The sequence below is a fragment of the Rhinatrema bivittatum genome, chromosome 2, assembly GCF_901001135.1.
Source record: "Rhinatrema bivittatum chromosome 2, aRhiBiv1.1, whole genome shotgun sequence".
Taxonomy (NCBI): domain Eukaryota; kingdom Metazoa; phylum Chordata; class Amphibia; order Gymnophiona; family Rhinatrematidae; genus Rhinatrema; species Rhinatrema bivittatum.
The window spans coordinates 462,168,095-462,312,273 of NC_042616.1; positions in this window are offsets into that span (position 1 = coordinate 462,168,095).

The window sequence follows — 144,179 nt, forward strand, 5'->3', positions numbered from 1 at the left end:
TGAAAAGTCCTAACCTCTTTAGTCTTTCCTCATAGGGAAGCTGTTCCATTCCCCTTATCATTTTGGTCGCCCTTCTCTGCATATAAATGTCCCCCATCCCCCCCCAACCTAATTCCCTGTCCAGTTTTCCCCATGACTTAAAGAATACATACTCTTCACAGTGAGCATGCCTTTACCTGCAAAGGGTTTGGGGACAATAATCAGAGTACATTTCTACTGAACAAGCACGTTTACCCACAGAAAATGTTTGATTATTGCCACCATACACTTATTTCTCACAATTATCAGCAGCCTTTAGAAATGGAGAGGAAAGATGGCAGTGATTTCCTTTTCATTGGCCTAAGATAGCTTTGTATTTCAACTACACTTCTTCATCTCTCAGAGAGCATCTGTTCTTTTGTGCAAGTAGCATCTGCTCTCACTCCCCCTCAGGTAATACAGTATAACTGGCACTGTGAGAGGGTAGACTGACACACAAGAAGCTCACAGGGCCCAACTTTAAATTAGACCCAGTGTTTGTAGGTCCGAGATCAACTGGAGCTGGACACGCTCTACCAACCTGGGGAAGCTTTTTGTTGGCCCTCGCCCAACCCATGTATTTTCCCAGGCCCCACACCGGAGTCTGAAAACCTACACACACTCTCTCTCTCTCCCTTCCTATGGTCACTTGTGGAAGCATGTTATTAAAATATGCATGTAAAGGCTGAACACATTCCATGGCAGGAATATTTTAAATAAGAAATGTGTGCTTGCATGCATGATATAAAATTAAGCATATTTTTGCTTGCATACTCAATACATATGTTTATGGGTGCACCTTAGCTCCTTTGAAAATTTACCCATATGTGAATATGTGTGTGTAAGCCTGAGAGAGTGAGTGCCTATGTGTCTGTATATAAGAAAATAAGAATTGCCATACTGGATCCAACCAAGGGTCCATCAAGCCCAGTACCCTGTATCTAACAGTGGCCAATCTAGGTAACATGTAATTGGCAAGATCCCAAACTGTAAATAGATCCCATGCTGCTATTGCATAGTGATAAGTAGTGCCTATTCCCTAAGTCTACTTGGTTACTACAATGCAGAGATCCCTTGGATTTATTTAATAAAACTTAAATACCTACTAGGAACAGGTGTAGGAGAAAGCCACTTTTGTTTTGGGAGGAAACTATTGTGTCCGTTGGTTCCCGATGCCCTCTCTCCGCCCTCCTTACCTCTTTGGCGCCTCCCTCTTCGCCCGCGGGAAGATTGGCTGCCGCGCTGTTCTTCTGCCGAAGACCTCCAGCGTCCCTGGACTGGCTAGACACTGCAAACCGCCATGTTTCCTGGAGGTCTAGGGGCGCGAACCTCCGGGGCGTCCCCTGAAGATGACGTCACCCGCGGTGGATATATAAGGTCTTAGAATTTGCTAACAGATGGAGTTAGCAAGGGTTACTCTACCTAAGCTACTCCGCCTCCTCGGACTTACTAGGGGTACCCGCTCCTCGGGGGCCTCGCTCTCTCCTTTGTTTTTAGGTGACAGTCTGGAACCGGTACTCGCTCCTCGAGGGCCCTCATTCCCAGACTTACTCGGTACTCTCTTCTGCCTGGAAGTCATCACTGCCAACTATATCAGTGAGTTACCATCGCTCTCTCAGAGCTTCCCTGGAACCAGGTACTCGCTCCTCGAGGGCCTATACATTCCAGCTCCTGGGCTTCTATGAGACATTGTGTAAGTGTTACCATCTGGTTCAGTACATGAACTCTGCATACCCTGCCTACTCACTATATTTCAGTTTCTCTACAGCTCAGCCTCCAGTGATCGCTGTTCCAGTATCTGAGGGACTACAGCCCAGCCAGGCATTCCAGCTCACTACTGCCACCTCTGGTGGTTCAGTATACTGTCTAATAAAAGAACTAATGTGTGTCTGTCTCCATACTCTGAGCCTGACCGGTGGTCCCGCTCGGGATCTTCCCCCGGGGGTGTGGTCATCTGCCACCGGTCCAAGGATCCACCCACAACTCTCCTAAATAACAACAGATTGCTAATCCCAAACAGACTGTTAACTCTGAACTGAACAGATTGCTAACTCCCAAGCAGACTGTTAATTCTGAACTGAACAGATTGCTAACTCCATGGATCCGGCACAACTAAATGCCTTGCAGGCCATACCGGGCCTGGCCCAGCGCATTGTGGAGCAGCAAGACTCCTTAGAGAAACTTACTGCAGCATTTCATTAGCTACACACACAGAAGGATCAAGGCACAGCCTCCAACCAAGAAGGTCAGTCACCGGAGGTAACTTTGAAGACTGCTGTACCACTGGCGGCTCCAATCCACTTTTCCGGAGAAATCCAGAAGACCCGGGGCTTTTTGAACCAGTGCTGCATGCACTTTGCCTTACAGCCGTCTCTATTTTCTACAGCTCTTTCCAAGACTACCTACACCCTTTCATAACTGGATGGTAGGGCCTTTTTTTGGGCATCTACCTTGTGGGAATGCAAGGACTCCATTTTGCAGGACATAGAAGGATTTATGGACTTGTTTAAATCCGTTTTTGATGACCCTGCTCGAATGTCTGTAGCCAGTTCTGCTTTAGTGGATTTGAAGCAAGGCAACAGATCATTGGCTGAATTTACCATAGAGTTCAAAACTCTTGCGGCAGAACTCCGCTGGGATCCCAGATGTCTCAAGACTCTCTTTTGCAGAGGCCTGGATAACCATTTGAAGGACGAGCTAGCCACTCGCCAGACACTCGACTCGCTGGACGAATTAATAGCCTTGGCTACTCGGATTGATCACCGGCTCCAGGACAAGATGAAGGAACTCCAGCCTAGGGTGTTACCTGGGTTGAAACAGTCCAGTGCTGTCTCTACACCTCAGATGGTTCCAGTAGTCCCTGCTGCTGATACAGATGAACCTATGCAACTTGGTCATGGTTGCTTGACCTCCAAAGAGAGAAGATTTTGGAAGAAGCACGGCCTTTGCATATACTGTGGACAGCCCAGCCATAATGTCTCCACATGCTCCATTCGTCCGGAAAATGGACGGGCCTAAGTCCTGCAGGAGGACTGTTCTTAGGCCATACTGTAACATCTCCTCCACTCTCTCTCCCCGTCTCTTTGACCTACGGACCGATCATGGTTCAGACTCCTGCCCTGGTGGACTCAGGGGCAGGAGGCAACTTCATTCTCAGACATCTAGTGGAAGACCTGAGGAGTCCCCTCATCAAATTCAAAGATCCGCTATTGTGTTACAACTTGAAGTGGGCTTTGGACGTTCCCCAACTTTGCTACTTCCACTGAAGATCTCAGTGACGTCCCCAGCAGCTCATCCATCACTGCTGATATCTACAACAACATAATCAGTGAATGTTCTTCCAAGATTCAAGATCTACCTGTCATCAATGCAGTAGACGACTTAGAATACAAAGTTGAAGAAGTTCTGGATGTTCGTAAAGAGGCAAGACTTTTGAATACCTTCTAAAATGGGAAGGTTTCGGCCCTGAAGTGATCTCTTGGGAGCCTCAGACCAATATCCTGGACAAAGAGAATCTTCATCAGTTCCACCTCACGCATCCTTCAAAACCTAAGCCTGGTACCCGAAGAGGAAATTGCCCTTTGAAGGGGGTACTGTTGTGTCCGTCGGTTCTCGACACCCTCTCTCCGCCCTCCTTACCTCTTTGGCGCCTCCCTCTTCACCCACAGGAAGATTGGCTGCTGCGGCTTTCTTCTGCCAAAGTCCTCCGGCATCTCCGGACCGGCTAGACGCTGCAAACCGCCATGTTTCCTGGAGGCCTAGGGATGCACATGCGGCACGGCTCCAACTGAAGTACCGGCGATAGCTCGAACCTCAGGGGCGTCCCCCGAAGATGACATCACCCGCGACGGATATATAAGGTCTTAGAATTTGCTAACAGATGGAGTTAGCAAGGGTTACTCTACCTAAGCTACTCTGCCTCCTCGGATTTACTAGGGGTAGCCGCTCCTTGGGGGCCTCGCTCTCTCCTTTGTTTTTCAGGTGACAGTCTGGAACTGGTATTCTCTCCTCGAGGGCCCTCATTCCCAGACTTACTCGGTACTCTCTTCTGCCTGGAAGTCATCACTGCCAACTACATCAGTGAGTTACCATCGCTCTCTCAGAGCTTCCCTGGAACCAGGTATTCGCTCCTCGAAGGCCCAAACATTCCAGCTCCTGGGCTTCTATAAGACATTGTGTGAGTGTTACCATCTGGTTCAGTACATGAACTCTGCATACCCTGCCTACTTACTATATTTCAGTTTCTCTACAGCTCAGCCTCCAGGGATCACTGTTCTAGTATCTGAGGGACTACAGCCCAGCCGGGCATTCCAGCTCACTCCTGACACCTCTGGTGGTTCAGTATACTGTCTAATAATAGAACTAGTGTGTGTCTATCTCCATACTCTGAGTCTGACCGGTGGTCCCTCTCGGGATCTTCCCCAGAGGGTGTGGTCATCTGCCACCAGTCCAAGGATCCACCCTCAACTCTCCTGACCCCCACAAGACTTGCCAAAAGTCCAGCGGGGGTCCGGAAGCGACCTCCTGCACTCGCGCCGTACTGCCAATATTCAAAATGGCGCCGGCGCTACTTTTGCCCTCACTATGTCATAGGGTCGTATGACATAGTGACGTATGTCATAGGGTCGTATGACATAGTGAGGGCAAAGGTAGCGCCGGCACTATTTTGAATATTGCTCCCGGACCCCTGCTGGACTTTTGGCAAGTCTTGTGGGGGTCAGGAGGCCCCCCCAAGGTGGCCAAAAGTCCCTGGGGGTCCAGCGGGGGTCCGGGAACGATCTCCTGCACTCGTGACGTCGGGTGTCAGGAACCAAAATGGCACCGGCGCTACCTTTGCCCTGTCATATGGTAAGGGCAAAAGGCCACCGGCGCCATTTCTATTAACGCAGCTGTGGCCCGAGAGCGGGAGATCGCGCCGGGACCCCCCCCCACTGGACCCCAGGTAATTTAAAATATTTTGGGGGGGTTCGGGAGGGTGGGGGATTTGTTTTAAAGGGTCGGGGTGGGTTTTAGGGTTGTTTTGGTGTGCCGGTTTTCCCGCCCTCCCCCGATTTACGATTTAAAAAAACAAACAAACATGACGATCAGATTTCCCTCCCCCCCAGCCAAAATCGTTTGTTAAGACGATCGATCACATGATTCACATCCCTACTGCATTGGTCCTTTATCTCATTTTTGTTATCCTGAGATATATTTTGATTTTTTCTTTGGTTTTTTATTTTCTCCATTTGATCTGGACACTTCATTTTCTTCCTCTTTCACACTCTGGACTTTATTTATTACTCCTTATTGATGCAATACTTGTTGATGGAGGACAAGCCTAACCAGGATGGAATTATACTATTTTCCTTTCCCTTATGGTGTCCAACATTACTTCATTTAAGATTGCTTCCTTAAATGTTAATGGCTTCTCAAACCCTATTAAACGCAAAAAGATTCTAACTTATCTGCATTCTTTACAAGCGGACATTGTGCTCATTCAGGAGACCCACCTTTCTTCTTCTGAAGCACTTAAGCTCCAACAGCATTGGGTAGGGCAAGTTTTTTTTAGCCCAGCTGTACACAAAAAAGAGGCACGGCCATTTTGATTCACAAGAGACTAGACGCAACGATTTCGCATCACTCTGCCAATATTGAAGGCAGATGGAACCTCATTCAACTCTCAATACATAATGAGCTCTTCACTATCCTTAACCTCTATGCACCCAATATGGATAATCCAGACTTCTTTCAGACAGTATTTACACAGTTGTTAGCAATAGACTCTTCTCAATGTATTGTCGGTGGAGACTTTAACCAACCTCTAGATCTTGTACTAGACAAGAAAACAGAAGCACCATCCTGACTATATCAAAATCCACTTGCACTTTACAACATCTTACTACTACATTTGGTCTCTCAGACCCCTGGCGCTTATTGAATCCCACAGGAAAAGAGTACACTTTTTATTCATCTCTGCACTCTTCCTATTCACGTATTGACTTCTTTTTAGCCTCAAATTCGCTAATATCTAAGATTATCTCTGCAACCTTGATATTGGATCATGCAGCTATTACTCTTATATGCGGTCTGACCAACCCGGTTAGCCTAGACAGACAATGGTGGTTCAACTCTACGCTCCTTGCTGAATCTGATTTCTCCACAATGGTTGAACAAAAGATCTCGGAGTATTTTCACTTCAACGCTACTGCAGACATCTCAGCTAATTCTTTATGGGATGTTTTTAAAGCTACAATATGCGGAGACATAATCAGCTACTCAATTCATCAGCACAAAATTCAAAAAGCAGAACTGGGTGCTCTCCAACAAACAGTTGCTTCTCTTGAACAGGACCATATCAAATCTTCCTCGCATTCCTCCTTGTCTGCACTGGTTAATGCCCGATACCAATAAAATCAGCTCCTCGGCTCTCAAGTTAATCTTTATAACTTTCATTCTAAAGCACAATACTATGCTGGTAATAAATGTGGACATTTACTATCTTCATACCTTAAAAAGAGAAGTGAGAAAAAATGCATTGTCAAGATCATATCTTCTTCTAATGAGATGCTGACTAAAGATGCGGACATCCTGCAAGAATTTCGAGATTTCTATGATACTTTATATCAATCAGAAATCCCCTTTTCTCAAGCGTCGCTAAAGGACTTTTCTTAACTATATCCCATCCTTCTTTGACAATTGACCAGAAGGCTGCCTTGGATGAACCGATCTCTTCTGAGGAAGTTGCAAATGCCATCTCTTCTCTTGCTACTAAGAAAGTGCCTGGACCAGACGGATTTATATCGGACTTTTACCAGGCATTCAAGAAGGCTCTTACTCCTCATTTACATGATTATTTTTCTTCCTTTCTTTCTCAAGGTGCCTCTCCCTCCTCTTTCACAGAAGCTTGTATAGTAGTGCTTCCAAAGCCAGGTAGAGAAGAGACACATCTAGCTAATTTTAAATCAATTTCCCTATTGAATACTGATTATAAGATTTTTTACCAAAATTCTGGCCACCAGACTCTCTCAAGTCTTGGGCCTGTTAATTAATCCTGATCAATCTGGATTTATCAAACATCGTCTTATAGCCAATAATACCCACCTCTTTTTGCATATTCAAGAGACTGTCTTTTCTGCACCGACTCCAGTGGTTGCCATTTCCTTGGATGCAGAAAAGGCTTTCAACTGGGTTGAATGGCCCTTTCTGTTTGCTACCCTCCAATGGTATGGTCTCGGTCCTAAATTTCTAACCTGGCTACAATTTTTATATACCTCTCCCACAGTCTTTCTTTATAACAATCATCAGGCATCTCAATCCTTCTCACTACATGGGGGTATTTGTCAAGGCTGCCCTCTTTCCCACTTTTATTTAATCTGGCTTTGGAACCATTGCTTTCTGCTATAAGGCAAACTGCTTCAATTGAAGGTGTAAAAATTGGCTCTGAAATTTTTAAACTCTCCGCATATGCTGATGATGTCCTTTTGTTTTTACTGAACCCTTCAGTAAAACTCCCACATTTATTTGACCTAATCATGGCCTATTCTTCTATTTCTGGTTACAAAATTAACTGGCATAAAACTGAACTCCTCCCCTTAAACTACTTAGCTTCTACAATTGATCTCACACAATACCCTATACAGAAAGTGGCGCATGGTTTGAAATATCTTGGGATTAAATTTTTCATGGAGCCCGCAGTAATGATAACCTATGGGGAATCCAGCATCTTGCAAAACTTGAGGGATATAATTTTAAAAAGGTCACCCTTACATCTTACCTGTGGGGTAGATTGAATACCATCAAAATGGTTCTTGCGCCTAAAATCACATACACTCTCTCCATGTTACCTATTTTATTTTCTACTGATTTCTATAAACAAGTAGATAGATTACTAGTTAAGTTTCTTTGGCAGAATAAAGCACCTTCTTTATAACTTCTGCTTCCCCATCGGAAATTGTTAGATTTTTTTCTTGACAATCGCCCTACATAATATAATGTCCAACTGGAAGCACAGCGAGTTGTTATCTGAACATTTATGGTGGAATACTGTTTATTTATATTCTAAATATGAGAAGGCGATGGCGATTAAATTTGCCAGGCTTGCCAAATGGTCACAGGTGTGGAAGCCACTAGACGCATACATAGCTTCATTATAATTATCCTGCTGTTACTGGCTATGCTTGATCTCTCCGATATTGCATTGCCCATATGTGCGTATCTTTCTCTTTCTTCCTTTCCTTCTTTTTTTTTTTCTTTCGCCCTTTTTCTAATTCTCCCCTCAGTCTTTCCTCTGCTCATTTCTCCTCTCCCTACTATATTTCATCGTCTCATGTTCGCATGCATTGTAATGACAAACTGTATGTTATATATCACATGTTGGTTGATTGCTTACTTTGACCTGTTATTTCTTTCTGTAAGTTGTATAAAATCTTAATAAAAACATTTAAACTAAAAAAAAAAAATCTGCATTTTTTATTTGCCTTGCTTGGAAGCCTTTCACTGTCCTTACAGCTTTTCTTACATTACAGGTTTCTTTCTGATGTCCCTCCCGAGGCAGCCCTCCGGCAAAACATGGACGATGTCAGGGAACCTACTTTTTGTGATGTAGCATTATGTATGCAGCTTTCAATAATCGGCATTGACAGACGGCACTGCAGAACTTTGACTGATGATATTTCTGAATATTGGACAGTTTATGAATTGTTTACCCACATTTGCTGGCATTTTCAACATTTTGGATTCTACATATTAAAGTACATTAGAATAGCAAGTAACACGCATTACCTACCGATTTTAATGCTCGTATTAAACTGCTAATTAGATGCAGAATATTGTTGTGTCACAATGAAGGCAGACTTTTTATTGCAGCAGTGCCTCTGTATGCTCTCCTGAAGGCCACATTAACAGACTAGAGAAGTGAGCCCGGATAGCACAGGCTGCAGGTCACGCAGAGTGGGGAATGAGGGGAGGAAAATGAATTCAGGGGGCCGTCTGCTTCCCACCAAAGTGTCCTCCTCCCTTCAAAACCCATCCAGCCCTGTATCCCTCGCCCCAGGTGTCTGATCTCCCCCTTGTCAAAACCCACCCGCATCAAGCACCTGATTGGATACACACACAGTTCAAGGTGTGAGGTGTCAAAAATCACCATTCTGGTGAGGACTGGCAAAGCGGCAGGAGCAAGGCTGCTCTTCTCTCCCTGCTGTTTCTCCAGTCCCGGCAGGGGATGGGTATTAGTGTGTATGTATGTGTGTGTGTGTGTGAGGGGGGGGGGGAAGCAGACATTTGGGAGTGGGATTTTCTTGACCGGGGAACAATCAGACACTTTGGAGGATAGGAGTTGAATGGGTTTTAATGGAGGGAGATCAAGGACTTCGGTGGATGTGGGTGGGTTATGTCTTCAGGGCAAGAAAGTTGGTTGAGAGTGAGGGGCCAGTGGACACTTCAGGGGGAGGGGTTCAGAGTGGGAGGTTGGTGTCTGCACTACCCAAGATTCTGTCTCCCCTGACTTACATAAGAACATAAGAAGCTGCCATACTGGGTCAGACCAAGGGTCCATCAAGCCCAGCATCCTGTTTCCAACAGTGGCCAATCCAGGCCATAAGAACCTATTATTAGCATGTCAACCCTTCTGGCACACTAGCATTTAAGTAAACTTCTGAAGGTATAGTGAAATTTACTTCTGCAATGCAATGAAGGTAAACTGAATGCACCTTTGCAAAGCACATCACCGTCATATCTGCGTATTTAAATAGATGGGGGACATTAAAAATTAATATGAGCACGTTCCTTTTAAAGTGGCCACTTTTGGGGATACTATCACAGTGGCAGCATTAGTAGTATCTGCACATTATGCAATGCACTTGTTTTAGCCGTAACCTGCTTAAGTACATAGAGCCGCTTGTGCAACAAAGAGGCAGGGGAGGACAGAGCTGGCAGACTCAATGGGGAGTTTCTTTTCAAATCTGTGTTTGTAGGCCAGGCCTTCAGGCGCAATGTACACGCAGACCTTCCAGATTCAAAATTGTTCCCTATGAGCATACTTTTGAGTCTTGCTGTTCATAAGACAATTTTATTCTGTGCAATCATATAAAATAGATAGAAAACAATGGGGAAAATAGAGGCTCAATGTACCCTAGCACCAGTAAGGGCTGAGTCTGACTGGACTGGAAGCACAAAAGAAAGCTCAAAAAACTTCTGGGAACCCCATTTCAGGGGTGTGCATATGATCTAGCCTTCAGTTTTAGGGCGTATTTGAATGTGGTCTCATTCCATACAAATAACCACATATAATCAAACAAAAGGAATCATCTGTTTTTTCCTTTAGGAAGATTTGTTGTCTCAGTCTGAAAAGTACATTAAGGAAGAGAATAAGAAAGTGCTTCTGTAATCCTGAAATATGCTATTCTCTAGACCACCTACTAATTATAAAGGGTTGCTCTAGGAGGCTCGGCACGGGTTTGCTGCATCAAGACCATGATCATTTTAGTCAGATGCACAGTTAAACTGACAGTAAATGTAGCACGGGAAGAGAAAGATTTAGAGGCAGAAAAGCAAAGTTGCCAGAAGAAATCATCATAAACTACACCGAGGTGCATTAGAAAACATTTTCAGATTTTGTTTATTGCTTCTTTTCCCCACAAACCTGCACACGGATGCTCATTTACTCACACTTTCAAATTTATGGAGGCAATCTCACATTCTGAAATTATTACTAGTTCTTAGACCGTATAAGACATTGTCAGTCTATGCACAGAAAGAGATGAACTGTGCCAAGCGTCAGGTTCTGTGGTCTAGGATTTCGGATCTAGGAATCTTGTGGCATGTGATTTTTTTTCTTTCTTTTTTTTTTGACCTGGCTATCTTTTTCAAGATTTACAGTCATTCATCAAACCGCGTTAGGGTCTTATGGCGCAATCTTTATCATGTTGTGCATTTGCATGCAAATATGATAATGACTATGCAAAAGGTAGAAAATTGTGCAAATGAGGGACTCCTGCTGCACTTCATGGAAAAATACGCACACTGACGTGGGATTTAACATTGAATTTGACTACACCTTTTTTTATGTGGTGGAGGGGAAAAATAGTTTATATCGCGCCATAATGGCCGTTATCACAGCTATTATCACGAGCGAAAAAACAAGGGCTTTTCTGACATCTTACCTGCCCTGTCTTCCAAAATCTTCAACTTTAGAGGGAAGTGCACTAGCAGTAGAATTCTGGTTGCTCCACTTGCCCATTTACACAATGGATGCGGGTTTTGTGCACCCATGTGCACGTCCATTTCAAATAGGGCGCACATGTACACGCTTTCAGCCTATGTTATACCATGTGTGAATACATGCGCCTATGGTTGTGGCCATTGTACTACCCATGTGAGTATATGCGCAGGCTGGAAGTCCATACAGGTGCGCCCTATTTGAAATGGACATGCGCATGGGCATGCAAATCCCGCTTTCGCCACGTAAGTTGGGGCATTTTAAGGATGGGATAAGGGTTCATGTGGTTGATTTGTGGGCTGCAAGAGGGGGAGGTTTGAGAGGAAATGGGAAGGTGATAATTGAACAGGTCTGATTTTTTTCTGAATAGTCTTTGTAGTGCATAAGAGAACCCAGTCTAAAGGTTTGTGTTTGTAGTTACTTTAAAAATGGCGCGGGCCATCCAGTGCTCCTACCATGTGACAGGGGCCGGCCAATGGCACGGATACCCTGTCAGATAGTAAGGGGAAAGGGCCATCGGCGCCATTTTGATTAGTTGCAGCCGATGGCCCGAGAGCAGGAGATGGCTCCCAGGACCCCCACTGGACCACCAGGTACTTGTAAAAAGTTTTTGGGGGGGTCGGGAGGGTGGGGGAAGCTAAGGGAACAGTTTTAAAGGGTCAGGGTGGGTTTAGGGGTTATTTTTGTGTGCCGTTTTTCCCGCCCTCCCCCAAAACGATAAGAGAACCCCAGGAACAAAATCATGGGGTTCTCTTATCGGGAGCCCCCGATTTCTGACGATTTTGAAAATATCGTCTGATATTTTCAATCGTCCAAAGCCCGATTCACATCCCTAGTGGGAAATATATATGTTCTTGCTTGGATTTTAAAACCCGCTCAGTGCATGCCGGCCAGAGTTTTGCATGTATCTCCTGGTTCGGACGTGCAACCTGCTAATGAGTTGCACACTGTGATACTTTGTCCCGCGATGCAAGATTTTATCAAGGGTTATGAAATTTACCTACGTGATGTGGTATTTAAGAAATTTGCCTAACCACGCCCCTTTTTATTGTAGCTGCTAACATGCCATATTTACACAGAATTTATAGCAATTCGAAGAATCTAGACCTTAGACTGAGGATCACTGATTTGCAATTTGTACTGGGTAATATGAATCTTTTAGCTCTTAAGCAAGAAAATATAATTAGGTATAGTCTGTTTGACATAATGAATAGATTAACATAAGCTTACGGAGCTCCCCAGCTTTTCCCCCAGCTTTTCCCCCACACTCCCCCCTTTCCAGTAATACATAACAGATTTAAAGAAGGACACAGTTTATTATCCACATAGACATTAGCACAACCCAAGCCCAATATACAGCATCAAACACAGCTTCAACAAAACCTCCTCCCCTTTCACTTTGGGGTGACCTACTGCCTCGACCCAGCAGTATGATGCTGACAACTCATCATGGTTTCTGAGTCTTCTCCAGTGGACCTCTGTCATGCAATGAGTCCTCCCTGCCACATCCCGGTATGAAAGGTCACATAGCCAGGTCGGTGGATGTAACATCATTCCACCGCCTTGTATAAAGGCAACACCCCTTCAAGTATATGAACATCAGTTCCAGTGGCTTCTCTACTTAACTAACCAGTGCTATACACTGGAGCCAACCCGGAATTGGGTCACCTGCCACTGTGATAATACCACATTTTTTCCATAAACAGAATGGGAGGGAAGGTGGGAGACAGGCCAAAATAAAAGCGGGCAACACTCACACCGCCAGATTAAGAATGGTGAACAAATACCCTAACCCGCACCCTAGCCTTCACATGGACCAAGCAACAAGGGGCCATTTAGAAACCTTCACAGGGCCAGCGTGACCATTAGGTGAGACTAGGCAGTCACCTAGGGCGGCATCAGTGGGTGGGGCACCACTGGGGTACCCAAGGGTGCTTTTTCCAAAATGTGAAATGAGGGGAGACAACAGTGCTGAGGAGAGAGAGAGAGAGAGAGAGAGACCAGACTTTATATATCTACCACAGTCAGAGGGGCACATTCACCTCAGGGTGGGCTTGGGAGAGGTGAGTGTCGTGTTACGTTGGTCTGCCTAGGGTGCTACAGGCGCTTGCACCAACCCTGCCCCTGCATAATTCAAAATCTTCAAAAGGACAAGGGAGGAGAGGGTGAGACAAGGGAAAGGACCATGAGGAACATCAATCTCCATCTCTCTCCAATCCACTATACAGATGTGAGGGCACAGCCCTCGAGCAAAACAGAACCATATGGCAGGGAAGTCTGGCCTGTCAGCATGGTAAAGATGGCAAGCCCTTCCAGCTTTTTTCATACATGGAAGAAGTAAAAAATAAATTGTGATCCTACCAGATGAGTATCTAGAAAAAAAATCAGAAAATGGCTACAAAAGTTACAGCTGTACTTGAAGAAGCAAATATTTTTTCACCAGCACTTGGTTTTCCTCACCCACTATCTCCCACATTTACTTCTTCTACAAGCTTGATTTATCAAGATTTCCTTTGTTCTATCTCTTTAATAAAAAAGATCCCATAAAATAGAAGACATAAAGCACCATGAACCTGATTCTTCAAAATTCATGAATTAGAAAAATGTGCAGTAAAAAAAACCTCATCAAAATATCACAAGAACATAAGAACATGCCATGCTGGGTCAGACCAAGGGTCCATCAAGCCCAGGATCCTGTCTCCAACAGTGGCAAATCCAGGCCATAAGAACCTGGCAAATACCCAAAATCTAAGGGGATCATTTTTCAAAGCGATCGCATGCAAAAAGTCCCTTTTTGCATGCGATCACTAAAAAGGTGCGGCGTCAAGACCAGAACAGGAGGAGTTGGGGCGGACACTGCGAAGACAGCGTGGACGGCGAAAAGGTAAGGAGCCTTTTCGCTGCCTATTTTGTGCCCAATAGCACCACCTTTTATGATGGCGCTATTGAGTGCGAAAGCCGGCAGCGATCGCACTCAGAGGTGCAATCACTGCCAGCTATCGCAGGCCCACCTCCCGCTTCACCCCCCTGCCCCCATGCACTGCGCAATTCACGGCGCTGTGGTAGGTTAGAAAATCTAGGCCTAAGTCTATCCCATGTTACTGTTACACTTGCTAGTAATAGCAGTGACTATTTTCTAAGTCAACTTAATTAAAAGCAGGTAATGGACTTCTCCTCCAAGAACTTATCCAATCCTTTTTTAAACCCAGCTACACTAACTGCACTAACCACATCCCCTGGCAACAAATTCCAGAGCTTTATTGTGCGTAGAGAGAAAAAGAACTTTCTCCAATTAGTTTTGAATGTGCCACATGCTAACTTCATGGAGTGCCCCCTAGCCCTTCTATTACCCGAAAGAGTACATAACCGATTCTCATTATTTTAAACACCTCTATCCTATCCCCCCTCAGCCATCCCTTCTACAAGATGAACGGCCCTAACTTCTTTAGTCTTTCCTCATAGGGGAGCTGTTCCATCTCCTTTATCATTTTGGTTGCCCTTCTCTGTACCTTCTCCGTTGCAACTATATCTTTTTTGAGATACGGCAACCAAAATTGTACACAGTATTCAAGGTGCAGACTCACCATGGAGCGATACAGAGGCATTATGACATTTTCCGTTTTATTCACTATTCCCTTTCTAATAATTCCCAACATTCTGTTTGCTTTTTTGACTGCTGCAGCACACTGAGCCGACGATTTTAAAGTATTATCCACTATGACGCCTAGATATCTTTCTTGGATGGTAGCTCCTAATAGCATGGGTTATTTTTCCCTATATGCAACACCTTGCACTTATCTACATTAAATTTCATCTGCCCTTTGGATGGCCAATTTTCCAGTCTCACAAGGTCTTCCTGCAATTTATCACAATCCGCTTGTGATTTAACTACTCTGAATAATTTTGTATCATCTGCAAATATGATTACGTCACTCATCGTATTCCTTTCCAGATCATTTATAAATATATTGAAAAGCACAGGTCCCAATACAGATCCCTGAGGCACTCCACTGCCCACTCCCCTCCATTGAGAAAATTGCCCATTTAATCCTACTCATTGTTTCCTGTCTTTTAGCCAGTTTGTAATCCACGAATGGACATCACCACCTATCCCATGACTTTTTACTTTTCCTAGAAGCCTCTCATGAGGAACGTTGTCAAATGCCTTCTGAAAATCCAAATACACTACATTTACCGGTTCACCTTTATCCACATGTTTATTAACCCCTTCAAAAAAGTGAAGCAGTTTTGTGAAGCAAGACTTGCCCTGGGTAAAGCCATGCTGACTTTGTTCCATTAAACCATGTCTTTCTATATGTTCTGTGATTTTGATGTTTAGAACACTTTCCACTAGTTTTCCCGGCACTGAAGTCAGGCTAACCGGTCTGTAGTTTCCCAGATCACCCCTGGAGCCCTTTTTAAATATTTTAAATACATTTGAAATAAAAGATGGGAAAAGAGTGGGAAAAACTAGGGACTAAACTATTTACACCCCCCCCCCCCCCCAAAAAAAACAAACAAAAAAAAAAATCAAAAGCCCCAGAAAGACAGAAGGATCAGTCCTGAGAGGCCCTAGGAGATTGGTGTCTGTTGTGTAGCCCTCTTGAGTGTTGATGAGTCACTCCAGGCGCCCCGCTATCCACCAAAAGTCTGCACGCAGGCCATGGACTTCTTCCCCCATCCTCTCCACTGCTAACCAAATGCCATTGGATTCCTGCCCTCTGGGACAGGAGTGGGTACTCCTGCACCAGATTTAGACTTTGCTGCCAAGGGGGCTCTGCTGTGAATCAGGGTGAAGGTCTCCACGAACCTGTCCACCGACCTCATCCAGCAATGGCTGGGCATCCTCAGGACCTTAGTCCTGAGGTCCCAAGGCTAAAGGAGGAGGAGAGCCTACAGGGAAATGGAGAGGGATAGGTGACAGTGTTGGCTCAGGGCCTCCCATGGGTTGGGGTGGCGGGAGTAGCTGCCGTGTCGTTGCTGGGTCCACCACTGGTTGTAGTGGTGGGTGAAGATCCCCAGCAGGTGGTACAAATACTGCTGCAGCAGGAGAAGCTCGGTGCTCTTCTTCTTCTTCTCCTCCTCCTCCTCCTCAGAGCTGGTAGTATCTGAGAACACAGCAAAAAGTGCGCTTAAAGCCTGGCGTGCTCCAGGGTGTGATATGAAGCATTATACAAACTGTTGGAGGGTGCTGTATTCCAGAGATAGGCAGAGGCTATGGAAAGTGCTCCTAGCTGTCAGATATCCATGTCATACAGTACTCCTGGGGTAATTCTGTGCAAACAAAAAATTAAAATTCTGTGCACAAAAACCTAAAATTCTGCAAACTTTATATTGGTCAAAATAACACAATTTACATGACAGTCTTTAAGTAATTACATTTTAAATTAATACAGAAAAATATTATTACTTACAGATTCAGAATTTTAAATATTATGAGCAGAATTTCCCTAGAAATTTACTGTAAGAGTGTCCCTTCCACTCACTCTCCCTACTCCCCTGGTCACTTTGCCCTCTCAGGCCCCAACTCCTCCACCTGCCAGTATCTCTCCCCCCTCCACCTCTAGACTCAACTCCTTCCACTCTATCTTCATTCCCAGAGTTTGACCCCATTCTCAGTACTGCACCTCACACAGGTTCCCTCTGTTCCTCCCTCTCTCACACACATGCTCCCTCTCTCTAGTACACATACACACACCCTCAAACAGGCTCCCTCACTCACTCACTCGCACACACACATCCCCTCATACAGGGTCCATTCTCTCTTGCATACACACCCACACAAGCTCCCTTTCTCTCTCACACATACATCCTCACACAGGCTGCCTATGTCTCTCTCTCACGCACCCTTTCACACAGGCTCTCCCTCGCACATATACAATCATTTCACATAGGCTAGCACTCTCACATACATATGATCTCTTTTTCATATACAACAGCTCCCAATCTCTAACATACATACACATGCCTTCCCAATCTCCTCATATGGGCTCCCACTCTCTGGTACCCACACTCAAGCACCCCTCTGCTGTCTTTCACACCCCCCTGTTCTCTCTCACATTCCCCTGCTTACCCTCCCTGGTCTCTCTCACACCCCTCTGCTCTCTCACTTCTCCCACTCTTTCTCACACCCTTCTGCTCACCCCCCCCCCCTTGCTCTCTCTCACCCTGCTGTCTCTCTCTCACCCCCTCCTCTCACCCTCCCCTCCCCCTCACACCATCCTCCCCATTCCCTTTCTCACACCCCTCCCCTCTTCTCACACACACACACCCCTCTACGCACATTCACTCTCATTGGGGCCATCATCTTCACTGTGAATGGCACGCGCTCCATTCATGGCATGCTGGGGCCTTCATCTTTAGCATGCAGGGGCCTTTATCTTTGCCACAAACAGTGTGCACTCTTTTTGCGGCTTGTTGGGGTCTCCTCTGCCATTTTCTGCTCAGAATTTCACAATTCTGCACAGGGGGGGGGGGGAGTCTGTGGAAATTCTGCATTCCTCATTGGCACAGAATTCCCCCAAGACTAATATGGGTAGTAACGTTGCAATAGAGAGGTTCCATGAGGTATGGAAACTTCTATACAGCTGTATTTTACAACATAGTTCCTAGCTAGTTATAGGGGCTTGGAGGTAGGCTTAGTGCACATGGTTCCTGATGCGTGCACATGGATGCATGTTATAAAATCTGGTGGCCGAAGATTTCCCACGGTTCTAGTATGAACACGATTCCGGAAATGATTCCGGAACCAATTCATATCTCTAGAGAATACAGCAACTCAAAGTTAAGTGACTGTTGATTCTTATATATATAAAAATGAAAAATTAACAAAAAAGTAACAAATATAGATGAAATTACATCTTTAAGGAGTGACTGATTTATTTATTTATTTATTTAATATTTTTTATATACCGAGGTTCTGGTAACAATGTTACCAATCACTTCGGTTTACATAGAACATGGAATGACATAACACAGGTGTCTTACATAGAACAAGGAAATGAAGAACTGGGTGAATAATCCGTTGAATTCATATCAGGGTTGTTACAATCAGATAAGATGAACATCCTGCAATATATGATGGTCACTCTTAGATAATATGAGAGGTCTGGAATGGGTAGATGTGAATCGGTTATTTACTAAAGATGTGCATCATTTTTTGTGTTCGTGTCGTTCTTTGTTTTTCGGCCGCCATGGAAAATGCTGGGTTTTTTTCGGTTTGGGTCTTTTTTTTCGCGAAAAATCGATTTTTAGTTAGTGCGCGCTAACTCCCCGTTAGTGCGCGCTAACAAAAACCATTAGATTTTGTTACTTTTTGTTAGTTTTTGTTAGCGCGCACTAACGGGGAGTTCGCGTGCACTGACTCCCGTTAGTGCACACTAATCGGAAAAATGAATTTTTGCGAAAAAACAGGAAAATCCTGATTTTTTTCGGGCTCCCTGAAACATGCCAAATTGGACAATTTCGTTGCAATTTTCCAATTCGGCAAAAACGAATGCACATCTCTATTGTTTACTCTTTCGGATAGTAGAAAGACTAGGGGGCACTCCATGAAGTTAGCATGGGGCACATTTAAAACTAATCGGAGAAAGTTCTTTTTTACTCAACGCACAATTAAACTCTGGAATTTGTTGCCAGAGGATGTGGTTAGTGCAGTTAGTATAGCGGCGTTTAAAAAAGGATTGGATAAGTTCTTGGAGAAGTCCATTACCTGCTATTAAGTTCACTTAGAGAATAGCCACTGCCATTAGCAATGGTTACATGGAATAGACTTAGTTTTTGGGTACTTGCCAGGTTCTTATGGCCTGGATTGGCCACTGTTGGAAACAGGATGCTGGGCTTGATGGACCCTTGGTCTGATCCAGTATGGTATTTTCTTATGTTCTTAATATAAAAATAATCGCAGAGTTTATATTGATTACAAGATGTCATGAGCCAGGATTCTTTGGGTCCTTATTGGATGTGAGGAATCTATATTTCCTGATAAAGTTTTAGGAGTAGGTTCTAACACACTCTCTAGTACTATACCAGGTCTGTGAGTGCATTTCAAATAATGTTTCATAACAGTTATGGCTGTAATCCAGGGGTTAAGCAATGATAAGTTACAATGCATAAGGGTTTCTGGAAGATAGGGTCATGTAGAGTAGGAAGGGAATTGTGAGGACAGTAATGGAACCAGGAAATAGACATACTTTGTTGGCATCTCCTAGATGGTAATTTAATGATCTTATCTCTGTGCTCTTCCTACTAAACATGTAACTGGTCAAGCTACTACCCTTCTTTTCTTGTCAGCTCCAGAGCCTTTTTCTTTAGGTCTTCAATCTATAAATAGAAATAGGAACAGGAAACTGTAAGTACAATACATCTGCTTATGAGACCTAGAGAATGGCACATTTGCATTATTTCTACTGAAGATGTGAGTCTGTTTTCTGGCTGTTTGTTCTCCCTTAATGCAACTATATGTGGTGTCCAGGCCAGATTATTGACCAGTCTAGGAGCAACCTCAAAACAGCTATGTTACATAGTATATACCCAGGGACCACAGAATATCTTAAGAATAGGGCCTAGCTATCTGGCCCCAGTTTACCTTAAGACAGGGAATGCTGGTTACAGACTGTCTCTTCTGGTCCAGGGATAATATTTGGGCTGAGATGAGGGTGAAGGAAAGCCCCACACTCTAGGACAGCGATTGTCAACCAGTGTGTCATGACACACCAGTGTGTCGCCAAGCACTGGCAGGTGTGTCATGGCTCCCGGTGCCCCACTGCCCCAGTTGTGCTTCCCCGTTCCCTGTCCCTGTGGGCCAATGGGAAGCCTCCTTTATTGTTTCTGCCCCTGTGCAGGCCAATCTGAAGCCTCCTCCCTTCTACCTGCCAGTGGGAGTAGGAAGAAGGGAGGAAGCCTCTGATTGCCTGGTGAGGCAGGAAGAAGGGACATAGCATAGGCCAGGGGTGGGGGGTTGGGAGTAGCAGTGTCGAAGTGAGGCCACCATGGGAGCTCATCCCCATGGCAGTGAAGAAGCCCAACCCGATGAAGCAAGGCTGCCTTGGGATCCCATCCCTGTGGTGGCGAAGAGGAAGCCCAACCCCGGCCAAGCAAGGCAGCCATGGGAGCCCATCTCCATGGTGGTGAAAAAGAAATCCCGCTGGAGTAAAGCCGCAGAGGAACTGGGGCCCATCCCTGCAGTGAAGGAAGAAGAGGTTTGGCGGTGAGGCCTGGTGCATGCATGTGAGAATGAGATCTGGGTGTGGGTGTGAATGGGTGCCTGGATGAGGGCTGGTGTGAATGGGTATGTGCTGGTGTGTGTGAGTGTGAATTGGTGAAAGAGCATTTGTGTGTGATTCTGAGCTTGTATCTAAGAGAGAACATGTGTGTGACTGAGGGAGAGTCTGGTCAGGGAGGTGATCTGTTTCTGGGTGAAAGAGAGAGATTGGTCAGGAAGATGACTGGTGTGTGCGTGAGACCAAGACTGGTTATGGGGTCTAATTTGGGGTATGTAATGTATGTGTGAGTGAGCAACTGGTTGTGGGCCCTAAGAAGAGGATCGTGAGGACAGAGCTTCATCAGCCACTGCTACTTGTGCTTTTAGCCTGCAAGAGAAAGGAGTAGGGGAGTTGCTGGAGGGGGTAAGTAAAGGTATCTTTTTAAGTTTATTTTTCTTGACTGCCATTTTAATTATTGGGCATTATGAAATTTGTCTGTTTTGAAATATTAAATTGGTATTTGGACAATTTTTTAATAATTATTATGAGTTTTTAATTGCTGGATGTTATTCTGTTCATCAGCTGCTTTGAAACATTTATTAGTATAGTTTTACAATTATTTCTGCATGGGCTTCTATAGCAGCTTGGTTTATTCTGTTTTCCTACTAAGAAGTATATTGGTGTTTAGGGCCTGGTTTAATATTTGTAGTGTTATCTTTTCATAGATAGGTTTGTTACTGTTGGAGTGCTTGCCATAATACAGGTGTAACTTTGTGTGGGTTAGTTTGTATGCATTATTGCAGATCCCAGGACTATGTTAGGTGCTATATTTGTTTCCAATTCTCCAAGTTTGCACTGCATGTAGAGTGGCTTTTTTGGTTTTCCATTCCAGTTTCTGTCTCCATATTTATAATTTGTGGTCTTTGTGTATTAATCTTATTTATTGTGTTTTCTCAACAGAATATGCATTAGTGGTAAATTACTGTCTTTTCGTAAGGAAGGCTATTGTGCCTGGTAGTAAAGGGAGTTTGTTTTGCTTTTACTGAGATGTCATCAGAACCGGAATATCTTTTTTGTATGGTGAGTTGTATGGGTAATGACCTAGTTCTGTTCTGACCCATTGTTGGGGGTTGAGGGGGTTCCTGTGGATGCAGAGTGCATGTTTACATATAGTCCCTTGACAGTCACATGTTCAATGTGTCACGCATGTGAGAACCATCTGTCACGTGTGTCCTGGCTGAAAAAAAGTTGAGAACTACTGCTCTAGGAGATAATAGCTCATGGATTAACTGTGACTAAAATGGAAAGGCAGATTAATCTAGATAGTTGACCTGTTTGAGTTTGAATTACTGAGTTGGAATTATGAATGTGGAAATCTGTTCGCTTATTTGCACTGAAAATAACGCATGCAAAGAGAAAAATCCTTGGCCACATATGTTTCAAAAGTGGGATTTTCTCTGGTAAGCATTTCACAACTAAAAATCCATGCCTTAAGAGGGATATTTTGAAGTATACAGCAGATGGTAAATTATCACTGTCTGATTTTTTAACTTTACCAACTCAGTTAAAAGGACACATGCACCAGACAACCAACACACATACAGGACCCCCGACCCTCAATTTTCAAATACAACAAACATGTCACCTGGTCTTGGTGGAAACTTCTCAACTGGTTTTCAATTTGACTTCTCGGCCTTTGTCTGCAGCAGAAACCTCTTTACTCCAGAAAGGAATTTCATTCGTTCCCACCTCTAAGCACAATGGCTTTAAAGCATGCACTCATATTCATAATTTCATTAGGAAATTAAAAATGTCTCTTCATTTTGCTGAAAACCTCAAATATCTAGGGTTGGGTTGGTTTTATTAATGTTATCTCATTGTGAACAGCTTCTTCCCACCTATCTTTATTTGGTCTTCAGTCTGATTCGCTGCTTACGGGCAGCAGCTGTTCTGACTGGTTTGGTTTCACTTTTCTCAGAAGGTTTTTTCAGAAGGTTCCTTCAACCCTAAATAATACCCTGATGCAGTCCTCTTCGAGTCTGCCTCAAAGCACTCTCTGCTCCTGGTCAGTTAGCAGAGGGAAGGTCAGTGTTGCCTCAGGTATAGTTCATTTTTCTCCCTTGCTTCCTCATGTGACAGTGGTTGGCCAGCCATTTTTACCTTCCTGTTATAATGTGTTTCTCTCTTCAGCAGTTTCTCCCTTTAATCGCAGCTATCTATGCCTTGTCTTTAAATGTAAGCCATTTGAATGTCTGCCACACATGGCAGTTCTGGTAAAGGTTGTGTCGACGCCGTTTCTGTTGGGGCATTGGAAGTATTCTGCCCCCATCTTCCGCAGGTACGCCCATCTGTCATTGCCCTGATTTGTTGGCGGCACGGCGTTTTTTCTTTTCAAATCAGTTTGTCTTAATCCATGTTCCTTCCAAATAAATTCCTTGGTTTAGTAATGTACCCAGCATATTTCCATTCTGGGTATATCATTTTCATCTTTCTGTTATTTTTCAATTGCAGAAATATCTGTTTTGTTTTCATATGAATGCCAGTTTCACTTCTGCAAACATACGGCACCTCCTGCTCAATGTTTTACTGATGCCATTTTCCTTGAAACATCAGAATTAGGGATGTGAATCGTTTTTTGACGATTTAAAATATCGTCCGATATATTTTAAATCGTCAAAAATCGTTAGGGCCACGATACAATACCAATTCCCCTGATTTATCGTTAAAAAATTGTAAATCGGGGGAAGGGGGAAGGCAGGAAAACCGGCACACTAAAACCCCCTAAAACCCACCCCCGACCCTTTAAATTAAATCCCCCACCCTCCCGAACCCCCCCCCCCAAATGCTTTAAATTACCTGGGGATCCAGCGGTGGTCCAGAATGGCGGCGGTCCGGAACGGCCCCCTCAATTGAATCCTGTTGTCTTCAGCCGGCGCCATTTTGCAAAATGGCCGCCGCAAAATGGCGGCGGCCATAGACAAAAACGATTCGATGCAGGAGGTCATTCCGGACCCCGCTGGACTTTTGGCAAGTCTTGTGGGGGTCAGGAGGCCCCCCCAAGCTGGCCAAAAGTTCCTGGGAGTCCAGCGGGGTTCAGGAAGCGATTTCTTGCCGCGAATCGTTTTCCGTACGGAAAATGGTGCCGGCAGGAGATCGACTGCAGGAGGTCGTTCAGCGGGGGTTCCGGACCGCCGCTGAACGACCTCCTGCAGTCGATCTCCTGCCGGCACCATTTTCCGTACGGAAAACGATTCGCGGCAAGAAATCGCTTCCTGAACCCCGCTGGACTCCCAGGAACTTTTGGCCAGCTTGGGGGGGCCTCCTGACCCCCACAAGACTTGCCAAAAGTCCAGCGGGGGTCCGGAACGACCTCCTGCGTCGAATCATTTTTGTCTATGGCCGCCGCCATTTTGCGGTGGCCATTTTGCAAAATGGCGCCGGCTGAAGACAACAGGATTCAATTGAGGGGGCTATTCCGGACCGCCACCGTTCTGGACCACCGCTGGATCCCCAGGTTATTTAAAGCATTGGGGGGGGGGGGGGGGGGGGGGGGGGATTTAATTTAAAGGGTCGGGGTGGGTTTTAGGGGGTTTTAGTGTGTCGGCTCACGATTTTAATGATTTTCACGATAGTTTACACACCCAAACGGCAACAATATGATTCCCTCCCCCTCCCAGCCGAAATCGATCGTTAAGACGATCGAGGACACGATTCACATCTCTAATCAGAATATTTGCTCCTGACTGTGGCAGGTTTGCTTGTTCAAATCCTTTTCATAAATTTTCTTTCCCATGTGTTCAGTTATTGTGCCTGGGTTACTTCAAGACACAGAGACTTCCCTTTTTTTTACATTTTCAAATTGTCTCAAGCTTTCCTTTTTATTTCTGTAACGATTAGCCCTTTGGTACAGCTTGTGAGACGGTGGCTTCAGTTCACTTTCAGACCCCACCTCTTCTCTCAAGCAAGCATATGTGCTAAGTGATAACTCACTCCTGTGTTTCCCCATTCTCCATTTGTTGCATCAGGTTCCATTAGTGGGCTCTCTAAAGTTGGATGTTATCTTGTGTTGAGATCCTTCAGTTTCTATTTCTTTTTCAGTTAAAGTTTTTCATGAATGTATCAAAGGAACCCAATAAAATGCATTGCACACTTTTGTACAAGCCAACAGTGAATTTGCAAGCACTTGCTAACTCTGGTCGGTTTTCCTCCATTCTATTCTGTTATTCATTATTCTTTTACTCATTTATTGCATCTATCCTTAGAAGACAATTTTATGGAGTATTACTATTACTAATGCAAGTCTGATTCTGATTAGTTCAAATTTATGTTCTCTCTGTATTGATTTACTGTATAAGATTCTCTATATAAGCTTCCAATCTTAAATCACAGGGCATCTTCCTGCTCTCAGCAGTGGCAAGCAGTTTTATCCTATTGCTAATGCTCACTTGTTGTGAAATGGTTTTTCCAATCCTATTTCATTTAGTTGATATATTGAAGCTGGTCCGGCTCTTTCATTCCGATAGTGTCGGGAATAGCCTTGCCACAACAGGTTAGTAATTCCTATGCTTCCTTTTTGGTCAGTTTTGTAATTCTAATTATGCTTTTCACTTTTTTAATATAAAAAAACCCCACTGATATTCAAAATACTTTTTTGTAACTATTAATTTTTAATCCTTTGATATTATAATTCTTAGCACAGATTCAGCCACTTTTTTTTTTTTTTTTTTACATCACGGGTCTCCCTTGAGGAAGTCTTTCCAATGAAATAAGCTCTTTGTTGAGATTTTTCGATCTGACCTGGGATTTGAAATACTACATAGTGGTGGATTTGCCTATGTGAATTGTTCTGGCAGATCTAAGAACCGTAGCTTTTCTTCTAACCTGTTCCAGGATTTGATATACTATTGTTCGGAACAGATACAATGTGGATTGTTCTGCTAGTTGATTGAACCATCATGTTTTGACAACATTTGGAATGTTTAAAGCATTACGGCTCAGGGCAACATATGCTGTTGTCAAGTAGAGGTTCTAACACAAAATCTCAAGGTTATAACCTCTTTATGTGAGAGCTGCACCATGTGTACATAAACACACTCACTGCAGTGAGTGAATGATCAGGACACTGGAATGAATGTGTAAGAAGTGTTATGGTTTGTTTGTTAGGTCTGTCCTAGTATAGCTCCATTGTATATTCACATCTTGTTTACTTGCACTGTTTTTTGGCAGGGATATATTATTGTCAGACAGAATTACCTGTGTTACTCTATTATTAGCAACACTGTACTCTTTTGCTTTGTTCATCTTAGCTACTTTCAAAACCAATACATTGTATTCATTTAACAGAGCTACTGCTGACTCAAACATGAAGTGTATATTAGTGATTAGCAAGCTATATTTTTTTTATACAGTGGTTTCTATTTGTTTGTATTAGTTGTACCTAGCATATATATATACATACACAAAATTACTGTATTTTGTACAATTCATTTTTTTTACTGTTTTTAATTGATAAGTTCATGCATTTTTTTAAAATAATTTTCATACACGTCATTGGTGCTCTTTTCCCATAGTTGTGTTTCTCAAACACTTTATATTGTATATGTAAAGCCCATGTTTGTTCATTATATATAAATATATATACAGCCTGAAGTCCAGGTCTCAAGGCAGAAAATAAGTGTTTAGTATTTGGTAAAGGGTGTGTTCCAGAGAATGCTGGGGAGTATAGCAGCCCAGATCAGTGCTCAAGTAAAAATTAAAAAAAAACAACTTTTTTTTTTTTTTTTTTACACATTTGGGGCCTCTCTACAGTGGTTTAGAAGTTTTGTACAGCAGACTAAAAGGTTTTCCCTGCCCAGCATAGTTAGGTGACCAGTGAGTGTGTGTGCCAGACAGAAAGAGGGTTTTTATTTTTCTTTCCCCTTCCTATGTTGGAGAAATGAAGTGGAAAATTTGAAGAATGGAGCAGGTGATTTAGACCCTTGCTGAGAGGCATTTACAGTTGTAAACCATTATACAAGCCGAGGGGGCAGAACAACAATGTCTCCTAGAAGATGTGAAAATCCAATGTGCAACCTTGATTGCACTGCAGGAAGGTGTGTTTAAGCAACATACAACATTTGCAGAAGCTTTTAAAGTTATTACTGAATGGCGTACCATTACAGTCAACATAATGTGAAAGTTAGGACTGGAAGAAAATCCAGAAGCTTTGTTAGTGAAGTTTGAGTGGACCACTTATCTTGCCAGATGATCTGAAGCTGACTGGACCATATATCTGGGAAACTTGTTGATCGTGCCCAGCCAAGTGGTGTATCAGACTGTAAATTCAGATAGGTGGGCTAGCTATTCAGATGTCAAAGCGACTATACTCGAAAGGGCTGGGGGTAACCCAGAGACATATCACCTGTGGTTTTGAAAAGATACCATTTGCTTTGAAGAAAGAAAAGATTTCTGGGGCTATCATCTCAAGGACCATGAGTGGAAATGGCTACAGCCTAATGTGAAGTCAGGTCGAGAAGTGGTCAACATATTCTTGCTTGAACAATTCATAGAAAGTTTACATCTTCCCATGTGGCAATGGGTACACCAACATTCCAAGCTTACCCTAGACCAGGGGTGGGCAAGTCTGGTCCTCAAGGGCTGCAAACCAGTCGGGTTTTCAGGATACCCCTAATGAATATGCATGAAATAGATTTGCATACAACTGAGGCAATGTGTGTGCAGGTCTCTCTCATGCATATTCATTAAGGATATCCTGAAAACCTGACTGGTTTGCAGCCCTCGAGGACTGGAATTGCCCACCCCTGCCCTAGACCCAGCCATAGAATTAGCTGACAACTCCAATCAAGCTTAGCTTGCAATAGGATATCCTGGGGTATGATCGAGGGTAATGGAATAGCTAGTCCAGGTGCCTGAACCTGACAAGGAAAATAAGCAGACCCAGCATCCTTCTTACAGTAGTGATATCCCAGCCTTGACATTCAGAAATCAGCCAGTAATCTCAAATTGTCTCACTTGTGGAAGGCGAGGCCTTTTGACTAAAGACTGTTGGTTTCAAGAAGATAAATCATGGATGTTGGCCTGGTATTCCAGCCTAACCAAGAGGCTGAAGAACATGTTAACCAGAGAAAATCTTTAAGGAAGCAATGACTCAAGAAAAGAGAAATGAAAGGAGTCAGGGAGGTACCTCTCTACCTAGGTGGTGATTGTTCAGATCTTTTTTGCTTTTGTATCCTCTGTGTGGGAAATGGACATGAACAAGTCTATTGTCCCTATGATAAGGAGGAAAGCCATGAGGGTAAGTTAAGGGAAGCCCCACGATAGTGCTCCTATTGCAAAACTACAGATCAGACAGATGAAGATTGGCCATGGCTAGAAAATGTAGAGCAGATCAAAAAGGATTGAGATAAACCACGTAGACAAGATGAGCCCTTGATGGTTGAGCAGGTTGACAAGGACAGCTTTCACCTTGAAGATTAAGAATGGGAACAGGAGTACGCCAATACTTTGGAAAGCTGGCAGCCGACGTCCCGAGTGCAGGAGATCGCTCCCGGACCCCCGCTGGACTTTTGGCAAGTCTTGTAGGGGTCAGGAGGGTCCCCCAAGACTTGCCAAAAGTCCCTGGTGGTCCAGCAGGGGTCCGAGAGTGATCTCCTGCACTCGGGCCATCGGCTGCCAGTAATCAAAATGGTGCTGATAGCCTTTGCCCTTACTTTGTCACAGGGGCTACCGGTGCCATTGGTCAGCCCCTATCACATGGTAGGAGCACAAGATGGTGCTGGCCACCCATTGCTCCTACCATGTGACAGGGGTTGACCAATGGCACTGGTAGCCCCTGTGACATAGCAGGTTAAAGGCTATTGGTGCCATTTTAAATACTGGCAGCCAAGGTTGTGAGTGCAGGAGATGGCTCCCAGACCCCCTGCTGGTTCACCAGGGAGTTTTGATAAGTCTTGGGGAGGGGGAGGTCAGGAGGGTTGTCATTAATTTAACTTTAGCCGGGAAACAAATAAGAATTCATGTATAAATGTATCGGGGGGGGGGGGGGGGCCCTTGCCGAATGCAACATATCTACCCCCCAACAAATACGAATCCCGAATGCAACATATGGCGTCCCTCTCTTTGTTTCCTGTCTTTTAGCCAGTTTGCAATCCACAATAGGACAGTGTCTCCTGTCCCATAGCTTTTTAATTTTCTCTGGATTCTCTCATAAATGACTTTGTCAAACATCTTCTGAATATCCAAATACACTATTGTTATGGGGAACACTGGAGGCAGTCCCATTTCTGGAGATTGTGTACCTTTGGGCCACAACACGACCGCAGAGGAGCTCCAGGAAAGTGCCGAGGCAGGTGAGGAGTGTCCAAGCATGGGCTGGAGATGAGAAGCCCTGGTCTCTGCCAAACCTGAACACATCAAAAGACCCATCAATGCAATGTTGGTCTCTGGAGTAGCTCTCCATCCACTCGATAGCTCTTTTGAACCTGTCGTACGGGAATGGCAGATGCGACAAGACGGACAGAGGCTGAGGGCTATAACAAACAGGTTCAGACGAAGACTCAGGATACTTGAAGAGGTGAGACAAGACTCAGGATACTTGGAGAGGTAAGACGAAACTCAGGATACTTGGAGGACTCAGACGGAGTCACAGGTTACTTGGAAGGGTGAGACAAAACTCAGGATACATGGAGGACTCATACGGAGTCACAGGTTACTTGGAGATTCAGGTTGCTTGAAGATTAAAATGAAGATTCAAGATACTTGAAGGACTCAGACGCAGTCACAAGTTGCTTGGAGAGGTGATACAAAAATCAGGATACTTGGAGGACTCAGAATGAGTCACAGGTTACTTGAAGATTCAGGATTACAGAGAGTACTGAGTAGATACTACTACACCGCGCGCCCTACACAGCCAATCAAGGCAGTTTTTGGACCACGCAGACGATGAAGCAAGTTCCAGGTTCACAAGAAGGCAAAGACTCCGGCGAGGCCTGTACCAAGCATGCCCTCCACAGCCAATCAAGGCAAGGCACAGGTCATGCAGGAATGGAACAGGTTTAGGCAGAGTTCATAAGCATGGATGAAGGCAGATGCAAGGGACTCCCAAGACCTGGACAGGATACGGAGAAGGATTTGGAGAAGGACCTCAGGATCCAAGACTCAGAGCAAGGGATTCTGAGATGGGACTCGGAGCAAGGAACACAGAGATGGGACTCGGTACAATGAACTCAGAGTTTGGAACCTGAAGTTTGGAGCATTAAAAGCCGGGATCTTCTGGAGGCTTGCGCTGCTGAGGAGAAGGACATCTGGATAAAAGAAGTCATCTAGGACATCAGGAGGTTTCGAAGATTAGAAGAGAAGGACCAGAAGAACATAGGGACAACTGGAACTTCAGGGGATATGGAAGATGAGACATCTAAGACATCCAGAGGTTTGAAGAGAAGGATGACAAGAACATCAGGACATCTGTGACCAACAAGAAAGAGACACAGGATCAGACGAGAGACCATGACAAAGACATGGAATTCCAACAAAGAACAGAGTGCCTAGAAGAAGCTGGAATGAAGAGAAGTCCTAAGGAGGACTGGCTTCTTGCGAAAGCAATGAAGCAATGAAGACAGGCCCTTCTTATAGGGCTGAAGAAGAAACACCCACGAAGACATCATCAGGTGGGGCCATGGGATCACTCCCACGCTAGCCCTTTAAGGATAGAAGAGAGGCGTGGCCTCGCGCCTAGGGTAGAACCCTGGAGAGCGGTGTCCCTGCCGTGACAGAGAGCAGGAGCAGGACTAGATGGCAGAACAGACCCTGATGCAAGCGATGGCATCCAGGCCACAAAGAAGAGACTGAGGGTGGCTTCATGCCACAGGTAGAGTTGAGGATGGAGGGGAGAAGGTAAAGTCAGTGGCCTCCAGGCCATGTGGGAACGCCTTCAGTGGCCTCCTGGCCGCAAGGGCAGCACCTGAGCAGCTCTAGCGTCATGGAAGGCATGGCGGTGATTCCCTCCTGCCGCACAGCAGAACGTCAGCGGCCTCCGAGCCGCAGGGACAGGCAGCGGCCCCGGCCACGTATGAGGAATATCGGCAGCCTCCGGGCTGCAGAAGAAGCTGAAAAAGGAGGTGAGAGGCTACCTGTGGCTCTGGCCATAGGTAGAATTGTAACAACTATATCCATCAGCTCACCATTATCCACATGTTTTTTGAAACTTTCAATAAATATTAGGGATGTGCAGCTTGGGGGGGGGGCCTCCTGACCCCCCCAAGCTGGCCAAAAGTTCCTTTTGGGTCCAACGAGGGTCCCGGAGCGAACCTGCGGGGAATCACGTGACGCCGCGTCACGTGCTCCTCGCAAAGGAGTTCAGAAATGGCGTCCTGACTCCCCGCTGGACTACCAGGGAGTTGTGGTAAGTCTTGGGGGGGGGGATTAAGGAGGGTGAGGGGTTTAAATTTTTATTTAGGATCAACAATCGCGATTTCCAATGTATTCAACATAGCTATGTTGAATAAGTTGGAAATCCGATCGTTTTCGCCTCATCACTTTTTTAAGTTAAAAAAAAAAAAAGTTGTGTTTTACATTTAAGTTAAGTTACATTTAAGTTCAAAACGAATGCACACCCCTAATAAATATAGCAGATTGGTGAGGCAAGACTTCCTTTGGATAAATCCCTGTCTTTTCTACAGATAATCTGAATAGAATTCTGTTTGCTATTGTGCATGGTACAAGGGGTTTTACTAAGCTTACTGTGATTTGATGTGGATGCAAAATTTGTAAATCTCTACTTTTATGAATGAACACACATTTGGAACTATTATTCTAATTCTGAATTGATTGCCTAGGGCATAATGGCTTGTTCAGTGGTTTATACTTCAGTATTTTTAAGCACTATGTTTAAGCCTTTATATTGAAAGGAGAAGATTCCATTTCAGAAGAAACTCGTCAACCTTACACAGTGAAAGTTTCATTTTGGATGGTCTACTACACCATCTGTTCATCCATGCTAAAGAAGAACCCAGTAACCTAAGCAGGGATTGGATCCAGCCTACCTTCTTGCCATGACATGGAATCTGTAGTATCATTATCAGTAAAATGACTGAAAAAAGTAACCTAGGAAACAGAAGCCTGCTATTTATTCATTATCAACAGAGCTATGAGTAGCAAACTTAGAAACATCTTCATTACAGTGCTACTGTATTGTCATAAATGACAAGCTCACATTAGCAGTGGAAAGATTTTCCAAGTAATTTACACTATCCAATGGAGATGGCATAGTTGATGAACACAAGCTTTTCTATATTTTGAGAAAGCAGATGGCTTTGATAGGCACTGACAAATACTGCTGATGGTACTAAATATTCTCTCAAAACAGACATGGTTGATGTGAAGAAATTAAGTAGTATATATATAGTCACATTGTATAAAGTTGGCCAGATGGTGTTCTTTTGCTGCCAACACAGTGAATAAAAGAGCTGTCTCTCTGATCATATGTTGATTTTCAATCTTGTCTGAAGCAACATTTTATTTGCTTTAGTGGTAGACAAAAGGACAACCATTTGTGAATTATTTTTGGGGATGTAAACCTTGTCAAAAATGTCTTTATGTGAACTAGAGCAAAATTACCATGGAATGTGCATTTTGCTTTTATATGACTTCCATTAGACCATGACAACCAGAACGACATTGTATTGGGATGTGAAACTTTGCTGCAGAATGAGCAACAGACTAAGGTCTCAAGCGTATTGCAGCAGTTCTATGAGAAGAATATTGCAGCAGTTCTAAGAGGTGACTTCAGATGGACTTGTATTTAAATCTCCAGGAGGAGTCAGAGTTTACAACCGTGAGCAGAGTCAAGTCTCTTTTCTACAACTTTAATGGGATAAATGGCTGTATCAAGAGCTAATCTTGGAATGGTGGTCTGAGAGCTTTAGTACTGAGAAAATACTTAGCCAAGAGAACTAGATTTGCAGGGAGCCAAGCAGGCTCTCACTTGTTGCTGCAAGCTAGATTTTTGCTAGCACTCTCTGGCAGCACACACAGAAATGCCAGTCTCAGAGCTGGATCAGATGATTGTTGTGGATACAAAAGTGTGTACTAGGGATCTATCTTTCTGTTTAGAATTATGAGGCTACATTTATATGGGTGTTTATGATTTGGAGCGATCAGAAAGTTTGAAGCTTGATTGAGGTTGTGCCTAAAAGATTCTGCTTTTGATGCTGGAACTGATATACCCAATAGAGTACTTTGCACATGATTTGGAAATTTTCACCAAGGTGGTTAACACCAGAGTAGAAAGGGCTCAGCATGTTTACAATTTCTGATGCAGATAATTTTGGGGTATTCAAACATATCTGGTTAAGTAAGTTAGCCGGGTAAGACTTAACCGGCTAACTTATACAAGATATTCAGCAACATGGCTATGCTGCTCAATATCCCCCCAAAAGTCACTAGTTAGCTGGATAAGTCTTATCTTGCTAACTTTAAACCTGCTATTGAACAGGTTGAACTTATCCAGTTAACCCAATAAATTTAAATATTAGCTGGATAAGTAGCTCCTCCCCAGAATGCCCATATCCTGCTCACAACTTATCCAGCTAAGTGGAAGCCCCTGAACAGGACTGGATATTCAGCTGCTGTCACTTAGCCAGATAAGTCCATACTTAGGCTAAGTAGCACTGAATATCATCCTCACTCTGTTTAAAACCTGAAGTAAAATACTACTACTGACAGGTCAGGGGATTATCTCAAGAATTTAGAAACAGAGAAACATGAAAGCAGAAAAAAGATTATAGGGCCTATCTGGTCTGCCAATCTATACATTTTCAATCACTCTCTGATTGAAAATGCTTCTTCTATGCTTTCTTCAATTCAGATACTATCTTTGACTTTACTACCTCCACTGGGAGGCTGTTTCATGCATCCACTATCCTCTCTGTAAAGAAATTTTCATTAGGTTTCTCCTGAATCTGCTTCCTTTCACCCTCTTTTCATGACTCCTCAATCATTCCAGAGTCTACTTTCTGGTGAAAGAGGACAATCTCCTTTGCATTGATACCTTGCAGGTATTTAAATATCTCTATCAAATCTCCCCTATTCAGTCTTTCCTCTAAGGTAAACATGTTTAGATATTTAAGTCTGTCCCCATGTACTTTATAACAAACATCACTGACCAATCTCTGGCTCAATCTGGTTTATATTTTTTTGAAAGTGTGAGTTCTAGAATGAGGTCTCACTAGGAATTTATACAGGGGCACTATCACCTTCTCCAGCAAAGCAGTCCTTTCCATCCTAAAATTCTCTCTTAAGATTAACAGTACTAACCCAGTTCTAAACAGAAAAGCAATGTAAAAAAATCCCCTTTTCAAAAATAACAATTAAAACATAAGGAAGAAAAAATATCCCTTTCTCAAAATAAGGTCACATCAATTGAATCAAAAGCCAGAAAAATACTTCTGTTTGTAATTCAGCTCCTCTAAAGAGGAAAGCCAACTGGTTGTGGCACTGTTTTATACTTTAAGAATATTTTAGGTTTAAGAGGATTCCATAAGTTTCAGGCTGTGGAGCCAGTCTACAGTGGTGGATAAAACTATGGATTTTGCTGACTTGGTGTTAGGTTTTAAATAAATGTTTCCTTGACTTGATGTCACTTAGTAACTTAGTAGTAGAGTAGATGATGGTAAAAAAGGACATGTGCCCATTCTAATCTGCAAAGTTATTGGCCCAACCGGTGGTGTTGGTGACACAGCAGCAATCAGCATTGCATGTATTCCATTCCTCGATCTGGCATCTTGAGCCTCAGCAGCAGCAGTGTGGTTGTTGAAGTGTGGCCCAACTGGTGATTTTGAGACACAGCAGGCAGATGCAGTCAATCAGTCACTGGATGTTGCTGGATGCTGGATTTAGGCCCCATTGCTAATATTTGAGGCACAAAGACAGACAGGCAGATTAGCTACAGAACTTTCAAATTCCTTTCATTCGTCTTACCATTCGTATAGAAATCTGGAAACCCAAGAACAAGCAGATTAATTTGCAGGAACCCTAGCTTCTCCATCAAGGGTGGTGACAGCCTGGAGTGATGAGAGCTTATGATGTCCCCTGTCATGGAAAACACTCTTTCACTGGGAACACTTGCTGGTGGGTAAGAGAGATATCACTGAGCAACTCTTGCTAGGTCTAGCCAGGTGCTGGACTTGCGGGACCAGTATGCTAGCACATCTGTGTCCATACCCTTGATGGTCTCTGCGAGACTGCGTATCACTGAGATTTGATCTGCCATCTCCTTTGCTACTGTCAGACATGTGTCTTTCTTCTTAGCTCCTTTTGTGATCACCTGGGACAGTGTTAGTGTTCGTGGAAGTTGTGGGTGGATCCTTGGGCCGGTGGCAGATGACCACACCCCCGGGGGAAGATCCCGAGAGGGACCATCGTTCAGGCTCTGAGTACGGAGACAGACACATACTAGTTCTTTTATTAAACAGTATATCAAACCACCAGAGGTGGCAGAAGTGAGCTGGAAGTGCCCGGCTGGGCTGTAGTCCCTCAGATACTAGAATAGCGATCCTGGATAACTGAGCTGTAGAGAAACTGAATATAGTGAGTAGGCAGGGTATGCAGAGTTCAGGAACAGAACCTTGATGGTAACACTCACACATAATCTCTTAGAAGCAGCCCAGGAGCTGGAATGAAGTAGGCCCTCGAGGAGCGAGTACCTGGTTCCAGGGAATGCTCTGAGAGAGAGATGGTAACTCACTGGTGTTGTAGGCAGTGATGACTTCCTGGCAGAAGTGGTATTCAGTAGCAAGTCCGGGAACATGGGCCCTCGAGGAGCGAGTACCAGTTCCAGACTGCAATCTGAAAAGCAAAAGAGAAAGCAAGGCCCCCGAGGAATGGGGACCCCTGGTAAAGTCCGAGGAGGCAGAGTAGCAAGGTATGTGGAGAGCGAATTGCAGCGATACCTGGAGGAAGCTAGGTAAACCTTTCATTTGCTAACTCGATAGTTAGTGAATTCAGAGACCTTAAATATCCGGTGAGGATGACGTCACCTCAGGGGGATGCCCCTGAGGTTTGCGCCATTGCTGGTACTTGAGTCGGGGCCATGCCGTGAACGCGCCCTTAGGCTGCTGGGAAACATGGGGGACTGCAGCGTCTAGCCGGTCCGGGACGCCGGAAGGGAATGGCAAGATGACGCCGTGGCAGCCAAACTTCCAACAGGCAAAGAGGGAGTCGCCAAAGAGGTAAGGCAGGCGTAGTGGAAATGTCGGCAGTAGGGATGTGAATTGTTCTTTGACGATTTAAAACAATCGTCAGATATATTTTAAATCATCAAAAATCGTTAGAGCCGTGATACAATAGCAATTCCCCCGATTTATCATCAAAAAATCGTAAATCTGGGGAGGGGGAGGGCGGGAAAACTGGCACACCAAAACAACCCTAAAACCCATCGCCATCCGATGCCAATACTCAAAATGAGACGCGAAGGGCAAAGGCGATTGCGTCTCAAAATGGCGCCGATCGCCTTTGCCCTCACTATTGAGGGCAAAGGCGATCGGCGCCATTTTGAGTATTGGCATCGGATGGCCGGCGTGCATGAGGTCACTCCCGGACCCCCGCTGGACTTTTGGCAAGTCTTGTGGGGGTCAGGAGGCCCCCCCAAGCTGGCCAAAAGTCCCTGTGGGTCCAACGGGGGTCCCGGAGTGACCTGCCGTCCGATGCCAGGACTCAAAATGGCGCCGATAGCCTTTGCCCATACTATTTCACAGGGGCTACCGGTGCCATTGGTCAGCCCCTGTCACATAGTAAGAGCACAAGATGGCGCCGGTGACCATGTGACAGGGACTGACCAATGACACCGGTAGCCCCTGTGACACAGGCTATCGGCGTCATGATGAAACCGGCAAACGTGGGTGTGAGAATGCAGGGATGGCTTCTGGACTCGCCGCTGGACCACCAGGGAGTTTTGGTAAGTCTTTGGGGGGGTTCAGGAGAGTGGGGGGTTTACATTTTTATTTAGGAGGCCGAATAAAACAGAAATCTGTTTAATACGTGGGGAGTCGCGATGCGTTTCGCCTCCCCACGTATTTAACAGATAGGACAAAATAAGTTGTGGATTACAAATACGTGGAAAACAGATGCCCACCTCTAACGTCCCCTGCCTTCAAACTTCAGTGGAAGTGTCCAGCTATTTTTATACACCTGTCTAGTAACCCATGCAAGAATACATTCTGTGAATCCATGGACCCCAGCCCCAGGGACTCTTTCACTGCTTGGTGAGCGAAGCATCATACACACTGATAGCCCTGTCAGATACTGCCTTTACCTTATTAGAGCTGTCAGTGACAAAGAAACCTGCATTAAGACTTCTAGCTCTCTCATCCAGCTGCCAGTCCTCCAGTATTTATCTAATAGCTGCTAAAATACCACTGGGGCATGTTTCCACTGCCTTCCTCTGCCTGCTTTGGCAAAATCACTAGAGATGTGCATTTGTTTATCCCTTCACATTTACTGTATTACAACCCCCCCCCCCCCCCCCGCACCATCCCGATCCCTCCCCAAGACTTACTAAAAGCCCTGGTGGTCCAGTAGGGTCCCGCGAGTGATCTCTCCCTCCGGGCCGTCAGGCTGTTGGGCCTGCTATGAATCAAAATGATGCCGATGGCCCTTTGCCCTTACAATGTCACAGGGGCTACCGGTGCCATTGGTCAGCCCCTGTCACATAGTAGGAGCAATGGACGGCTGACGCCATCTTGTGCTCCTACCATGTGATAGGGGTCGACCAATGGCACCGGTAGCCCCTGTGACATCGTAAGGGCAAAGGCTATCGGTGCCATTTTGAATACTGGCAGCCGATGGCCCGAGTGCAGGAGATCGCTCCAGGACCCCACTGAACCACCAGGGACTTTTGGCAAGTCTTAGGGGGGTCAGGAATCCCCGCAAAAACCTGGGGGGGTCAGGAGTCCCCCCAAGACTTGCCAAAAGTCCCTGGTGGTCCTGGAGCGATCTCCTGTACTCGGGCCGTCGGCTGCCAGTATTCAAAATGGCACCAATAGCCTTTGCCCTTACTATGTCACAGGGGCTACCTGTGCCATTGGTCGGCCCCTGTCACATGGTAGGAGCACAAGATGGTGCCGGCAGTCCATTGCTCCTACCATGTGCAGGGGCTGACCAATGGCACCGTTAGCCCCTGTGACATCGTAAGGGCAAAGGGCCATTGGCGCCATTTTGATTCATAGCAGGCCCAACAGCCCGACGGCCCAGAGGGAGAGATCGCTCGTGGGACCCCGCTGGAGCACCAGGGCTTTTAGTAAGTCTTGGGGAGGGACCGGGATGGTGGGGTGGGGGTTTTAATACAGTAATTGTGAAGGGTTGGAGTGGTATTTTTGACGAATTGGTTTTTTTTTTTAATTCGTTTTTCCAGTTTTGGGTTCGGGTTCCAGCTTTGTTTTTGCCGAAAAACGATCCGTGGAAGCGCCCGAACTGAAACCCGACGCGAGCCAGAAAAATGAAGCTCATCTCTAAAAATCACCATCACTGGGCAGGACTCCACTAAGATCCTCTGCCTCTGTTGCTCCAAACACCACCACTGAGGACTGACATATCCTGCATAAACCTGTCTTGATCAAGCATGAGCACCATAGCCTGACACTTCCAGCTGCAGCATCCCATGCTCCACCATTTCCACTCAGGCCTGACATAGCCTGCATAAGGATGTTTTGCTCCAACCATAACCCCTGGGAACCAAACATTTTCAGCTTCAGCATGCTATGCTCCAACTAATCATATCAAAACAATCATAGCAAGACTCAGGATCCTTAATATTTTCCTAAAACTTTACAAACACTAAGAATGCTACATTTTCTGCATGCAAAGATATTTTTCAAATGCTATATGTACCTGACACTGACAGCACCACAGCTTTGGGGGTATTACAGATAAACTTTTTGCTGAATTACACTGTTCTACCATTCCAGTTTTTTTTAAATTATTAACTAACAACACTTCTACTGCCACTGCTCCAAGCCATTCTTCCCACATTATGGTGCTTGCTTGCTTTGCTGCTCTGTGCATGTACAAGAACTAGCAAATGACTTTGTGGGTATTAAAGATACCCTTCTCACTGCATTGCTCTGCTCCTACCATTCAAGTTCTTAAGACATACCAGCACAACTGCTGCCACTGCCATTCCAAGCCAGTCTTGGTAGTGGTACCTGAGGTGCTTCCTACTATTCTAGCTGTGCTCAAGATTCTTGCCAAATCCCCTTCCCATCAGTACCAGCCTGGTTTCATCATGCCCTAGCCATACATTGTGTTGCAAACTTACGGAAACGCTCCTTAGGATTTTAATGCCATTTTTCATCTGTGCTAGTCACCTTCTAGCCATCTCTTGCTCGTGCCATGGCTATCCATTCTTTTGCACACTTGCTGCACCTCTCTGTGAACCATAACTGATATCATGGCCCACTCACAGTTCCACTATACTGTGCACTTGGGTACCTACCTATTATTTATTTATTATATTTATTTAACATTTTTCTGTACCGTCGTTCAGTGGATACCGTCACAACGGTTTACATTAAGGCACATAAAAATTATGCTATAGTATCCTATTCCAGTAAACATTTGATAATCCAAGTTTTAATCAGTGAAGAAATAATAATTTTAATGTATAGGTGAAAGATATATTTTTTGATTGACTTTATACCTACTAGGGATGTGCAGAGCAAAATTTTATGTTCATATTTTTTATGTCCGAAAGGGGGTCCCACTTGCGGCCAATATGGACATAAAAAAAATCCAATGAGTTGGGTATATGTACATATGTGCCAATAAAAAATTTAAACCCCCTCACCCTCCTTAATCCCCCCCCCCAGACTTACCACAACTCCCTGGTGATCGAGCGAGGAGTGAGGACGTCATTTCTGCAATCCCTGGTGAGAAGCATGTGACGTCGGTGGCACGTCGAGTGACGCGGCGTCACGTGATTCCCGGCTCGTTCGCGCCGGATGGCTCGTTCGGCCCAAAAAGAACTTTTGGCCAGCTTGGGGGGGCCTCCTGACCCCCCCAAGCTGGCCAAAAGTTCTTTTTGGGCCGAACGAGCCGTCCGGCGCGAACGAGCCGGGAATCACGTGGCGCCGCGTCACTCAGACGCGACGTCACGTGATTCCCGGCAAGTTCGCGCCGGACGGCTCGTTCGGCCCAAAAAGAACTTTTGGCCAGCTTGGGGGGGTCAGGAGGCCCCCCCAAGCTGGCCAAAAGTTCTTTTTGGGCCGAACGAGCCGTCTGGCGCGAACGAGCCGGGAATCACGTGACGCCGGCGTCACTCGACGTGCCGCCGACGTCACATGCTTCTCGCCAAGGATTGCAGAAATGGCGTCCTCACTCCTCGCTCCATCACCAGGGAGTTGTGGTAAGTCGGGGGGGGGGGATTAAGGAGGGTGAGGGGGTTTATATTTTTATTTTGGCTCAACAATCGCGATTTCCCACATATCGAACATATCTATGTTCGATATGTGGGAAATCCGATCGTTTATGTCGAATCAATTTTTTAAGTAAAAAAAAAATATGAGTTGCGTTTTACTAATGCGGTCAATCCGAATGCACACCCCTAATACCTACCTATCTATGAGCTACATGGCTTACTCTGTGACACAAACATAGCCTACTGGACTGGTGGATCAGCCAGGTGCAGCCATACTTTGACAGGGAGAAGCATCCCCCTTTATGTTTGTTTGTATGCTCCAATGGAGTGATTGGTATCTCCCATGCCACTCTGCTTTAATACTGTGCCCCTCATCTTGTACGTTCAGTCTTGATGCCAAGAGCAGATTTTACACCTTGGGGTTCTAACTTCTTTCTGCCACTGTACCTTTCTGGCACATTTTGAGGTCTTCTTTCCAATCTGGGGTGCTGCTATGTGCCTCGCCTATGCTTTTGAAATCTTGATACCACTCTTACTAATTCTCGGTCCCTTTCTCTGTACCTTGGGATGTTTCCTGCCATGTTTTTGGTTTCATTCCCCCTTCATGGTGCCTTGGGAAGTTGATGCCACTTTTGGTGCCACTTTGTCCCTCGTGATGCCATCAAGTGTTCATGACACTATTGCTGGGCTGGCTGGCATTCTCTTTTTGCACTTTGGGCTGTTCTTTCGCCTCTTGCTGATTCTTTGCTCCACTCATGTTGCTTTAGAGAACTCTTGTCAATCCTGTAAGCCTGGTACCCTTTTGCCTATTTGTGGTACCAAAAGTAGCTACTATTTATGCTACTTTTGATGCCACTTTGCCACACTCTGAATACCTTGCAGTTCTTTCCCCCTTCTGATGATTTCTTCTCACAAGTTTCACTAGAATTATATAAAAAAAATCATTATTCTGGATCCTAGAATAGACTGTCATACTTCCCCCCATAGGTTTTACTAGAAAATGAATAAAACTAATGAAACAATTTTTTTTGTATTGAAACTAATGAAATGAATATGGGTACCAATGAATAGAATGAATGAACTGAAACATTTTTCCTTCTGCACTTCCCTACCTCTTGTAAAGAAATACTCCTTGGATTACTCCTAAGCCTACCTTCCTTTCACCTTCATCTCTTGACCCTAAATTCCATAGCCTCCTTTCTATTGAAAGAGGTCCACCTTCTGTCCATTGATACCTTGGAGGTATTTAAATATTTCTATCATATTTCCCTTTTCTCTAGAGTATACATGTTTAAAGCTGTAAGTTCATTTCCATATGCTTTATAGTGAAGACCATGCACCATTTTAGTTGCCATCCTCTGGACCGACTCCATTTTGTTTATATCCTTTTGAAGGTGCAATCTCCAGAATTGTACACAGTATTCCAATTAAAGTCTCACTAGGACGTTATACAGGGGCAATACCACCTCCTTTTCTTAAATGCTCACCATTCCTCTCTGTATACTAGGGATGTGAATCGTTTTTTGACGATTTAAAAAAATCGTCGATATTTTTTAAATTGTCAAAAATCGTTAGAGTGCGCGATACAATACAAATTCCCCCGATTTATCGTCAAAAATCATTAAATCGGGCACGGGAATTATTTGGGGGGAGGGCGGGAAAACCGGCACACCAAAACAACCCCTAAACCCACCCTGACCCTTTAAAACCAATCCCTTACCCTCCCCCACCCTCCCGAACCCCCCCAAAATGTTAAATTACCTGGTGGTCCAGTTGGGGGGGGGGGGTGTCCCGGCGCGATCTCCCACTCTCGGGCCATCGGCGCCATTTTGGCTGCCACTAATATAAATGGCGCCGATGGCCCGATAAAAAAACAACCCACCTGACCCTTTAAATCGACCCCCTTAGCCTCCCCCACCCTCCTGACCCCCCCCCCAAAAGCTTTTAAAATTACCTGGTGGTCCGGGGGGGGGGGCGCGGGGAGCGATCTCCCGTTCTCGGGCCATCGGCTGCCACTCATAAAGATGGCGCTGATGGCCCTTTGCCCTTACCATGTGACAGGGTATCTGTGCCATTGGCCGGCCCCTGTCACATGGTAGGAGCACTGGATGGCCGGCGCCATCTTTAAAGATGGCGCCGGCCATGTGACAGGGACCGGCCAATGGCACGGATACCCTGTCACATCGTAAGGGCAAAGGGCCATCGGCGCCATTATTTTTTAGCGCAGCTGATGGCCTGGGAACGGGAGATCGCTCCCCGTGGCCCCCCTGGACCACCAGGTGCTTTTGGCAAGTCTTGGGGGACCCTCCTGATTCTCACAAGACTTGCCAAAAGTCCAGCGGGGGTCCGGGAGCGACCTCCTGCACTCGGACCGTCGGATGTCAGTATTCAAAATGGCATCGATAGCCTTTGCCCTTACTATGTCACAGGGGCTACTGGTGCCATTGGTCAGCCCCTGTCACATGGTAGGAGCACAAGATGGCGCCGGCCATCCAGTGCTCCTACCATGTGACAGGGTCCGGCCAATGGCACGGGTACCCTGTCACATGGTAAGGGCAAAGGGCCATCAGCGCCATTTTTATTAGGGGCAGCCAACGGCCCGGGAGCAGGAGATCGCTCCAGGGACCCCCACTGGACCACCATGTACCTGTAAAAAGTTTTGGGGGGGTCGGGAGGGTGGGGGAAGCTAAGGGATTAGTTTTAAAGGGTCGGGGTGGGTTTAGGGGTTATTTTTGTGTGCCGTTTTTCACGCCCTCCCCCAAAACGATAAGAGAACCCCCACGATCAATATTGTGGGGATTTCCTATTGTTTTGGGGGAGCCCGCGATTTCTAACAATTTTGAAAATATCGTCCGAAGCCCGATTCACATCCCTAGAATTGATCACTCCTAGATCCAACTCTTGTTTTATGTTTTTACCCCAACTTGCTATACTTTTAGACTACTTTCAGATTTTGGGACTTGGTGGTCAGGTTCTTAGATGGCTGACCTCATTCATGCATGATCAAAGAGTTTTGGTCTCTATAATGAATGGGATTCCTCAGGGATTCTCTGTGTCTCTGATGATATTTAACCTTTACATGCAATTCCTGGGGAGACCCGACTCGCCACTTGGGGTTGCATGCATATATTTATGCCGATGACATTCAGTTTATGTCTTAGGGCAGAGAGGGTTCATGACATTGGCTCATTTACACCAAGCCATGTGTAACATTTCTAATTGGTTACTTCAGAACAAGTTGGCTGTAAGGTTAATTTTAAAAGGAGTGTGTTTGGTTGTCCATGAGGCTATGCCATGGACATCCGTTCTTGCCTCCAGTCCCGAGCCCGGAATTCTTGCTGACATCAGGAATGTCCTCCATGTGCATGCATGGCAGACCGCTGCACTCAATCTGCCTTCTCTGCGGCTCTCTCTGATGCCGGGTTGAATCCTTGCATGAAGATGCAGCAGGACGCTGTGCCTGGCTTGCCTCTGACACTGTGTCTGCCTTTGGGCCCTCCCTAAGGGCACACATGCCAACTATGTCCCTCTTAAAAGGCCTGTGGTAGGAAAATACCTGAGGCACCCGATGATGTCACCTGCAGGGGTCTATAAGAAGCCACCTCAGGAGCTCTTCCCTGCCTTGGCAATAGGTGGATTACCTGGTCTGGTAGAGTGAGTTGCCTCTGCACGTTCTTGTGTTCCTGTTTGGCTCGTTGCTCCTATGTTCCTGGTCTTTGTCCTGTCAGTGCTGCTCTGTGTTCCTGAGTTCCTTGCCTTCAATGCCACTTTGTCCTCTTGTGGTCAGTCTTAAGTTCCTTGTTTTCAGTTGTCAGCTTTCAGTATCATCCCTGCCCTTCTGTGTTTCTCCTTGCCTCCCTGCCTGTCTCACCATCCTGCATTAACTGGTTTTGACATCGGCTTGCTTCATGACTCTGATTGAACTCTGCCTACCATTGACTACCACCTGGACTCCGACTCTGATTGTACACTGTCTGTCACTGACCACTGCCTGGATCCTGACCTTGATTGTATGCCACTTGCCCTGACCACTGCCATACTCTGACTCTACCTACTCCAAAATAATTTGTGGTTTTAGATGGGATAAAAAAAATTAAAAAATATTTCCATTAATTGTGTAGGCATTGAGAACAAAGGTGAAATGCACAAAATATTAGGGCAATAAGCTCGGTTAAAAACAGTTTTTATAATGTACAGTGATTGAACAATAAACACTGTTCTTTAGATGTTCATTTAATTAGATCACTGATTTTGTGGTGTTGATTTCTACCTGTATTAAGCCTGCCACGGATCCTGGCCTGTGACTCTTCTACCTCAATGGATATTCACCTCTACAACAGAGGTCCACACCTAAATCCTGCCAGCCCTGGCACCGAAGGGCTCAACCTAAGGGGAATGAGGGCTGGTATAGGAGAAGCTCCCATTGGGCCTCTGCAACAGCCAGCTCGGCCAGCCAATGGTGGGGACCTGTAGAGCCCACCCCTGCAGGTTGTGCCAACTCCACCTCAGCTCAAGGGTCCATGTCCACAACAACTTACGTGCTGGAATTTTATATCATGCACACCATTGAAAGCGTACTATTTAAAATATGTCTACCATGCACAAGTATTCTCCTAATTTTAAGTGCTTACTCGAGTAAAGCTACTTTGCATATCTTCCATAGGACTTTGCTGGCTTTCATGTGCATATGTAAGTAGATTTTAAAACATGTTCAGACAAGGGACATTCCCAGTTTTTCAAATTCGTCCACCAATTTGCCTAGTCACTTTTGAGGTCTTCCAGACTCCTCTGGTTCTTCATCCTGCAATCCCCCTAGATGACCTGAACCCCTCATCTTGTCCTAAAAGTTCTAAACTTGAGATCATCAGACTTGCTCCTCATCAGGAGCAGCTGTAAATTTAGGCGAATAACAAGCCAACTCATGCAACAGCCTTTTCAAAATAAGGCATTACGTGCATAAGTGTAGGCCTTGCCCCAGAACCTCCATGCCCTACCCATGTCACACCTCCTTTTTGCCCTCTTATTTTTCATACGTACAAGGGTATGTACATGCCTACTTTGCGGCTTTTTAAAACTCGATGCACAAATGTGCATATGTGGACATTTTTGCGCAAATAACCTTTTGAAAATTCACCTGAAAGGTTTTGGTCATGGGGAGATGGTTTCTAGTTATTAATTGTGTTGGTTGTAACAGGTTAAATCATTGGGCTTTAGGCTGTATTTCTCCCTGTCTTTAAAGAGACAAGTTTCACACCTTATGCAGACTGCATTTTTCCAAGCTTCAGCGGGTACGTTGTCTTCATCCATTTGTTTAGGATTGTTGACCAGCCATATGTATTGTTGCACTCAGACTATTGGATTGCTCTTCTTATTGGCCTTCCACAGTGGATATTACATTTAATTCAGATCTTGCAGAATGTTGCTGCAAGGCTGATTTGGGGCTGTTCTTGAAGGATATCTACTCAATCACTATTGTGCTGTATGAATTTTTTTATTTTTTTTATTTTCAATTTTCAAATGTTACAGACATCAAGTAAATGCCATTAAAGCATATGCACAATAATTTCACACTTTCAATAAACTATAAACTAAATTCTTTAACATCCTAAACCAATATACTGCCTAAAGTTACTTATATACCAGTTGGGGAGATATAAGATTAAACTAAAGCAATATCAATTCAATTAATACCAAAATATCAGAGAGTAAGACAGTTAAATATTTAAGTTGCTGAGTATTTTATCCAATCCTGTATCTAAAGTCCACTGATGTGACTGAATAAAGTTTTCCAATTGTTCTGGATCATAAAAGACGTATCTATTTCCTTCAACTCTTAAGATACATTTACACAGAAATCTCAATGTTATTTGAGCCCCATGTTGTCTAACTTGTGGTACCAAACTCAAGAATTGCTTCCTTTTTCTTTGCATTTCTTTAGAAACATCTGGGTATATCCAGATTTTCTGATTAAGATAGAGGGCAGTTTGTTTTTGTAAGAATTTTTTAATAATGATATCTCTATCCTGAGATAGCATAAATTTAACAAGTAACGTTCCTCTTCCTTCCACTTGAGAGTCTTGCGAAGTTTCCAGAAATTCTGTGATATTCAGAATGTTTTCTCTATTTTCCATCTAATTTTTGCTTCCCTCTTTAAGTCCAGATACAAAATAAACTTTATTCAAAGTCGATTGTTCTTCAATTGGTATCATTAACATTTCTTTTACATAGTGTTCAAACTGCTCCTTTGCCGAGATCAATTTGCATTTTGGAAAGTTTAATACTCTGATATTACTACTTCTAGATTTGTTTTCTAAGATTTCAACTCTTCTGCTTAATGCCATTTCACCTTTTATAATAACATTTTGAACACAATTTAATGTTTCCAATTTTTCCTCCACTTACACCATTTTCTCCGACTGACCAGTAGCAACTGATTTTAAATTATCAAACGAATCTTGTGTGCCTTTTAATGCATTTGTTATGGACAATAAAGAATTCTGCAATGTTGAAATAGCGAACCATAACAATTCTAATGTTATATTCTTAGGGGCAGATTTTCAAAGGGTTACGCACGTAACATGTGCGCATAACCTCCGAAAAGCTGCCCCTGGACGCTCCGAGCCTATCTTACAAAGGCTTGGCGGAGTGCGCAAGCCACGGGATGTGCATATGTCCCGGGGCTTCGAAAAAGGGGCAGAAAGGGGGTGGGTCTGGGGACGTGGTGGGGGTCCGGGGGCAGTCTGGGGGTGGGACCAAGGTCTTCTTTGTTGCGGTCATGCCGGGGAATGGCACACCGGCAGCCGGCCAGTGCACGCAAGTTACGCCTGCCTCCAGGCAGGCGTAACTTCTGCAACAAAGGTCAGGATGGGGGTTAAGTAGGGCTGGGGGACAGGTTAGGTAGGGGAAGGGAGGGAAGGTGGGGGGTGGCGGAGGGAACTGGGAAAGCCATTGGGGCTCCCTTAGGGCTCGGCACATGCAAGGCGCACAAGTGTGAACCCCCTTGCATGCGCTGACCCTGGATTTTATAACATGCGCGCGGCAGCCAGGTTGTGTGAACAAATCTACGCCCGCGTGTATCTTTTAAGATCTGGCCCTTAGGTTTTTCCAAAGGTTTTAATGAAGGAAAGGTTATTGAATGCATCACAATATTTAGATCCTCAGGAACTCTAGATAACTCCAATGAAATCCTCAGGACAGTCCCTTCCCCTCCTTCGGCTTGGCTGCTTTTGGAGGTAGCCCTCCCCCCACCGGGGTGGAAGTCCTCGATCTACCCTCCATAGCAAGGGCTTCGATATCCCCAGCTGAACCCACCTCAGGCGTACTCACACCATTCAATGCCATCCGTTCCAGTAGTGGTTCTGGGTTTGCTGCTACTGCCCTTGCTGGGGGGAAGCGGGTCAGCGGCGTTCTAGGGCTCAATGTTGTTTCACCCGTAGGCAACGCTGTCTGCTCTCTGCACGTCGCAGGCATGGGACTCTCTGGAGTTCTTCCTGCCTGAGGATAGAACCCCGCTATCATAGTCTGTACGAAGGGAGGATTTGAGGCACCCGAGGAAGTCTCTCTTATCCTGCCTTTTCTTTTCGTGTGAAGCAAATCATTTACTCCGCTTCCCAACAGTAAGACAACTTTCACAAAATCTCGATCGCAGGAGCTCCAAACTCTGCATCCTCTCACATCGACGCCATCTTAGATCTCCCCTTGTGCTGTATGAATTTTTTGCTAATGACTTCTCTGATTCAGTTTAACATCCTTTCCCTTTTGCACTAAAGAGATACTTTTCAAAGGAGTTAATTACACAAATTATTTGTAACATAACATAAGCATTTCTAAGCAAAATCGCAAACAGCATATAATAAGAAAATTTTTGTTACAGATCTCTTGATAACATACTTATTAAAGTAACTTTAAAGGGGGGCAAGTGAAAACTTAGAAGAGAATGAAAAGTAAAACTTCAATATTAAATTAAATCAGGGCATTAACATAGGTATCCTCCAGTACATTAATTTCATACCCTTACATATTGGTAGGTATTGGAGAGGATGTAGTTGGTAATCTGGCCTCCATAAATTTCTTAAGTTGTTCAAACTGATAGAAAACATAAACTTCATTGCCTTTTCTTAATACACATTTGCATGGGTAACGTAAAACAAAAGAAAATCCCAAGTCAGTCATTTTTTTTCTAAGAGAAAGAAATTCTCTTCTCCTAGTTTGCGTGGCCTGGGCCACATCGGGAAATAGTTTAACCGGCTGATCATAATAGCTCAAAGGAAATTTCCTGAAATACATTTTCATAATGGCATTTACATCTTGCTTATAGATAAAAGATGCCAAGAGAGTACCTCTCTCTATAACCTCCATAGTTGAGCTTTCAAGGAAGCTAGTCAGATTAGCTGGTATATTTGCCTGATTTGTTCCTCCAACCGAGGTTCTCTTATTAATAAAGTAACAAGAATTTATAGACGGCAATTTATCAAGCGGAAAAGAGAGAACCTCGGAGAGAAATATTTTTAAAGTGGTAAAAGGGATTTCTCCCACCACTTTAGGGAAATTTAGAATCCTGATATTTAAATGTTTCGAACTATTTTCCATAGCCTCCAGTCTCCGTATGCAAGATATCTGATCTCGTATGATAGTTCCATTTAATTCTTGTAGGGAATTTATCTTAATTTCTGCTTCGCCGATTTTAGTGGAGTTCTGAGTTACCCGTCGCTGCATTTCTTCTATTTTCAATTGTGAATTTTGGGCAACAGAGTCCATTTTTTTTTCTAATCTGTTCATGGAGGCCCCGAGCCCCATCATAACCTCCCAAATGCTTTCCAATGTAATAGTCTGCGGTCTAATAAAACTGACCACAGTCTCACCTCGAGGTTCAGATGTACTCTGGGCTTGATCATCTGCAGCTAGCCTCTCACGCTCTCCTCCACCGGCATTCTGCTGCCCAGGCTCTCCTCGTTCGCCGCTGGAATCTCCTTCCATGGCGTTCTGTGATGTTACAGCGCGTTCCTCCTCTGAGGCTTCTCCCCCCTCCTGTTCCGGCGCTTCCACCGCGTCATCGGTATGCGCCGGGGACGGTTCAGCTTCAGTTTCGCGCTGTGCTGGAGGTTGCCGTTGTTCAGGGCTCAGGGAAACTTCCTCCAAGAGTGCACCCTGCTCTCTTCCACAAGGGCTCTCAGCGGGTTCCTCGGTTCCTTGACGTACTGAAGCGGAGAGGAACCGGTCAATTTCCAATTGAGTCATCGGTGGTAAGGATTCGGTGGGGTAAATCCTCACTTTACCTTTACGTTTAGCAGGCATAATATTAGTTAGGAAAAATAAGGTTCAGTATGGAGCTCCGCGTTCCTGCTTCCTGCTATGCCGCCATCTTGCCCCCCCTTTTCAAAGGAGTTATGTAGGTAAATGCAATTTTCAAATGCCCACTTACATGCTTAAAGTGCACTTACATGTATAAAACCTATTGACAATTCACTGGCATATACTGTATAGTGGCAATTTTCAAAAGTCCAATTACATGTGTAAAGTGCATTTACATGTGTAAAATCCAGTTTTAAGAGTGTAAATCCTTTTCAAAATTACCCCCAAAATGCTAAGAGGAATCAGGCATACTTATTCAAAGGACAAGTTGAAGTGGTGCCCCTCTTAGATTTTTGTAATGATCTCAGTCCTCTTTACTTGTCTTTCCAATTTTTAAGGTGGTATGAAAGACTAGGTTGATAATAGGCTGTCTTTTACATCTGCCTTACACTCGGGCCAATACTGTACAGTGCGCTCCGTTGGAGTGCACTGTTAACCCTCTATTGGATGCGCGTTTTTGATGCACTAGCGTTACCCCTTATTCAGTAAGGGGCCGAAAACACACGTCCAACCCCCCAAACCTAATAGCGCCCGCAACATGCAAATGCATGTTGATAGCCCTATTAGGTATTCCAGTGCGATTCAGAAAATAAAATGTGCAGCCAAGCTGCACATTTTGCTTTCAGAAATTAGCGCCTACCCAAAGGTAGGCGCTAATTTCTGACTTAATATCATGGCGATATTAAGTCAGAGGTCCCGAAAGTTACCAAAAGTAAAAAAAAAAAAAATTTGAAGTTGGCCCATGGCTCGTGGGTCGAAAACCGGATGCTCAATTTTGCCGGTGTCCGGTTTCTGAACCCATGGCTGTCAGTGTGCTTCCTTTGGATATTAGGACACAGCTGAATTACTTGTCCTTCAGAAAAAAATTTAAAACATGGCTTTATCCAGTTGTAATGCAATAGAGTTGGCTACTGTAGCTGATTGATTATTTAATTTCTGATGTTTATTTTGATTTTTTAAATTTAAATAGCTCATTTTAATTTTATTATTTTGTGTATCCATTTTTTTTGTTTAGTAAGCAGTATAGAAAATTGTTAAATATATGTAACCCTTTGCGGCGTGTTTTAAGTCCCAGGACACACAAACTAACTCATTATACTTTGGGGCCTCTCCAGCTAGCATTTCTCCCATATCCTGAGCTCTCTATCCTAGAGGTCGATTCTTTTTATGGGGGGAGACTCTCATTTATGGCCCAGACAGTGGTGTGAACATCCTTTGTATGTTGATAGCTATGCCATCCCCAGGAGGGTGATGTGGTGACAAAACAGGCATGACCAGGCACTGGGTATTAAATAATAATTTTCCTGATTGTTAAAAGTTAAATAAAGTCCATCTTGAAAAAGTGTGCAGTTGCTCTTGAATTTAGTATAGGTATGGTGCCTCAGCTTGGGTAGGTGTCCTTTACATCAGCAGTCTGGGAGAGCTTCCCACAGTTGCGTAAAATGTGCACTAAATCTCTCGCAGTGGCTTACCCGGGATTCCTATGACAGGGGTCCCCTTCTAGCATAGAAAAATCATCCTACCTCAGCCATCAGTTCAAAATCTGAACAACCAGCCCTGGGTCCTTGTCCCATGTAGGTGGAGCTCCAGATGGGGTCTCCGTGCTTTTACTTGATTCCTTTAGCTGTTCTGAAAGGGTGACTCTTCGGGTTGAAGAATAAATGGTCAGTGGAGCCTGCTGTTTCAGCCTGGCTCCCAGTGAGAAGAGCTGGCTGAAAAAAACGTCATCACAACAAAAGTGAAATATTTTCTTAGCCAAAAGTCTTCCCAGGCTAGTGTTCTGCTGTCACAGGTGCTTGCCGCATTCCTGGAGTGAATGGCCTCACTGAATCTTCAGCCTCTGCCCTCTGAGTCCAGCCGGCGAGGATGACCTTCCCCAGAGCAGCAGAGTTTTAACACAGTCCCTTTACAAAAAAATAGGTATCTTCTGGCCATCAAACACCCCACACAGCCAAGCCTGTCGCAGGTGCTTGCCACATTCAGGGAATGAATGGACTCACTGGTCCTCAGTCCTGGAGTGGAAGTCTCATAGGGGTTCCAGCAAAAAGAGCTTTTCACACTGCAACTAAACACCTAGGGACCCTTTGGCAGGGTGCGCACAGGGTGGATTCCCTTTAAAAAGTAAAAGCCTGATGAGGCAGGGAGGCCTCACCATAGAGGGAAAAACATATATCCTGACTCTTGGGTGTCTCACTGGAACTGACTATAGTGACATCTTAATCACAAACTGGCTAGGCTATAAAGGCAAGGCGCGACCAATCCCAGCTCTCCTAGGTGGGAGGAGGGCAAGAGGAATGGAAAGATCAGAGTGGAACTAAGGGTATATAGTGGGGGACTGGAGGGTCCTGTCACATATAGAATTACAATAAATACTAAACCACTCCCTTGGGTTTTTGCAGCCTAAATGTATGTCTCTGCATTTGTTAGCATTAAATCTTAGCTGCCGGACTATAGAGACCATTCCTCAAGCGTCACTAGATTCCTCTTCATGTTTTCCCCACTTTCCTGGGTGTTTATCCCGTTGCAAATTTTGGTTATCATCTGCAAAAAGACAAACCTTTCCTGATAGTCCTTCTGCAATATCGCTTTCAGAAATTCTAAGAACCAATCCATGGACCAATCCCTGCAGCACACTAGTAACACCTCCCTCTTTCGAGTGAAATTCATTTACCACTATCAGTCTCTTTAGGCCCCATTCCAAGGGTGCTCAGTTAATTTATAAGTCACTTAAGTGAAATCATGTTAAAGCCTTACTGAAATCCAATTACACTAAATGTAACACTATCCTCTAATCTAACTCTCTGGCCACCTAGTCAAAGAAATTGATCAGATTCGTCTGGCAAGACATACCTCTAATAAAACCATGATGCCTGGCATCTTGTAATTTGGTGGATTCTAGAAAATGCACTATTCTCTATTTCAGTAGGAATTCCATTAATGTAGTCACACAGAGGTCAGACTAATGACCGGTATTTCCCATCTTCATAGGAAAATAAGAGAATAACAAATACCTTGCTTGGTCAGATCAAGGTCCATTGAGTCCAGCATTTTGTCTCCAACAGTGGCCAATCCAGGTCACAAGTACCTGGCAGATCCCATAAAGCAGATCTATTTCCTGTTACTCACTCCCAGGTAGAGTAGATTTCTTTAGTCTACCATGCCCACTTTCAGCCATCTCTTTTCAAAGCTGAAGAGTTCTATACCTTCAAAACCTCTCATCGTAGGAAAGATGTTTGATTCCCTTTATCATTTTTGGTGCCTTTCTCTGCACCTTTTCTAGCTCTGTTAGTTTTTTTTTAGATGGGGTTGACAAAACTGCACACAATCCTCAAGGTGCAGTTGCGTCATGGATTGATACAGAGGCAATATGATATTTTATATTTTACTTTCCCTTATTTTTCAAATCATTCCATACATTCTATTTACTTTTTGGACCATCGCCACACACCAAGCTGAGGTTATCAATGTATTCTCCACAAGGACTTGAAGTTTCTTTTCCTAGAGGGTGACTCCTAATTTAGAACCCAGCACTGTGTACCTGTAATTGGGATTATTTTTTTCCTTTGTGCATCACTTTGTACTTTTCCATTAACTTTCATCTGCTATTCAGTCGCCCAGTCTCCTAGTCTCACAGGTTCCCCTGCAATACCTCACAATCCACTGTGGTTTTAACAACTTTGAATAATTTTGTGTCCTCTGCAAATTTGATCACTTCACTCATTTCCTTTTCCAGATCATTTATGAGTGTGTTAAACACCACAGGTCCCAGTACTGATCCCTGTGGTAACTCCATTTGGAGAACTGACCATTTAGTCCTACCCTCTATTTCATGCCTCCTCCTTATTTCCACTTTTGTGAAGCAGAACCATATCTGCCTGTCTCCAGTCATCCAGAACTAATCTCTACTCTAAAAAGCATTGAAAAGGTCAGCCACTGGAGCTGCCAGAACCTCTCCAATTTCCCTTAATGCCCTTGGATGTATCCCATCCAGTCCCATCGCTTTATCTAATTTTAGTTAAGCTAGCTTCTCACAAACAGTCTTCAGAAAATCATTTGATAATTTCCTCAATTCCAATCCTATTTGTATCTGCTTTCTGAGGTCCTACCCCTTGCCCATCCTCAGTGAACACTGAACAGAAATATTTAAGCAAATAGTTTTCCTCATCAGCCTTTACATATTCCTTCCCTTCACTTCTGAGTCTCACAATGTCACTTTTACATTTCTTCCTATCTCTAACAGATCTAAAAAAAAAAACTTTGTGTCCCTCCATTTGCTGGCATTAGCTATTTTTTCTTCTATTTATGTCTTTTCTCTAATAACTACTTTGACAGTTTCTCTTAGCTTTTCCAGATGTTGTTGCCTGTCTTCCTCTTTCTGTGATTTCTTGTAATTCATGAACATTAACCTTTTTCTGTACTTTTTCAGCTACTTCATTAGAAATCTATAGCAGCTTCATTTTCCTCTTACATTTATTTCTTTTCCAGAAAAAGGTTAATTGTCTTTATAATATCTGCCTTTAGTTTTGCTCACTGCTCATTTGCTTTCCCTAGATTTTCCCATCCAGTTAATGACTCCTTGAGGTATTCCCCCATGTTTACAAATAAAATACATTTTGTGACTATGTCTGCAATGGAGGTCTATATATTAGAGATGTGCAATCGTTTTTCACGATTTAGTCAATGCCAACGACATTGTCTAAATCGTCATTGTTGGGGAAGTTGGGAAAAAGAATCAAAATTCCACGAATTTTCGGGTTAAAGTCGGTTTTTTATTACTGCGCACTAACGGATGTTAGTGCGCATGGACTATCCGTTAGCGCGCAGTCGCTGGACGTAGTGCGCAGTACATGGCGCCTCACCATACTGCGCACTAACGGATTATTAGTGCGCACTCGGTACATGGCAGTGCGCGGTGATATATGTTAGTGCGCACTAACGTAAATTGATACTAAATTGACACTTTTTTTTAAATTGAAGGTTGAATATGTATTCCTATTGGGTGTCTTCTTGTTTTTTATTCATTACCAAGGTTACCAACAGCCAAGGTGCTGTTTTTTACAGATTGTTTTATATGGGGGATGGGGAATGGGAATGGGGGATAGAGCTATTAGCTTGAAGTTCTAATCCTACTGTAGTAGTGTGTCTGTGGATATTGTGATTAGGTCATCAATCATGTGACTAGAATTTGTTTGATATATTATGCATAATATTCATTTGCATCATTTTTGAATTGGCCACTTAAATTAATAGGTTTATTTTCCCTCCTACTTTTAGTCAATAGGTAGCTATAATAGCTATATAATAAGGGGTGCTCTGCTTATGTGTTGCTTTTGTTTTGTGGGTTTGAGGAGAAAACATCAGTCAATCAGTCATTATAGCTAGCTGCAGCTGTTGATTGATAGCTAATATTATACAGCCTTTATTGTTATTAATAAGGGGTAGCTGCTAGCTGGCTTAGCTGCTAGCTGATACTAGTATCAGCCTATGATACTAGCCAGCCAGCCAGCCAGCCAGTAGCCATTGCCACTAGCCACAGTAGCATATAGCTACTGCTAGCAGCCAAGTACCACTAGCCAAAATAGCCAATAGCCACAACCAGTGAGCTGAGCTGAGCTCTACTCTTTTTTTCTGTTTCTTGAGTGAGCTCTTCGTTCGCAGCATTCCTAGCCTAGGCATAGGCAGGCACCAGCACTCCAGTCCAGCAGCAGTGCTTGCTTATAAAGGACAAGGTAGGTGCTTTGACTGCTTTCTGAACATTGTAGCAGTAGAGTTTTAATAGATTTATAAATATATAAAATTATATAATATTATATTTATCAATATTATATAGATGTATGTGTAATCTACTAGATTTATCACTAATAGTGTTATAGCTAGCTAGCCATAGCCAGTGACACTAGGCTAATAGCTAGCTTGGCTATTAGCCTAGTGTCACTGGCTATGGCTAGCTATTAAAGCCAGTGAGTCACTACTATCAAATCAATTCTACTACTAAACCTATAATTGGCCAATAGTCTGTCCAATATCCTATATTATGTTTCTTGTGCTTGGCTTAAGGCTTCTGCTCCTGTGTGTGAGATTTGTGGGTAAGACTTGAAGTGGGAGGGAGAAGTTATTTTAGTCCAAAGAACAGAATAGGCCTGAAAAGGATATGAAAAAATAAGAATAGGACTTCTCTAACCTCAATGCTTGGCTTGCATGTAGTATTAACAGAAAAGCCTAGCCAGTCCTGCCAGGAGGCTAATGTAATGAGTGAACTGAAGTATTGCAGCCTAGTTTCAGTCTCAGTCTGCTGCAGTTTGATGCTCTGGCCAATGCATGGTATAAATTGCAATATAATATATTAGTAAGTATACTATATCAAATTATCAATTGTCAGTGTCACTCACTGACTAATAAAAAATAATCACTATATCCTTCTTTGTCCTGTGGTCTGGGGGTAGCCTTAGCAAGCAATAGCTAGCTAGCTAGCTAATGCTATTAGCTCAATAAAGTTTTAAATATGAATACCAAACTAATTTATTAACTTGTTTAATGTACTATATTTATTATATATTTCTTTGACCACAGGATCATAATGCCCCTACCAGTACCCTCTGGAAAAAAACGTGTTGCTAGTGATAGTGCTACTGGAAAGAGCTGTCTGCCAGTCCCTAGGAAAAAACTGCGATTTTTTGAGAAGAAAGAGGATGTAGAAGTGCAAGGAAACTTGTTGCAAGGGAAGGAACGAGCAAAATTTGAGGGAAAGGTGAAAAGATTAGATGAAAGAATGGTGATACAGAAAATATTTGATGATGATGAAGAATCAGATATTGAGGAGGAGGAGGAGGAGGAGGAGGAGGAGGATGATCAGGAGTTTTTGGCTAGTAAACATTCAGAGGAGAAGGAGGAGGAGGAGAACAGAAGCAATGACAATGTTAGTCAGATTGCAAAACAAACAACTACTGCCAGTGCCAGCAGTATTGCTGGTACCCTGTCCCCTACACCATTTGAACATCCACGTGTGACTACTACTACTACTACTACTATTTCTACTACTAGTATGAAAATGACAAGTATCCAGCCTAGAGTAAGGAACAGTACAAGGACATCAAAGATTTGGAATCATTATCATGTTGTGGCTGACCAGAGATTTGGACAATGTATCCATTGTAAAAAGATGGTGAGCCGTGGAAGAATTATTGGACATCTTACTAACAGCAACATGAAATATCACCTTGAAAGAGAACATAGAGCACTGTTGCTTGCAGAAGAAGCTGGTCCCACCGTGCTTGCCCAGGCTTCAAGTAAAGCAACAGGGAAGCAGCCACAGAAGGAAAGTAGTAGTACTAAAGAAGATACAGATTGTGTGCATCTGCAGAAGCAGCAGTCTCCTCTTCCTCATCCCCAGCAGCAGCGGCAAGCTACCATGGAGCAGATGGGGTGGTGTTCTTCTGCAATGTCACAGAGCAGGAAGCAGGCAATGTCTAAAGTGGGTACACGACATATTGCTCTAATGATTGCTTTGGATGATCAGCCACTGCAGATTGTAGAAAATGAGGGATTTAAGCGGATGCTCCATTATTTCGCCCCTTACTACAAACTTCCTTCAAGAAGTACATTTAGCCGTCAGGTGCTTCCTTCCCTATACAGAAAATGTCGTGCTGAAATGCAGATTATGATGGCAAGGGCAAAGGGGAGGAGCATCCATCTCACCACTGATGTTTGGACTAGTATGAATGCAATGCATGCATATTTGTCTCTAACAGCACATTGGTGGCAGCTGGATGAGGCATTAATACCTGTAAGCACTAGCAGCATTGGCAGTGGCAGTGGCAGCAGCTCCAAAAAGGTTTCGCCAGGATACCATTGGGCTTTACTGCATGCTCAAGTGCTAGACAAGAGACATACTTCAGAAAATATCTTACACGCAATTCAGGGGATGATGGAAAAATGGAATGGGCTCCTTAGAAGCAGTGATATGGAATGCTTAAATGGATTTTTCATTACTGACAATGGTTCCAATATTATTAAGGCTCTGGCTGATGGCAGATTCAGCGGCATCCGATGCTTTGCACATACCCTGCATCTGATAGTGAGGGATGCTTTGGGGCTTAGTGGCAAGGAAGGTGGTACTACTACTAGTTGTAGTAGTCAACTCCTGAAGCGGTTGATTGAAAAGTGTCGCAAAATAGCTGGGCATTTCAATCGTAGTGTAAAAAGTGGGAAGCAACTCAGAAAGAGGCAAATAGCAGTTGGCGCACCTTTGCACAACCTTCTTCAGGATGTGCCTACCAGATGGAATTCCACCTATCTTATGTTGGAGAGGTTGTCTGAACAGCAGACACCTCTTCATGATTTGGCAATGGCAACTGAAATTGGATTGGAAAATCCTCTTGGATGTCAGGACTGGACAAACATTGCACACATGGTGCATGTCCTCAAGCCTTTCAAAGTATATACTGATGCATTGAGTTCAGCTAATGCCACTTTGGGTGGTGTCATCCCTGTAATAAACTATCTGGAGGAGGTATTACAGGAATTTCTGCATCATCCAGATTTCTCTAAGGAAGTGTTAATGCTTGTTAAATGCTTAAAAGAGCAAGTTGAAAAAAGATTGAAACCTCTCATGCAAAGGGATTGCTATATGTTAGCCACGATGTGTGACCCACGTGTGAAAGGCAGTATTGCTCTCAAGAACAATGCTCTTACACATTGGAAAAAAAAGTTGATTAAAATGGTTGAAAACATAATGTCTAACAGGGTCTGTTCCACTGGTAACGATGAAAAAGAATTAGTATTATCCTCTCAGTCTCCAACTCCATCCTGCTCAAGTACTAGTATGATCAGCTGCTCCCCTACCCCTTCCATAACACATCAAAATATGAGTCATTCCACATTTAATGAACTGCCTGCCATGTCACAAGCAATCGCATCAGCTGTTGGCAGAAGAGTTACTACTACTGAGTCCTACCTGCAGGAGAATGTTTCAGAACTGCATGTTAAGAGTTTTCTGTCTGAGCCAATTCAGAGCATGGACTCAGATCCCTTGAGATATTGGGCACAGAAAGCTTCAATGTGGCCTGATCTTGCAATACTAGCACAGCACTTTCTTTCCTGCCCGCCAACAAGTGTGCAAAGTGAAAGAGTATTTTCAATGACAGGGAACATAGTGAGTCCACACCGTGCACGTTTGTCTCCAGACTTAGTCGAGCAATTGGTTTTTATCAAAACGAACTTTCCACAGCTTGGGTATCCGAACTTTCCCTGTGACTGGGAGGAGTGAGCCTCTTGTCGAGGGCCGAGATCCAAGGTCAAGGGGTGGAAGAGAGGCTTGGCTCTATGCAGCTGTGCTCCCCGCATCGCTTGCTGGGGTGCCCGGCCACAAGAGGCAGCAGCGGCCACAACACTGCCGCTGCTGCCTCTTGTGGCCCACAGGAGAAGCCAGTCTGGGAGTCACAAGACATGAACACTCTGTCCTGCTGCGTCTCCAACACAGGCTTCTCACTCCCAGGCTCCTTTCCCCCAGTGTCCACCTCTGAGGCAGGCAAGTCCTCGCTGGGTTCTTCTGCCTCAGCGTCCATCTCCGACAGCATGATTGTGTGAATGAAGTATGAAAGAATTTCAGGCCAATACAATATAAAATTGCACTTACAGTGCACAGAGAGGTTGATACTCTAACTAAGTAGCTAGTGGTTGTACTAGTAGTAGCTAGCTACTAGCTAGCTACTAGCTAGCTACTACTACTAGCTACTACTTGGATATCCAGTTTATATCCAACTAGTAGCTACTACTACTAGCTACTAGTTGGATATAAACTGTTACTGTTATATCCACTACTGTAACAATATATTGATTAACCAAATATATACAAACACCCTTGAGTGTAATAAAAAGAGAAAACTGAGCACCCAGAAGTTGTACATTTCTGAAGGATTTTTTGTTCATGAGTCTGCTTTCTCCTAGTCCTTACTCCTACTTTAGTATCACAAGCATTAAAGTTTTTGCTTCAAATGGCTGTCTTGGTCATGGAGCAATTTTTGGCATTGACGTGTGAGTCATTGCAGTAGCTTGAGTGCTGCACACACTGCACACAGTGCACAATATTGTATTGGCCAGGTTGAAAGATGTGTGAATGGTCAGTAGCCACGGTTGAAGCCTTGACGTTGGCGCTACTGCTCACAAGTATACAACTTGTGCTAATTCAGCCAGACTGAATGTTGTATGGAAGTGTATGACTAACTTAGTTACTACTAAAACAATGAAATATGTTGGATTATAATAGACATACATCCGTACATGTCTGCTCTTTGTAATTTAGTAGTACCATACTATATTATTTTTGAATAATTATTATTAGTTAAATGACTAATAAAATAATATATAAAAAAGAACAAACAAACATTTTGCACAATGTTAAAACATTTATTTTTTTTAACATATTTAACTATTAGCAATGCATTAACATTCAATAGACAAACATTTTTGTCAAAAATAAAAAATTAAAATAAAAAAAAACCAGCCCAGCAGCCCAGGTCAAGGCGAAATATGATGCCTTGACTTCATGATGTTGCAGCAGGGTCAGGCTCATGTGGAGAGGAGGGTGCCGCCACTGGAGAAACCTGCTCTGAAGCAGAGGGAACTGGCACCTCCTCCTCATGAGGCATCTCATGAGGAGGAGAAGCCATTTCCCTCTGCTCCTGAGGGGCCTCCTCCAGGGCTAACAACCTCCTCTCCACATTACAGACACTGGCCTGTACCTCTCCGACCCTCTGCTGCAACATCATGAAGTCGGCATCATATTTCGCCTTGAACTGCCGTACTTCCTGCAGGATCTCCTCCAACTTTGAATATTGTGCACAACAGCACTTACAGGTTGGAGGAGATCCTGGAGGAAGTACGGCAGTGCTGGTGCTGGTGCTGGCACTGGCGCTGGCGCTGGTGGTGGTGCTGGTGGAAGTGGTGGGCCGCTGGCTGGTGGCAGCTTTATCTTGGCCTGTAAAGAAATTAAAAAAAATAATAATTCAACATGAGACACAGAACTATACATTATACATACATTACACATAGTCAGATATGACAAATAAAAAAGCAAATACTGGATGCGTGCGAGCAAGTTTATAAAATAATCTACCCCTTGTTTAGTTTATTGACCTTGAGGATTATAGAAAAATGAGGAGTCCATTGCAGGGGAGAAGGAGTGAGGGGGAGAGTGGAGGGATATCAAATCTATCAACATAGATTAGAGAGAATACATAATTTGAAGGATTGGAAGGAGAAATAATAGTCAATCTCAGGTTACACAGAATATGATGGTAGGAGATACACTACAAACCTCTTCTTTTTTTTCACCTTCAATTCTTTAGTTTACTATCATAGCCACTCAGTGTCATTTAATATATACAAATAAATAAATACACACATCCCCCCATTCCCAATCCCCAGCCACTATAACTGACTGATATAAAAAAAAAAAGATTTTGTTTTTCAGCCTCAGATAATATATACTACTGTACTGGCTGTGCCAAGATATATTATTTCCTACCTAGACCACTTGTTGTTGCTGCCTCCGTCCTCCTCTGGTGACAGCTCTGCCTCCCACTAGGCCCAGGAAGCCCCGCCTCGTCCCTACCTGGGTGTTGTTCTGTACAAGACAAATCAAAATTCAGAGAACAACAGTTAGAATTTTAAAAACAAGAATGAGATCAGACACAATGATTCATTCACTGTTATAGTAAAGAAACATTTTTAACACAAATTCCATTACAATTAATTGAATAGTTGTGTAATGTGTGTTGTTCTTGTGTAGTATTCTGAAAACAACTTACCAGGCACGGAACGGGGCAAGGTTTGGCGGACCTCCTCGAGCCACCTACCCTCGTGTAATCGCAGATGGCGACCTGAAAATTAGAGGAATATACAGGAAAAAGAATAACATTGATTAATTTTTACAACATGCCCATGTTTTGCCTTGACCTACTAGATTATTTTTTATGCAACATACAAAAGTTAGTTATACATAAATACTATTTTATTTATATTTCAATGTGGCTTTCAAAAAAATCCCAAATACCACCATTTCAAAAAGATAAATATAAATATCAATAATATACCACAGATAATTTTATTTCCTTTGTAGTCTAGTTATTAAGTATTAATACTAGTATGGTATAGGGTAAGGGTGGTACACTAGTAGCTAGCTAGCTAGTAGCTAGCTACTAGTATTTCTGTTTTTTTAAAATATATTTACTTAACATTATAACTTTTATTACTTATAGTAGTTAATTATTACATTATAATTATATAACTCACTGTATGCTACTAGTAGCTGCTACTGTAGCTAGTATTACTATCATACTCTATTTAATTTTCAATGACAAAATAATATACATAATTTATAATTGAATAATATGATCAACATTATTATTTCTCACCTTTCTTTTTGAGGTCTTCCACCTCACGAGGGTAGGAGGCCCGCCGGCAAAACTCCTCCTGGAGAGAGGCCCAGGCAGCAGTCTCCCTTTGCAGGTTAGGCCTGCTGCCTGAGGGGGTGTACAGGTTCCTCTCATCCAGGAGCATGAGCCGGGCCAGGAGGTCCACGTCGCCCTGGGTAAAGCGGGGCTTCCTGGACCTTGCTGCCACCTTGGAGGAGGACGGTGGGGAGGAGTCAGACTCCCTCCCCCTGTCCTCACCGGACTCCCTTTCACGTTCCATCCTACCATGAGAAAATAAAAAAGAAGATGAAAAAAAGTATGTGCTATAGGACAGCTGTTTGTTCAGAAGCTCACACACTAATGCAGGGAGGGGCTAGGCAGCTCCCCCCTGTCTGTGAAGCCAGCCCTCAGCCCTCACCCTCACAGTGACAGTACACTATTCAGTTCAGTGGCAGGGACATGGGGGGAGGGGAGGAGTGAGGGTCAGGCAGCTGAGCTCCCCCCCCCCTGTCTGTGAAGCCAGCCAGCCTCTCACTACGTAATGCAGGCAGGGAGGGAGCTGTCTCGGCCCTCACCCTCACAGTGACAGTACACTATTCAGTTCAGTGGCAGGGACATGGGGGGAGGGGAGGAGTGAGGGTCAGGCAGCTGAGCTCCCCCCCCCCTGCCTGTGAAGCCAGCCAGCCTCTCACTACGTAATGCAGGCAGGGAGGGAGCTGTCTCGGCCCTCACCCTCACAGTGACAGACACTAGTACGCTATTCAGTTCAGTGGCAGGGACATGGGGGGAGGGGAGGAGTGAGGGTCAGGCAGCTGAGCTCCCCCCCCCCCTGTCTGTGAAGCCAGCCAGCCTCTCACTACGTAATGCAGGCAGGGAGGGAGCTGTCTCGGCCCTCACCCTCACAGTGACAGTACACTATTCAGTTCAGTGGCAGGGACATGGGGGGAGGGGAGGAGTGAGGGTCAGGCAGCTGAGCTCCCCCCCCCCTGTCTGTGAAGCCAGCCAGCCTCTCACTACGTAATGCAGGCAGGGAGGGAGCTGTCTCGGCCCTCACCCTCACAGTGACAGACAGTACGCTATTCAGTTCAGTGGCAGGGACATGGGGGGAGGGGAGGAGTGAGGGTCAGGCAGCTGAGCTCCCCCCCCCTGTCTGTGAAGCCAGCCAGCCTCTCACTACGTAATGCAGGCAGGGAGGGAGCTGTCTCGGCCCTCACCCTCACAGTGACAGTACACTATTCAGTTCAGTGGCAGGGACATGGGGGGAGGGGAGGAGTGAGGGTCAGGCAGCTGAGCTCCCCCCCCCCCTGTCTGTGAAGCCAGCCAGCCTCTCACTACGTAATGCAGGCAGGGAGGGAGCTGTCTCGGCCCTCACCCTCACAGTGACAGACAGTACGCTATTCAGTTCAGTGGCAGGGACATGGGGGGAGGGGAGGAGTGAGGGTCAGGCAGCTGAGCTCCCCCCCCCCTGTCTGTGAAGCCAGCCAGCCTCTCACTACGTAATGCAGGCAGGGAGGGAGCTGTCTCGGCCCTCACCCTCACAGTGACAGTACACTATTCAGTTCAGTGGCAGGGACATGGGGGGGGGGGGAGGAGTGAGGGTCAGGCAGCTGAGCTCCCCCCCCCCCCTGTCTGTGAAGCCAGCCAGCCTCTCACTACATAATGCAGGCAGGGAGGGAGCTGTCTCGGCCCTCACCCTCACAGTGACAGTACACTATTCAGTTCAGTGGCAGGGACATGGGGGGAGGGGAGGAGTGAGGGTCAGGCAGCTGAGCTCCCCCCCCCCCTGTCTGTGAAGCCAGCCAGCCTCTCACTACGTAATGCAGGCAGGGAGGGAGCTGTCTCGGCCCTCACCCTCACAGTGACAGTACACTATTCAGTTCAGTGGCAGGGACATGGGGGGAGGGGAGGAGTGAGGGTCAGGCAGCTGAGCTCCCCCCCCCCCTGTCTGTGAAGCCAGCCAGCCTCTCACTACGTAATGCAGGCAGGGAGGGAGCTGTCTCGGCCCTCACCCTCACAGTGACAGACAGTACGCTATTCAGTTCAGTGGCAGGGACATGGGGGGAGGGGAGGAGTGAGGGTCAGGCAGCTGAGCTCCCCCCCCCCCTGTCTGTGAAGCCAGCCAGCCTCTCACTACGTAATGCAGGCAGGGAGGGAGCTGTCTCGGCCCTCACCCTCACAGTGACAGTACACTATTCAGTTCAGTGGCAGGGACATGGGGGGAGGGGAGGAGTGAGGGTCAGGCAGCTGAGCTCCCCCCCCCCTGTCTGTGAAGCCAGCCAGCCTCTCACTACGTAATGCAGGCAGGGAGGGAGCTGTCTCGGCCCTCACCCTCACAGTGACAGTACACTATTCAGTTCAGTGGCAGGTACATGGGGGGAGGGGAGGAGTGAGGGTCAGGCAGCTGAGCTCCCCCCCCCTGTCTGTGAAGCCAGCCAGCCTCTCACTACGTAATGCAGGCAGGGAGGGAGCTGTCTGTGTGACACTGACAATCTCTGTTAAACTTTTTTTTCACTAAATTAGCATAAAATTAAATGAAGTACTTTTGTGTGTTAAACTTTTAATTTCCCCTAATGTAAGTAACTTCATTTAATATTATTTTTATATTATTTTATGCTATTTCACCGAAAAAAAAGTGCATTAACTATTTAACTTAACCTACTAAGTAACTAATAGTAAAGTAATACTGTATAAACTAAAACAAAATCTTATATATTTATTATATTATACACTTACAGTGGTAAAGTTGTTGATGATAGCTCAAAGAAACACTATCAGGCTGAGGCTCAGCTTGCTTCTCAGTCAGAACAAACGGCACTGCTGCTGCTCTGCCTGACTCAGACAACACGTACTAAGAAAATAATTATTAGTGCGTGCAGCAAAATGGCCTCTGGGGACCTCACAGAGCATGCTCAAGGGAGCGCGCACTAATCCGCGTTTGTGCGCACTAACCAGCGGTAGTGCGCACTAACCAGCGGTAGTGCGCACTAACTACGGATGAGTTAAAATACTGATTCTACATTCCCATTGGCTGTTTTCCAGGTGGTGCGAACCAGTGGGAGCCCAGAACCGTACATTTAGCTAACGAACTCCTTAAAAATTGATACGTTTTACTTAAAAGTTGCAATTTTTGGTAGTGCGCACTAGCATTAGTTAGTGCGCACTAATGGGAACTTTGGGCGCACTAACCCCGTTAGTGCGCACTAACTCTGTTCGTAAAAAAAACCAAATCACACGCGAAAAACTAAACTTTTAAACGAATCGGTCGACCGAAGCCCGATCCGATTCCTAAACACGAAGCACATCTCTACTATATATTACAACAATTTAAAAATACATTTTGTTTTCTCTTTCCAAATTAACCCACAGTACCTCCTCTTACCTCGTAAGTCCTGCAGTTCTGTTGCTTTAATATTATGTTTTATTATATAATACCACTCCTCCTCCCATTCGTCCTACCCTGTCCTTACTGAACAGATTGTAGCCCAGTATAAATATATCCCAGTTGTGGTTTTCCATGTACTATATCCCCATGAAAGCAGTTACATTTAAGTAATTTTCTTTCATGACTAACTTGAGATCTAGTGCTTTATTTCCCAAACTGAGTTTTAGTGTAACATAGAAACATAGAAATGGCAGCAGAAAAAGACCAATCGGCCCATCCAGTCTGCCCAGCAAGCTGCACACTTATTTTCCCATACTTATCTGTTTCACCGACCACCAAGTTCAGGGCCCTTGTTGGTAATTGTTTGATTCAAATTTCCTGCTACCCCCTGCCATTGATGTAGAGAGTAATGTTGGAGTTGCATCAAAGGTGAGCATAAGGCTTAATGGTTGAGGGTAGTAACCGCCGCATCAAGCAAGTTACTCCGATGCTTGTTTAACCAGACTGCACAAATCAATGCCTTGTTGGATGTTGTCTGAATGTAAATCCTCTTTTCCCCATTTCTCCCTGCCGTTGAAGCAGAGAACAACACTGTATATGCATTCAAAGTGAAGTATCAGGCTTAATTGGTTTAGGGTAGTAACCTCCGCAATAAGCAAGCTACCCCCACACTTATTTGTTTACCCAGATTGTGTAGTTCAGTCCTTGTTGGCTTTCCAGATGTTGCCCTCCCACCCCCCACCCCCCCTATTTCTATACAAGTATGTTTTACTTATCTGAGTACTTTTACTTATCTCAGGGCTTTGTTTACCTATCCACAATGATCCTAATTTAAAGCCCTCCTCAATAGGTTAGCCCTTCTGATCTGGAAGATGCTGCATCCCTTCCTCAACAGGTGGAGCTCATCTCTGCTCATCAGTCCTTGAAACATCATCCCATACTCCAGGAAGCTGAAATTCTCTTTTGACACCATCTACACAACCATTAATTCATCTCCAAATGCAACCTTCCTTGCCTGGGCATTTATTCTTGACAGCAAGAACTGATGAGAATACCACTTATCTGCTTTAACCTCTTTCCTAGAACCATGACATCATTTTTATATGCTCTGTGAAGTAGCTAACAGTATTATTCAAATCATGACAACATGGATAAGCAGGACTGGATAGCAATCAGTAGGCTTAAGTATTTTCAACACTCTCTTTACTGTCTCAGATTTTGGCACCCAGCAAACACCATATCTGGTCAGAAGATGGATATCTCTGTGTCCCTCAGAAGCAAGTCATTAACCTGTTGTGATGTGGCCCGTGGCCAGAGCCACGAGCTGCATCTTACCTTTCCAGCAGGCCGGTGGGTTTGCAGCCTGCTTCCCCTGCCTGTGGCGGGAGCCGCCAACGTCGGGACCTTGCTGCCCGGCCGCCATCTTGCTGGCACAGCAGGAGCCGTACCAGGCCTTCCCTCATGGCCTGGGAGGCCGCCAAAGCCGCCATCCAGTGCCGCGGCCTGGAGGCCGCATCCTTCAGGGTTCCTGTATGGCTGGGGCCGCTGCTGCTCGTTGGGCCTGCCCTGAGGTCTGCTCCATCTCCTCTTCGACGCGGCAGGATGTCGCCGACATCATTGGGGCCTGGCCGGAGGCCTGCTTCCTCTGCTCCACCTCCTTCCTGCTTCAGCATCTGCAGAGCCACTGTCCAGGGTCCAGAAGACTGTCCAGGGCAGGCCTGTGGTTCTTCCCCATTCTTATGGAGCCAGCCAGGCGTGGTCCTCCAGACAGCTCCTCCCAGGGAGTTGCCTCTTCTGCCCTATAAGAGGGTCCTGCTTCATTCCAGCTTTGTCTTCGCATCAACTCAGATGCTGTTGCATCCGACGATCTTCGAAGGCTTCGCCCCGCCCACCTCTCTCTACTTGCGGCTCCTCCCGCTCACCTTGGACTGATGGCTGCCACAGCGTCTGCTTGCCATTCTCTCCAGCATCCCTGGACCAGCTTTGGTGCTGCCTCCCACCATTCTCCTTCAAGGTACCTCTAGGACGGTCGGCCGACGGTCAGCCCCTGTGACATTGTGAGGGCAAAGGTAGCACCGGTGCCATTTTGAGTGCTGGCAATACAGCCGGAGTGCAGGAGGTCGCTCCCGGACCCCTGCTGGACTTTTGGCAAGTTCTTGTGGAGGTCAGGAGGCCCCCCCCAAGCTGGCCAAAAGTCCCTGGGGGTCCAGCGGGGGTCCGGGAGCGATCTCCTGCACGTGGGCCGTTTGCCAATATTCAAAATGGTGCCAGCGCTACCTTTGCCCTGTCACATGGTAAGGGCAAAGGGCCATCGGCGCCATTTTTTTTAGCGCAGCTGATAGCGTGGGAATGGGAGATCACTGCCCGCGACCCCCCTGGACCACCAGGTATGTGTAAAAAGGTTTTGGGGGGGTCGGGAGAGTGGGGGACGCTACGGGGGTAATTTTAAAGGGTCGGGGTGGGGTTTTTTTTATCGGCGCGGGCCTCACTAAAAAAAATTAGTGATGTGAATTGGAATCGGAACCAATTCCAATTCACATCTCGTAACGATCAGATTTCCTCCCCCCCCCCCCCCTCTCCCGCCGAACCCGATCGTTAAAATGATCGGGCACACTATTCACATGCCTACTAGCTATGACAACCTCTGTACACTGTGTTGCCAGTTCTACATGAAGGCTATGGCCAGACGTTACTCTTTGGACTGGCAATCACTATGAAAAGATTAGGCCAGCCACATCTCAGTAGTGTTAGGTTTATTTAGTATGTACATTGTGTACTACAGTATCTTGCACCTATTGCTCCATTATGACTAGTTGGCCTAACTAGGCCTAGATGGTTGCTGTGACACACTGACCCAGACAGAGGACCTGTAAGCACAAGAAAGATAGAGATGAGACCAGGTCAAAGCATTCTGCTGGGTTATCTTCCATGGAAGGAGAAAGAGTAAATGAGGACTATCAGGCAAAGTAGCATTGGATGACGCTTTGCCGAAGCTGACTTCTAGTCTGTGTGGTCTGCCCAGCTTTTGCAGGGGGACACGGGGGATTCTAGGGTAGATCGAAAATGACATATACTGGGAGATCAGTGCATAATGCCAGATTATGGAATACACAGCAGAGCAGCACTATCACAGCAACTCTGGGTGGGGTGTACATTAAAGCTTCCCCCGATATGGACAAATGACAAAATCTACTTTTGAGAACTCAGATGGTGCATTCTTCGACACAGCGGGTAGAACATAAGGCCTCATTGTACCTCACCTCTGCCAGAGTGCTGGGAATAGCAACAGGTGTGAGAAGCCACATTCTGCAACCATAACCTGAACCTCCTGCTGGAAACAGAGAACGTCTGCATCACTCACTCCACCCTGACTTGGTGATCTCACTGCCAACAAACAGCATGCTATTAGACATTAGAAGCTAGGCTCTAGTCTGATCGGAGCCTTAAAAGGCATTGGCAAACTCTGAGTCCATGCCACCTTTTACTGTGATAATATATGAATGCTCTAGTGCTTGAATATGCTGTGTCAGATCTTCCTAAATGGGAAACTGCTTCTGGGGTTCCTACACAATGTGTCCATGTCACTCACAACCAGGCTCTTGGAAGCCATTTCTTGCATTCCTCTAACACAGAAACTGTATATCACAGCTGCCACAAATTTCATAGCAGAAAGACTGCATCCTCGTGGTATGATTGTGCTTGTCCCTGGCTGTTCTGCAATCTGTTCTCCAGAGATACACATTTGTCTGGCATGATACACTGACTCTGATAGGGCCAAAATGCACAACCCCCAGTTTCTCTTTAACCTGTGTGATGGTCAAGACCTATTGTGGCTGTTATCATGGCTGACAGTTCACTAACAGGGCACACCTGACCAAGGATTCCCTGCAGTGTGGACACCAAATGGGATTGGTTTACAAGTGACCTTTCAACCAGGGCCAGTGGAAGCAGTAGGCAAACTAGGCCAGGGCCTGGGGTGCCGACCATTAGGGGGCATGAGCCATGTGGGGCTGCAAGCATCTTTATCTCCACTATTCTTTGGCCATGCTACTCACGGCCCCACATGGCTCATGCTCCCTAATGGGGGTGGCATAATTGACTGGGTGGGGGCAGAAGGTGCCTAGGGTGCCTAATCCTTTTGCACTGGCCCTGCTTTCAATACATCCAAATGGGAGGATTTGATAAGCCACTAGTTTAAAGTTAACCAGTAGGAAGTATGTAATCCGTGGTCACATACAGAGCTTTGTGGCATGTGTATTACATAGAAACATAGAAATGACAGCAGAAAAAGACCAAACAGCCCATTCAGTCTGCCCAGCAAGCTCCCACACTTATTTTCCCATACTTATCTGTTTCACCGACCTCCAAGTTCAGGGCCCTTATTGGTAACTGTTTGATTTGAGTTTCCTGTCACCCCCTGCCATTGATGCAGAGAGTAATGTTGGAGTTGCATCCAAGATGAAGCATAAGGCATAAGGCATCAAGCAAGTTACCCCGATGCTTGTTTACGCAGACTGCACAGATCAATGCCTTGTTGGATGTTGTCTGAATGTAAATACTCTTTTCCACAATTCCCCCTGCCATTGAAGCAGAGAGCAATGCTGTTTGTGCATTCAAAGTGAAGTATCAGGCTTAATAGGTTTAGGGTAGTAACTGCCGCAATAAGCAAGCTACCCCCAAGCTTATTTGTTTATGCAGACTGTGTAGTTCAGTCCTTGATGGTTGTTGTCTGAATGCAAATCCTCTTTTCCACATTTCCCCTTGCCGTTGAAGCAGAGAGCAATGATGGAGTTGTATTAACGGTGTGAAGGCTTATTGAGTAAGGGTAGTAATCACTAGGCAGTAGCCACCATTCCAGCAAGCCACCCCCATGTCTCTTCCCTTCATTCCCATCCTCTAACCTTTATGGATCCACAGTGTTTATCCCATATCCCTTTGAAATCCTTCACAGTTTTAGTCTTCACCACTTCCTCCAGAAGGGAATTCCAGGCATCCACCACCCTCTCCTTGAAGAAATACTTCCTGACATTGGCTCTGAGTCTTCCTCCCTGGAGTTTCAAATTGTGACCCCTAGTTCTACTGATCTTTTTTCCAATGGAAAAGGTTTGTTGTTTCAGGGTATACATATTTAGGTTCTTCAATCTCGCCTCATAAGTCATTTTATGAAGACTATCCACTTTTTTGGTAGCCCTTCTCTGGACAGCCTCCATCCTGTCTCTGTCCCTTTGGAGATACGGTCTCCAGAACTGAACAAAGTACTCCAGGTGAGGCCTCACCAAGGCCCTGTACAAGGGGATCATCACTTCCTTTCTCTTACTAGATATTTCTCTCTCTATGCAGCCCAGCATTCTTCTGGCTTTAGCTATCGCCTTGTCACATTGTTTTTCCAACTTCAGATCATTAGACACTATCACCCCAAGGTCTCTATCCTGCTCCATGCACACCATCCCTTCACCCCCCATCGAATACAGTTCTTTTGGATTTCCACACCCCATATGTATGACTCTGCACTTCTTGGCATTGAATCTCAGCTGCCATATCTTCGACCACTCTTCCAGCTTCCTTAAATCCCGTCTCATTCTCTCCACTCCTTACGGCATGTCCACTGTGTTGCAGATCTTAGTGTCATCCGCAAAAAGACAAACCTTACCTTCTTTCCCGACCACAATGTCACTCACAAAGCTATTGAACAGTTCCATTTACTATCGCATCTTCTGTCCATCAACCAGTTTGCAATCCAGGCCACGACCTTGGCACTCACTCCTAAGCTTCTCATTTTGTTCACAAGCCTCCTGTTTGGGAATGCAACATTAGCAGCCCTCTCCAGCAAGGAGAGAGAAAGCTGGGCCCTAGCTCGCTGGCTGGTCGACTGAATTGTACAAGCCACTTGTCATGTCACCTATGCTGTCACATCCCCGACAGCCCTCCCCCCCCCCCCCCCCGTGTCATTGCCATTTGCTGAAAACACATAGCCAGAGAGGAACTAGAGAAAGAAGCATCAGTCTTACCTAAAAGCCAACTGTCACCATAGAGGTCGTCTTTAAAACATTCAAACAGGGCTGATTGCTTCCAGGTATCTGGCTACCATGTTGAGGATGTGCATTCGAGCATCACAGACCACTTGCACGTTGATGGAGTGGAAGAGCTTTCTGTTGTGGTAGATCTTCATGTGACGAGGTATGATTAAAACTATATGAGTGCAGTCGATAGCTCCGAGAACATTTGGAAAGATAGCAATGGCATAAAACCCTCTCTTTAATTCAGGCAAGTCCTGCCTTTCACAAGGGAATGCTATGTACCGATTAATGTGGGCTGTTATGACCTGGCCCAGGCAGCAGGAAAACGACGTGGCCCAGATAGCGGGAAAATGAGATTTGGGACATTCCCCTGACAGCCCTGACTGTCATTTGGAAGAAGCCAGATGCCATAAAATTGAGGGTACAAAAAAGTTTGCTGAGGCCCGATATAATGTGGGACCTTTCTGTGACCGGATCCAGATCCCCTCTGAGTTCTTCATACAATTCCATGATAGACTGAGAGCTGAGGCATGCTTAGCAATGTGGTTCCTGTATGAAAGATGCATTCTCTGATTCTCAGGTGTGCCCTCATGCATGGCGAGAACTGCTGTGGGTTGGGACACTCAACTGGCAGGCCCAGTGGCTCTGCCTTTGGCATTGGGACTTCCCTAGTAGGGGTTTGAACCTCCCATGCTTTTTGATGCGGTTCTTGTTGTTCTTCTTGCTGTCATCACCACTGAGCAGCCCGAAACAACAAATATCCTACTGCAGGTAAACTTCTCCCTAACACTGTAGCTTTAGGAAGACAGGCCAGGAAAGAAAAGGTGTTTTTATTGGCCCAGGAGTCCTTGGTAGGTGTGTCTGATAGAAGGCCTCATTTTATCGCATGCGATAATAGCCACATTAAATGATATTGGCTACTGTCTCGCCAAAAACAGTTTTCCGGCCCTCTATCACAAAAAAAAAAGGTGTTGTTATTTCCGACGTTAAAAGCCATGTTATGGTGCATTATTTCATCGCTAAATGTGGTAGGAGCTCCTAATTTGTTTAATTTTCAAGCTTTTGCATACTCATTATCATATTTGCATATTTGCATACTAATATCATATTTGCAAGGCCTAATAGGCCATGTGCTAAATATCTTGCCTTTAATGTGGGTTTGAACCCTTTTATTGTACCAGATGGCTCTAATACAATTTGATGATTGACCCTATAATTTCCCAATCAGAGAGACTATCAATCCTTTGCCTGGAAAAGGGCTACTTAAACCCCCATTATTTTCAGTTATCCATCAGCCTATTATTATTTATTTTTTGATTCCATTTTATAGAATTTTAAAGTAATTGAATTTTGTACTTGAAGCAGTAGAGGGTAAAGGTCACAAGGAGCAACAGTGGGATTTGAACCTTGGCATTCCTGGTTTGTAGCCCACTGCTCTAACCACTAGGCTACTTCACTCTTGTGAAGGTTACTACATGGAAAATGGGTCAAGGGCACCACACTACACCACTGACACTACATGCAAGTGGTGAACAACCCTAAAAAACTCCTTAAAAATCCCTTTATAAAACGTATATGTATTTATTATTTTATCTATGTTTTTATTTGTTCATATTTTGTATGTATCTATATTAGAGTTGTAATACTCAAATCATAACACTGCAATTATGCAGAAAGGAATCACCACTCTATTATTGGTGTCCTTTAGCCAATCATTGTACTGAAAACCAATATCTTACCAATTAATATTTTATTTTACAATTTAACCAGATAGATTAAAAACTTCTTAACAAATATTTTTGAAATAAATACATATGTATATGGCTCTCAAATACTCTTTAATATGTTCACTACCCAAAATATTTTGTATTTTATCCAATTCCCAAATCCTTTCCATTGTTTAATGATTTGTCCTTATCATTGCCTCATAAAGCTTAAATAAAATAAATATAATCTAGACTATTAAACTGTCTCAGTTAATCTATATCAATAAGGCTCACAAATCTATCAAATATGTTTAAATCACTCACATGACATTCTCCAACCATTTGGTCCAAAAAACCTTTGGTTGCCTTGACTCCAAATGTTTTTCTCTCTGCCCTTGTCGAATTACTATAAACAACTATTTTCCACAATCAAAAATCCACAAAATCTTAAGGATCATACTCCATAAAAACTTCCAACATATATTTACTTCACACATTTGAAATGTTCTCAATATATGTAGTGAAACTTACATGCTCACCCAACAGATCATCCATTGCCCTGGATATGCTGAACTGAACCCAAATGCCATTGTCTATTTTTGATAGGTCCTCACTCACACCATGTGACATTCTTCGTTCAATCAACTATTGAGGACCGCAAAAACCTTTTCCCAAAAAAACCCCCCTTTTTTTTTCAAAAAAAGACATTGCTATGTCAGATACATTCAAAACCTGCCATGACTTTATCTTGTCCAAAAATAATATATTCTTGTGACATTATTACTTCTACTTCACTACTGAGGAGCACAAAGACTGTTAAAGGGACATCACTATCTCAAACACATTATTCCAATGTAATATTCTCAATTCTCACCATAATCCCACAAAATATCACTATTTTACTTAGTCTATTCTTACCAACCCATCTCCATTGCTCTCAATCCTCACTCTGAAAGCCCCATAAATTATGATTCTCTTCACATTACCAGAATGCCTGCCACTCTGTCTCCATATTAAGACCATAAGGGTCTACAGCTTTCCATTTAAAAATAAAGTTCTGTTCTCTCTGCCTTAATATTCTGGATATATCACCCCCCTACCCCCTTAATTAAGAGTAATCTGATCAACAACACAAAATTTCAAATCCAGGAATACGTTTTTAATATATCTGGTGAAACTGGAAAATAAAATAAAATATTAATTGGTAAGGTATTGGTTTGCAGTACAATTATTGGCTAAAGAACACCAATAATACATGGTGATTCATTTCTGCATAATTGCAGTGCTACAATATGAATATTACTACTCTGATATTCAATAATATAAATAAAATAACATAAATGAAATAATAAATACAAATACATCTTATAAGGGGAATGTTTAAGGAGTTTTTTAGGATTGTTCATCACTTTCAAAAGGTTACCAGAAATGAATCAGGGTCATCTTCTAGGCCTACTTTGATCATAATGCATTAATCAGAGCCCCATCTTGATCCCTGGGGTTTCATCATAAGAACAAGAAATTGACACACTGGGTCAGACCAAGGTCCACCAAGCTCAGCATCCTGTTTCCAACAGTGGCCAATCCAAGCCATAAGAACCTGGCAAATACCCCAAAACTAAGTAGATCCCATGCTACTGATGCAATTAATAGCAGTGGCTACTTTCTAAGTCAACTTGATTAATAGCAGGTAATGAGCTTCTCTTCCAAGAACTTATCCAAACCTTTTAATGATACCGACAGTTTGGCCATTCTTCCACCTTTTTCAGTTTGTGGAATTCATCTGGACTGGGCTACTAAAATGGTATTTTTAAACAATGTTCATGCCTGTTGTACACTCATAACCTTTGTAGCTGCACCTGGCAGAATCCCAAATTGTAGATCCCATATTTCTAATTCACAGGGTTAAGCAGTGGCTTTTCCCATCTTCCTGGATGAATCCACATCTGCTTATTGAACTGGTTCAGACCCCAGTGCTACATAAATTGATGCTTGTGTGGTTGTGGTCCTACTGCTACTGGACCGATGCTTTCTGTTACTGGGCAATTGCTTCATCTATTGCTGCTGCTGCTGCTGTTACTGCTGTTCTGCTGTGCTCTGCAGGAATTGGCTCCTGCTTTGTAAACTCCGCTCTCTGTTTCTGCTGTGACATCATGGCTTCCTAATGCTTTGCTGGCCATTGAATCAGTGTTTTCTCGTCCATTATAAACTTAGAAAGAGAGAAAAATGGAGGGGGAAACTATGTTTATTCCTGCTTTGCCCAGCCGTGGGAGGCATTGACCTTCTCTGACAGCACATACTAATGGGACCTCCCAAGCACCAAAGAGGAACTGAATATTTGAATGCGCTTATTATTATTATTATTATTATTTTATAGTTTATGATGTAGGCATGCCAGTGTACAGGGTACCACACTGCTCATATTAAAAATCCAGCACTGTGCCTAGTTTTACCAGGTCTTTTCAGATTACTAGTTTAGTCCAAATGGATACAATACAAATAATGAGCAGCAACTGAGCAGTGGGTTGTAAAAGGACTGCAGGCAGGTCTTATGATCTCTGACACTTCTAACTTAATGTTCCTGCCGTGGCTGAGTTCATCAAATCATTTCCAGCTTCCCTACAGCAGACCTCCCATACTTCTTCTCTCTCCCCGCTGATTCCAACTAGCCCTCGGTGATCACTGCATCGTTCCTGTAGGCACACTCCCTCTATCTGCCCTGGGCAGCCTGCAGGTTGTCTCTCATATCTTTTTCTTAATACATGTGCTCGACGCCTACTTACTTTCCCCAGAGCCCTGCCCCAGGGACCCAATAAGATACACCAGCTGGGGGTCTTCCAGCACGTCTAACTTCATAGGGGCTCCCTCGGGCTCTCATTTTTTCTGCACTTCCGAAACCTCCTGGTCAGGATCTGCTCACCCAGTTGTACTGTGCCTACCCTGCTAAGAATGAAAGGCACTAGTTTTTCTAATCATTTCATTTATCATATATTTGCTATTGTGCTGTTTCAATGCAAGTAGCTCAAAGTGACTTATATCCCCCCCACACACACATATACCAAAAGGTACATCAAATTAGAACTCTTATCCTCCCCCACCAAAAGAACCCCCCTAAAAACCTAAGTAGGCACACACAAGAAAAGCAGATAACTTTGCAATGAGAATTAACAGGCACATTCAAGCAGCATTGCCTGGATTATCAAGGCTGCTTATCCTGTAAATATGTTACTAGTAGTATTACTACCCTTAATATAAGGCTTGGGGGTAACCTGCATGGAGCGGCAATTACTACCATAAAAAAAATTTCCTGGGCAGACTGGATGGGCCATTTGTTTATTTTCTGCCGTCATTACTACGTTTCTATGTAACTTTGCTATACCCTGTTCAAAATCGGAAATGCTTACTATGTTAATCATTATACCAGGAAAACCACTTCCAAAGAGAAAATAATTACCTCTTATCTGAGTTGTATTTAATAATGGAGTCAATACAATTATTGAGTAATTACTTATTAGAATTAAATTACTACATTTATGGGCCAGGGATTTGGAATTGCTATACATATTACAAGGTGATTTGGATAAATTCTGACCTGTATGTCACAGAGTTGTATGATGCGAAAGAGAACAATTTGTATTGCCATGCATTTTTATTATTTTTATTGGCAATGTAAACAGGTAAGGCTTTATGAGGTCAATATTCAAAACTAAACATTTAAATGGATAACTTGGAGTAGGATGAATAACTTGTTAGTTATCCATCTAAATGGTTTTGAATATTAACCTCTATAAGTACTTCAGTATGCCTATAACTCTGTATTAACCAACTCTTTTGTGTTCATCTGAGATTCATAAGGGGCAATTTTCAAACTCTGAACTGGGGCAAAGTCCATAGGTACTTTTACCCATGGATTTTGCATCAATTTTCAAAGAGAAAATGTGCACACACTTTCACTATGAAACTTGCAGGCCACAAGATAAAAAATAATAATGTAATAGGTTGAGTATCTGATCCATCACCACCTGTTGTACGGGCCGTCGCATGGCTGTGCAGCTGACCTCACTTACCAGTGTGGCAGGGTCCTCTGCCGGCTCCCTCACTGCAACAGGGAATCCCCGTTGCTGTTCTCTGCAGGCCTTCCTCGTTCTGAGCAAAACTAGAGAAATGTTTATTTCAGAAAGAAGAATTATTATTCTTAGGATACATTGTCTCCAGAAGAGGCCTATCCATGGACCCAGAAAAACTCAAAGGTATCTTGGAATGGCCTCAACCAGCAGGCCTTAAGGCATTACAACGATTTCTAGGCTTCTCCAATTATTATCAACAATTTATTCCAGCATTTTCTACCCTGGTGGCTCCACTCACCGCCCTAACCAAGAAAGGAGCTCCTATTCACAATTGGCCACTTAAGGCCATCCATGCCTTCCAACGTTTAAAGGAGGAATTTGTAAAAGACCCCTGTTTACGACACCCCGATCCAACCAAACCTTTCATCTTGGAAGTTGATGCCTCTGCTCTAGGGGTAGGAGCCATTCTTCTATAAGCATCAGATTCTGGGAAATTACTTACTTGTGCATTCTTTTCCAAAAAATTTTCTCCGGCAGAAAAAAATTACACTATTGGGGATTGGGAACTCCTGGTGATAAAATCTGCTCTTGAAGAGTGGCGATATCTTTTAGAAGGAGCTAGACATACAATTACTATTTACACTGACCAGAAAAATTTAGCATAACTGTCACAGGCTCAGCATTTGAATCCTCAGCAGACTCAGCAGATTTAATTTCAACCTCTACTTCCGACCTGCTCAGAAGAATCTCTGGGCAGTCACCCTCTCTAGAAGCTTCAATCCTGATGATACTCCCAATCAACCTCGGCATATCATTGATCCAACCCAAATAATGCTTGCCGCCATCTTCACGGTGCCCATGGGTCCTCTGACGGGCCCATGATTCTCATCTAGCTAGGCACCCTGGAATACCACGAACCAATCTGGTCTCACGACATTATTGGTGGCCCCAATGGAGAATGAATGTTAAAAGATATATGGAATAATGTCATACCTGCGCTGCCCAGAAAACTCCTTTTCAGCGAGCCTCAGGGTTATTACAGCCTCTGCCTATTCCTAAAGAACCATGGACTCACATAGCCACCAATTTTATTACTGACATCCCTCCTTCAGAAAAGAACATGGTCATTTGGGTTGTAGTAGACCGATTCTCCAGAATGGTCCACTTTATTCTTCTTCCTGGACTACCTTCCGCCGCTATTCCTACGACACATCTTTTGTTTCCATGGCTTACCTGTAAGCATTGTTTGAGATATAGGAGTCCAATTTACGGCCTGATTCTGGAGAGAACTGTGTAAGAAATTAAAGATTGAATTTGACTTTTCCTCAGCCTACCATCCCCAATCTAATGGTCTCACCGAGCGGATTAATCAATCCCTTAATACCTTCCTTTGATCTTATGTTAATCAATGCCAAGACAATTGGGCACCCTTATTACTATGGGCAGAAATGTGTCACAACAATTATGTGGCTCAAGCCACTGGGAAAACACCTTACTTTGTGGTTTTTGAAAAACATCCCCGAGTTCCACTTCCCATCACCACACCTTCAACCTGTCCTGCAGTTAACCAAGGCATCCATTCTATGACTAAGCTTTGGGGGGAGACAAGTTGCCTTTTACAAAAGACTGTTCGTAGAATAAAGACTCAGGCTAATAAGAAGAGGAGAGTGATTCCCCAAATTCAATCTGGAGATTTGGTTTGGTTAAGCACCCAGAATCTCTGGTTGCATATACCTTCTTTGAAATTTGCACCTAGATTTGTTGGTCCTTTCCCTATCGAGAAGCAAATCAACAAAGTTGCGTTTAAGCTTCGTCTACCGTCCACTCTATGCATTCATGATGTTTTTCATGTTTCACGCCTCAAACCAGCGATCCTGTCATGGCCCTCTAGAGAGAATAAACCTAACACCTCGATTGTGGAGAGTGATTCGTAATTCGAGGTTGAGGAGATTTTGGATTCCAGAAGAAATAAAGGAACTCTACAGTAGGGATGTGAATTGGGCTTCAGACGATTGAAAATATCGTACGATATTTTCAAAATCGTCAGAAATCGGGGGCGGAAAACCCCACAATATTGTTCATGGGGGTTCTCTTATTGTTTTGGGAGAGGGCGGGAAAAATGGCACACAAAAATAACCCCTAAACCCACCCTGACCCTTTAAAACTAATCCTTTAGCTTCCCCCACCCTCCCGACCCCCGTCGGCTGCCACTAATCAAAATGGCACCGATGGCCCTTTGCCATGTGACAGGGTATCCGTGCCATTGGCCGGCCCCTGTCACATGGTAGGAGCACTGGATGGCACAGCCAATGGCACGGATACCCTGTCACATGGTAAGGGCAAAGGCCTTCGGTGCCATTTTTATTAGTGGCAGCCGATGGCCTGGGAGCGGGAGATCGTTCCCGGGACCCCCACTGGACCACCAGGTACCTGTAAAATGTTTTTTGGGGGGTCGGGAGGGTGGGGGAAGCTAAGGGATTAGTTTTAAGGGGTCGGGTGGGTTTTTTGTTTATCGGCTCGGGTGCAGCCAATAAACAAAACTGCAATCGAGCCGGACGAAAAAAAAACCACGATGTGAATCGGAACCGGAATCCGAATCGATTCCGGTTCCGATTCACATCTCTACTCTACAGTATCTGGTTTCCTGGAAAAACTATGGGCCGGAGGAGAACATGTGGGAGCCAGTTCACAATATACAGGCCCCCCATCTACTCAAAGAATTCCATCAGTGCTTTCCCCTTAAGCCCAGACCTAAAGAGAAAAGAAGGGGGCTTTGCGGGGGAGATACTGTTACCGTTCATCAGGACTCCAACAGGCTTCCACGGTCTGCAGCCTGACAGTTTCGCCCAGCTCGGCGTGGCACCGTGTGACTCACGGGTTGATTCAGCCCCCTTTTAATCAGCAGACCGACCAGAAGTTCCCACAGTAGCAAGGGAAAAACTAGTATTTAAAGGGAACTCTCCAGCACAGCCTTGCCTCGACTACAGGCTTGCTTATACTGGAGCTTTGCTAGATTCCTGCAATGGGGGGGCCCATTTACTAGTGTGCGCAAATCAAGTCTCTCTTTCAAAGTAACATTTCTCGTCAGTCCTGAAGCAGGCACTGGGCAGGCACTGGGCAGGACGCAGGCAAGTTTGGGACGCGCTCATTCTGAATCAGGGCCGCACTCAGTGCAGCCCAGGCTGGGTTGTGCACCGAGGCAATACAGTGAATAGGCAGGTGGCATTCTGCGGTGAACTCTTATGTTAAGCTAGATTGGGCACACATGCCATTTCACATCATGTATTGAAAAACTTTTCACTTGCAGAGGCACCTTGTAAGCTGGTATTGGTTTGAATCGTGGGACATTCCTTCATCCATTGGACAGCCACAAGGGCCTGGGAGCACAGATACTGACCACATTTAGGGTGTTTGCATCATATTGATGGGAAAGTGTGGAATGCAGTGGGGTCAACTTTTACCTAGTTTACGGATCAAAAGGAATTTGATCATAGCACCCAACATTATAATTGTGCACCTTGGGGGTAACTATTTGGGGGATATATCCTGTAAACAATTATTGTGGCAGGTAAAAAGAGATCTAATTAAGTTCATGGTTCCCAAGAGCATGGCTGTTCTGGTCTAACATTAGTCCATGTATGAAATATATTGATCAGAGGTTATGGGGCTGTGGGTGTAAAAAGTTAAACAGGCAAATTAGAGTATGAATGTGGTGTCTGGGGTGCTGCCAGCATTGCATGAGTGGGTGAATGATAATTATGAAGGTCTGTATGGGCAGGACAAAATTCATTTGTCCGATATTGGTTACGACTTTTTTAACAATGATTTACAAGAGGCCCTTGAGGATGGTTTGACACACATATAGGATGGTTACAGCTGAACTTGGTGGTAGGGATTCATGAGGCAAGTACAGGCACTTTCTCATGCTAATGGGGAGCTATTGAAACAGGTTGGAGCTGCCTCACGGAGGGTTGACAGAAAGGGCATATTGCCTGAAAGGGTGGGTATCATTTCCGGGATGTAGGGCCCTCCTGCTTGGAAATGCAGTGAGGATCTGGGCTTGTTTATAGAAGGAGGATTAGGGGAGTGGACCCGGTTTGAGTCAACAATTTACTGGCCCAGGTACAGGTTTTTATGTTTGATGCTGTTATATAAATAAAATCTGCGGCCTGTTTATTTCCACTTTCATTCTCGTCATGCATATTTATTTTGGTGGTAGGGAGAGGGGTCTGAAGTGCCTGGCTGGATTCACATTCTAGTTGCGGCTCCCAGTATCACGGGTGATCCAGATTTGCAAAAACATCTCCTTTGCCTTGGCTGTGACCGTTTCCACATTACTGTCCTGACTCATGCCAAAACTCAGATTTTCAGGATTAGTTTGTATCCCTTTGACTGAATTCAGTTACTTGGGATATTGCCAAAAGTTTGTGGCTTTTGAACTATCTAAACTCCTGCAGTCCACATACTAGTGAATAAAGGGAAACCATTTGTAGCTCCTCTCTTTAAGGTTATTACTAATATTGCTAAGTAAAACTAGTATTTGGAAACGGGATACTCTCATTTTGGCTACTTCAGAAGAAGAAAGCAACAACTGCCTTCCCAACAGCTATAGTCAGTCTCCTCAGCAGACTAAACTACCAAGTGTAGCTTTATCATCCAAAGCTACATCTAGCCTCTGGTTGGTTATTAATGCATCCTTATCATGACACTGATCCTTTTAGGTACTGGGACAGTAAGAGCACTGGCCCAGTTGTATCAGAGTTTTGAGTATGTTTATGTAGCTAGCCTGAAACATTGAAATCAGGTTCCATCAGATACTCAGCTTTCTTCCTCCCTATCTTTCAGAACAGAATTAAAAAATGTTTTTAGCATTTGAGCAGTCAAATTATTGTTTTGTCTACTACTACTTTTTATTACCCTTCTGCTTTCTAGTATTTGAGCTTTTCCTGTTTTGTATAGTATGAAAGATGCACTTTGCTTCAGTGTAAAAGTCTCTTCTGTAAACGATATGAGAACAGTGATAATGCTAGAGAATAAAATATCTTCTACCAGCAGAGGGTAGCACCTTCCTTTCAGGGCTAACACACGGAGGGAACTGCCACTCCTTTTTCTAGCTGGCCTTTGCTACAGCACAGAAAATTAGGGAAGTGAAATTAACAAGTTCATTCTCTCAATTCCCACTTACTTGCTGTAGAACTAAATTTTTCTGTTGAATAATTTTACTGTTTTCACCAATTGATCTTTCTTAATACAACACTGGTTATACAAAATAGAGCTGGGTGACTTAAATATGAATTAGAGAATACAAAATGCACCTAATGTTTTAAATTGTGTTTACTCCTACAGTATCTCCAGCATTTCCTTAATTCAAAGCCTGGAGAAAGCCTAAAAATAATGTATGTATGCCCAATAAAACTATGCAGCTTTCCTAACTGTGCCTCATGAACAAAGCCTATTATACATCCGTACTGATGAAACTAATGGGGCCCTTGTGAACTACTGAGAGATGGGAATGTTTGATTTAGCAGTTACTGTTCTGAGAACACTCAAATGTACAGTTTAACTTCCTTAAGGTAAATTTGTAATAGTAATAATAATAATAACAGTGAGGATGGACTTGTATACCACAGTACAAACGTAAATGTCTCCTCTTATTCACAAACTCGCTGGTGGCTCAATAAATTAGGCAATTTGAAAAAAACAGCTTTTAGAAAATAAACAGACTGCAATAAATATCTCCACTTATACATTCAAGAAACCTATAGGATAACCTACCGTTCTTCCAATTGGTAAGAATTAAAAAAATATGTTCAATGGTTGCATCCTTCAAAGAACAATCAAAAATTTTGGCAAAGGATTGTTTTCATAGACGATATCCTTATGTGGCGGTACGTAAAACTTATAAGAGCTTTATATTATCCATGGGAAGAATTTAGGATTAGTCCAGCATTCTTGGAGACAGATTGTGCTGCTATTAAAAAGAAAAAGGGACACTTTAAATGCTGAACATTCATGCATGTGGAATTAGCTTACCTGTTCAAGAATTTGTTCATCCTACAACTGGCTGCATTTATCCATTATGGTATTATTCTGATTGTTCTTCAGTGTTTGTTGTTTATGTGGCTTTATGCCCATGCAACAGGATATACATTGGGAAAACAAAGAGGAGGATGAGAACAAGAATTTTTGGAACACTGAAGTTGTTTAAACATCACAGAATTGAAGCGCCCCTTGTAGAACATTGCTTAGACTCAAACCATCAATTTCATCAATTAAGATTTTTTTGACATTGATATGGCCTAAAGACATTCTAGAAATGGTATCCAGTACAATAACTTATTACAGAAGGAGCAGAGATGGATTTGTCAAGTTGTCTGGAACTGGAAGGAATGAATGCTGTTATCGAGTGGGGGCATTTTGTGACATTTTATTATGATTTTTTTGTTACAAGTGAAACATGAGCATTTACAATTGGATGAGGATGCATCTTGTAACTCAATCTATTTTCAACCAATGAAGTATCTAAATGTATCAAGATGCTATTGCATGATCCATCCATTTAAGAACAAATGTCAAGATGTTGTCGGTTATCAGCCATCTTTCACTGAAGTCGAGCAGATGTTCTCATCATAATATATGTATGTCATTTTGAAGTTTTAAATCTACACATTGGTAAGCTACATTATTTTATTTATTTATTTTATTTAGGCATTTTATATACCATCATTCCAGTTAATACCCATGCTGTGGCTTTCTGGATTATTTTGAGCAATCTTAGGCAACTAGACGAGAGACCTAGATAAAGAGAATTACAGTAGTACTTAGACTATGATCCCTCTAGGGACAGGGAAATACCTACAGTACCTGAATATAATCCACTTTGGTTCTTATAGGCCTATACTATAGGGATGTGCAGAAGGAAAAAAATCATTGCTATTCGGTATTCGTTGAGCCGGGACCCAAATCCGTTGCATCTGTTTTCATAGGGGGAAACCCGATTCGTCCATTAGTTGCATTTGATATTTGTTTTCCATTAAAGTTGGAAAAACAAAAAAAAAACCCCATCCCAACCATTTAAATTTAATTAACTACAACCCCCCACCTTCCTGACCCCCCCAAAGACTTGCCAAAAGTCCCTGGTGGTCCAGAGGGGGTCCTGGAGCGATCTCCTGCACTCGGGCTGTCAGCTGCCGGTATTCAAAATGGCGCCGATAGCCTTTGCCCTTACTATGTCACAAGGGCTACCGGTGCCATTGGTCGGCCCTGTCACATGGTAGGAGCACAAGATGGTGCCGGACATCCATTGCTCCTACCATGTGACAGGGGCCAACCAATGGCATCGGTAGCCCCTGTGACATAGTAAGGGCAAAGGCTATCGGCGCCATTTTGAATACCGGCAGCCGACGGCCCGAGTGCAGGAGTTTGCTCCAGGACCCCTGCTGGACCATCAGGGACTTTTGGCAAGTCTTGGGGGGTCAGGAGGATGGGGGTTTCATTCATTAATGATATGTTGCATTCGTGGGGGTTCGCCATATGTTTCATGGACCCACAAATGCAATGAATAGGGACCTATATGTTGCGGATTGCGCATTCATTCAAAACAAATGCACATCCCTACTATACTATCTATGTATTTATTTATTTGATTTACATTCTGCCTTTCAGACACTTCAAAGACTTCAGTACAGTTTAGAAATGATTCAGCTCCAGTAGGAGTTTGAGGAATGAGAATTAAATCACTAACTTTATGGGAGGACACATTGAATGGGATGGGGAATTTCATCTCCATTGGCAAGTCTCCTTTTGTAATGAAATGTTGAGAATTTTCTTTGATTATCATTTTTAGGGAAATCAAATTGCAGAACTTGTTCTGGTCATGTTCCACCAAAATTTGTTGCATGTGATCATCGCTTTTGGATAGTAAATTGACCCAAGTTGCAGGATGACCATAGTTCAACTTGATGGCATGCTCTTCTTTACATCCTTTCAAATCTTGAACCTTTTGGACCTCACTTGGTTCATCTTCTATATTTTTATGTTTTTCAAATTCTACTTCAGTTTATGAAACTGTAGGCAAAACAGTCATCTCTACTTCAGTCTCAGACAGATCCTGTTGAGTAGTGGACCCTTGGCTGAGACAAGGTTGACGCAGGCAGAACTGAGTGGTGCAGAGACCCAACTGGACCTTCACCAATACCAGCCCACATTCCCCGCAGGTTGAACCCTTGCATACTGGGGCCGGCCAGACAGATGGGGGTCTCCGGTGATGAGGAATCCCATGACAAGAGGCAAAGATAAAGTCAGACAGGCCACAGTTGAGGCAGGTGGTGGTCTAGCAGAGATCCAAGGGTGTTCCAGAGGTCAGGGCAGGCAGAAGACAAACGATGATCCAAGGCATTCTGGAGGTTGGGGCAGGCAACAGGCAAGCAGAGATCACAAGACGTTCCAAGGTCAGGGAAGGCAGAAGACAGGCGGAGATGCAATACATGTACTGGGGTCAGAAGCCAGAAGTCAATCCAAGGGAGTGGAGGCAGGAGTGGAGACAGGAACACGGAGTCAGGAACACGGCAACTAGCAGCTCCAAAGAAGTTCGATCTGTTGCTGAGGCATCTGATGGTTGCAGGGACCAGGATTATACAGGCCCTTGGGTTTGACGTCATCGAGGTGGGCCACAGGCATTTTCCTGCTGCTGGCCCTTTAAATGAGGGAGAGCGGCATGTGTGCACCTAAGGAACAGGCTGGAGGCCGTATGCAGGAATGTGACTCCACCACAGTGTGCAGAGGATACAGTGCCCCAGACAATGTTTTTCTTTCTGCAATAATGCCACATCACATTAACTGAAAAATCAAAATTTTGTACTAACTAGATGAGTTTCTAGATATTTTTTACTATGATATGCATATTACATTTAAATGCGCTGCTGTGGTGCTAACCAAACCAAACACTGAAATCCATGTAGAATAGATACTCCGAACATATGTAGGAATGCCAAGAAATACAGAGTCATGCATCTGGGGTGTGGTAATCCGAAAGAAATAAATGCATTGGGGTGAAGGGCTGATGTGCATGGAGCAGAAGAGAGCCCTTGGGGTGATAGTGTCTAATGACCTGAAGTCGACGAAGCAGTGTGACATGGTGATAGCCAAAGCCAGAAGAATGCTGGGCTGCATAGAGAGGGGAATATCTAGTAAGATGAAGGAAGTGATGATCCCCTTGTACAGGGCCTTGGTGAGACCTCAACTGGAGTACTGTGTTCAGTTCTGGAGACTGTATCTCAAAGGAGACAGAGACAGGATGGAGGTGGTCCAGAGAAGGGCGACCAAAATGGTGGGTGGTCTCCATCGAATGACTTATGAGGAGAGGTGGAAGAACCTGAATATGTATACCCTGGAGGAGAGGAGTAGCAGGGGTGATAGGATACAGACCTTCAGATACTTGAAAGGTTTTAAAGATCCATGGGCGTCAATAAACCTTTTCCATTTGAAGCAATTTAGTAGAATTTAGTAGAACTAGGAGTCATGATTTGAAACTCCAGGGAGGAAGACTTAGAACCAATGTTAGGAAATATTTCTTCACTGAGAGGATGGTGGATGCCTGGAATGCCCTTCTGGAGGAAGTGGTGAAGATTAAAACTGTGAAGGATTTCAAAGGGGCATGGGATAAACACTGTGGATCTCTAAAAGGCTAGAGAATGGGAATAAATAAAAAAGCTTAACCAGGACAGAGCGGCAGTTACTGTCCTTAAGAGAAACATGGGAGTAACCTGCACGGAGCAGCAGTGACTTTCTTGGGAAGCTTGCTGGGCAGACTGAATGGACTATTTTGATCTTTTTCTGCCGTCATTACTATGTTACTATGTTACTATGAAAACTGCCATACCAAAGCAGCACTAACTCCCAGGTCTCAAACAGCAAAAATCCTATCTATGAAAAATCTTACAATAGGTACTAGATACATCAATACACCTTCTACTGGAAAACAGAGCAAGTTGGATTGCTCTAAGTCCCTACACAGAAAATAATAGCAGAATACTTCACCTTGGTCATGCATAACACAGACACAGACCCCTACCAAATGCAAAATAAATGACTGCAAATTAGAAATCAAAAACCAAAATAGAAACCATAAATAGCCAGACTCTAAATGTAGTGCAATACTGTAGAAACCAACACATTTTACTCCTGAGAGAATTCTGCACAACTGTGCAATGCAAAATTCCCCTCCCACATATAATTCTAAAATCCTGCACAGAATTTGCAGCTGTGAATAGGGAATAGGGAATAGTGAATCAGCATGGATGGTCTGTGTAGACTGGAAGGAAGGGGGATGTCAGAGATGGGGGTGGGAAGAAACTGGCTTGATAACATGAGCAGAATCTTTTGTTATTACAAGAGTGAAAAATACAAACATTATAGATGCACATTCCCAAAGTTGAGATATTGCTATCACTAAATAGAAAATGGTGGGTCAAAGTCACACCAACATACACCTCCTCAAACAGGCTCCCTCTCTTTTGCATACACCCCCCAAACACACTGTCTTCTTTCTCATACATACACCCTCACACAGACTCCCTTTCTCTATTGCACATACCCCTCCCCCTTCATATAAGCTCCATCTCTCTCTGGCAAACATGCTCTCCCACTCAAACCCCCAATACCTGCTTTCTCCTTCATATGCATCTCCAAATTTCCATGCTCAGTCTTAGTTACTCCCTCACTCTTTCCTTACTGTCCTAACCAACCATCTCTTTCTCCCTACAGGCCCTGCTATTAGAGTCCCTGTTCTCCTTCTCCCCTCAGGGCTGCTCCCCCCCCCCCCCTCCATCTAATATGGCCATAATTGTCATCTCTGCACTCTGACTCTGTCTCACTGAGATTTCCACCCTCCACACACACACCCGCACCACCACCACCATGCAGAGGAAGCATTGGCTTGGGATTTAACTGCAGGCTGCAGCCTGGATCAGCGTAGGCAGTGTGCAGACTGTGGGATGGGACAGGTCTATGGGGTAGGACAGACCCAAGCCTCTTCTTCACAGTGCCCTTCTGTACTGCTCCGCTTCTCCTCGAGTCGAGTGCGCACGCAGCCGGTAGCACGAGCTTACCTGCTGCGTTTGTACACTCGATTACAGGGCGGCTCAGCCTCAGCCAGCCTTCTGTTTGCAGGCGGGAGGAGGGGGGCTGACCAACAATCTCACGAAGGAGGTGGATGGTGGAGAATGCCCGGGGTGTGAGCGACTCGTGGGAAGATTGAAATGAAGGCTGAAGCCTTCTTTGAGCCGGTAGCATAGTCACAGTCAGTCACTGCTGTCCAATCGGGACTCGAGTGAGGAGGACTAAAGGGTTGGTCACGCTGCTCGCGCTCATCGCTTGGAGATTGCCAAGCCTGTCATGACTCATTAAATATCGTTCTGCGGCTGCTGAGCCAGTGCCGTGGCAGCGGCTGTCTTTTTTTCTAGCAGCATGGCATGTCAGTGGCTCTTGCGTGCAGTGGCTGCTGCTACCCATGGGACGCTGGCGCCCTAGGGCCCTGCCTAGTTTGCCTAGTGTTTCTGCTGGCCCAGCGCACAAATGAAAAGCTTTCAAAAATGGGTGGGGTTTGGACAGGGCATGGGATTTTAATCTAAAATTTGCAGGTAAATACTTATGCATACTAGCACATGCCAAGGTCCCCTGCCGAATAAGTTTACTTCTGCTATAAATGACATGTAAATTATAAAACAACAAAATCTAGGCAGATCAGAGGGGCTTTAGAGTCAGGGTTAACAGGGGGGATGGAAGGCTATTAAACTAGGGGGGTTTGGAAGTCCTATCCTTTAACTGGGCAAACTGGGAACGAATTGGTAAAATGGGCAATGGCATCAGCATGCGTGCCTTTTAAAATTGCACCTCTTATGCAGTAAAAGCGGTATTTGTGTGCACAGGCACGCACCCACTTAAAATTAAGCGCACATATACGCACAATCAGGATATTTTATAACATGCGCGCATATACGTGTATCCCGCACCATGTCCCTTGGTGCGGGATGACGAACTTGTGCATATGTGCGTCCGTGCGCCGCTTTGAAAGTTATAGTCTTAAAGCCTGATTCTTGAAAGCTTTTCTACCATTCTGTGTCCAAGGGAAAAAAAGCTTTCTGAATCAGGCCTTAACTTAGTGTGAGAAAAATTTAAAAAACAAATATTTGTCTTGCTAACTCCTGAAGTTAACTGGAAATATCTTTGAAATATCAGCCTCTCAGAGTTTTGGTATAACTTTTTCCTGGGGTGGATATGTTACCCTCCCACTGGCTCATGGTCCATATACTTTTTTCTCAGTCTTCCTAGGTATTGAAGGCCTGATAACCATTTCTGCATCTAGAAATTATTCTGCTGGTCATACTGTTTCAATCACCTGAAAGAGTTTGCCTCTGAAGCAAGTCATTCCTGGATCCTCACTGGGACAATTCAAAGAGAGAGAGACAGCATGTATATAAGTGTGTGATTGAAAGCCTGTGTGTGTGTATATGTGAAAAGACAGACAGCATGTGTGATTAAGAGCCTATATAAGTGAGAGAAAAAGCATGTGAATATGTGCGTGATTGTGAGCCTGTGTAAGGTGGAGAGAGAGCATGTGTATATGAGGGCTTGTGTGTGACTGAGATAGAGGAGAAAGTTACAAGCAAACCATCCCTCCTCCTGCTAATTCAAAACAATCTCAGGAGACCTGGATATCAAATGTTCCCAGGTATGTACAGCAAAGCAATTTTTTATCCTTATTATATTTCATTATTGGGTCTTTGTCTGCTATTTTGAAATATTGTATTGGTATCTAGAAACATTTTATATGAGTTTTTAATTATTGGATATTCCATTCATCAGCTGTTTCAAAATAATATGTTCTTTTTATTATTATGGTTTTACTGCTATTGATTTTATATTTCTTGATTTGCTTTATGAGGACTGGTGGACCCTTTAGAGATCATTTATAAATGTATTGAAAAGCACCGGTCCAAGTACAGAATGATCCCTCAGGCACACTACTGTTTACCTTTTTTTCACTGAGAAAACAGACCATTTAATCCTACTCTCTGTTTCCTGTCTTTTAACCAGTTTGTAATCCACGAACGTTTCCTAGAAACCTCTCATGAGGGGTTTTGTCGTAAGCCTTCTGAAAATCCAAAATACACTACATTTACTGATTCACCTTTATCCACATATTTATTAACCCCTTCAAAAAATGTAGCAGATTTGTGAGGCAAGACTTCCCTTGGGTAAATCCATGCTGCCCGTGTCCCATTAAACCATTTCTATCTATCTTTAAACTCTGTGATGTGCATCTGAATGCATATCCCTAGTTACCATTAACCTGCTGTTTCCAGGAGCTACAAGAACTGCCAATGTGTATTCAAATGTGTATTAAAATGTTTCTAAAGTGCTATGTGATAAAGAAGAGGGTTTGTTGCAGCTAACTTGACCATGATTCTTCATAACAGTGTTCTGGCTCAGTCTTACGCCAGCCATAAGCAGGAGTAAATATATAATGGTCTGGAAGTTGCTTGAGATTAAACAGTACAGAATTATTTGGGGGAAAAGGTGTTTGCAGGCTGTTCTGTAGGCAAAAATAGAATGTCTACGATGACCTCACTTTCTGCATGCTATGAATATTTTTTTCTCAGATTATAACGATGTTTTTAGAAAGATGTATTCAAAATATCCGCTTTTAATTTTTAAAATAAAAAATATGATAAGCTTTGTCAGTTTGATGCAGATGCTGTAACCCAACAGATAAAAGCTCCTAGAGAAACCCAATAAACTCCTTGTCAGTTTTTTTCTGATAGGCCAAGATGGATGTTTTACAGCAAATCTTAATATTGATTTATTTTGGCATCAGAGCATTGCATTTTCTTTTACTGGAGCTCCAGTTATAATCTGATAAGAGTTAGTCTGTCTAGTAACTACGGTCATATATTTTATAAAACCTTTATGCTCTTTCCTAAGGTGACTAACAGTCCCTTAAAATTTGGGAGCTCTATATTTCAGAGAACTATCCCCAAAACTTTCAAACATCAAAAAGGATGCCACCTTATCCCATTTTTCAAGTGTGTTGCATAAAATGTCCCTTAATTTAGATATGAGCTGTTTGAAATACAGATTCGGCTTCAGCGGATAAGCTAAGGCCTGCTTTATATGCTCCCTGCTAAAAGCCAGCTTGGGCGCTCAATGACAGTACAGGGAGGAGTGAGTTTGCTGTGCTTACAGTTCCTGCAGTTCCTCCCTCTCTTCATATCCGCCCGTGCTCTACATGAACTACTTAGGAAAAGAAGAACGGGTACGATCATAAGGGATTTTCCTTGTCTCCATGCTGCCATGGCTCCAGGTGGGAGAGGAGGCAAGGAGAGAGAGCGGGGGCAATCAGAGCCGAGAGGGCCACCTCCTCTCTTCTCTTTGACCTACTTAGGTGCCATTAGCTTGAAACTTTAAAAGTGACAGGCCAGAAACACTGAACAGCCACAGGAAGCACCTGTCCACTTGTTAAAAAAAAAAAGCCACAAACCACAAAGTCTGGGAGCCAAGTATAGAGAGAAGAAGAACCAGGAAAGGAGGAAGTGAGTCAAGCAGCGGGAAGAATGGGCTCCTGCCACCAGGGTGGGGAAATGTTGGGTATCCAATAACTTCCCTCCCCAAAGCCATTGCTCTTCTCCTCTCCTCGAGCAGCTGATATCCTGTCTCTCCTTTCTCTTTCCCCAAAACCACCGCCACTTTTCATTTCCACCTTTACTGGATCAGCCATTTTCATCATCGCCAGATGTGCTGCTGCCTCTCTCTTTTTACTGCCACTTTTCTCTTCACTTCTTCCTCCCAAAATCATCTACTTCTTTCTCCCCATTTCCCCCTAATGCTGCCACACCTCTCCTTTTTTCCCAGTTTCTTGGCGTTATGGCTTTTGTTACCCCTTCTACTTTCCAGGAATTTAAGCTTCTTCCTTCTCTCTCTACCCCTATCTCCCACTTCTCCTGGAGCCTTTTCTGGTTTCCTGTCCATGACCCTCATTACTGCCGTTTGTCTCCTCTTCTATAAAGCCCTTGGTACCTCCATTTCTCTCATCTCCCTTCCACATGACTTTTGATGCCACCACTTCTCTCCCCTTCCCAGCTTTCTCAGAGCGGATTTTTATCTCCTCCTCCTATTTTCTCCAGCGTTGCTTCTTTCTTTCTTCCTCCTGGGTTGGTGAGGCTTCTCTCTCCCCTCTTTCCTCCAGTACTGAGACCGGTGAGCTCGATCCCCCCCCAGAGTGCCACTGCTTCACTTTTCCCTGCCTCACCTCCCAGGCCACAGCTTCTTTCCTTCCTCTCACCAGTTAGAAGAAGTTTGTCTCTAGATGCGGGAGAAAATCATGAGCCAAAAGAGGTGGTAAAGGGAAGGCAGCAACGAGGCACCCTTACTATTTCTGTGGGGTGGGAGGTGACTGTGTATACTGGAGGCTGAAAGGTGGAGTGGTTGTGTGTGTTGGGGAGGTGGGGGTTGGATTTGTGTGTGTTGGGGCTGAGAGGTGATGGGATAGAGGTGGGAATTTATGGAGGTAAGTAAGAGGGCTATTGTATGACCCAAGTGAGAAAGAAAGAGCCCATAAGTCATAATATTTAACACTTAACCCTTTCTACCATGCCAGCCAAAGATGAGAAGCCTTTAAATCTGAAATTGATCAAATCCACTCTTACAAATTGGTTGAGTATTCCCTAATTTCCTACATATGCAGCAAAACATTAAAGTTCAAAAAAGCCCATAATAATTATTGGGAAAAAGCCATATTTCAAGCTGAGCATTTTTCAACTTTAATTGCTCCCGCAACCAATGAAAAGAGATAGGCGAAAGAACTGCAGTCACAGAGGTCAATGAGATCATCTCATCCTGCTGCTAAGTTCCAGAAGAAAATGTAAAACAAATGTACCTGCTCATAAAACAATTACTAATTGGATTTTAATTTTATATTCATTTTTCACAGGTCAAGAAGAATTTGGATGAACTTAGCTCTCCGTGACTGCAACTCACAGTTCACTTTTTAAAAAAACTTCTTAAGGAAGATCAAATAAGAAGAGAAAATTTTGGCCGCATACAATTTTCATAGCAGTAGAGTTGAATAGTTTTAATTATATATTGGTATGACTGGAATCCTCCAATTTACTACATCATTATAAAATACCAGCTTAACAAGTCACCTTTTATAACGAGGATAATTAACAAAGATCAGAAAACTATTAACTACAGAACATATCAAAATCCTACAGTTTCATCTGCGGTTCCTGTCTACCTCACAGTTACCTCTTTTTTTTGTCATTTAATTATTTTAGTTTTTTATTTATTTTTTTTGTTTAGATGTTGTTCCAAATCACAGTTGCAGCTGCCACCTTGTCCACCTCCTTTGTGTCTTTTGACTACTGAAGCCCAATTGTTTTCAAATAGTATGTATTTTCTTTGCTCTTTTATACATTTAACAAGAAATATGGTCTACAAAAAGTGCATGCAAACCAAAAACTTGGAAAATAAAGTGCAAACTTGTGCCCCAAGACTAAATTAAGGTTGAAACCCAGATTATATAAACAATTTAAAAAAAGAAAAAGAAACCCAGAGTATATTTTTGCCCAGGTTTTTGTTACATAATCTTTTTTTTTTTTGTCTTTTCCTGAAATTGCAGGGGATTAGGGATATACTTTAGACACTAATTTAATTATCTATCTATCTATCTATCTATCTATCTATCTATCTATCTATCTATATATATATATATATATTTCACCTTACATGGCCTAAATTGCTACTTCAAGGCAGATTACAACAAACATAAAAAATAACAAGTTATAAAACAGAGAAATTAATACTTCCCTCAAAGCATAAAATAAAATCCCGACGTATATATCAGTTAGCTCCTCATCATAAAAACTTTATACTGTATTGGTGTCCTCTCAATCTCTTAGCAGCTCAAGCATCTATAATTCCCATCTGGAGGGTCCAGTTACATAGAAACATAGAAATGACGGCAGAAGAAGACCAAACGGCCCATCCAGTCTGCCCAGCAAGCCACGCAGTTTATCCATTTCCCCCCCCCTCCCTTTTTCTCCCTCCCACCCGTCACTATTGGCTTCCAGCACCCTCCGGCCCCAACTCCCTTCCACCCCTCCACCAATGCAGAGAGCAGCGCCGTATCCGCATCCCGGTGAACATCCAGCCCAATCAGGGGTAGCAACCGCCGCAACAAGCAGGCCACACCCCTGCCCCATACTCTTACCCACCCCTGCTTTGTTTGTTTGTTTTTTGTTTTTGTTTGTGTTTTTTTTTGGAGATGGCAGCCCTCTGTGAAGGCGGAACACCAACCACTGGCCACTGGCATCCCGCTCCGTGAATGCCTCTGTGGCTACTGCCGCTCCGTGCAGTGTTTTGCTGCCTGAAGGTGGAACCCCAACTACTGGCCACTGGCATCCGGCTCCGTGAATGCCTCTGTGGCTACTGCTGCTCCATGCAGTGTTTTGCTGCCTGAAGGTGGAACACCAACTACTGGCCACTGGCATCCCGCTCCGTGAATGCCTCTGTGGCTACTGCCGCTCCGTGCAGTGTTTTGATGCTTGAAGGTGGAACACCAACTACTGGCCACTGGCATCCCGCTCCGTGAATGCCTCTGTGGCTACTGCCGCTCCGTGCAGTGTTTGAATGCCGCTGTGGCTACTGCCGCTCCGTGCAGTGTTTTGCTGCCTCCACTTTATTCACGCCCTCTAGACTTGATGGATCCACAGTGTCTATCCCACGCTCCTTTGAAGTCGTTCACAGTTTTAGACTTCACCACTTCCTCTGGAAGGGCATTCCAGGCATCCACCACCCTTTCCGTGAAGAAATACTTCCTGACATTGGTTCTTAGTCTTCCTCCCTGGAGCCTCAGCTCATGACCTCTGGTTCTGCTGATTTTTTTCTGATGGAAAAGGTTTGTCGTTGTCTTTGGATCATTAAAGTTTTTCAAGTATCTGAAAGTCTGAATCATATCACCCCTGCTCCTCCTTTCCTCCAGGGAGTACATATTTAGATTCTTCAATCTCTCCTCGTATGTCATCCTATGAAGACCCTCCACCTTCCTGGTCGCCCTTCTCTGTACCGCTTCCATCTTGTCCTTGTCTCTTTGTAGATACGGTCTCCAGAACTGAACACAGTACTCCAGGTGAGGCCTCACCAAGGACCTGTACAAGGGGATAATCACTTCCCTTTTCTTACTCGATATTCCTCTCTCTATGCATCCCAGCATTCTTCTGGCTTTTGCTATCGCCTTGTCGCATTGTTTCGCAGACTTCATATCATTAGACACTATCACCCCAAGGTCTCTCTCCTGCTCCGTGCACATCAGCCTTCCCCCCCCCCCCCCCCCATCGAATACAGTTCATTCGGATTTCCACTCCCCATATGCATGACTTTGCACTTCTTGGCATTGAATCTGAGCTGCCATATCTTCGACCACTCTTCCAGTTTCCTTAAATCCCATCTCATTCTCTCCACTCCTTCCGGCGTGTCCACTCTGTTGCAGATCTTAGTGTCATCCGCAAAAGACAAACCTTACCTTCTATCCCGTCCGCAATGTCGCTCACAAAGATATTGAACAGGACCGGTCCCAACACCGATCCTTGCGGTACACCACTTAAAACCGCTCTCTCTTCAGAGAAAGTTCCATTTACCATCACGCATTGTCTTCTGTCCGTCAACCAGTTTTCAATCCAGGTCACCACCTCAGCACTCACTCCTAAGCTTCTCGTTTTATTCACCAGTCTCCTGTGCGGAACCGTATCAAAAGCTTTGCTGAAATCCAAGTAGATGACATCGAGCGCTCTTCCTCGATCCAATTCCTTGGTTACCCAGCCAAAAAAGTCAATCAGATTTGTCTGACAGGATCTTCCTCTGGTGAATCCATGCTGCCTCTGGTCCATCAATTCTACGGACTGAAGATAGTTCACTATTCTCTCTTTCAACAGTGACTCCATTACTTTTCTCACCACCGAAGTGAGGCTAACCGGTCTGTAGTTACCAGCCTCCTCTCTGTTCCCACTCTTGTGAAGCAGGACCATCACCGCTCTTCTCCAATCACTCAGCACCACTCCCGTTTCTAGGGATCTATTGAACAGGTCGCACAGCGGTCCCGCCAGCACATCTCTGAGCTCCCTCAGTATCCTTGGATGAATCCCATCAGGCCCCATGGCTTTGTCCACTTTCAGATTCTTTAGCTCTTCCCATACATTATCTACTGTAAAAGGATTTTCATCTGTTCCACTTCCCTCCAGTTTCTTGTTGTGTAGAGATGGTCCTTCTCCAGGGTCTTCTTTAGTGAACACAGAGCTGAAGTATTCGTTTAATATTTCTGCCATTTCTTCGTCTCTCTCCACACATTGATCATTTCTACCTTTCAATTTCACTATACCACTTTGGACTTTTCTCTTTTCGCTGATGTATCTGAAAAATGTTTTGTCACCATATTTTATCTCCTTGGCAATCCTCTCTTCCGCTTGACTTTTTGCCAACTTGATTAATTTCTTTGTCTCCCTCAGTTGAATCAAATATTCTTTTTTGTGCTCCTCCCTTTGGGATCTTTTATATTTCTTGAATGCTGTTCTTTTAGCTTTAATTTTGTCAGCCACCTCCTTTGAGAACCAGATACTATAGGTTTCATTTTTCTTTTGCTTTTCTTTACATTTCTAACATATAGAGCAGTTGCCTTGGCGATTGCTCCTTTTAGATTGGTCCACTGCTGATCCACATCTCTCTCATTTTCCCATCCATTTAGTTCTTCCTCTAGGTACTTCCCCATTTCCTCAAAGTCTGTGTTTTTGAACTGTAAAACTCTGGTCTTTGTGCTTCTTTTCCATATTCTTTTAGTGATATTAAACCATACCGTTAGATGATCACTGGTGCTGAGGTGGGCGCCCACCTTGACATCAGAGACATTATCTCCATTATTGAGCACTAAGTCGAGTATATCGAAGGTACACATTTATTATTGACTGATTTTGTTTTTAAAACTATTTATTTAACCAGTCACATACCAATGAATCAATATACATAAACTAATACAGCTGTTTTCTGGGCAAGAAAGGAACACAAGACAATAAGATATAGGCAAGAAGACATAATGCCCAAAGTTTAGTACAATTAAACACATTCAAAATACATAAATTCAGCAATTTTGCTGGACTGTATAGTATTTCCATTAATGGTCCCATATACTATCATACTTAGACTTCCTACTCTTCAGGAGGTAACACAGTCTTTCAAAATCACCAATGTCTCTAGTTTGCGACCCCAGTAAACTATACTGGGATAATCTAACCATAGATTTGGCAACAAAAGTATGAAATCTAGGGGTAATAATTGACCCAGAGCTAAACATGAAACAACACATTTCACAGAAATTAAAAGAAGGTTACGCCAAACTAATGGTACTCAGAAGACTAAAACCCCTGCTAACGCTGAACAATTTTAGCACAGTGCTACAGGCAATGATATTTGTGAGCACAGACCACTGTAACTCTCTGCTATTAGGGCTACCTCAAGTTACCATTAGGCCACTCCAAATATTGCAAAATTCTGCAGCTAGAATTTTGACAGGCAAAAAGAAAAGAGACCACATCACAGGAACACTTGTGGAACTACACTGGCTTCCAATCGAACAAAGAATGCAATACAAGGTACTGTGTATAATTCACAAACTAATCCATGATGAAAAGGCCAACTGGCTTAACACAGCACTGCGTGTACATGTTCCACACAGAAACCTGAGATCTGCTAATAAGGCTCTACTAACTGTTCCTTCTGTTAAATCAGCACGCCTCACTCAAGTAAGGGAGAGAGCACTATCACTGGCTGGACCTGTTCTATGGAACTCCATGCCACTCGAAATAAGGCTGCAGACAAATTTGAAACTATTTAAAATTAAGCTGAAAACATGGCTTTTTAAACAAGCTTTCTTGAAAAACAAAGAGGAGGAAAACAGTTGATAGATAAGGACGCACCGAGCAATCAGCTTTTTTCCCTTATATCACCATGTGCCAACATGGAACGGTAACATATTTTAATAATAGAGACTAAGTGTTGAATAAAGGTTAAATGTCGGTTAGGAAACTGTAAAGCCGTTCAGATCTCCCAATACATATTAACGTAGATCTGAACGGCTTTACAGTTTCCTAACCGACATTTAACCTTTATTCAACACTTAGTCTCTATTATTAAAATATGTTACCGTTCTATGTTGGCACATGTTTAATTTGTAATCTATACCAATTATATTATTTTCTTATTGTGCCTTTCTGTAAACCATTGTGATGGTGAATTAACCTAACGATGGTATAGAAGAGTTTTTAAATAAAATAAATAAATAAATAACATTTCTATGTGGCAGCAATTGTGAATTGGGCCACCAGGGAGCAGCTGGAATGCCAACTACTTTTGCCTGACCAACACCCCAGAACCCGTCCACCTGCCCGAAAGGCCCTAAGCTCTTGAAAAGTGAAAATGACAGTCAAAGATATCTGAAATTTCTTGTGTCACAGCCAACCAAAATTGATTAGCTCCAGGTCTTCCACACCACATATATATATATATATATATATATATATATATATATATATATATATATATATATAACTATGACCCTAGAGCTCCACAAACCCAAGGGTTTTATAGGAGAGGAGAAAAACAGCAGTTATGAGGGACGTGGACAGGAAACCAGAAAAGGCTCCAGGAGAAGTGGGGATTGGGAGAGAGAGTAGGAAGAAGCTTAAATTCCTGGAAAGTAGAAGGGATAACCAAAGCCGTAACTCCAGGAAACTGGGAAAGAGGCAGCATTAGGGGGAAATGGGGAGTAAGAAGTAGCCTCCAACAGCTAGAACTCTTGCCATCATATATTTCGGCAAAATAGCATGCTGTGAGATATGTCCTATGAAGCAACTTAATCATCATTTCAACTCTCTTAGTTCAAATTGAACTTTTATGTGCAGACATCCACAATTTTTTCCAGTCCTTATCTGTAAAGGTAAGATTCAGGTCATCATTCCATTTATCAATTAGACAGGCATCTGTGCTCGACCCTAGCTTAGCCATCAATTTACCTTTATAGACAAATTTATTGATTGATTTCAATGATTTATAGGCCACAAATCCAAAGTTCTAGGCATCTTACAATAAAAACCCATAATTACAATAAAACAGAAAATACAGTGACAGGTCTCCTAGACTTGTTACATTTATCAAACACCAAAACTCTTATCACTACCATGCTGCTAGTCTAGTCTAGTACCTCCGGATTAAACAATTACCAAATCCCCTGGACCCACAGCAACCTTAATGAGAAAAAGCCATAACATCCAAAAAGATTCAAGAATCTGCATTCAATTGACATTCTATTGATTAAAGAAAAAAATAAAATAAAACAAATTTTCAAGGATTTCCGAAACATCAAACGATCTGAAATTTTTCTGAATGAAACTGGCAATATGTTCTACAAAAAGGGGTAGATTTAAAAAAAAATATGCATGTGCGTCCATGTGCGTGTGCTACCCGGCGCGCACACATAGACATGCAAATTTATAACGTGTGCGCACTGGCGCGCTCATGTTATAAAATCCTGGGCAAGGGGGGAGGAATATCACAAAATCATGCGGCAATGAGACTGGGGCCTTTCCCAGTTCCCTCCCCGTCTGCTCCAATTAAGCGGACTGGGAGGTAACTTTCCTAAGTCCTACCCTAACCTCCCTTCCCCTTCCCCTTCCCCTCTTCTCCCAACCCTCTAAAACCCTTTTTTTATTTTTGTTACTTTTTGTTTTGTAAGATACTTTAGGGCCTGACCTAATGTAACTTGTGTACACCGGCATCCAGGACAGTGAGGAATGGCGCTGTCCCGGGTCTCCCTGCTCTGCCCCTCCGGACCTCCCCCTTTCGAGGCCCTGGCACTTAATCGCGACCCGGGGTTTACTCGCGTGGCTGGGCATTCGTAAGGCCCAGCCACATACGTAAACCCTGGGATTTATGCATGCCAGGGTTTTAAAATCCAGCCTTAAGGAAGTAGTTCCAGAAAAGGATTGAGCCCTAGCTCTGGTCTTGGAGACTGGTTTTGTTGACAAAATATCCAGCCTAACCTCTTGTGAAGAGCACAGTAAGCTCCTGCAATATATTGCCTGAATATATCCTCCAGGAACACAGGGCCAATTCCATTTAATGTTAGGGATGTGCAGAGGAAAAAAAATTCATTGTTGTTATTCACTTTGTTTTGGGGAGGGTTTTTTTTCCCATGAATATCGATTTGTGGATTGTTTGATTTGTTTCATTCGTGTGAAAAAAATGAATAAAGCAATTTAAATAAAAAGCCAAAAAATGAAAGTGAAGCCTCCCTGCCACCCTCCTGGAAAAATGCCAGGGCCAGGATGCCCCCTGACTACAACTTACATAGTCTGGTGGGGATCCGCTGGCAAAGACTAGGCTGAATCCTCGGACCTGTGTAGACTGAGGTCATGGTAAATCATTGTGGCCTTGGCCTACTAAAGGCCGATGACTCTGCTTAGGCTAGAGCCCAGATCCAGGCCTGATGCTGTGGCTGAGAGGCTTGTTCCAACACCAGGACTTTGGTCTGGACCTAGGCCTGATGCTGTGATCTGACCCATAGGCTGGGTCCTGATGCGAGGGCCTCGACCTGGATCCAAGCCCAATTATGTGACCTGTCTGGGAGGCCAAATCCCAACACCTGGGCGTCAGACTAGGCCGGAACTCATGCCCTAGCCTGATGCCACAAAATAACCCAGAGGCTGAGTGCTGAAGCCAGAGCCTAAGCCCAGACCCAGCCCCAATGCCACAACCCATTCTGGAGGCCAGTTCCCAATGCCTGGGCCCAGCCTATACCGGAGCCCAAGCCTAGGCCCGCCACTGCGACCTGACCCAGAGACCAGGTCCCGACACCGGGACCTTGGTTTGGACACAGATCTGATGCTACGACCCAACCTGGAGGCAGGGGTCCTGATGCCTGGGCCTTGGCCTAGACCAGAGCCCGAGCCCAGGCCTGATGCTGCAACCCTATCAGGAAGCCAGGTCCTGACATCTGGGCCTTAGCCCAGGGTCAAGACCAGGCCTTGGAGCCCAGAATGGGGAGCAGTTCTTCAAGTCCACTTCTTTCTTTGGCTCTTCAGTGCCAAATGATGGCATCAGCTGGGGTCACACCAGAGTTAATTAACTCTGGCACAGCTCCAGAAGAAATGGACTCAAAGAGGAGATCCCAGGCCTGGCCTGACCCCGGGCTGAGGCCCAGGCATTGGAAGCTGGCCTCCTAGCTGAGAGCCCAACGCCAGACCTGGGTCTGGGCCTAGGCCTCAGTGTTGGGACCCGGCCTTCAGGTGAGGTCACAGTGTCAGGCCTTGGTTCAGGCTCTGGCCTAGGCCAAAGCTCAGGTGTCAGTACCTGGCCTCAAGGTCAGGTTATGGTGTCAGACATGGGATATGGTTCTAGCTAGGTCAAGGTCCAGGCATCAGGATCTTGACTCTGGATTGGGTTGCAGCATCAGACCTGAGTCTTGGCTGAGGCCTCGTGCCGGGACCTGCCCTCTGGGTCAGGTCGCCGCTTCAGGCCTGGGCTTGGGATCTGGCCTAGGCCAAGACTCAGGCCTTGGTATTTGGCCTCCAGGTCAGATCTTGGCATAAGGCCTTGGTCTGGGCCAAAGTCTTGACATCAGGACCTGGTCTCCGGATCAGATTGCAGCGTCAGGTCTGGCTTTGGGCTGAGGCACCAGCGTTGGGACCCTGCCTGCCTTGGCTGAGACACCTGAAAATTACAAAGAAAACATGTGATCCATTGGGTATCTAATGAAGATGGGTCTCAGCACCGGGTCCTCGGCCCAAACCCAGGCCTGATATTACAGCCTGACCCAGAGGATGGGTCCTGATACCTGGGCCTCGGCCTTCTTTAGATAGGATCAGGTAAGTTTTCTTTTTTTTTAATTTTCAGGTGTCTCAGCAGAGGCCCCAGCGTTGGCCCATGCCTCTGCTAAGACCTTGGTGTCACGCTTGAGCCCAGGCTTTTGGGCCTCGGCCTAGGCCCTAGATGAAGCCCTAGCTTCAGGCCTAAGCTGAGGCACCAGCGTCGTGCTCGGGCCTAGTGCTTTGGCCCTTAGCCTATACCCTAGTCAAGATCCTGGCTTTAGACCTAAGTCTAGGCCCAATGCATTGGTTTAAAATGAAATGAATGAATAAGGCTCATTTCATTCAGGTGGCTCCTGATTCAGTTTGGGGCCCCATGGATGAAACAAATTTGCCTTATTCATCACATTCTGCACTTTCATTTTAAGTGAATGCACATCCTTATTCAATGTACAGAAGAATTTGAAATGGATGTAAAAGCATAATGGCAACTGATGTAAGACCTTTAGCAAAGGAAAGACTCTCTCCCATCCATGACTGCCTATAATTGTCTTTGCAGCTGCATGCTTTAGCATTTGCAATCATTCTGTCAGTCTTTTGGAAGGCCTACATAAACAGCATTACAGCAATGATGGTGGGATTAAACCATTTTCCCTAGATGACAGTTCTTAAATATTGACTCTACAGAAAAAAGGATGAAAATGTTTGTTTAACTAATTGTAGGGAAAAAGCATTTATTTTACAACTGTCTGCACTTGCTTTTCAGAAGTCAGAGTTGAATCTGAAATAACTCCAAGGCTTTTTAGGTGGGTAGACAAGTCAACTGCAAAGGGTCTGATCTTTATCCTAGAAAACTGGGCTCGCCAAGCCTACATCCTCATTCAAAAAATCTCATTCTTGTTCCGATTTAATTTTTAAAAGTTAAGACTCATTCACCTTGAAATTAGCTATGCCTATAAGTGAATCTAATCTCTCAATAGTCCTGCCAGGTTACTTGCAAAGGAACCAATATTTGAATATTGGCTGAATATTTGAATATTGGCTGAATTTAATAAGAACCCTAAGGGTTCTTATTAAATTCTCCAGAGGCTGAAGACATACATTAAATAAATGGGTGATGGAGTGAATCATTTGGAACCCCTAAAGCCATAAATGATTTAAGGTGTGAAAAGCTGCTGAAAGATCAAGGAATATGAAAAAACACAATGCCCCCTAATTCAACAGCAACCAAATACCAAAGAGACTAACATGGTCTCAATGCTGAAACCTGAGTGAAAGCCAGATTGCATGGAGTCACAACCTCCTGAGTCATCCAAAAATAAACCAAGATTTAGAATAATTACCAGAAGAAAGTTATTCTGCAAGTTTTGGAAATAAACATAATCACATCCTACCTTAAGAAAAATGTGATTTAGATGTCCTGCATATCTTGGAAAAACTCCCTTTGACACTTTAAATAGATCATATCCCACTCAGAATTCTGTTTATTAGCATAATTACTGTCAGCAAATGGTAAATGGGCTTTAGAAAATTGCTAAAATATTATGTCACATTTACATTTTCCTTTGAAAATTACCTCCAGTATAAATGATCTCCATTATCCCTTTTTAGATATATAAAAGAACTCTTAACACCACCAACATTCAGAGTTTGGCAGGGAAAGTGTTCTGAGCATGCTTCAGCTCTTATAGCAAGTGAAACAATGGACAAGAAGTAAAATATTCTTACCTACTCTTCAACCACTGCAACTGCTTTATGCAGTATACTGTATGTTTTATAGTTCTGCATCAGGCCTTATCAAGTCACTTGGAAGTACCATAGGTCCTGTGTTCTGATCTATAGCTAATGATGATGTTTGCTTCTCTGTTCTACCCTAATTATGCTGTTTTTCTCTTACCTATTTCCTCCTTCTAAGTAAGAATACTACAGTTGCTGCTTGAGGAGAAGAGGTAATAACATGCAAAACTCTCTGAACCTCCACAAGGCTAGGTTGAATATCTGAAGACTTTCCCCAAAAACTTCTGGCTAAAATATATTATTCAAGGCAAAAGCTATAATATTTATTTATAGAGCATGGGATCTAGAGAAACATGAGCAAAGGAATCACATTTACAAACATTTTAATCATAAAGTATGAAATGCAGTAGTGTGTGATATACTAGGTAGGCAATATTTAGCTGCGGAGTGGCTCAGCTAGTCAGCCAGATAAACATAAATAGCAGGAAAAATTCAGCGGCATGGTTGTGCCAGTAAATATGCCCAGCTAACTTTAGAGCAGACCAGTGCATGAAGAGTTAGCCGCATAAGTTAACCAGCTAACCCTGAATATTGGGGTTAGCCGGTTAACTTATGCAGCTAACCCTGCTCCTCCCCGAAATGCCTCCCTCCCGCCCCCAGAACGCCCCAGACTTGTGCGGCTAGAATTTAGCTGGATAAGTCTTTTCAGTTATCCTTCTAAATATCTTTTGAATATTGACTTCATCAAGTCACAGTACATAACTAACAGAAAGTTAGTGTTAAAAGCTTGATGTGTGCCAAAACCAGGAGATAGGCGCACGGTGGCCCAACTTGTGCGCCGAGTGAATTTTGAAAGCTGCCCTGGTACGCGCATATCCCTCGGTAAGCGCACAAATGAAAACGTCCAAAAAGGGTGGGGCATGGGCATGGCCTGGGTGAGGTGTGGGCATTCCTAGATTAATGAATGAAACCAGTATATACAAACGTATGCGCACAAGCGAACATGCTGCTATGCATGGCGTCTCAGTCCTACAATAAAAAAATATAGGCATGTCAGCATGGTATTAAGGGTTGGGGTTAAGAGGGTAAAAAGAAGGCTATTTAAATAGGGGGGTTAGGAAGTCCTATCCTTTACCTAGGCGAACTGGGAATGAAGTGGTTTAATTGGTAATTGCATCTGTGCATGTTTCTATAAAGTCTCCCCACTTACGTGCTAGAGGCGGCATTTCCGTGCACATGTGTGCATCCATATAAAATTGTGCACACATGTACGGGCGTTCAGTCTATTTTATACCATGTGTGCATATACGTGCGTATATTATAAAATGGCTGCGTCTCTGGACGCGAGTCGGCATAAGTGCGTACATGTGCACCCACGTGCCAATATTAAAGTTACCATCTAGGTATCAGGTATTTTAGCATCAAGAAGATGCAATATACTTTTAAACATGAGGAGTCATTGTTGCCCACTTTGAAGAGGCCCGATAGAAAAATATACAGAAAATATACTTCACTATACAGTCAATTTGAATAAATATTGTTCAGGCCAAGGCTTCAGTTCATATCTCCTAAGTAATACTTTCCCTTAGCAGCAATGAGTCAACTCAGTGTAGGAGTGCTGCAGCTGGGACATTATTGCTTAGATCTGAAGTTCCCAGAAAATCTTTTGGATCTTAAAACAGTTCACTTAACATGAAGGAATTCCTAGGCTCTTAGGCATAGTCTAAGGGAATTCAGTTCCACAGTCCTACCTAACTAAACTGAAGCTGCAAATTTTAGTCACTCGCAGATTTACAATTCCACACAATGGGAAGTCTTGGTCCTAGGTTCTTGGTCACAAATCTCCAGAGTTGCTTCTAGTTGCAAAAGAGTTCCCATGCTGATGATCATGAACTAAAGAAGTACACCAGATTTAAGAGCTGAGGATGAAAACGTTTTAAAACTCTCAAACCCAGAGGTTAGTTGAGAATGAGATAGCTTTAAAAAAAAACCCTGATCTTTCAGACAAGTGACTCAGTTAGTAGTAGTCTGAGCCTCTGTGTGCCTGAATCAAAATTCTAAGTATATTTATTTTATTTATTTAAAATATTTATATACCACTTATCAAAATTTCTAAGTGGTTTACAATAAAAGATTCACAATAAAGGTACACAATATAAACAATAAAAAAACCCATAATGACAGTCATCAGGACAATAATCTAAAAATTGAAAAATGGCTGCTTAACATCCTATTTACTCATAATAAAATAATTACCATATCCACTAGTAACTTTTGCTTACAGATGAATTAATTATAATAGTATAACTTGAAATTAAATAGATTCACTGCAACTGCATTATTACATAGACTTGTGCTGTTTAATCTATAAAATTTCATAGGCTAAATTAAATAGGAAATCTTTAATCAATTTTCTAAACTTAAGGTGAGATGTTTCTTTTTTTACTTCTAATGGTAGTGAATTCCAAAAAACGGGATCTTGAATCAAAAAGAATTGTTTGTGAGATTCATCCAAGTACACATATTTACAAGATGGAACCTCTAATAACAATTGTGCTCCTGATTTTAATGGCCTCGAAGGTTGAGAAAGCTTATAACCGGCAGAGGAGGTTCAGAGGCACATTAGGGATATGTACTCCAAAAACGGTCCTGTTATTTCTTGTTATTGATATTTTGTTTCATTCCATTTTGATGTTTCCTTTAGTGCATGATTAAATGTTTTATAACAGAAAGTAAAAGGTTTTTGCCCTCACTAAAACAAAACAATTTGAATTTCAAAAACCAACATGAAATGAAACAAATTTCGTTGATGTTTCTGAATCATTTCAAAATGAAAGCACATCCCTAGCACATATTGCAGGAGATTTATTATCTGTAAACCTGTCAGCTCACTGTTCTACCAGAAAAAACAACTCATTTTCATACTCTCTCTGCAAAATGACCGAGTCCAACAGAACAGAACGGATTTCCTATGGGCTGCTGAACTCCTACTCACAAAGGATGACAGGGTATTCTTAACTCTTTAAGTGCAAAAAGGAAAACAGGCCTCTTTAGGAATGCATGCACAGTTAACTCATGTAGATTTTCCACCATAAATTATACCTCTGGACTGTTTACCAGAATGCCTCTGACCATTTAGGTGAATTTTCAAAGGCTTGCTTAAAAAAGACCATAAATGTGTGTATGTGGCTTCATTGCCTACTCATGAGATTGAGTGGTCATCTTTTTTTCTAGTTACTCTATCATAGCCATCTGCCCCCCCCCCTTTTTTTTTCTCCATTACCCACCACCGCCCCCCACCCTTTTCTTCCCTCCTTCCCCCCTTTCCCCGATCTTCTATTTCTCTCCATCCCTGGTTCCCCTGTCACTCTCTCTGTACAGCACTTCTCATTGGCTGTATCATAATCACGTGTCTACTTTTTGGCGCGAGTCCTCTACCTATTTTAGATTTGGTCTGTAAACCCTCGATCTCCACATCGCTATCCAGCATTCTGTGAACTGAGCGTTAAAAGGTTTGCCTTTACTGTTACGATCTGAGAGGTGGATCCTTAGTCCAAGTTAGAGTTGGCACTACCTGAGAGAGAATACCTTCACAGGTCCCTACCGTCAGAAGGCAAGGCTGTACTGAATCGAGGACAAGCTGGAGTTTCACCAGTACCAGCTGCGTTTCTCCCGGGTTGAGCCCTTGAGGATGTGGGGCCGGTTGGACTTAGGTGGACCTCCATGAAGGAAAGAGAAAAAGTCAATATACAGTCTGAGGTTGAAAACCTGAGGAAGGTCGGAGGCCAGTCCAGATGTCAGTGACAGGTGAATGGTCGGAAGCTGGTCCAAGGGTCAAAGCCAAAAGAATCATCAGAAGCTGGTCCAGGGGTCAAAGCCAGAAGTATCTTCCAAGGAGGAAGGGAGCTGAAGCAGGAATTGGACAGGAGGGCAGGAGCAGGTCCGAGAAGGACAGGCAGTGGAGCACAGGAAACAGGATCAGGAACTCAGAAATAACTCGGAACCAGAAGCCAAGAAACCAAGGCAAGGTCTGAGGAGCAGACCTTGCCTTTAAATAGGAAAAATGCCATCAGAAGTCCCAGGGAGGGGCCGCGACAATTTCCTGTCATGGACCCTTTAAATGAAGAGAGAACATGCGTGTGGCTCTAGCAGGCCCAGCAGGGGAGGAGCTGACATCAGGAAGGAAGGCCGGCTGGAGAAGCGGCCAGACTCAGCGGCGGCTGGGATGGCCGCGAAGAGAGATGTCGGGGGCGGCTTCCAGCAGAAGCCAGTGCCCCAGGAGCGGCCCAACCGCGTCGGTAAGTGGCCAGCACCGGTCGCAAACCGCCGTGGCTGGCGGCCATAATAGTACCCCCTCTTTTAGGCCTCCCCCTAGAAGGCTTGGGTTTTCCTGGGTGATCAGAATGAAAACTCTTGATGAGATCCTAACCTAGGATGTTAGTAGCAGGTTCCCAAGAATTTTCTTCGGGCCCGAATCCCTCTCAGGCTAGGAGGTACTCCCACTTGCGGCATCATCGTCGGACATCGAGGATCTCATGGACCTGGTATATGGTTTCCTCCTCTGCCCTGTGTTGCGGAACGTCAGGAGCCTTCTGAGTAGGCCAGGTGAGGGCCAGGGGGTTTTAAAAGGGACACTTGGAAAGAATTATAGATTCTTAGCATGGCAGGCAGACGAAGTTGATAGGTCACGGGACCAAGTTGCCGTATCACCGGGAAGGGACCAATGTAACGAGGTGCCAATCTCATTAACAGGACTCTCAGATGGATATGCTGGGTGCTGAGCCACACCTTTTCTCCCAGACGGAACCGGGGAGTCGGTCTTCGATTCTTGTCAGCATATTTCTTCGCGGTGCGAGCCACCTTAAGGAGCATCTGCTGGGTATGGACCCAGAGTCTCTTCAGTTGAGTAGCAGTTAGCTGGACTGCTGGTGAGGGAACAGGCAGTGGCAAAGGCAAGGGCAGCCTGGGTTGTTGCCCAAAAACAATTTGAAAGGGTGAGGCCCCGGTCGAGGTACAGGCATGTGAGTTGTGGGAGAACTCAGCCCAAGGGAGAAGTGCTGCCCAGTCGTCCTGACAAGAGTTGACATACAAATGTAAAAATTGTTTCAAGATACGATTCGTACGTTCCATCTGACCATTGGCTTGAGGGTGAAATGCGGTGGTAAGATCCAGGGCAATGCGGAAATTCTTACAGAGGTTGAGCCAGTATCGGGCCGTGAATTGAGGACCGCGATCAGCTGTGATGTGCTGCGGTATTCCATGGAGGTGGAAGATATGTAGCATGAACAGCTGGGCCAGATGGGGAGCTGATGGGAGGGAGGGTAGCGGGGTGAAGTGGGCTATTTTGGAAAATTGATCCACTACTACCCATATCACTGTGTTGTCCTCAGAAGGTGGAAGGTCCACAATGAAGTTCAAGGAGATGTGTGTCCAAGGCTTCGTGGGTATTGGAAGAGGTTGTAATAATCCCCATGTTTTCCCTGCTGGAATCTTGTGCTGAGCGCAGATTGGGCACGAATCAACATATGCTCATATGTCTTTGCGCATCTCAGGCCACCAATAATGCTGCTGGAGAAGGGTTTGGGTTTGAGCTCGTCCTGGATGTCCAGCTAACTGGGAATCGTGGACCCAGGCTAAAACCTTGCTACGAAACCTCTTCGGCACCACAGTTTTACCAGGTGGAACAATGAGTGTAGTAGAGAGGATGATGTGAGCTGGGTCTATGATGTGCTGAATAGGATCATCCGTGTCTTCAGTGGAGAAAGATCGGGATAAGGCATCTGCCTTAATGTTCTTGTTAGCTGGTCAATATCGGAGTTCAAAGTCAAAACATGTGAAAAAGAGTGCCCAGCAAGCTTGGTGCATATTCAGAAGCTGGGCTTGCTGGAGATACACCAAGTTCTTATGGTTAGATTAGACTGTTATACGGTGTTGTGATCCCTCCAGCCATTGATGCCACTCCTCGAATGCAAGCTTAATGGCTAGGAGCTCTTTGTCGCAGATGGAATAGTTGCGTTCTGCCGGAGAGAATTTATTTGAGAAATAGGAACAGGGATGAAAGGTTCCCGATGCGTCATTCTGGCTCAAGATAGCTCCTACTCCTTCAGCAGAGGCGTCTACCTCCACCATAAATGGGCATCTGGGATCTGGATGCCGGAAGCATGATCATTGTAGGAAGAACTTCTTGAGAGCCTGGAAGGCTTCTTCAGACTCCAAAGGCCAGGCCTTGATGTTTGCCCCCTTACGAGCAAGAGCAGTGAGAGGAGCAGCCAGCATAGAACATTTCTGGATAAAACTACGATAGTAGTTTAGCAAATCTGAGGAAGCGCTGGAGCGCACATAACCCGCTAGGTTGGGGCCATTCTTGGATACATTTCAACTTGGAGGGGTCCATCTGGAAGCCTTGATTTGAGATAATATACCCCAGAAAGGGTAGTGACTCTTTTTCAAAGATGCACTTTTCAGTTTTGGCATAGAGTCGATTCTCTCTTAAGCGTTGCAGAACCTAGATGACATGTTGTCGATGCATTTGTAGATCACGAGAAAAGATCAGGATGTCATCTAAGTAGACTACTACGCAGACATAGAGCAGATCTTACAATATTTCATTAATGAAGTGCTGGAACACAGCAGGAGCATTGGTTAATCGAACGGCATGACGAGGTATTCATAATGGCCGTCCCTGGTATTAAAAGCCATCTTCCACTCATTACCCTCTCGAATTCTGATCAGATTGTAAGCTCCTGGAAGGTCCAATTTCGAGAAAACCCTGGCTCCCTGTAACCGGTTGAAGAGTTCGGCTATCAGGGGCAACAGGTACCAGTCTTTAACGGTAATAGCATTCAGCCCACGGAAGTCAATACAAGGACGCAAAGTCCCATTCTTTTTGCCGACGAAGAAGAAGCCGGCCCCAGCTGGGGACGTGGATCATCTGATAAACCCCTTCTGGAGGTTATCCTGGATGTATTCAGACATGGCACGGGTCTCCAGGGCAGATAGTGGATAGACTCGTCCATGAGGCGGAGTGGCTCCAGGAACGAGGTTTATAGCGCAATCAAATTCTCGATGTGGGGGCAAGGTGTCAGCAGCCTTCTTGGAGAATAAGTCAGCAAACTGATTGTACTTAGGGGGCAAACCCTCTAAGAGTGAGGTACAGAGGTAGCTAGAGGAGGGAGTGGATCCCTTATGGCAGATTTCCTGGATTGATGGGCCCTAGTGGGTTAGTTGTAATGACATCCAGTCGAACTGTGGGTTTTGGCGTTGCAACCAAGGGATACCAAGTACAACTGAGTGGATGGCTTTCTGGATAATGTATAGAGAGATGTGTTCCGTATGGCCCGGTGCGATGTGGCATTCCAGGGGGACCGTGTTGTGCATTATTCTTCCTGGCAGAGGATCTCCGTGGATGAAGGAGAGAATCAAAGGCCTTGGGCATGGGCTATTGGGAATGTGCAGCTGTTCCACAATGTCTTGCAGGATAAAGCTTCCTCTGGCACCAGAATCTACCAGGGTCAGCGTGGAGAATTTGTGTCCTCCGAGGAAAATGGTGATGGGCAAGGTAAGTGGGGGAGCCAGAGAATTAATGCCTAGGGTTACTCCCCCAGTGGAGCCTAGGCTGTGGAGTTTCCCGGTTGAATTGGGCTTCGAGCAATAAGATGACCCGATCCCCTACAATAAAGGCAGAGGCCTGCCTTACGGCATCTTTGTCGCTCCTCCGGAGAGAGAGGGCCTCATCCTAACTGCATATGTTCTTCAACGGTCCCCTCTGTGGTGGACGAGTTTTGAGAGATGGAAGGAAAAGGACGGAGAGGAGTAGGAACCGCCATGCGCCTTCTCGAGCCCGGGTATTCACGAGTCCTTTCCTGCAGACGGCGGTCAATCCTAGTTGCCAATTCAATAAGGGAATCCAGTAAGCATGGCACTTCCCGGGCTGCCAGTTCATCCTTGATCCTGGCCAATAATCCCTCAAGAAATATGGTCCGGAGACAGGTCTCCTCCCAATGGACATCTGACACTAGGGTTCTAAATTCAATCGTGTAGTCCGCGAACGGATGTCCTCCTTGGCGAAGATGTAGAAGACTGGTGGCTACTTGTTTTCCCGGATCCTCGGATACTGTTCAGAACAGCTCCAAGAAGCTAGGGAGATTTGCAGGACTGGATTTGAACGTTGAATGGGGAAGCCCAGGCCAGGGCCTTGCCTCTAACCAGGGATAGGATTTATGTAGTCTTTGTAAGGTCATCCGGAAAGAGGGAAGCCTGAAGATGGAAGTGCATACTGCATTGATCAAGGAACCCCTGGCACTGGCGTGGTTCGCCGGAGTAACGTGGAGGAGTTGGTAGTGGAATTACTGGGCGAGGATGTCCCTGCATCATGGGTGGTGCTGGTGCTGGTGGAGAAATTGCGTGAGCAGCGACCATTAAATCAAGGCGGGCGTTGAGCCGATCCAGGGAGGATGCCAAAGATTCTAATACCCGTTGTTGCTCCAGAATCTTCTGGGCCAGGCCTGGCATGGCATGCAGGGCTGAAGCCTTTGCCGGATCCATGGCCTTGGTTTACTGTTATGATCTGAGAGGTGGATCCTTAGTCAGAGATAGAGTTGGTGCTACCTGAGAGAGAAGACCCTTACAGGTCCCTACCGTCGGAAGGGAAAGGCTGTACTGAAGCGAGGAATGGCTGGAGTTTCACCAGTACCAGCCCTGTTCCTCACGGGTTGAGCCCTTGAGGATGTGGGGCCGGCTGGACTTAGGTGGACCTCCATGAAGGAAAGAGAAAAAGTCAATATACAGTCTGAGGTTGAAAACCTGAGGGAGGTTGGAGACCGGTCCAGACATCAGTGCCAGGAGAATGGTCGGAAGCTGGTCCAGGGGTCGAAGCCAGGAGAATGGTCGGAAGCCGGTCCAGGGGTCGAAGCCAGAAGAATCTTCGGAAGCCGGTCCAGGGGTCAAAGCCAGAAGAATCATCCAAGGAGGAAGGGAGAAGAAGCAGGAACCAGACTCGAGGGCAGGAGCATGTCCAAGAAGGACAGGCAGCAGAGCACAGGAAACAGGAACTCAGGATCAGGAACTCAGAAACAACTCGGAACCAGGAGCCAAGAAACCAAGGCAAGGTCTGAGGAGCAGACCTTGCCGGCTGGCCATGGCCGGCGCCATCTTGAAAAATGGCGCAGGCCATGGCCAGCCATCCAGTGCTCCTACCATGTGACAGGGGCCGGCCAATGGCATGGATATCCTGTCACATACGGGCAAAGGGCCATCGGCACCATTTTTATTAGTGGCAGCCGATGGCCCGAGAGTGGGAGATCGCTCCCCGCGCCCCCACTGGACCACCAGGTAATTTTAAAAGGTTTTGCGGGGGGTCGGGAGGGTGGGGGAGGCTAAGGGGGTCAGTTTAAAGGGTCGGGTGGGTTTTATTTTATCGGGCCATCGGCGCCATTTTTATTAGTGGCAGCCAAAATGGCGCCGATGGCCCGAGAGCGGTAGACCGCGCCGGGACTCACCCACTGGACCACTAGGTAATTTAAAACATTTTGGGGGGGTTCGGGAGGATGGGGGAGGGTAAGGGATTCGTTTTAAAGGGTCGGGGTGGGTTTAGGTGTTGTTTTGGTGTACCTGTTTTCCAGCCCTCCCCCAATTTACGATTTTTCACGATAAATTGGGGGAATTTCTATTGTATCGCGACTCACGATTTTTGACAATTTAAAAAAATATCTGACGATTTTTTTAAATCATCAAAAAACGATTCACATCCCTACTATTGATTACTCTCCTGACCTTGGCTTTCCCTTCTTTCTTTCTTTCTTGTTCTAGTTGAGAAGAATATTTATATCCCTCATTTGTTAGAGTTTGTTTTCAGGTAGTTAAGTTTTCAACGAAGCAACTGTCAGTTGCCTTGAAGGTATTTATCTGGTCCCTAAGATTTTTCTTAGCACAGCGCCAATTTCTCCGTTTTGAGCAGTCTCACATGTTTTTCCTCGCTATAACCCTTTGTGCTTTAATTTCTTCACCTTCCCCTTCCCTTCCTTTTTCATGGCTTTCTATATATTCTTATTTGGCTGTATTTGTGCTCGGGAGCAGCACACGACATACTGTAGGTTCCACTATGCGTCCATGATTTTTATTGCACAGATCCGTTTCGACGGTGTCTTAAGTTGACAGTTGACACATCTGGTGGAATCTGTTACTGCTTTTAGAGGTCCCCTGTTTAGCTTATTATTTTTATTTTTATTTTTCATTTTTCCAAACATTGTTTTGCTTTCCCCCTCTCCTTCTTTTTCCCTTGTCTCGCCCCTCTTCCCTCCTCTCCTCTCCTCTCCTTCCCTCCTTGCCTTCCTTATCATCCCCTTCCTTTTCTTCCCCTTTTTTCCCTTTCCCCTTCTTTCCCTCCTGCCATTTTTATTATTCACAGTGATATATTTACCGCTCTTAAAACCACCTTCTTAGTTCTTTTCATATTTGGACTGTATAATCTATATTATTGTTCATTTTGCCTTCTACAGGTTTAATTATGTTTGTTAAACAATTATCTGGCTTTGAACACTTGGCACAGTCCCTCTTTTTGAGTAGTTTGATACCTTTTTACATACTCCCTCTTTTTCGCCAAAATTTGCCACCACCCCCTCCCCCTTTTTTCCTCCCCCCCCCCTTTTTTTGTTTTCTTTTCCCCTCTAGTTTCTCATTAAATTGTCTCATTAAACTACTCCGGTCAGCACACACGCAATGACGTCATGAAGTCCTTCACACACTGAAGCCTCTTACTTACCTGAACCTGTTCCAGGAATCGGCATTTCACGCTGATGCACCACAATTGTTGTACCTGACTCAACACAGGTTTGAGGCTGATTTTTGGTTCCCTTTCTCCTTCTGTTTTTTTTTCTCTTCTTTTTTCTTTTCTTCTGGTTAATTTTCTCCAGTTTACTGTGCTGAATTGCGGGAGGTCCCACAACACAGACCTGCGGTTTTGGAAATTCCTAACTATAGCATTGTCCACCCATTGCAATTGTTTTCTGCAACACGCATTGGAGTTCAGGTATTGATCCTCCTGTTTGGAAGCACTTTTTCACCAATCTTGTCTTTGATACTCTTGATGTAATACCTTTGGGCCTGATATTAAGAGTTACGCGCATGCGTAGATTTGTGTGTGCAACCCAGCACGCACAAATCTATGTCCAATTTTATAACATGTGCATGCAGCTGCACGCATGTTATAAAATCCAGGGTCGGCGCATGCAAGGGGGTGCACAATTGTGCAACTTGTGCGCGCTGAGCCGCGTAGCCTTCCACCGTTCCCTCTGAGGCCGCTCCAAAATCGGAGCGGCCTCAGAGGGAACTTTCCTTCCACCCTTCCCATACCTAACCCGCCCCCCAGCCCTACCTAAACCCCCCCTTAACTTTAACTTAGAAGTTGCGCCTGCCTCTGGGCAGGCGTAGGTTGCGCGCACCAGCCAACGGCCAGCCCGCGATCCCGGGCACAGCGGCAAATGGCTGCTGTGCCTGGAGGCTCCAGCCCTGCCCCCGCCCCATCCTGCCCACGCCCCGCCCCCTTTTTCAAGCCCCAGGACATACGCACGTCCCGGGGCTTGCTGCGTTGCTGGGCCTATGCAAAATAGGCTCGGCGCGCGCAGGAGCAGATTCTCGGGGTTACGCGCATAACTTACGCGTGTAACCCTTTGAAAATCCGCCCCTTTATGTATTTCTTCCTAGTAATCGGTATACTTTGATCTTCTTGAGATGAGTTCCAGTAGTCTCCTCTAGTAAGTTTTTCATTTACCTCTTTTTTGGTTTACAACCTTCTGTTTGATTAACTGGGTCTCTTACTTTTCCTTTTTATTCACTTAGATTACATACAGTCAGCTCCTGGTACCCTGTGTTGAGTTGATCTAGCTCTCAAGGCTGCTGATTTATTTGGTAGTATCAATTGGTTACCTGTTTTATCCTCTTACCTGCTTTACTGTTTCTCCTGGTCTTCCTTGTGATGTTTTTTAAGCTTTTAATTTCCCTTGAATTTATGTGTTCACCTGCCTGCTCAATATTTTGCTTCTTTTTTCACTTATAGATATACTGAAGGTTTGGTCCTCCTGACGCAGCCCTGATGCGAAACACGGCCATGTCGGGGTCCCTAATTTTCTGACTGTTTGATTGTCTGATACAAAAATGTTCCTTTGTGGTGACTGTATTATTAAAAATTGTTCTTAAGAAATATTGATCAGTATATATTATTTGCCGCACATTTTTTCCGTTGTATATTTTCTATATGTGTGTGCTGTACACTCCGTCTGTTTTGTGTGCTTTCGCCCAGTAAATAATGATTTACATGCATAAATTGGCTGTTTGACAATAGTCTTCAATAATGTGCAATAGTCTTCAATAGTTTGACAATAGTCTTCAATAATGTGCAATAGTCTTCAAGTATGTGCATTGCTCTACAACGTATATACTTTTAGCAACATTTAGAGGAGTCATTCCAGAGAACACATTTTGGAAGGGATCAGAAAATAGCAATGTGTATTTTCAGCAAAGAAGCATTATTTTATGAAAATCTACCCCACACTAATTGTAGATTTAAATGGCTGCAGGCAAGTTTAAAAGTGAAAGTACATGTATACTTTTTTCTTTGAAATCCACTGTAAAGTCTGTGGGTAAAAACTACCCATACAATATTTCTCAAAGTAGACAGTTTGAAAATTGCTCACGTTAAATAATATGTATCACAGTTACAAACATCAATTTACAATATATGTAGCCTTTACTTTGACATCTCTCTAAATTTTATTTAAACTCGAAGATCTTTATTAAGTTATTACGATTACCAAATAGTAAAAAGAGTCGGAAAAGCATACCACTGATAATGTTAGGGGGTAGCAGATTTAGCATCAAGTTTGTTGTCAATAGCACAAGAATGGCACACAAGGAATTGGTGGAATCAGAAGTAAATGGAAAGAATTGAGCTCATGAGAGGTATGTAGCTTAGCCAGAATGAGGTAGCATGCTTGTGGGGCTGGAGGACAGTCACACTTGAGATATTTTGCATCATAGAGGATATGGTCATCCACTACATCATTTCTGAAGACACTATCCATGGGTATGAAATGGAATTACACTCTCATAGTAATGCTATGTACAGGATACAAACTGGCCTTCACTTCCAATTCTAATGACATTCATCTCTTTCCCGGGAGCAGTAAGCCACCCTGCTAGATATACATTTTCCAGACAAGTGAATGATACCTTTGAAGTTGGATAAAACCATTCTGCATTAAAACCAATTATGCCAATCAAATGTGACACATGGCAGCTCATTAAAAAGTTGCATTGCATCTTATAGTTGCTAAAAAAAAACAAAAACAAAAACTATGCCATGGTAATGTCTATCTTTACTGTTTAGCTCATACTGATGTCCAAGGTGATGATCTTGATAAAGCTGTGAAACACATCAAAAAACAAAGGAGTAACTGGTACTGATTTTATCACCAATACGAATTCCAGAACCTTGTAGACAGTCGACAGAAAATTGTTTTATATATATATATGTAGGACCTCTCAACTTAATGAGTCTGTTAAACATACAGACTCATACTTGGGTGAATTGGTCCAATTACTTTATTGTTCAAAAAATCAGTTTTTGGTTTTTTATGTTTTTTTGTTTTTTTAGTTTTTTTAGACCCAAACAAATAATTGCCAATAAAATGCTCAAATTAATATCTCCATGTACTGAACGAAACTGGAAACAGTGAGCACAAAACACTCTGCAACAATTTTGTTACTCAGAAAATAGTGGACTCCTTATATTTGAAACTGATGTAACGAAAAATACTTATCTGTTATGAATGTCCCATCTGTTATAAATGTCCCGACACGATCGTGTTTCGGACCACACCGGGTCCTGCTTCAGGGGCATCGGCACATCCAGAGAAAGGGTCTCCAAAACAATTCTTTCACGGTTCCATTTGATTTAAATTCCTTTTACCAGTGGTCAGCGTTCTTGGCCGCAATTTAATATTGCAATTAAAATATATAAAAAAAAATTCTGTCGACTGTCTACAAGGTTCTGGAATTCGTATTGGTGATAAAATCAGTATCAGTTACTCCTTTGTTTTTTGATGTGTGTTTCACAGTTTGGAGGTTTCTGGAGTAAAGTCTAGGGCTTATTTAGTGTGCTTGATAAAGCTGTGCCACAGGAGTGGAATTCTTATTCCTCACCTGCTTTACAACCCCTGCTTCATGCACAGTTTTCACCTCCATTCACTCCACTAACAAATGAATAAGGGGATGAAGATCTCATTACCTCACACTCATGCAAACTGTCACTGCAGGAAGAGAAGGAAGGAAGAGGAAATACCGGAGTCTCTAGAGATCCTTGTACAAATCACATTTCTCTCATGTTGCATCTACTGAGTCTGACTGGAAGATTGTAAGGTATATTGTTTCTTGTTTTTGATGTACAGCTCAAGGCAAGGAAAAATACAAAGGTGTGTATATATATATATATATATATATATATTAGGGATGTGAATCGGATCCGATATCGGATCCGATTCTGGTTCCGATTCACATCTCTATAGATGTGAATCGGATCCGATATCGGATGTGAATCGGATCCAATATCGGATCCGATTCACATCCCTAATATATATATATATATATATATATGTAATAAAATATAAAATTCAGAAAAATCTAATGGGTGTAATAACACATGAATAACTCAATAACACAGCATGATTTAAATCCAGATTGTGTTACATAAATATCAAATGATTCAACCAAAGTCTGTGCATAAACTGTTTTAATAAGATATCTAAAGGCTTCATGTGGCAACGACTTCTAACACATAACAAGAGAAAGCACGATCATGCATCCCAATGAATCCTCACTACAGATTGAGAGGGAGCTTGTAAGAAAGCCTTCTGGGCCGAACGCAGAGCTTTTGAAGGAACATAAAGAATGATAATCTCTTAAATAAATTGGACTTTTTTCCTTCAGTGCTTTAAACACTAGTAAGATAAATTTAAGCTGTATGAAAAAAGCATCCCGGCATTTGGCAACCATTCCAATTCCATAAGCACTGGAGTAATGTGATCTATATACTTCACACTGCCAAGTAAACGAGCAATTGAATTATGTATGTACCATTTGTAATTTTTTCATACTTCTTACAGATAAGTCTCAGTACAGGGAATTACAGTAATCAAAGTGTGAAATTATAGAGGCAAATCTGCCTTTTCCAAAAATCGAACTTCACTGTTGAATTTGTCTAAGCTTTACAAAAGAGCACCCAGTCATTACTGAAATCAGAGTCTTCACATTTACCACAGAGACCATGATAACACCAAGATGCAAAACCTCAATTTTAGATGGTATAATTGTTCTTTCTAATGATGGCAAGATATTTAACAATAGCACTGGTTTGCTTTTGTTTTCTCATAAAATTTCAGATTTTGATGGATTTAACTTTAGCGCATGGGTCTCCATCCAATCAACTATTGCTATTGGACATTGATTCAAATTATTAACAGCTTTTTCCTAATTGGGGCTGAAAGATATGCATTAGCTGCACATCATCTTCATAACAAATGGTAGCATAGCCCCAAGTTCTGTATTACATTATCCAAGGACTGCCATGTAAATATTAAAAAGAAGGGGCTGATAAAATGGAACCTAGAAGGACTCCATACGTTAAAAACCAAGAAAAGGAGTATGTATTCTCTTTCCCCCCTTCCCTGGGACAATTAAATTATAGCAATCTATTCTTGCAAGTTGGCTGTATTTATCAGTATTATATTTATCTATTTATTGAAATTTTCATTAAAATGCATGAAGAACAAGTGAGTGAACAATTTCTACAAGTGTGATAGCATGCAAACTGGAAAACAGAACAGCAATATATTGAATTCAGGTAATCTTGAAAATAATGAATCAATAAACCCCATTCCCTCTCTCCACCCCAACCCTGACCACTCACTTCCCTCCCTCCCAAACCCCAAATTAGATTCCTCTTAATTAAAGGATTTAACATGAGTTTATCATTCATCATCTGAGATATTAATTTTACACTGGGAGATTCTGTCCATGGAATAGATTTCTACCTCTTATCAACAATGACAAGAAGAAAGGTTTCCAAACACTTTGGAAAACTGCCCACCTTCTAGAGCTGCCTTCCTTGGCTGGAATCCATTCCATTACTAGCAGGTTATGTAATTGGCATTTCCACAGTTCACCATTGAGGTGTGTGTCCTATACATTGAGGTGATGTGTGAACATTATACATTTTTTTGGCTATAAGCATACTTTTACAAACTAACAAGGGATTATTTATCTAAAAAAGTCAAACTTGCAAGTTGATCAAAGATACACAATAGGATAGACTTAGCAAGTGAGCAATTAACCATTCCATTAACAGAGGCTATAATATGGTTCCAAAAAACTGAAATTTTAGGACATTCCCATATGCAGTGTAGATAAGTGCCTCTGCAAGACTTGCCTTTTCTATACACATCTGTGGGATAATTACTGCTTTGTTTTAGCTGGGTGAATAATGAAAATATAATCTCTTTACAAATTTGAAATGCATTTCCCAGAAGAATGCATGCTCTGTAACTTTTTTTCACAAGGCAGACCCCTTTTCAATAAATAGGTGAGATAGTTAATTTTTTTATACATACTTGTACTCTCAGAAGGCTTATAAAATAGTTCAATATGACATTTCCATTTTTAATAATTGCCAGCATCACTGCTGCCTCTGCCAATAATAGTCAAGCTCAATGCCTTAGGGTGCTTCCTCCTATGCTCTGTCTATGAGGTTTCTTCCAAATCCCCTTTCCATAGGGTATGTGGCAACTCTTCCTCTTGCCCTGGACTTCCTTTGCTTTACACAGGCCTTATCCACCAGTTTCATGGTCTTTTGGACATTTTCTTCAAACTCTGTTACTTATGAATCTTATGATCATTAGTATCATCTGATATTTAGCAATTGATGGATTATAACACAGCAAAAAGCAAGGGCTGCAGCATCCAATACCATCAGGATCATACTCCTCCATGATTACTGCTTCTGAAGTAATGGAAGCCAAATTTGTAAATATTGATTCAGAAGAAAAATCATGATCTGGATTCTGTGAATCACAGAACATTAAATAGCTAATGGCTAAAGAGCATTCAGTATATTTAGGGCCAGATTTTCAAAGCTATATGCGTGTAAATCGGGTTACGCGCACTGGGCCTATTTTATAAAGGCCCAGAAATGTGCGTAAAGCCCCAGGACGCGTCTAAGTCCTGGGGCTTTAAAAAAGGGGTTGTATGGGGGCAGGGTGGGGTGGGGCATTCCAGGGGCAGGGCAGGGCCAGAGGCCTCAGGCACAGTGGTCATTTGCTGCTGTGTTGGAGGATCGCCCATCGGCAGGTTTCTGACGCGTGCAACTTGCGCCTGCCCGGAGGCAGGTGCAAAAGGTAACATAGAGGTCAGGGGGGGTTAGAATAGGGCTAGGGGGTGGGAAGGTTAGAGGAAGGGGTGGGAAGGATAAAGTAGGGGGAGGGAATGGGTGAAGGCTGCGGGTGTCGGCGCGCATAGGTTGCACAATTGTGCATCCCCTTGCGTGCGCTGACCCCTGATTTTATAACATGAGCGCACCTGCACGCGCATGTTATAAAATCGGGCATCCATGTGTGTGTGCCGGGTAGTGCACCACATGTACGCCCGTGCGCTTCTTTGAAAATCTACCCCTTAGTCAGCAGCTTCTTAGCCTCCAGTGAAGACCAACTCCAATTCCAAAAAGCCAGCTCCTCTGGAAATGACATTAGGCTTTCTCCAGAGATTTCCTCTGGCTTCTTCTTGCCTAGGGCTTTCAGTAAATTTGGTTGATGCCCTTTGTCTCACATTTGGAGCCCTGGGGTCTTATTTACAATCTGGCTACTTTTTGTATCTAATGATGCTTTGGGATCTTCAATCTACTCTTTCAGTTACTCTCTGTCACTGCCTTGAGTAATTTTCTGCCTCTTCTGGTGTTTTCTTCTCCCTTCATGGTGCTTTGAATTATTCATTGGTGCCACTTTACGCCTCTTCTTCATCCTTGGAGGGGGTCTAGCCATTCTTATTGATACTCTCTTTTGAAGCCCTGGAGTATTCTTCCCAATCTAGCTTGTTTCTTTGTTGGTTATACTGGGGTGGTTTCTCCCCCCCCCCAAAAAAAGAGAAAAAAAACCTCAAAATTTCTCCTCCCAGTCTACCAGTATTATAGTTCTTTGTTTTGTTCTATCCCTCTACAATACCAGCCTTATTCTCCCACCCTGTTTATCTGTTGGTAAATTTGGGGAGTTTTGTCCACAAAAGCCCTCCGTCAGAAGGAAAGAACACAGACAGAACAGAAAACAAACATGCAGAGGAGAGACCATCTATATGTTCTGAAAGTTGTCAAATTTTCAGAAGGTAAAAGGAACTAATGCAATACCAGAGAATAAAGAAATGGAAGATCCTATGTTCAGCTAAATATGTGAAAATCTTTCTTAATAAAGTAAACCTCATAAATTCCTAGGAAAGCCACACTGTTTCCTTAATATTCATGTTCTGTTCTGATTGTGACTAAAGTTTCAGTTGGAAAGTAAATTTCACAAGAAACCCAAAATTCTACCCAGCAGTAAGATCAGTTTCAAGTAGGGAATGAAGTAATAACTTAAGTCAGAAAAGTGAAACTAATGACAGAATTTTCTCTTGCACTAAATCTGAAAAGTAACAGGAACATAAGAAATTGCCATGCTGGGTCAGACCAAGGGTCCATCAAGCCCAGCATCCTGTTTCCTACAGAGGCCAAAACCAGGCCACGAGAACCTGGCAATTATCCAAACACTAAGAAGATCCCATGCTACTGATGCAATTAATAGCAGTGGCTATTCCTTAAGTAAAATTGATTAATAGCCATTAATGGACTTCTCCTCCAAGAACTTATCCAAACCTTTTTTGAACCCAGCTACACTAACTACATCCTCTGGCAACAAATTCCAGAGCTTTATTGTGCGTTGAGTTAAAAAGAATTTTCTCCGATTAGTCTTAAATGTGTTACTTGCTAACTTCATGGAATGCCCCCTAGTCCTTCTATTATTCAAAAGTGAAAATAACCGAGTCACATCTACTCGTTCAAGACCAGGAAGTCAGACCACAACTACCTTGCCGCTATTCCCCTTATCCATCGCCTTAGGAGTCTTTCTTCCATGCAACGTTGCTACCATACCAAGTGTTTTGCACCTTGGGGGGTCTTGCTGACATATTCCAGACTTAACTCCTTGGTGTGTTCTTGAAACAGTGGAGAGTGTAAATTTGCACCGCTAATGGTGCTTTGGCGTGTTGATGCTAATCTATGAGCTGCTTTGTCCCTTTATCAATGCCTTTGGGATTCTTCCTGCCATTTTTTCTGATTTGATCCCCCTTCAAGGCGCCTTGGGATGTTAGTGCCACATTTAGTACCACTTTGCCTCTGTTGCTATATTTGAGGGTTTATGCCACTGTTGTTGGTGCTGTATTTTGAAGCCTTGGGGTGATGTATCCCCTCCTGCTGCTTCTTTGCTCCTCTGATGATGCTGTCACTTTTGGTGCCACAGTCTAGGTGCCTTGGAGTTCATTCACTCTTGGAATGATGTCTTCCCACAAGTTTAATTAGAATTGATGAGAAAATCCCAATTCTGGAGCCCACAATGGGCTGCAGTGCTTCCTCCATTAACTTTAATGCTGAACAAAGAAACAAATATAATGAATGAACAAATTTTTGTTGTTGTTGTTGTTGTTTTGAAACTAATGAAACAAATTGAGGAGACAACAAATTGAATTAACAAACAGTAATTACATTTTCCCTCTGCACATCCCTAGTGTGCAGCAAAGCCCACTGGCACCCTGATGCTCCATCCCCACTAGAGCTGCTGCCAGCCCCTGCCTCAGCCAAGACCTACCAGTGGGCCTTCAGGGAGAAGAAAGAGTGCATAGCATTCATACTGATCCATACATTGCTGGTGAAATGCACGCTACCCCCGTCTGCCTTATCCAGCTGCATGTGACTGTGATACTGGTTGTGTAGACTAGGGATAACCTTCCTACTAGATGTAGTCTTGGAGAGCACTTTTAAAATTGGTGTGTAAAACATGCAGCAGAGGTTTAAATCCCCCACTTTCTCCACTACGTGCAGGAGCTGGTCATCAAAGGCAATCATTTTCCCGATATTCCTTATTACTAATTTAGATGCTGCCTGCCTCTTACCCTGGGAGATTACTATGGAACACCACTCTGTTTCCTCTCTGGTGGGTTTGCCGCTTCACATGCATGGCTGGAGAGTGCCGGCATGCCACCTGACTGCACAAAGGTACATGAGATCAGCTTGGGGAATGTCTTCCCCTTTTCAACCATTTTCCTTTGGCTTTTATTTGAAATGGCAGAAGGGGTTTCCCAGGATAGTTTTGCCTTCCTCCCCTAATGCCAATGCTAGCAGGTGCTGCTTCAGCAAGTGATACCAACATATATGAGATGCCCCGTTTGCTTCCCTTGACTGATAACCTTGCAGTAGTAAATACTCTGAGCAACGTGCAGGCCTTTCCTCACTTTAAAGTGCCTCCAGATCAAGGATTTATTCCACAATCCCTTCTATACATCCTTGGAGGCTGATGCTGGCACAAGAGTTGAGATAGAGGGTGGATCCTGAGGAAAACTGCCAAAGCTTCCCAGGGATTGATCTCATGATCTCAACATCATCAGTGTCTTCCCTCTTCCCCTCATCACTTCACTGGAGTTTAAGATGATACTGATTAAGCTTCCAAAATTATCTTTGGCTACTAATTCTTCTATATCTTTGGATTCAGAGAATCCTAGACAATATTCTTCCTCTGAATCAGTTGGTGCATATACTGCCTTCACTGCCTCAGAAACAAGAACCAAAGAGAAGTATGCTGCTGGTTTTAGGCATTGCACATCTGCTACCCCTGCCCTGCTAATGGTAGTCTTTGATGTCTCTCCCATCTGTTTCCTCTGCTCCAAAACAAGAGGGTCAGGAACAGGTGATGGTGGCATATGCTCTCCACATTTCATTTTTTTCTTCATTGAGTTGCCTTCCTCTCCTGCCATTCTATATCCTAAAAATGTCCCTCTTCAATTTAGATACGATTGCTTTTTTATAGCCCCTACCAAAGCAGCCAATCCTGCCATCACCTCCTCTCTCTTTTCCTGATATGATAGAATTTGATGACGTATGCTACCTACTGCTAATTTGGATATTACAAATGAATTTATTGATCCTGTAACTGTGCCCCCACTCACAGTGCTACTCACTGTAAAAAGAGCTATATGTCTTTCTCTCTTACACAGACACAGACACACACACACACACACACACACACACACACATGCAGTGTATATGTGCTGTATTGCCTTCAGTAGTATTGACTAATTCCACACACAAAAAAGCAGCTTGGTAAGAGTCTTCTTTTAAGCCTCTGAGAATGCACTGCTTACCTCACTGGAGTCCAGACAGAGATTAAAAAAATCATTGGGACTACTTCATCTGCAATCTCCACACAGTTTCTCACATTGACCCTTCCCAAGTGAAGAGAAAAATCAAAATTAGCACCAGTGCATTGCTTCTCTTTCTGGAACAGTGAGTGTGTGAGACCACTGCAGTGCAGGGAAGAGCAGAAGCAGCCCTTTACCAGTACGAAATCCCAAAGTTTGTAAGCTTTTTAAAAAGTCTGTGAGAGCTACTAGTAGTGCATCCTTCTCTGTGAAGAGTTAGGGACAAAATATAGAGATTTTTGCACATGATCACACTTTATGATTGGAGGACATCATTGTTATTTAATCCAGATATTCAGTTACTGGTTAGTTAAAAAAATGTTGCACTGTGATTTGTCCTCTGGCTATTCTCCTTGCCTCCTTGCCTCCTTGCCAACTTGTCCTTCTTTGTCTCCAACAGGCTCCGACAATGCACTGAAGTCACACAGGCAATGAGTGCTAGTATCTGAAGCCTGTTTGAAGCCCATTGCAGGCAAGAGACATGGGATTAACCCCGTAGCACATATTTTGTTTCTGATACCATATTTTGTTTTTTATACCATTTTCTGTTAATCTTTCTAAAAAATATTTTACATTTTTCACATTTCCAGTAAGTGGTTATTGGATCTCTAATTGGAGTTATATTATAGATTTAAGTTTACCCAGACAGATCAGAGGCATTCCTGGGATCAGAGTTGGGGTTGGATTTTGATTTATGTGCATAATTTTGGATTTCAAAAAACATGGGGTTAATATTCAGTTACTGAATGGATTTCAAAGCTAGCCAGATAAACATATCTTGCTAAATTTGGAGGGATATTCAGTGGTGCAGCCTCACTATTTGAATATAGCCAGCTATCTTAATGACAGCCAGATAAGTTTATCTAGCTATCTTTAGGACTACTCTCTGGCACAACTAATATGAGGTTAGCTGGACAATTTATCCCGCTAACTTAACTCCACCCCAAAATGTTCCTACATATTCTAGCTAAATTAAAGCTGGATACTGGGGGACGGTAACTGTTAACAACCACAAGGGTGCACATGAACGTGTGTATGCCAGCTTGCGCCAATGGACGTTGCCATTTTATAACATATGCACATATATGCGTGCATGGTAAAAAGAATAGGCTGTACGAGTATACATATACACACAATTTTATATAGATGCATGTATGTGCATGCAAATGCCACCTCTACCAAGTACGTGGTGGAATATTAGCAGATACTCACACTAAGGCAATTATCAGTGTCCCCTGTTCATTTCCCAGTTCACCCAGATAATGGATAGGACTCTCTAATCCTCCTAGTTAAATAGCCTTCCTTTTACCCTGTTAGCCCCAACCCTTAAAACCACACTGACTAGCCTACATTTTATTGTTTCATGACTTGTTGAGGTCCCGGACTGTGCCCCGGTCCCTCCACCTACCTCGGGGGCGGCCCGGGCCGTTTCAGAGCTTCCCCGGGCCTGCAGGCCCCTCAGCACGTCTCTCCCTCCTCGGGAGAGACGTCGACGACTCGGCATGGCTGGCCCCGCCCCCTGACACGCGCGCGTGGGGAGGAGCCTTTCTTAAAGGGGCCAGCGCGGGAAAATCAGCTGCACAGCTGAGGATGACGTTAGACGCCTTCAGCCATAAATATCTTGCTTCTAGGATCCCCCAGTGCCTTGCAACAAGGTTCCTAGACTTGTCCAGTGTTTGCTGTGTTCCTGGTTGTCTTCGTCCCACTTCTGCCTGCTTCCCTTGCTGTGGATTCTTCTGGACTTGACCCCTGGACTGGCTTTGGATCGCTCTCTGGCTCTGACCCTGGACTGGCTGCGGACCGCTCTCTGGATATCGACCCCTGGACTGGCTGCGGACCGCTCTCTGGATATCGACCTCTGGACTAGCTGCGGACCATCCTTGGACTCCGACTCCTGGACTGACTTCTGGATTTCCTACGACCTGCTGGAGGCGCCAGCCGTCCGGAACCACGACCTGCAGGAGGTGCCTGCATCCGGACCATCCGCATCATCAGGAAGTCGCCTAAGTCCCAGCGGCCGTGTCCCTACGGGCTCTTCCTGGGGGGACTTCAGCTTCCAGGGTGAATCTCCTAAAGTCCCAGCAGCTGGACTCCTAAGGGCTCCTCCCGGGAGAGTGCCGGTCTCCAGGGCGAAGAGTCTTCTTCCTCTACAGTCCAACACTGTCCATTCATCCAGTGAGGGTCTAGTCCTTGGTCGCATAGGACTTCACCATAAACCAGAGCGTCAGCCAGCATCGAGCTTCCGAACCGCCTCCTGGTTGGGACATCCTCTGTGGACTACTACAGCACTCCATCTTCTGTTCCAACCAGCCCAAGGGTCCACAAACATAACATGACTTACATGCCATCCATAGCGGAAGTAAAGTTATGCGGTAGGGGACCCCGGTGCGTACTTCTGCACATAAATACTTATGCACTGGTTTCATTCAAAAATCCAGCCCTGCCCTGACTACACCTATGTCCTGCCACTTTATTCTAAAAAAGGTTTTGTGCATGTACCAGGAGATAAACGTATACTCACGCACCTTTTAAAATCCACGCGGTGCATGCTGGCCCAATGTCTGCACATATCTCCCGGCTTTGGTGCACATAGTACTTTTAAAATTCACCTTTAAGTGGAGAAGTATTAAGAAAAATCAGCATTTAGCCAGATAATTTATGAGTTATCTGGCTAAATGCTGCTGAATATTAACCCTTATGTGCATAAATTTCCTTGAAAATTTTCTGGATACATAAAAGCATTGCAACTTGTGTATGATGTACATATGGTGGGATGATTTTCAATGCAAATGTATGTTTATTTGTCTGCTTTGGAAACTGGTGTTAATTACATATGTTTTTTCTAACTTTCTTATGTGGGCTGTTTGAACATAATCCTCATAAATTGTACCTAAGTTGTAAATTCCACAGGGATATTGAGCAATAGTGCAACTTAAAATGGTTGAATCTCTTAGCTTTAATTATTATGACTAAAAGCACCAAAAGTCTGTGACAGATTCATATGAACATTCCTCTTATCTCTTTTTCTGAATCTTTAGAAACCAATTTTAGGAAATTGCTTTTGCTAGTATATTATTATTATTAGGGATGTGCATTTGTTTGCAACGAAATAGGAAATAAAGATGATATTTCCTATTTACATTGCATTTCGGCTGCCTGACAAAACAAAAGGAAAACCCACAAAATTTTGTGTGGTTTTCCTATTGTTTTTTTGGGGGGGAGAAAGGGCACACTTAAAAAAAAACAAAACCCCCAAACCCACCCAACCCTTCAAATTAAATTAATTACAAACCCCCACCCTCCCGACCCCCCCAAGACTTACTGAAAGTCCCTGGTGGTCCAGCAGGGGTCCCGGGAGCAATCTTCTCCTCTTGGGCCGGGAGCAATCTTCCCCTCTTGGGCCATCAGCTGCCACTAATCAAAATGGCGCCGGTTGCCCTTTGCCCTTACCATGTGACGGGCTACCAGTGCCATTGGTCGGCCCCTGTCACATGGTAGGAGCAATGTATGTCCTGCGCCATCTTAAAAAATGGTAGCCCCTGTCACATGGTAAGGGCAAAGGGCAACCGGCGCCATTTTGATTAGTCACAGCCGACAGCCAGAGAGGGGGAGATTGCTCCCGGGACCCCCGCTGAACCACCAGGGACTTTCAGTAAGTCTTGGGGGGTCAGGAGGGTGGGGGCATTATAGGAATGTGTGAAGCAGATTTTCCCAAAATTTCGGGAAATTCGTTTTGGGGTGGCCAGAAAACAATCGTCCCGAACCGCAGGAAAACACATTTCCCACAGCGGGCCGATAACAAAGGCCGAACCAAAAGGTTTGGCCGAATCACATCTCAAATTATTATTACTAATTATTTATTTATTTGCATTCTGATTTTTGGCATTTCAAAGCAGATTACCCTCAGGTACTGTAGGAATTCACTATCTCTGGAAGGCTTACAATCTAACAGGCTAATTGTAAAATGAGCAAGCATTTGCCCAAACATGCACATGAGCGGAGATACACTGAAATTTTAAATCATGCATGCACTGCAAGTAAGTATGCTCTTAATTTTAAGTGGATACTCAAGAAAATGTACTTCATGTATCTTCCTTAGGACTCTGCTGCTGTAATGCACATAGGTAAGCAGATTTTAAAATATGCTCCTGCAAGGGACATTCCCAGTTTTTACAATTAGTTCACCCAGTTTGCCCAGTTGATTTTGAGGTCATCCAGACCCCTCTGGTTTTTTGTCATACACTGCCCCCAGGTGGCCTGGGCTCCTCACCCTGTTGTACTAGGTCTAAAATGTGATTTCTGTAGACATACTCCTCATCAGGAGCAGCAGTAAATATACATGGCTAACAAGCCACCATGTGCTGCGATCCCAGGTTTTAAAATTCAAAGTTACATGTGTAACGGTTGGCCCTACCCTGGAATACTCATGTCACACCCTTGTCCCATCTATGCCTTGTCCCTTTTCCTCTTCCGTATCTTTTGCTTGTGCATGTGCATATATGCACATAATTCGCAGCTTTCATAATCCATGTTGCTCACATGTGGCCCGCATATATGTGTAGGTGGACATTTTAGCACGAGCAATGCTTTTAAAATTAACACCTAAATTTGTACATGAGGAAATGGAGGGTAAAGTGACTTGCCCAATGTCACAAGGAGCAGCAGTGGGATTATATAGTTAACATTTTCTTTAGATTTTCTCTATTGCTCAATTTGAACTTGCTTATTTTTAGCAGCAGTCTTATATCTCTTAACTGAAAGTTAACTGAGCTCATTCCATTTGCATTTCTGATTTCTGCATTTAATTAACTCCTAAAAAAGTTTGATTATTATGCTGGTCTTTTGTTGGTAAATGGAGTTCATTTACTGGAAAGGGATAATTAATTCTTATTGCATACAGTGTACTTTATAGAAAATAGGATGAGTGATTAGTAAACTAGTCCAACAAGATATGCATTACACATGACATTAGAAGATTCAGCTCCCAATTAGACTCTCTTTTTGTAAGACTTACGTCCCACAATAGAAACCGCATATCTATTTTCTCTTTTATGTCATAGGTTTTCATTCTATTTTCTCATGACCACAGCAGGTTTGAGTAAAGTGTTGCTGTTATGCTTCTTAGCTGCAAAATAAAATATTAAGGGCATTATTCTCTAATGCTTTTTTTGTATTCTCTGTCTATTGGAACAAGACTTTGATAAATTAATCCCATAGTGCTAGATTTAAGTTCTTTGCAAAAAAGTAGGAGAAAAAATGTGCAAAAAGACCCAGCAAGGCAATTTGCTTGCACAAATGTGATATACTCATAGACTCCACTGCTCTGGTAGCTCAAAAGTAGATTCTGCAATAAGAGTTAGAAACTTCTGTGTCAAAGTTTCTGAAATTCTAAGGCACATCCTCATAAATTTGCATTCTTTTAAATATTAAGCAATGTAAATGTAATTAGCATAATGTACACTAGAGGCTTATTAAATTAGTTCTTTTTCCTGCCTGGTTTAGGTAAATTAAAATTCACAGGAGATAGCCCATGGTCACTTTCAGGCTAATGCAATACAGTGTGCTCTGCCTAGCACACAGCTTGCCGCGTGGTTGGACGCGCGTTTTGGACATGCTACAATAACTCCCTAAGCAATAATTGGATTAGCGTGTCCAAAAAAGCATCCAAACCAGCGAGTAGCTAATAGAGCTACTCACATGTAAATGCTAGATAGATGAGGCTATTAGCTATTACCCCAATACAAAAAATTACCATTCGCCCAAGGCGCACGTTTTTACTTCCAAAAATTTACGCCAGCCCTGGAGCTGGCATTAAGGCTTGAGGCATCCTAAGCTTCCACAAAGAAGAAAATACTGCTTTTCTGTGGTTCCTCCTACTTATTATCATCTTGATACTATGTAGGAGGAGCCACAGAAAGCTGCATCAGGGAAAAAGAAAAGTCTTGACAGTGGTCAGGTTAGGAAAATGGATGCTTGTAAATTGAGCATCTGTTTTCCTAATCCATGCACAGCCACCTCTCCTGGGTGCCCAATGAAAAGGACATGCTAGGGATGCACAATTGATCTCTAGTGCATACCTTTTAGCGTGCCACCTCATTAAGATATTGAATCGCACTCCCAGGAAAGGTGGATGGGCGCATGTTAGGAAAAACGGGCACTCAATAGGAGCGCCGGTTTTCTACGCACTTGTATTGCATCGACCTCTTTGTTAATTACAGAGGAATGGAAATGCCAAATGTTCTTTGAAAGTGAAAAGAAGGGTCATTAACATTTTCTTCTGATATCCCTTAGAAAATCTTCTTGATGTCCCTGGGGAGGCCATTTTGGATGAAAACTGGTGCTCTGTTATTTTCCAGATTGCACTGACACTAAGTAGACATTACTGGGCAGGGGAAGATATTAGAATTTAGTACAATTTACTTTCCATTAAATCAAATTTATATTTAAAAGGACCAATTGTAGGCTTTTGCATCCAAGCTGGAGTGGGCGATGCCTGCCTGGAGGCAATTACGGGAGTAAATACTAAAGAACATTTTTAATTAAGTATAAAATGTAATTAAGCATTTATTTAAAGACAGAGGGGCCAATGCAGTAAGATGCATATTAAAATGGGTGCTCATATTGAGTGCCAGTTTTCCTAATGCGTGCACAGCTGCATACCCTGGTCGCCCAAAGCAATATTAAAAGAGATGTGTGAGGAAGAATTGTGTGTCCTCATGCTCAAATGCATCGGGCGCAGGTCTGTTTTATCCCACTTCAGGCCGATTTCACCCCTTCCCACTACGCAGGTGTATTTTATGCATATAAAGGGTGCATCCAGAATATTATTTTATATCAAGCCATTAGATTATACCTTTATTTTTAAATATGACAACCAGTAGATTTAAGTGTCTCAATGATACTAAGTAGGAGGAACTACAGTGGACAGTATTTTTTAATTTTGCATGAGCCCTTGACTCGTGGATTGACCTAATGCCTCCTCCAGGGCTGGAGTTAAATTTGCCATGCATAAAAGTGTGCATTATGTGCCCAGTGATTTTTTGCATCGGGGGTAATAACTACGCATTTGTTTGGGCTTGCATTTTTGAAACGCTAATCTTATTGCATCAGGTGATAATATAGTGCATCTAAAAAACGCGTCCAACCATGCATAAACCTGGGCGTACTTTATTGTATCATCCCCAGAAAGAGAGAGAGAGGGATACAGGGATGTAGTCATTAGGTGAGAGGTTTATCTGCAGCTTGGAAGCAGGCTGAGAAGAAAAAGCAAAGTAGTTTCTTTTTGTTGCTTTCTTTTTCTGGCAGCAGGAACAAGCTTATCTTGTGTTGCTTTTTTATAAGAGAATTAAAATCATTTTTTAAAGATATCTGCTTTGTTTAGGACAATTTAGTTCAGGGAAGTTTCAGAAGTTTTCTCATTTTTTTATTTAGAATAGAGAAGGAATATTTTTTGTAAGATTATGGATATTTATCACTGTGAAGCAAGTTGATACTGGGTAAACATGGAGAGCTTCTAAATATTAGCAGCTATTTCATCAACCTTCTGTATTGCAGAGAAGTTCATCTAAAGGATTCATGTGTGATTCAACTGAAAATTTATGCCAATAATCAGGCCAGATTGAAGGGAATTTTGAAACCACAATAATTTTTAATTTTCTACAAGTGAACAGAACTAAGATTTAGGGCAGGGTGAGTGGTTTTCTTTTATAATTTACAAACATCAATGCTTCTTAATTTTCAATGCTAATAAATCATTTTTTGCCCATAATGTTTGTTTCCTTCTCAGTATAATAATCCAAATGTGTTATGTTAATGTGCCTGCACTGATTTTGCTTATATTACTTGCAATGGTAATATTGCATGCTTATTTTATCTTTTTATTTTCTGTTCCAGCCTCTCCTCCCCACCCCTGGACATGCTATATATGCTCATTCTAAAACACATGGCTGAGAGGTAGAGTTATTTATATAATCCATCCCATAGGAGGGGGGGGGGGGTTATAATAATAAAAATAAAGCAGTTTTTTACCTTGATTTTGTGTTTATCAATATTATTTTGTTGTTTATGAGATTTTGTAGGTGAGGGCTCTCATGTATATACAAAAAAAGACCTCCCCCTTTAAGTTCTGTTGGTGAGATGTTCCCTAATGTAAGCCATGGGCAAATTAGTAAAGATAGAATGGAGAGCCTGAAGGATCAGGCTGTGCCGTTTATCGTTCTTATTAGCCTTAGGCCTTCGTAGTCAATATGTGCCATATCATATACAAGCTGAGCATCGCTCAGGAGCAAGCTGCCTCTACTAATCCTCACTTTAGCTGCTATGATTAGTTAACATTATGTGCAAAATTGAAAGGAATGCTAAGGAAAGTAAAATATATGAGAAAACACTATATGGAATCAGGACGGGATTTACAACTTAGGTGCCTATAGGTATGGGGTGGGGGTTCCTTACCCTGAGAAATCAATGAGAGTGCATGGGGAGGAAGTTAGGGAGATCTTCCCACCCACAAAAATCATGGGGAGGGGGAATCTCCTCCCTCCTCAAAGAATCATCGCAGCATCGGAGGGTATCCCCCCCCCCCCCTGAAATCATTGGAGCATGGTAGGGAGAAGAGTATTCCCTTGCTTCCCCCCCCCTAGAAATCAGAGGGTTCAGGGCCCCTGCCTAGATCTTCACCTCCTGCAGCAAGTCGGCCCCTCACCTCTGGGTCTGCAAAAGCTTTCCTTTCATTCTTCCAGGTCCTCAGCAGAACATTCCTGTAAACTGAGTGTGGAGCTCATGCGGCCGGCATCTGCATGCTGACAGGCCTTGCGTTGCTCCATTCCTTGTTCTAGCACAGCCATCCTGTTACCAGGGAAACCTGTGCTAGGGCAAAGTGCTAAGGGCCTGTCAGCACGCAGGTACTAGCCCCATGAGCTCTGCACTTGTGTTAGGAGAAGGTCCTGCTGTGGACCTGGAAGAAAGAAAGGAAAGGTTTGACAGGCCTGGATGTCAGCATCATTGGCATTGCTTTGGTGCCTATCAAAATTTGGTGCTGGAGGTAGTTGCCTATGTTGCCTGTGCCTAAATCTGGGTGTTTGTGGAAAGAAGGCCATCTCCAAATCTGCAGGACAGATGAGAATATCTCATGCTATAAATATGTCAGAATCATAAGTGCCACAGGGCATTGTCTGTGTAACATTTCATTTATACCTGATTCTCAGACCTTCCAGAAACTTCCAATGATAAAACTGCACAGGTTTGATCAAGCCTGGCAAGATAGAGTTGAAGGGTAGAACTTGGAAGTTGAGCAAATGCAATCTCTCATGCATCAAGGCTCGCCTGGTACCATTGCTTGCTGTTCATCTACTCAGGATGCCAACTTCTTAAAAAGAGAACATTTAAAAAAGAGTCAACTAAAGAAGTCAATATTTAAATTACTAATGTGGTTAAAATCAGTTTTTAATTGCATAGATCTAACCAGTTAACAATGCCATGCTTAATCTGGCTAAATCCTGTCCACAAAACACACTGTGTGCAGTTGTGCACAGATTTAGCTATTTTAGCCAAAATATCTTCAGTCAAAAATTGGAAGAAGGATCCAACAGAAGAAAATAGGATAATTCATAAGCATTAGCAAGTTAAATGTAAGACATTGATAAGACAGGCTAAGAGAGAATTTGAAAAAAAGTTGGCTGTAAAGGCAAAAACTCACAGTAAAAACTTTAAAAAATATATCCAAAGCAGAATGCCTGCAAGGGAGTCAGTTGGACCATTAGATGATCAAGGAGTTAAAGGGGTACTTAGAGAAGATAAGGCCATCATGGAAATATTAAACGATTGCTTTGCTTCAGTGTTACTGAAGAGGATGTTGGAGAGATACCCGTTCCGGAGAAGGTTTTCATGCGTAATGATTCAGATGGACTGATCCAAATCACAGTAAACCTAGACGATGTGGTAGGCCTGATTGACAAACTAAAGAGTAGTAAATCACCTGGACTGGATGGTATATACCTCAGGGTTCTGAAGGAACTAAAAAATGAAATTTCTGATCTGTTAGTAAAAATTTGAAACCTATCATTAAAATCATCCATTGTACCTGAAGACTGGAGGGTGGCTAATGTAACCCCAATATTTAAAAAGGGCTCCAGGGGTGATCCAGGAAATGACAGATCAGTTAGTCTGACTTCAGTGCCAAGAAAAATAGTAGAAAGTGTTCTAAAGATCAAAATCACAGAACATATAGAAAGGCAAGCTCTAATGGCACAAAGTCAGCATGGTTTTACCCAAGGAAAGTCTTGCCTCACAAATCTGCTTCACTTTTTTGAAGGGGTTAATAAACATGTAAATAAAGGTGAACCAATAGTTGTAGTGTATTTGGATTTTCAGAAGGCATTTGACAAAGTTCCTCATGAGAGGTTTCTAGGAAAAGTAAAAAGTCATGGGATAGGTTGTAATGTCAAATTACAAAAGACAGTAAACAGAGAGTAGGTTTAAAAGACAATTTTCTCAGTGGAAAAGGGTAAACAGTGGAATGCCTCAGGTATCTGAACTGGGACCTATGCTTTTCAATATATTTATAAATGATCTGAAAAGGAATACAATGAGTGAGTAATCACATTTTCAGCTGATACAAAATTATTCAGAGTAGTTAAATCACAAGCGGATTGTGATAAATTGCAGGAGGACCTTGTGTGACTGGAAAATTGAGCATCCAAATGGCAGATGAAATTTAATGTGGATAAGTGCAAGGTGATGCATAATGGGAACAATAACCCATGTTATAGTTACACAATGTTAGGTTCCATATTAGGAAAGAGATATAGGCATCATAGTGGATAATACATTGAAATCGTCAGTTCAGTGTGCTGTGGCAGTTAAAAAAAGGAAACAGAATGTTGGGAATTATTAGAAAGGGAATGGTGAATAAAATGGAAAATGTCATAATGACTCTGTATTTCTCCATTAGGGATGTGAATCATTTTTCTAATGAATTGAAATATCATACGATATTTCTAAATTTGTTAGAAATTGGTTAAAAGAAAGAAATGATCAATTTTACCCCTGATTTTTCATAAAAATCATTTTTCGGGTTAGTGCGCGCTAACTCATGTTAGCGCACACTAACAAAAAAAGTTTATTTTTGTTACTTTTTGTTATTTTTTGCTATTTTTGTTAGTGCCGCTAACTCCCGTTAGCGCGCACTAACCCGAAAAATGATTTTTCACAAAATAAAACAGGGAAACGCAGGAAAACGATTTTTTTCTGCAGCCAGATGATCCCAAAAGCGGGAATGATTAGGCACCGATTCACATCCCTACTCTCCATAGTGAGACCACACCTTGAATACTGTGTATAGTTCTGGATGCAGAATCTCAAAAAAGATATAGTTGCGATGGAAAAGGTTCAGAGAAGGGCGACCAAAATGATAAAGGGGATGAAACAGCTCCCCTATGAGGAAAGACTAAAGAGGTTAGGACTTTTCAGCTTGGAGAAGAGATGGCTGAGGGGGGATATGATAGAGATGCTTAAAATCATGAGAGGTCTAGAACAGGTAAATGTGAATCGGTTATTTACTCTTTCGGATAATAGAAGGTCTAGGGGGCACTCCATGAAGTTAGCATGGGGCACATTTAAAACTAATCAGAGAAAGTTATTTTTCACTCAACGCACAATTCTAAACTCTGGAATTTGTTGCCAGGGGATGTGGTTAGTGCAGTTAGTGTAGCTGGGTTTAAAAAAAGTTTGGATAAGTTCTTATAGGAGGAGTCCATTACCTGCTATTAGTCAAGTTGACTTAGAAAATAGCCACTACTATTACTAGCATCAGTAGCATGGGATAGGCTTAGTTTTTAGGTACTTGCCAGGTACTTATAGACTGGATTGGGAACTGTTGGAAACAGGATGCTGGGCTTGATGGACCCTTGGTCTGACCCAGTATGGCATGTTCTTATGTTCTTAAGAAAAAATGTACTGGTAAAACATAAGAACATTCCTTGTCAATAGCTATAATTTGTTGGTGCATTGCCCCTCCAATCTTTTCTTCTTTATTGTGTAATCCTACTAAAATCAATAAACACACATATATTATAACCAAGAAAAAGTGTCTGCCTATGGTAGATATAAAGGATCAGGATGGAATTATGATCTTGCAAGAATACAAAAATCACCAGGAGTATGACTTTCCTTGTTTGTTTTCTAGTTGGCCATTCCAAAAAGGTAGTCAAGTCTAATCTACCAAAAGAAAACTCATCGCTCTGTGTATTCCCTCTTGGTTCACATTTCTTTTTCCAGATGGTAGAGAGTAGATCTTATTTACAGGGAGAATAGCTTATGCTGACACTTCCAAGACCTTCCGTAAATTCTTTCTAAACATATCTCTAGGTGTATTTGGAAAATTTAGAAAATTTGATTCAAAGATCTGATCTGATTCTCCAAAAGCTTTGTCTGGGATTAATACAGAACTAGATGTTTCTAAGACTTCAGTTTGCTGTTTAGGTCCACCAACCTTTCAATATTTTCTGAAAAAGAACATTTTTGTCTTTGCACTCAGGGTTGCCGATTGGCAGACAAACCAAAATTGTCCTGGGAATACTTAGAAATAGCAAACTCCAGAGTGGTTAAAGAAGACCAAATAGCATCTGAAGTGACAACAGGAGGTCTAACCATCAGCAGCTTAATGTGGGGAGGATGAGTAGGAGATGGGGCCATCACGATTTCAATATTTATTTCAGTGTTGTTTGCTGGCTCGTGAGGATGCTGCATGCTGGGCCCAGCTATTTAGGTGATGTGCGCATCAGAGGTCTTCTTTTAAAAGGCCCGAGGCGGGACATTAGCCACGGTGGTTCTGAATGACGTCAGCTGCTCCAGCCCTTACAAAGACCCTTCTCCCTGCCAGATGCTGCCTCAGCAATTAAAATTCAATATTTATTCCAGTGTTACGTTTGCTGGCTCATGGGCTGTCACTGTGAGCAGGCTCAGTCACCCAATGCTGTCAAGCCAGATCACCCTGCCAGATGGCGCCTTAACAATGGGTCAACCAGCCTCGGATAGTGTGAGTTGTTGCTCCAGTGTTCCAGTCCCTATTCCAGCCTTGTCTTCAGCTATTGTCTCTTCAGCCTTGCCCAGCTTCATCTCCATCTCTACAGCCTTGCCTTCCTTTCTTCTGCTTCGCCTACCCTCAGACTGATTATTTGAACTGACCTTAGCCTGCACCATAGTTCCCTCAAAGCTGAGCATGTAAGCGATTGCTCATACATTTAGGAGTGGCACTCACAGATTTTACATGATTGTGCACATACATTTTTCTTTGTGCTATATGCAGAAATGCAACACTAATACTGGAGCTAAAAATTATTGTTTTAAAAAAATAGTGCTCACAGAAAAAACATTTTCACACAACCAGTGACTCCTTGGAGGGAACATTGGCCTGCACCCCAAATACTTTTGCCTGCCACCTGTCTCAGACTTCACACTGGATCACAACTATAATTTCCTGCCATCTGTCACTGACCTTAGCCTGAACTCTTTTCACACCTGCTTGCTGCCTGCATCTGACTTCAGCCTGACACCAGATCTACTCTTCTACCAGTATCTAAGAGACTGCCACCTAAGACCTGTTGACCCCTGGAACACAAAGGCTCAACCCAAGGGTAAAGGGGTTGGTACAGGTGAAGCTCCAGCCCAGCCTCTGCACCTTCTGCTCTACCAGTTGGCGGTGAGGACCTAAGGGGCCTTCCTTGTAGGTTGCATCAACCTCACCCCAACACAAGGTGTTACGCCTGTCGGTCGCAGATGGCTGCAACCTCTCATGCTCACCTCTTTTTTCCCTGCACCGTCAAGTCTGGGAAGAATGGGAGTCTCTGCTTATCCCCACCAACCTCTCCGGTGTTCCTGGGTCAGCGTGGGCACTGCCGACTGCCATCTTGGACCCGGAATTACTTAGGCGCCCACACGCAAGGGCCTCCTTTGAACACGTCATGGCGAGAAACTCGGGGGTGTCCCCGACCTATGATGTCAATCTGCTAGTGTATTTAATCTGACCGGCCCTTGCCTTCCTCGAGTTAGCAAGGAGTTCCATCTTGCTGAATCCACCTCATTCAAGAACTTCCTGTTCCTGACTTTGGTCTTGGCTTCTAATGCTCTGAGTACCCACTCCTCGGGGGTTCCCCTGCGTTCCCGGCTATCCGCTCCTCGGAGGGCCTATCTGCCTGACCACTACCAGATCTGCTTCTCAGGTCTCTTTCTCTCCTGGAACCATCGCTTGTGAGTACTTCTACTGACTTCTACTATACGAACTGTATTGAGGAATTCCCGCGGTGTACCCCGAGCCTCGGGCCACTACCGCTTTCCTTCAGTAGAAGCTATTCAGCTTTCCTGCACTGCAGAATATCGACACACCATCTAAGGGAGCCACTTCCAGGTTCCGACATCTCTACCAGTTCTTTAACATCTACTATACAGACATCTTCTGCATACCCCGTTTCGCCTGCCACTACCGGATCTGTATTCCTGTGGTGCCTACACTCATCAGAGGGGTTACCTGGCGTACCCTGCTCCGCGGGTCACTACCGGATCTTCTCATCTGTGGTCTCACTCTGGGTATTCCCCATTGCTCAGGACTGTATTATTACATCTACAACTCTGTGGACATTACTTTTTCCTTCCTTCATAATAAAGTCTCTACTTCTAGCTGTGTCCCACGCCACTGAGACTATGCCTGCTGATGAAGAGCTCACAGGGCTCCTCCCTGTGGGCAAAGACATCTCTCATCTCAGCTCAGGGTTCACATTCTTACAAAAACATAACACAAGGGTCCACAGGTTGTTGAGGCCATGAACCTGGCAGCTCTATTCTCACTCCAAATGGTATCCTTCCTGGCTCAATGACTCCAGGAACAGCAGTAGCTAATTCTTCCAGGTTACCATGGCTGTGGAAGAATTAGCCATCAGGTTGGGTGCCCTAAAGCTAGTCCTAGCACCAGTTCCAGTATCTCCCTCTCCACTGGTGCTGCCCACAACTGCCAGACCAATGCCATAATTCCTGGCACCCATGTACTAAATGGGGAATCAAAGCAATGCCGGGGTTTCATAAACTAATGCTTTGCATTTCCATTTGCAGGCCGCTCTGTTTCCGGATGATCATACTAAGGTCATGTACATCTTTTCCTTCTTGAATGGTTCTGTGCTGAATTGATCCTCTTCTCTCTGGGAGTGTGAAGACCCCATCCTCCAGAAACTTGCAAATTTTCTCAATGAATTCCACCTTGTATTCGATGAATCAGGAAGAGACATTTCCCTAACTGCTGAGATGTTATAAATCCATCAGGGCTCGAGGTTCTTCTCCGAATATGCCATAAAATTTTGCACCTTCAACTCTGAACTGAACTGGTGTGAGATAGCCTCACAGCCATTTTTCTTCAAGGCTTTGCAAGCCAAATCAAGGACACGCTCACAACACAAGAGACTCCCAGTTATTGTATATACTTATCGCCCTTGCAGGTCATTTTTTCCAAAGACTCCAGGAGAGATCCCGAGCAGTGGCACAGTGGCCTATTCCCTTAGCACCTCACATCCAGCATCTGCCTTCTTCTCCTATAGGGATGTGCAGAGCAAAATTTTATGTTCATATTTTTTATGTCCGAAAGGGGGTCCCACTTGCGGCCAATATGGACATAAAAAAAATCCAATGAGTTGGGTATATGTACATATGTGCAAAAAAAAAATTTAAACCCCCTCACCCTCCTTAATCCCCCCCCCAGACTTACCACAACTCCCTGGTGATCGAGCGAGGAGTGAGGACGTCATTTCTGCAATCCTTGGCGAGAAGCATGTGACGTCGGTGGCACGTCGAGTGACGCGGCGTCACGTGATTCCCGGCGAGTTCGCGCCGGACGGCTCGTTCGGCCCAAAAAGAACTTTTGGCCAGCTTGGGGGGGCCTCCTGACCCGGGAATCACGTGACGCCGCGTCTGAGTGACGCGGCGCCACGTGATTCCCGGCTCGTTCGGCCCAAAAAGAACTTTTGGCCAGCTTGGGGGGGCCTCCTGACCCCCCCAAGCTGGCCAAAAGTTCTTTTTGGGCCGAACGAGCCATCCGGCGCGAACGAGCCGGGAATCACGTGACGCCGGCGTCACTCGACGTGCCGCCGACGTCACATGCTTCTCGCCAAGGATTGCAGAAATGGCGTCCTCACTCCGCTCCATCACCATGGAGTTGTGGTAAGTCGGGGGGGGGGGATTAAGGAGGGTGAGGGGGTTTATATTTTTATTTTGGCTCAACAATCGCGATTTCCCACATATCGAACATATCTATGTTCGATATGTGGGAAATCCGATCGTTTATGTCGAATCAATTTTTTAAGTAAAAAAAAAAAATGAGTTGCGTTTCACTAATGCGGTCAATCCGAATGCACACCCCTATTCTCCTACCACCTGAGCTCTAGAAGTTAAACCCCCAGAGGAACCTATACTGCTGGACCACAGCCAATTGATTTCTGAGGAAAAGATTCAGAGAAGGCAGCAGGGCCCGTGCATGCATTGCACAGGTCGCAGGCACCTAGTGGCCAACTGCCCTAAGAGGCAGGGAAACTTCCATGCCTAAGGTTGATTGGGGAGGCAACCCTAGGACAGACTTCCTCTGCTCTACAACCCATCGTTCCCATGTCCATCATCGTGGGCAAGTCCCATCTCTTCTTGGAAGAATTTCTGGACTCTGGTACAGGGCGAAACTTCATCACCCAAGCCCTGGTCATGCACCATGGAATATCCATGGTACTCCTGACAGCTGTTCACAATCTCTTCAGTCTATGGAGACTGCCTTCCAAGGCAGCTCATGGAGTGCACCATTCCATTAATTCCTACGTTTGAGACCATTACCTTCTTTTTTTTTTTTCTTTGATATTTAAATTTTATTAACCATAACATGATGAACAGTGAATCCCTTACATCATAGGGTATGATATGATAATATGAGAATGTTACAGAAACAAGTCACTACAACAGATATCGAGATTGAAACAGCGGAAACCCCATAAGTATCGATAAAGGCAAATGTATTGTGAGTTCACCCACCGGCATCTTATCCCTGATAGTTTTTCTATCCCTAACCCCCCCTCCCCACCCCCGCCTTCTATACATGTAACAATGAGTGGACTACAATCCTGATGAGAAGCAAATTAAAGGATAAAACAAATAGACAGTTCATAACTCTAGCCTCTGTGACAATAATGAGCAAGAGCATCAAGTTAAACAGTGACCTTCTACTTCATTCCTTGAACAATCAATCCCATTATTTTGGGACTTTCTTGGCTCCAAAAACATCACCCCACCATCAACTGGTCCTTGTTGGAATTGGCCTGGTGGGATCCATCTTGTTCCTCTACTTGTCTTGCCTCTATCACTCCTCTGGCCCATCTGACCATTGCAGTCACCCATACTGGTCTGCCCAATCAATGTGCTGAATATCAGGATGTATTTTCCAAGCAGAAAGCTGAAGCATGACCACTGCACTGTTCCTACGATTGTGGGATCAATCTCCTCCTTGGCAAGGAACCTCCTCACGTCCCTCTTGGAGTCTGAGACCAAAGCTATGAGTGGCTACATCCAGGAAAATCTGGCTAGAGGCTTCAACCACAAATCTTCTTCTTCCACAGAAGTGGGTTTCTTTATCGTGGCAAAAAAGGATGGAACGCTCTGACCCTGTATAGACTACAATGGCCTTAATGTCATTACAAAAAAGGATAACTATCCCTACCACTGATTTCCAAACTGTTCTGCTAAAAGAAGCTCAGGTTTTCACAAACATAAAATCTCATCTGTAATAAGCAAGGGATTGAGTGGAAGACTGCATTTAATACTAAAGATGGGCACTATGCCCTTTGGACTGTGCAATTTTTGCACTCGCGGGTGGACCCTTGTCCTGAGGCAGTGGAGAACCGCCTCCTGGTAGGGACCAGGAAGCAACTGCCCCCAGGGGGCGGAGCACTAGAGGAGACAGAGGCTAGGAAGAGCTTCACCACTGGACGCCCGAGGTCCCTCCCGGGAGGAGCCCGTAGGGACCCGGGCCACTTGGACTTAGGTGGGCCTCGCAGGGTCTCCTGGAAGGATGGCAGTCCGGTGTGCCCACAGACAGAAGGGGAGCACAGTCAGGTTTGAGACTGGAGGACCAGAATAGCTTAAGTGATGACAAGACTAGGAACAGAGCCAGAATCTAGAGACGTGGTCAAGCAAGCAGAGATCAAAGTCTGGGGGTCAGTCCGAGGAGTAGTCAGCAAAGCAGAGGTCAGGTTCCGGAGGTCAGATGAGGTCACAGGCAGGCCGAGGTCAGAAGGCAGGCAGCAGGCAGATGAGACTAGAAACAAGCTGAGGTCAGGAGGAAGGCAGCAGGCTGGCAGGTCAAGGAACAGACTGGAGTCAGAAGGCAGGCAGCAGACAGGCAAGTTGAGGAGCAGACTGGAGTCAGAAGGCAGGCAGTAGACAAGCAGGTCAAGGAACAAGCTGAGGTCAGTACCAGTAAGACAGTCTGGAGGTACTACCTGGGGAGACGGACAGATGAACAGGAACAGAAGGACGCTGGAGTACTAGGAAGCAGGAACGAGGCAGGAACAGAACTGGAACAGAAGGATCCTGGAACGAGACTTGTAACAAGACTGGAGCAAGATACAAACACAGTGACAATCAAGCATACACGCCGACCCGATTGCCAAGGCAAGGAAGTACAAGCAGGGACTTCCTTATAACAGGGAATCAATCAGGGCACGCCGCGGAGCTAGGACCCGCCCTTGGCCCTACAAGAGGCCGGGCAGTCCACGTGCACATGCGTGTAAGGGCGTGGCTAACACAGCGAAGGACGCTGAGCTCCGACATGAGGACTGGTGCGCAGTGGAAGGCCCGGCAACCACTGCCGCGGGACACCGAGGCCTGGAAGCACTTACAGCTGCCGCTAGGGAGGCCGACCCGGGACCTGCCGTGGAACCATGGAGGTGAGCAGGCCCGTGTGTGGGCCGGGCGTGGACAGGATGCGTAACAGCAATGCCCTGATAGTCTTTCAAAAAATGATGAATGAGATATTTCAGATCCTGTTATACTCCTCTGAGGTAATCTGTTTGGACGACATTCTTACCTTCTCCAAGTCGCTGATCACACATTGATTACATGTCCAACAAGTGCTTCAGTGCCTACACAAACACCACCTGTATGCCAAGCTAGAAAAATGCATCTTCGAGCAAGAACAACTACCCTTCTTGGATATATTATCTCCAGCACCG